Source organism: Pezoporus flaviventris, unplaced genomic scaffold (assembly GCF_033815535.1).
Source record: "Pezoporus flaviventris isolate CSIRO_AGI_PZ_B2104156 unplaced genomic scaffold, CSIRO_AGI_Pfla_v1 ptg000081l, whole genome shotgun sequence".
NCBI classification, from domain to species: domain Eukaryota; kingdom Metazoa; phylum Chordata; class Aves; order Psittaciformes; family Psittacidae; genus Pezoporus; species Pezoporus flaviventris.
This window is the reverse complement of record NW_026892629.1, coordinates 2199107-2332651: the sequence shown is the minus strand read 5'-3', so window position 1 is coordinate 2332651 and position 133545 is coordinate 2199107. Positions and strand designations below refer to the sequence as shown.

The 133545-nt window shown below is 40.6% G+C and overlaps 6 protein-coding genes and 1 pseudogene across 11 annotated transcripts; all 7 read right to left on the bottom strand.

Moving 5' to 3' along the window:
- Positions 1 to 18233: 18233 nt before the first annotated feature.
- On the bottom strand, positions 18234 to 42292 carry STX7 (syntaxin 7). Of its 2 annotated transcripts, none has more exons than XM_061475011.1 (9): positions 41994 to 42292; positions 27647 to 27716; positions 25855 to 25945; positions 24048 to 24185; positions 23313 to 23365; positions 22500 to 22593; positions 21119 to 21191; positions 20136 to 20218; positions 18234 to 18430 (listed from the first exon to the last, which is right to left on the bottom strand). In XM_061475011.1, the coding sequence occupies exons 1-9, from the start codon at positions 42073 to 42075 to the stop codon at positions 18269 to 18271; spliced, it is 846 nt and encodes a 281-aa protein (XP_061330995.1). In that variant the 5' UTR covers positions 42076 to 42292; the 3' UTR covers positions 18234 to 18268. The 2 variants fall into 2 exon arrangements, with proteins under 2 accessions (XP_061330995.1, XP_061330996.1); XM_061475012.1 differs by having other exon boundaries at positions 18234 to 18435; positions 41994 to 42285.
- A 9946-nt stretch (positions 42293 to 52238) lies between these two features.
- Positions 52239 to 57332, bottom strand: LOC133280331 (trace amine-associated receptor 5-like). Its single transcript, XM_061474966.1, is given in 1 exon segment — positions 52239 to 57332. A coding segment is annotated over 1 exon segment (1002 nt). The 5' UTR covers positions 56665 to 57332; the 3' UTR covers positions 52239 to 55662.
- Positions 57333 to 67352: 10020 nt separating this feature from the next.
- Positions 67353 to 71352, bottom strand: LOC133280290 (trace amine-associated receptor 2-like). The gene is given in 5 exon segments (XM_061474855.1): positions 67353 to 68244; positions 68246 to 68324; positions 68327 to 68604; positions 69493 to 69585; positions 70572 to 71352. Coding segments are annotated over 3 exon segments (915 nt in total). The 5' UTR covers positions 68421 to 68604; positions 69493 to 69585; positions 70572 to 71352; the 3' UTR covers positions 67353 to 67502.
- Positions 71353 to 82342: 10990 nt separating this feature from the next.
- LOC133280313 (pantetheine hydrolase VNN2-like) lies at positions 82343 to 92050 on the bottom strand. The gene is made up of 8 exons (XM_061474911.1): positions 91807 to 92050; positions 88463 to 88704; positions 88240 to 88370; positions 86991 to 87183; positions 86111 to 86402; positions 84878 to 85248; positions 84540 to 84710; positions 82343 to 82903 (listed from the first exon to the last, which is right to left on the bottom strand). Exons 2-8 carry the CDS (start codon positions 88673 to 88675, stop codon positions 82754 to 82756), a joined length of 1521 nt encoding a protein of 506 aa, XP_061330895.1. The 5' UTR covers positions 88676 to 88704; positions 91807 to 92050; the 3' UTR covers positions 82343 to 82753.
- Positions 92051 to 93689: 1639 nt separating this feature from the next.
- On the bottom strand, positions 93690 to 104245 carry LOC133280312 (pantetheinase-like). Of its 4 annotated transcripts, none has more exons than XM_061474909.1 (8): positions 103890 to 104245; positions 101221 to 101460; positions 100998 to 101128; positions 98949 to 99141; positions 97236 to 97527; positions 96183 to 96556; positions 94288 to 94458; positions 93690 to 94039 (listed from the first exon to the last, which is right to left on the bottom strand). In XM_061474909.1, the coding sequence occupies exons 2-8, from the start codon at positions 101431 to 101433 to the stop codon at positions 93911 to 93913; spliced, it is 1503 nt and encodes a 500-aa protein (XP_061330893.1). In that variant the 5' UTR covers positions 101434 to 101460; positions 103890 to 104245; the 3' UTR covers positions 93690 to 93910. The 4 variants fall into 4 exon arrangements, with proteins under 4 accessions (XP_061330893.1, XP_061330892.1, XP_061330891.1 ...); XM_061474908.1 differs by lacking the exon at positions 103890 to 104245 and adding an exon at positions 103440 to 103579; XM_061474907.1 differs by lacking the exon at positions 103890 to 104245 and adding an exon at positions 103429 to 103560.
- Positions 104246 to 105189: 944 nt separating this feature from the next.
- On the bottom strand, positions 105190 to 112583 carry LOC133280315 (pantetheinase-like; annotated as a pseudogene).
- An 884-nt stretch (positions 112584 to 113467) lies between these two features.
- SLC18B1 (solute carrier family 18 member B1) lies at positions 113468 to 129688 on the bottom strand. Of its 2 annotated transcripts, XM_061474912.1 has the most exons (14): positions 129567 to 129688; positions 129150 to 129289; positions 127925 to 128020; positions 126245 to 126318; positions 125346 to 125493; positions 123366 to 123522; positions 122008 to 122144; positions 120210 to 120311; positions 119165 to 119256; positions 117930 to 118025; positions 117052 to 117126; positions 115547 to 115640; positions 115395 to 115441; positions 113468 to 114284 (listed from the first exon to the last, which is right to left on the bottom strand). In XM_061474912.1, exons 1-14 carry the CDS (start codon positions 129610 to 129612, stop codon positions 114212 to 114214), a joined length of 1377 nt encoding a protein of 458 aa, XP_061330896.1. In that variant the 5' UTR covers positions 129613 to 129688; the 3' UTR covers positions 113468 to 114211. The 2 variants fall into 2 exon arrangements, with proteins under 2 accessions (XP_061330896.1, XP_061330897.1); XM_061474913.1 differs by lacking the exon at positions 129567 to 129688 and having other exon boundaries at positions 126245 to 126281; positions 129150 to 129287.
- Between the last annotated feature and the right edge of the window lie 3857 nt (positions 129689 to 133545).

Here is a 133545-nt window from a genome sequence, read left to right as displayed (position 1 = left end):
TGAGGTATCTCACTGTGAATCAGCTCCCAGCACCACACTGCATGACTGACTGCAGCTAAGTGCCTCCTTTCGCAGAACTGCTCGTAAAAGAAGGGAAAAGACAACAACCACAACCAAGAGAAATGAGAGACTCTTTGCTGTAAAGCCTTTCGGCTTTCCCAACTGGTCTAATAAAACTCTTGCCCTCCAATTTTCTCTCCCAAGAGAAGTAAGAAATTTTTATGAACTTGAGTCGAAGTATTTGGAAATTTGGCAACGTGTGCAGAAGCCAGCCTGCCAGTGAGGAAAGGAAAGGCTAAATCATTCTGCAGCGCCCCAAGCATAGGATTGGGAAAAAAAATTTTTTCTAACAGTGATTTTATTTTTCTGTCCTGGGGCAAGTCATTTAAAACATCAACTGACATGAGTCCAAACTCATCATAAGGATAGCTGAAAGCACATAGTCTTTATTTATGCTAGTCTGAGATTAACAGAGCGTTTAAAATGTAGGTTTTAGGTAGCACAGCCCAAAAACTATTCTAACTTGAGCCAAATCAAACTGCTTCAAGGACAGAAGGGTAGAAATCGCCCACCTCTGTGCTCACTAGTGCCAAGCATTGCTCCCAGCTCCAGTAGTTAATGTATATTATTTCATAAAATTAGTTTGTATGCCAACCTGAAAGTAAAAACAACTCTGTCTTCTCTACTAGCCCCAGCAAAAGAAAAAAGCAGTACAAATATAAAAATGCATAGAGTTAAAAAGCCGTTCAAAAGCCTTCATGTAATTATGCTGTTTGCAGCAATCAATTAAATTGTAGGCTTTTTCTACTTTAAAATAATTATTAATAATGTAATACTATAATAAATATATATTATAATAAAATAATTTTCAAGTACTGGTGAAATGGGGTGGAAGAAGGACAAGGGGAAAAAATACAAACTTTAAAGACCAAAAGATGAAATAATAGAGCAAATTCCAGGAAAATGTATACTGAAATGATGGAGAGCTTGTATCCCCACTTTGATATCTGAGGCTTCCCTTTCAGAAGGCTTCCATTTTCAGAAGATACAATGGGGCCGTATACTTCCCCTCTTAGATCTAGTCAATGCTTATGATATCTTTTCAGAAAAACACAGGAATACATAGGAACAGTAAATGCACAACTTCTGGTGCATTTACATGGGCATGTTGCTGCTCTCCGAAGTCCAGCTTCAATAAACATGAATAAAATAAGCACGACCATCTGTTGTCCTACCTTAATTGAGTAGGTTAAGACAAAACAGTTCTTTCCAACTTGAAGGCCTGTTTTCTGTAAGTTAAATGTTTAAGAGCAGCCAGATCAACGTGTGTGCCCGAGGAAATGTTTGGCACTGGCGGAGGCACAGGTGGAACATTTCCACCCTCTTCTTGAAGCAATCTTGGCCTTGGATCAAGACAGAAGAGTTTTCCAGCTCCTGTTGTGCTGGTAGTAATGTTCCCTGGGAGCCCATCCTGCTGGGTCAGCATTTCAGAGACTGTTTTAGGTTCAACCCACACAGCTTCCTGCTCTCCATCCTCCATCTACATTGAACACAGGATTGCCAGTGAAGCTGGGTTTATTCTGTGTAGGTGTTATCCCACTGTAACAAGCTTCCAGCTGAATCTGCAAGCTACTTCTCTATCCTTCTTGCATCGTGTTGATGTCAAAACCTAGATTTATGTAGGTCATTCCAATAGGGAACTAGAAATCATTGAATTAAAAGAATAAACAAAACGCACTTCATGTTCACAGGTGAGAACAGATTTCTTGTTGCCCTCATTTTAGCAAGGTGGTGTTGCTATTGGCTAAGTAGTTTATAAAACATTTCGAGAAGACTTTTGCATTAATTATAAATTAATAATCAATGCTCAATATTTGTCAATTTCCCGAATGTAAGCTAAATTGCATAAGAGAAGAGCCAGAAGGCGGCTAACCCATAGAAGTGCACCACAGAGAACAAGAGACATTAGAAACAGGCTTAAACAAAATGTTTCTGTGTCTCTGGGATATCCCGTTGCCTGCAAATGGCCAGAACAGACAGCTCTTGCTAGGCTGCTCTCTCAAGAATCCGGCAGTGCCGCTACCCACCAGCACTGGTAAATTAGGTGTTAGGTCACTACCCATGATCAGGTTAAGTCTTCATAATTAATTAACTCATTAAGGCATCACCTCTCTGTCCTTTGCTCTACAGCTCCTATCAACACCTAGGAGCATCTTCAACAGGGTAGCACCAGGAGGCAAAGTATATCTCTTATTTCCCAGAACTCACTCTATCATCTGATAAATGTGGGTATTCTACACAGTACTAAAACCTGCCATGTTTAATTTACCTGTGGATGTTATGGTTGTAACATAACAGTTGTAATATAGGTCTGAAGATAATGTATATATTTTGTATATATGAATATACATACTAAAGAGAAAATCATATATATGAGTATGAAAACAATGTATTTTTGAGAGAAATCTCTCTACGCACAGACAAACCATAGATGAAAAACTAAAACAAAACAAACAAACCAACAAACCCCCAAAATTTAGAGTTGTATACATTAATTATTGGAAACAAAGGAGCAGTCTGAGGCTTCTTGGTTTGGGTGGTTTATGGTACGCTTCTAAATTGGTTTCTCGTAGTTCCATGAAAAATTCCACCCCAAGTGTTTTGGTGATTACACAAAACATCTGGCAGGATTAAGCACTGTGCTTCTTTTTCAACTATTTCTTTATCTAAAAAGTACCTCCTATAATCTTCCTCTCATATGGCAGGAAGCCAGCCATTCCCAGGAAGAGCAACTGCCTCCAGGTGGACTTCCACCACAGTGGCACCAGTGAAAAAAACACAGAGTCTGACTGCTTCTCTCTGCTGAGTCTTTGTAATTTCAAACATGAGTAGAAATCCAGAAAACTAAGGTTATTCAACTGACTTTTTTACTGGTCGCAACAAAATTGTAGAGAGATTATCATAGGTTTTATTGGTTAATTAAATATCGTCTATTGCTGTCTCCACCTGGTACTATATTTCTGAGACAGAGTGACAGAGTATATGCTAATGGATTAATAATTATTTAATACTAACATCTCCTTTACTAATAAATAAATAAATAAATATGGCAGGTTATCAAATAATTGTCAGATTGAGAATAGACCTGGTGGTTGTTGGTTTTGTTTGGTGATTTCTTTTTCCTTAAAACAGACCGGCTAAAATCAAAATACAAGTCTTTATCAAAGTAATGCACTTCCCAGGTGAGAAATAACTTCCTGAGACCACCTAAGCTAAACCCTGACTCTGAGGCAGGATCACCTTTTACCTGTGTCAGACCTGAGAGATATCTGTCTACTCTCCCCTTTATGTTGTCCATCAGTGCAAATTTTTTTCTTTTCTCCTCTCTCTGTCTCCCTCTGAATAGATTCGACTCCAGTCCACCCCCATTCCTCATCCGCTAGAAAGATGTCAGGTGGTTAATTTTGGAAACAGCGGTTTAAGCCCATAACCACTGTTCTGCACCTTACAAATTTATTTGACTGTGTGGAAGCCAAATAACAAAATAACAAACAGCTGCTCTTGGAGGGGAGGGACCCCTCACTGCCTTGTTCTCTGTCTGATATAGTTCAGAAACCAACTGGTGGATATGTGTTTTCAACCTGTATGACTTTTGTCAGAAGCTGAAGATATCCCTCCTGTGCAGCCTTCACAAGGCCTTCAGGTTTCTAAATCTAAACGAATAATCTCTACTTTTACCCTAATTGGACAGATGGATTCAGAGGGCATAGCTTACTTCTGGGTTTAATCTCCCTCTCTTATTTATAATGCAAAATTAGCAGAACAAATGCAAAACAGACGGAGAGCAGGAGGTGGGACTTGGTGCCTTTGGGGGAATGTGTTGTTCTGCAGAAGTGGAGAGCATCCCTGTGCCCTACCCTCTGTTCAAACAGCCTGCATAGCCAGTCAAAGATATAAATACACACGAGAAACAAAAACATAGCAGAAAGAGGGTGTCAAATGTACTGCATCCTTTGGACAAGAACAGTAGCATCTGTCTTCCCAACAAATTATGTAGATTAGCTTGCAGTTACTTCATCACATCAAAGTTTCCAGAATTTTTCAACACAGCAAACTACTGAACTCAATCCCTGTTTCACTGAAGTCAGTGGTAAATTCCCAATGCAAACGGGAAAAGTAACCTTGCTTTTAAGAAGGAAAACATTCCTTGGTGGAAAAAAAAATACCCATCTTTAAAACTTTCAAGCACTTGGCTAAGTTTTTTTGCTTAGAACTGATGCAATACACTTTGCTCCTGTATATATAAAGCCCCCCCCCCCCCCCCAAACACACAAGATGGTTTGTACTGAGGCAAAGAAGAAAGTTTTGTTGAAATGTGGAGTTTATAAATACAGTGTATGCATAGAAAGAGTACACAGGTTCAAGAATGAGATTCTTGCCTGTGGATCCGAAGGAAATATGGTGTTCAACATGGTCATCATTAAAATGTCTGGATTTTCCTCCTGGATTTGCTAAGTTACTTGTCATGGTCATAAATGCTTTTGTCAACTTTCAAACCTAAAATGACAAGCACTGTTAATATTAAAGTGAAAGGAATATGGCAATAAGTAATGAAATTAAAATCCTTACAATTAGCAAATGCTATTACATCCTGACATAAGTGATTAGCCTGGAGCTGTGGTGCAGGAATTTCTGGGTGCAGAAATTTCAGGGCAACATTTGATGGTGATCAGACATCAGAGCCACATCACAGTAGCTGTTCTGGCTTTTACATCAGCAGTAGATAGCCGGATATAGATTTTAACTAAAAATCTTCAAAAAGAAATGAAAGCTAAAATCTGATGCTTAATTGAAAGTTATTTTTGTAACAGATTTTCATTGATTTAATACAATCTGCAACACATTTGGGCTGCCACACATATCCTGTTCTTACTGCATCTGAGTTGGGTAAAAACATTGCTCTTCAAACCAAATCCCAAATATTCACCAGCAGCATTTTTCCCCCATCTCTTCCTTCCTTCCCTACATTATGTCTGCTCCTCCACCTACTGCCCCCTAACTGCTCCCTAATTCAGTACTTTCCAAATGAGTGGATCCAAAATCATGCATTCAAAGGTTTAAAACTAACCTAGCTGTTTTGACAAGAAACTGCCTTGTTTTTTTTACTTCCAGGTTTGTTATACAGCCCTGCCCCACATTTGTATGAGGAAGTCTAGTCCCTTTGCAACATTCCCATTCACCTTCTCAGTAGCTGGCTGTGCAGAGAAGTAGCTGTCTGCACAGGTGGTTTATGATCATACATGAATGGCATTATCTGTTAAAATATTCTCCCATGCTCAGTTTGGTCATTCAAGAGTTACTCCAATACAATTATTTATACTTTTGCATTCCGATTCTTTTCTGACACAGCTACGTTGAGGATACAGTGTCATCAGTACATGTTTTACGAATCGCTGACGTTCTTTCAAAGACCTTATGCAAGTGTTGCAGAGGAAACAATAAGGATGATGGAGATTTAAGTTCAGACCACAGCAGATTGCAGGTGTTTCTTCCAGACATCAGAAGAAAAGCAGCTGTCAGATGTTCCCATATGAGCACTACTGCAGTCTTAACATTCATAGGCACAAACATTTTCAAATGAGAGCTGGTTTCACCCAAGTTGGAGTCTTCCAAGCAAAACTACATAAATCAGTAATTGTTTGGAGGACACGATACCGATCCAAAGCATGAACCTGTCTTATTTCAATTTTTGGCAACTACAGGTTTATTAATGCACCCATGAGACTGAAGCCTGAAACCCATACTTATACAAGAAACCTTTCTACGTGTGATTCTGCAAGCTGAGCTCAATAACCACAGACTATTTGTGGGGACTTCTGTGTGAAGCTGTATTTAACATTTTCTGCTGTTTATATGAATTTGAGTCCCTGTTTGCTGTGTAAGCCATCAGATGATCCCAGGTACACTGTGGGTGCAAGGGGAGAACAAAGATCACACAGAATCTGCCTAGTTGCTGGCTTTTGTTTTAACTGAGGCTTTAATTCCTTTTGTACTAGTCGCAAGTCATGACATTACCAAAATACATAGATAATCCCATTTTGACAAGATATTGCTGGGCTGCGGGGAAAAAGGAACTACCTCTTCCTGTAACTGAGCTTGGTTGGAACTTCCAGGAGCTGCAGTTCTTTAATATGAAAAGCTGACAAACAAAAAGAAATATCTTAAATATTTATTTTAATTTAGGAAAACATTACTTTTAAATACAAGGATCAAGACCAGCTACTTGATTCCTAAATTTATTTCAGGCCAGGTTTTGTGGTCACCTCATGGCTGGGGTGAAGGAGAGCAGGGGATAAGTTGCATGAGGAGACGGGATGCCCAACCCCTCCCAACTCTTACCCTCCCACAGAAGTGTCAAAGCAGGGGCTGTCCTTTCCCCACTCCCAAAGAGAAAATATTTATATGAGGAACAGGCATAAAGATAGGAAAACAGCTCTGTCCCCATTCTTGCAAGCTTGGGGTTACAGCTGGCCAGTCTACAAGCTGTAAATCAACAAGGTTTGCTCCTTTCACAAAGCCAGGGCTGGGGTCCAGACAAGCAAGATTTCTGCCGCAATTGCAGAAACAAACTATCAACAGTGCGAATACAAAAGCAGCGGCTTTTGTGCAACCTGTACATGGGAATAAACGTGCACAAAACAATCTTCATAAAACCTTCCCCCCAGTGGAGGTCAGAGGCATTCCCAAACTGCATTTTTGCCTTACATGCACCATGCTGGTGCTCAGATTTCAGGCAGCTGACTTGGGTAATGCTGTGTAATGGTGTGGCCTGTGAAGCACCTTGCAAACAGAAAATACTCACACAGTCCATGGTTTCTTTATGATAAAGCATTTTGAAGACAACTAATGTTTTCATAAACCACTCTAGCTCAGAGCAGAAAAGAAGCCTTTTTTTGTGTGTCCCGAACACCACCACCCCCCCCACCCCGCCCCTTTTCCTTCCTCCAATAAAAGAACCCCCCCCTACTGAGACCAACCAGAATCAGAAATTGCTCAGCAGGGAAAACTACAGGGAATTACAACCTCTTCTGGGAAGGGCAATACCATTACAGAGGATCTCCATTTCTCTTTTGGGAAGTGATATAGGATAAAGTAAGACAGGCCACTGAGACAGCAGTGTTGGGGAATCACTCTGGGCACAGAGAAGTTGTCCTTCTTCAGGGACCATTCCCAGCAGCTCTGCCTGGTGAACTTGCGCTTCTGACACTGCTTTGCCACATCTTCCTTTCCCAGCTGACACACTACTAGCATTTATCAGCATAACTTACCCACAGCTTTTGCTTTCTGGTGGCCCCTTGCCCTGTTAGTGCTTTACACACCCTCTTTAAAATACCAATACCACTGCTGCCAGCAGATAGTTATTTGCTCTGCCAGCATAATGCTCTGGAGCTCACATATCCCATAATAGTTCTGCTTTTGAAGCAGAGCTCCCCAGGGAGGCAATGAATTCAGCGCTCTTCCCAAACCCTCTGTGCAACCTGGACAAGGCGGTCACAGTACACATCCATCTGTGGTCACAACCTCAGAAGACTCATGTGATACCAATGCTGTTGTTGACTGCTTCTTTCCAACCCAGTCGGACGATGTGTCATTTTCAGTAAGTAGCAGCATTTTACGGACTTTAAGTCATGTCTTTTTTATTTAGCTTCATTCATCTCTCTATGTTCTTACAAGCCTGATTTTGCAACAGGCAAACTCTCAGCTTTCCATTAAATAGATGGTCTACGAGTAATGAACTTTTGTTGGTTGGTGCTGTACTGTAATTTGACAGTGCTAAGTGCAGCTTAAAGTCTGACTTGAAATTTTTCAGGAGAGACTGTGTTATTTGAACACCATATTCTTGTTATCCTGTTAGGATGAGAGGTTACGGTCCAAACCCAAACTTCCCTGAAAATTGCTAGTTTACATGCTCACAGCCTCTTGTCAGAGGTTTCTCTTAGAAGTACATCACCACTAGTTCAAAAGGCACCCACAGTCACCTGTTTTTCTTCTAGCAAATATTCACTTGGACTAATGACCTAAGAAACACCCTTTTTTCCAGACAGCAGCTGCAGATATTGGGTTGCTTCTCACCAAACTGCGATCTGGTGATAATCAGCTGTGCTCTTTCAGCTGGTGGAAAAATGTTACCAAGAGGTTGACTGGTGTGCAGGTTGTTCAGGTTGCTCTGATCCTCTTTGAGGGAAAAGACAGACTAAGCAGGAATGCTACAACCTCTCAGTCTTTTGACTCTGTCACTAGGCTGTTGCCTGAGCTGCAAGCAGATTGTTAGGTTTTGTTGGGGTTTTTGTGTTTGGTTGGTTTGTGCTTTTTAATAAATGGTTTCCCTATCACTACCTCAGAAGCAGCATGGTTCTGAGGTGCAGTTGTCACCTACGTACATGTTCTCATCCAATATGACATGTAGACACAAGCCCAGACTAGCCCCAGTCTTGTACCATTCTGTTAAATCAGCTTCACCTCCTTCCCACAGCAGCTTCAACAAAGTAAACACTCAAGGTACTTTGGAACCCATTAAAAGCGAATCAGTACTGTTAGCACCATAATAACTATTAGTCATTAAGCACTACTCAGCACAGTGGGAAGTATTCTGTAATGCATATCCTTTGAAAATTTTACAACCCTGGATAAGTAGAAAAGACACCAAAACAACAAACAGCTCTTAAAAATAGCTTGCGTTAGAGGCTGGGTTAAACCAAGGTAAATCTGCATTCTCCTTTCCCACTTTGATTTATAAATTCCATATGGTTTTTTTAATTAGTGATCAGGGTTTCCCAATAAAGCATTTGATAATGTTGTACTTTTTGCCTTTCTTAACTGCTTCTGGGCTGGTTTTGTTAAGGACCTCATCAAAAGATCCTCTGTATATCTACATTGTAAAGCCTAATCAGGAAAGACTGAGGACCGAGCTGAGGAAAACACCTCCCTTCTCCCTTTAGGAACAACAACTGAAGGCCAGCCCAAATTTAGGGCTCCTAAAAAAGGGTTGATTGCCAGATGAAAATATTTAAGGTGTTCGTGGCACCAAAGAGCAGCACGTCAGAAAAACAGATTTTACTACATCTTCAGTACATGCCATGGTATTTTGAACACACCTTTCAGCAAATCTGTCTTGATCAGTCTTGCCCTTGCGTTCCTTTGGGGATCAGAGTTGTAACATCCAAGCGAATGCAGCTTGGGGCAGGAATCTTGCTAGAAACATCCCAATAAAATAGCACAGGAGTGTTGTACATAGAATTTTGGTGCAAAGGTATCGTGGTGAAAAGCACAAATGTACAAACATGAATCGAAAACAGCCCATTTACTTCACCAGCACCTTCCAAACAGAGCAGCAGAGATGAGGAGGCACAAAAGTAATTAAGAACCAAAAGTAATTAAAATACCAACACTCTTGAACTCTTTGCAACATTAGGGGTGCTGTCAAGACAAATATACTTTTGCCTTCCTGAAATTTTTAATATGATAAAATATTTGACTTGCCAAGTGTCCAAGTTTTTTGAGACTAGTATATGTTTTGTCTTATAACAACTCACACATAGCCAAGCTGAATTATGCGTGTATATCTTGATATTACTCTGATGCCATTGCTTTGTTCTTAATCCTTTCACAAGCCTTCCTAACATATCCTGTCTCTGCTCCAGTCCTCCTTACATTTTCAATCCAAACACATTCCTCCCAGAAAACAAGAACATAACCATGAATTCAAGAAAAGCTCAGGGATCTGAGCACTTCCCTAGACTCATAATAAAAATTAGCTCACCAGACTACTCAGGACACAAATGAAATACAACATGCAGAAAATCTCCTGCTTTTTGCCTCCCAAAGCTGTAAAACAACAACAGCAAATACGGAGTTTCTGGCTGTAGAGAAGGCCAGCTTTAGGAGGCTATTCATAGAAGAGCAATTTCCAAAATTTGAGTCATCCATACTGCATGACAGTCAGCCACCATTTATTGCCCAGAACAATGTTGCACAGTGTTATGCAGTACAGCCTTCTCCAGTCACATCCAGTTTCTCAGACTTACAGTTGTTATATTTGTTTCTGCCCTTCTCTATAGCACAAGCTATAGAAACATCCTTTTCTTTCTCCCCTTACCTCATCCTGTCCCTTCAGATGTTTTTCTTAATTTCATTTAGTCTTGTGGTCTTCATGTAATATTTCTGGGTTTTCAGAGCTCTTCTAGTCTATGTACATGGTTTACAGAATATCCCTTTAGCCTTTTTATGCAGAGCTGTGTTTGCAAATGGATGAATCACAAACCTCATGCTTCTTTTTTTTTCCTCTTTAGAAGTAATTTCTACTGGAAATCCAGAGTTGCAGTTTAGCCACAGAGTTTATGGATATCTTGTGTCTGGGGGAAATGAGAAACTTGAGGTCGAACTTCCACTGTCCTGGCAAATGCTTGGCTCACAGTGCACTTGCCTGTTTCCAGGTGCCATTCCATCATAAAATTAGAACTGTAGGGATTCAAAATAAAAATAATCTCACTCCAGTGTCTGCCAGAAGAAAAAAACTGGATTTTCCACTTTACTGGGAAGAGCCACACTGAGATCAAGGCTACAACTGGTTGAGAAGTTCATGGAAGTTACTGAATTGATGATGTTAAATTGCTCCATCACAGAATGCCTTTGACGCCAAGTGAATAAAATGTTTGTTCGCAGCCTAGAACTACTGACTTGCATAGCAATCATATAGCCAACCTAAATGACCTTATTTGCAGAATGAAAGCCGACACAATGGGTAGGCAGAACTTAAAGCAGAGCTGGTTCTGCCCGTACAGACTGCCAGTGAGGGCTGGAGCAGGGGAAAAGGTGCCAGTAGGAAAAGCAAGACCTGAATAAATTGTGCAAAGAGCTGCTTTGAAAAACCCTGCCTCCTGTCTGGGTGAGTTCATGCGGGGAGGCCAGGGAAGATGCTGAAGTCCCCTAGAAAGGGACCTGGGTTTCTTTGCCACACCAAGGGTGGCAATGCCTGAGAGGTGGATTGTGGTGCTGGTTGCCTTCTCTGTGCTGGTTTGTGCACTTCCCACACCTGTGGATCAGATACGCACCCCTTTGCAAAAACAGTGTTTGCCTCTCCTGTTAACTTTCTGCAAAGAAAAACTTATGGAAATCCTGTTGAAAGAGCCGATCTTTCCAGGTATCTGCTCATTTTGGTTTAGGATAACGAGCAACCATGAAAATATCTTACACATCCTACAGAATCAGAATAATATTTTTCCTGAATAAATCCCAAACAGCATATAATTCACTGCCCTTGGTTCATACAGTACTGAAAGCAAATCCATCTATTTCAAAATATATTCTGTATTACAAATATTTTTAACAAAATCCATACTCCCTAAAGCAGGTTAGGAGAAGGTGTTTTCTACCCTTCATTGAAACATACAGATACCAAAACTGTAGAAGAAGCTTCCACAAAAGGCATGCCAAAGAAATTCTTCACTCATCTCAAGGTATCAAAGAATTTAACTAGAGCCAGTACAACACTCATCTGCAAAACAGCTATGAAGAGATACCCAAATGGCTTTCTCCAATAATCCAGCTGCATTTTCTCAATGTAGTTTCAGATTGTTCAGGTGTTCACACACTTGACTCTCTTCCTACTTCCAACCAGATGAGCTTAAGCAGCTACCACATCCCACCCCAGCATGCGATGGCTGACCAGGCTGCCAAAGAGCCCTTTCCCTGACTCTAAAACACAGGCATCAAAGAGAGAAGCAAGCAACAGATTGTATTTAAGAGTATAATCTTTTAACGCTTCTGCTATAAGACTTGAAAGTTAATGATGTCCTGTGCTTCTGTCTGCTCAGGTGCAGGGACTGCAGTAGAAGGAGAGTGGCTCATTGCCACAGACCTCTTCCCCTACAGATTCAAGGCTTACCAGTTCCCTGCTTGGGAATTTACAAACTAGTTTATAAAGTAACCGAAACAATGTAGATCAGGGACAAATTCTTCATGTTGCTTCCTTATTTGAAGTCCTCTTTTTTATTATATTAAATAATGACTAGCTGAAGACATCAAAACTAAGGCTGACAGCGGGTAAGAAAGCCTCAACTTGGTTTTGTCATCTTACAAAAACAGTTTAAAACTACTTTTTCATAAGAATTTATAATCCTCCAAGATTCTTCAGCCTAATTTTCCTTGACAACACAGTGGCTAGTCTCCAAGATTATATTTGGTCTTTTGTCTGGTTGAAGAAGAGCTGTCAGGAATAGCATGTCAGACAATGCTGCTTCTCCTTATTTCAGTGATACTCTCTGGCAAGGAGGTACTTGAAGAGCATGAGATATGAAGGTCTAACTCCTCCCTTGTGCTGAGCTATGAGAACCCAATTTTGGGTTTTCAGTTCTCTCTACAGAGAGAGTGTCTGGGCATTATGTGAGGGAGTTGAGGGTGGGTGGGATGGAGGAAACATGGCAAAGATGGCAGGGAATATTTTTATCTACCCTCCCTGCAAGTTTCTGGTTGATGTTCTCCTTTAGAGCAGAAAAGACACTCTCCCTGTTCCCGCTTTACCTCCTTTAGATGAAGGTCCATCCAGTGGGCAGGGCTCGGGAGCAGCTGAAGCTCAGTCGCTATGGAACTTGCTGTGGGTCTTCAGCATAGTTGAGCCCTCCCTCCGAAGCTGCGAGCTTGGCCGTTACTGTCATAGGTTCAGCAGCTATTTCCCTTTTTGAGTAAAGGTGGGAAGGTTTTATTACCATTTATACTGGATTTGTCTGGATTATGCACTGTGCCTGCTCCTCCCACCCTTACTACCTCTCCAGACTTCACTATGCGCTGCCAAAGACCAAATATTTTCTGCATAAACAGTAAATAAAGAAAAAAAACCTGGCCATAACTCAGTCCAGGATGAATCTTGAAGAACTTGGCAGGGGGTGGCGAGTCATGAACAACTGTGCTGGCAACTTCCAATTTTTTTATTTTTACTTCTTCCCCCCCCCCTTTGCAGTTTTAAAAAGTTATAATAAAATAAATGCAATCTGATTAAATTTATTGTGCTAACAAGCCTTTTAATCTAGGTCATTTTTTGTCTTGTACCAGAAAAATCTATTTTATCAGCTGTAGCAAAGAAGTGCTGTGGTCATGGACAGAAATATGATTATTAAAGGGCAGATACTTATTGTGAATATTTCTTCTTTAGACTATTCCTGCAAATATAAAATTATAGAATAGTTTGGGTCGGAAGGGCCTCTAAAGGTCATCCAGTCCAACCTCCCTGTAATGAGCAGGGACATCTTCAACTAGACCAGGTTACTCAGAGCCCTGTCCAACCTGACCTTGAATGTTTCCAGGGGCATCTACCACCTCTCCAGGCAACCTATCCCAGTGTTTCACCACCCTCACCGTACAAAATTTCTTCCTTATATCTGGTATAAATCTATCCTCTTTTAGTTTAAAACTATTGCCCCTTGTTCTGCCACAACAGGCCCTGCTAAAAAACTTGTCCCCATCTTTCCCATAGGCCCCCTTTAGGTAAGAGAAGGCTGCTCTAAGGTCTCACCGGAGCCTTCTCTTCAACAACTCCAACTCTCTCAGCCTGTCTCATAGAAGAGGTGCTCCAGCCCTTTTTCTTTGTGGCCCTCCTCTGGATGTGCTCCATATCAAGAAGCGTGATACATTCCCTTACCCCAAGTACCTTTTTGATATTTGGAAAAGTTTCTGATATTTGGAATAGGAGCAAACCAGATCACTGCAGCTGTGTTCAAGCCTAGACTTTCAAAATAACCAACGGGAAAAGGAAAAAATAAGTAGTATAAACAACAAATTATTACACGTTTGGTGCTTTCGTGATGTGCTACTTGAGGGAATATAGCATGCCTTTTGAAAATGAATATTTTGTTATTTTTTCTGGTTATTTCTGAGTTTGTAGAGTTCCTTACTGCTGTGCAAAACACTTGGCTTCCTTTATCATTGAGTATGTTCAGGACTTACAAAGAACTAAATAAATGCCTTGTTATCTGCATTCTTAAGCTATAGAAACATCTGCAGATCCAGGGGCGTCATTGAAGACATGTACAAGGACAAAGATGTCTGAAAGCTGATTGCTTTCAGATATTTATTCTCACAATTCTTGTTGCAACAGCATACAGGTTGCAAAAGCATAACAGCTCTGCAGGTGGGCACCTCATCAGTGAGTAATTACTCCTCACTCCACAACAGCTTTGGGTGAGAGATTTGGACTTAATTGCAAATTGAAAAGGAAAGCTGCATGGTATGTACTTGAGCACCACTTTGATCCGTAGGTATCATAAGAAACAGAAAGTCATCAGCTGTTGATATCCAGCAGCAAAGAGATCCATGTTATTTCCTGCCTCACTAACCTTCTGCTCCTGAAAGCATCAAACGGGTTCAACCAAAACTAAACAAAAGCAGAGCAAGTAATCTCTTCCAAACGTGATACCCAGCAACACAGTCATTGAAACATCCCAAACCAGTCATCAACTATAGTGGCAACTTGATCTTTCAAACTTTGCTAACAGATTATGGCATTATCTTCCTCCCCTCAGCTTTTGACCCCTTACTTCCCAAGATTAGTATTTTTTCATGGTTTCAAAATTCTTTTGATGCCCCAAATCTAGCCCATACCTCTGACATCAAACTTATTTGCTGACTATACGTGCACAAACTGCGTGTGACTTCAGGCAGCTCTTGGGTATGAGGTTAGTTTGGGGATATTGTACACCCTGCTGATTATCAAGAGCAAGTTCCAAAGAGGGGAGATGCAAGGAGGGGGAGGATGAGGGGAGACTTTAAAAAGCTGTCTGCCCCTGTGATTTTCAGCTCTTTGAAAAAGCAGGAAAGAATAGAAAAGCACCCCTGATGTGTAGATAACTACAAAGGAACTATTCTTACCAGGTTCCTTCAGTAAAATGAAGGGTGCTTTGACTGCATTTTTTGGCCTTGCTAATCTGACAGATATTGATGGCTAATTTGGAACAGCCAAAATCTTTGTTCCAAAACCACTGACTCATACATGCTACATCCAGATGTTTTACTTGGTTCTTAATAGGTATCAAAGCTTTCTTTAAATACTTCAAAATTGCATTTTATATGTTCAAGAATGTATGCATGCAGGGGAGGGAAAAGATGGAGAGAAACTCCATAAAAACAGCTTAAAAAGAATTATGCCTTCCAACATGGACACTTTAAATACTCCACCCACACCCCTACCCCCAAAACAATTTGTTTCTGCCTAATCAAGTTAGAAAATTAGTAGCACCATGATTCTTAATAAGCAATTAGGGCATTGAAGTCTACAGGTACAGGAGCTTGTGTGTGTCAACACTGCTATGCTGACTGCCCTCACCCCTGCCTCATGGATGGGACAGGAGCAGCCTAACCTGCTGGACCCAGCCAGTCCCCCACTGGTTGCCCAAGAAGGGATATCCCCAGGACTTTAAGGGCTGGCCCATCATCTCTTCCAGAGGAAAAGGTCTCCAAAAATCCCCCCCGGGGATTCAAGAAAGGAAGAAATTTTTCATCTGAGAGCACACAGGGGAGGCACCCCTATGCCATAAGCAGTAGATCAGAAAGAAAGCGAGTAACGCATGCACCATGGCTCTTGGCAGTGCTCGTCTCCCCAGCAGTGCCCAAGCCACAACCATCAGAGAGCAGCTGAACAGGCACATGACTCTGAAAATAAAGAGCCCACTCATGTGGGAAGTAAAGACAAGCAGAGAAATCAGACACAGAAGAACAGAGGCAGCAGGTTTCATCAGGATTTGGGAAATGCAGTGCTGTGCAATTTGCAGAATTTCTGAGTTATTCAAAATGGTCGCCTCAGCCTCATTCTCACCAGCCAGCTCGTGATGGAAGCACCTTTATGTACTGGCTATACTGCTTTGCAGTCACTGCAGGATAAACCCCTCAAGGAGGGTATTCATCCCTTTTTAAGGTAAATAAGCAATCAGTAAATACACCATTTCATCCCAAGATGAACAATATTCTTCAAATCGGTAAGCCTTTTAGTAGGGAACCCTCCCAGTAGAAAACCAACCAACCAGACAAATTTCAATGCATACAAAAGGTGACAAGTATCAAGCCTAGCCAGAATTTCCAATCTGCCAGGAGTCAAAGCTGAAGACCTGCTGTTGAAGTGCTGTTTTTCCTTCCCCAGCAGGTCAGTGTAATCAGTCACTAACAGAAGCAGGTATGAGATACTGCAACAGTTAAAAGCATCACCTGAGCAAATAGGATCAGGCCATTCCCTTGTGCCTGTTTACAATATTGTGAAGTTTGTTAAACATTAAAGCTGGGAAACATCCAGAGACAGTTTTAGACAGTTCACTGGTGAGAAAGCTACTCAGCCATAACACTGACTGCTCTTCTAGATTAGACTAGCGTAGTCTGGAAACAAAAAAAGTCATTAGCATCAGTAGTGCTAGCCTTACTATGGCTAGCAGTGGCCCAAAGCATATCTTATGGTTATTCATCAAGTAAGGGTATACAGAGTCCCAGCCTCACTCTCAGCACAAAGGCAGACACAGGAACAGTAGTCACTGGGATCTCAACACACAAGAGTCCATACAGCAACTTCAATTCCCCTTTTAATCTCAGAGACTTTCTCCACATTACATAGAACATGATCATGCAGCTTCACAGGACTTATTTTCCTCCGTTTCTTTTGGAATCCAAATACAGCAGAGGCCTCCTTCCTGCACCATGGATTCCAATCCCTCAAAAGTTTCATGCTATGCCAAAGAAGAGCTAGAAACAATCTATCCTCAGCACCCATGCAGAGCAGAGCAGTCTTTCCTCCTGACACTGGGCTCAGGTGAGAATGTAAGAACCAGGAGCATTTTCATTAATCATGAGAAGTGCAGCAGAGGGACAGAGGTCCCTCTGGGCTGATCAGCCAGCAGAACTGAAGTTTTCTGGAGTTGTCTGGAGAAGTTTCAGTCATTTACATAAAGGCAAAGACAACAGCTGTGCTTGTAAAGACAGAGTCAGAAAAAAAAAAAGGAACAACTAGAAAACATACTCTTTAAAAGACCTTTATTTTGGCTTCATGGTTACAATTCTGAAGTCCATTTATGCTTACAGTTAGATTGTTCCCAAATAATATTTCATATCTCACCATGTAAACAGTGCATTAGCTATCAGTCTGGTGTATAAGAACTTTATAAAATACAGATTAAGTAACTTTTTCTTCTGTACACTTTTCAGATTAGTTCATCAAGATCACTTAAAAAGGCAAATAGGTTAATTGGCAAAAAAGTGTTGTTACATTTTTTAATATCTTAGTACGAAATGGCACAAAAGGAAAAAGGTCATTTTAAAGGCTATACCCATCAAAAGTCTTAAACAGTTTGAATCAGTTCAATTGATTTCGACTTCATTTCAAATACCACTCTTGAACTTGGAATTGAACTCGTAATCTTCTTTTCTTCAGCTGTATGAAAGACCTCACATACTACTTTGGATCTGTTCACAGAAACCGAATCACAGCAGTTTCAGAACAGTGACATTCAAGTGCAGTTAGGAAGTTGGGAACTTCTATTCTTCCCAGTAAGCCTAAGAATTCACAGAGCTTATTTTCATGTAGCCAAGCCACACTTCAGATGCAAAGATACCAAGTGTGTCCACATAAAACACAGTATTTCTTAATGCAAGAACTGAAACAAAAAATCCACATAACTACATCATCCACCCTACCTACCTTTGCAGGAGGCTTCCAGGCATAAACATGCTCAATGCCAGGTACAGAGATAAATGAAGCATCTAAAAGATTTCAGCAAACTGAATGCTTAATTCAAAGGCTTCAGTTATAAAACAGATCTATCACACCGACTTCAGCAACCTACATCTTATTTTTGAATGACCCATATCAAATGGGCAGATGAGCGGGATGAAAAGTGAGCTAGAAAGACATTTCTAACTTAAAAATAAATTATGAGATGTGAATTTGTTGCCTCAAGCAACAGTTCTGGAGTTTGTTTTGGCAGCAACATTTAGCAATATCCCAAAAGATAATTGCCTGCCCCATCAAAGCAACGTATCAGGATTTTGATTAGCCCCCTAAACCTTAAGAGGTTTTTACATTTAAGTTAAGAGAACAGTTTATGACTTTGACAGCACCCATGTCCAAGAGGGCAGGCAGTTATACTGATGGTAGTACTGAGAACGTTACTTATCAGGTTAAAACAAAAAGTCATAAAAAAAGTAAGCATGATGAAGTACAGGACTATTATTTTATTCAGCTTCATGATGAACAAACCATGACTAGGAATTTCCTTTCATAATTTAAATACCAATTACAACACTTTCTCCAGAGGCTTATCTTGTAGCTAACCATAGGATGATTCCAAGAAGCAATACTCCAACAGCAAGTACAATGATGAGGATGCACATCTTCTTTCGGGATCTTTGCTGCCAATAGAGAAAAAAAAAAAAAAAAAACAACAAATCCAAGTTGATTGAAAACTGCACCACCACATCAGAAGACTATTCAAATGCTTTTAAGGTCCTACTGCTTGTGCAACTTAACTAAATTGTGTCCTTACTAACGAGTTATATAAAGTTGCTGAAGAAAAAAAAGCAAAGTTATCCACAACTTACTTTTATGGCTGTATCATTCAGGAGAATGATTTCAGTGGTATTTTCTGGCATACATCATAAACTAATGAAAGAGAATGTAAGTAACATAATAAATGGATATAACTAGAACACTGATGGAAAGAAAACATGGGAGAGCAGGCGACCACATATAGAGGAAAACAGACAATCTGCAGAGTAGAGGAGGCAGAAATGGTCTGTTCAAAAAAAAAAAAAAAAGACTATTAATGTATATGCAGAAGGGGACAACAGACTGCAATTTTAGACTTGTGGAAGACTGGCTTTGCATCTACTGACAGGGTTATTTTAAAGTTGTTTTTGTCAAGTTTAGGTGCAACATGCTCTTAAAAAAAAAACCAACACACACAAAAAAAAAAAAAAGAGAGAGAAACCTGACTAGAGACTCAGAATTTTCACATCTTCCATACGGGTCTGTAAGTTGAGATACCAGAGCATCCAAGACTTGCAGCAGTCTGTCATCATTTATCTAAAGGTTATGGAATCGAAAGGTTTCCTTCACAGCAGGAAAGGAAATTACAAGTGGGTTTCACAAGCTTGTGCTGATAGCCAAGTGGTAACAACACTCAGATCTTGGGATTCCAGGCCACAGCTGCAGAAGCAAAGCCAGGCTTTGCTCTACTTGGCCGAGGTTCTTCTGCCTGGGTGTTTTTTCCTGAACTTTGTTAGTATCGTGATAGGAGCCAACCACCATACTTAATGTGCCAGTTACTGCCACTTAGAATACAGTTCAAGGATGCATTCACTCCTTTCCCTCTCTCACTTCTGAAATCAGCAGGCAATCCTTCAGACATTTTGTCATTGATTTACTGTGCTGGCTTTACTAATACATTAGAGGATTAAAAAAAAAAAAATAAAAAATTCCCAGGACTAACTGACTTAAGAGGGAAGATTTATTACTAATAAGATTATTTCTAACGAGTTTCAAAAATGTTCAACAGAAATGGCATTTAAGGGTATTTAAAAGGCTTTTTAAAAAAAAATTGGAGATTTTGAAATAGGTTTTTAGCACCAGGGTAGCAATTAACAGAAGCTGGATATATACAGCTTTGAGAAGATTTTAGACAGCAAAAATCAGTGCTAACTGGCAGCATCTTCAGAAGACTTCCCTGCCCATCTTCCCTAGTCCTCCAGTTATCTTTAGAGGCTTGCTCTCCATATACAGGAACTTTTTACTTCTTGAGCTGTAAAAGGAGAGGTTGGTTTGTTTGGGGGTTCTGTTTGTTTAGGTGGTTTTGATTTGTTTTTTAAACAAAGCTCCAGGTGCTATGAAACAGCCTGGCTAATTTTACAGGAAACCCACAGCTTTCAGAGGTCACTGACTTTTGTTTTAGAGTGACCCAGAAGTACCACGGTAGTCCAACATAATACCATGGTAGTCTAACATAAACCTTTAAGGAAGTCTCCAAGCCTTGAGGAAAGCTAAACTACAGAAGAAAGTGGAAGTCAAGACTACTGAGAAAGGACACACAACTGGAAGTCGACACTGACATTACCTGGTAGTCTGCTGCTCTTGACAGCTGCTGGTTTGCTTGCTGCACATGTACATCTGCATTCTCCACATTGGCTTCTATGCTGTCTTTATTTTAAATGGGAAGAGTTAAAAATTTTGGTCAGTCATAACCTAGCCAAAGGTTTGGAATGCTGAAATACACTTGAGAGCATACGTAACAGTTGCCCCCCAACTGCTTTGTCTTCTCTTCATCAGTACACAAAGTTTTGTACCTTGATTTATGGAAGTTTGGTCAACACTATACTTATGAGGTAGAAACTTTCAGTACTCCTACTTTTTTGTTTTTATTTTAACACCCCCCCACCCCATTTTTACTTGTCCTCCAAGTTCCTACTGACAACCCTCTGCTCAGATTAAAAAAGTCCTAACGTTTATGAAATCAGAGGAAATGGACACACAGAACAGCCCAAGAGCCATGACTAATTTGGTATGCTATCATGGTGACACGGATATTTTATTTTTTATTTTTTCCTGGAAAAATATGAACAGGTTATGGGCTGAAGTGATAGAAAAAGATTTGAAAATGTATGCTGGACATAGACAACAGCATGGCTTAGCAGCAGACTCAGAAAATATATTTTCCAATCACATTTCTTTAAAAGAATAAACCTGCCTGCATCGGGGGCAAAGCAGGAACCTTTGCTGAATCTGCACACTTATATCGTTAGTTAATACAGTAAAACTGCCCACACGAACCCCTATTTTAGGTACAAACAGTTCAAAAATCTGCTCTTAAGGACATTATATACATATTAAAAACGACATAATTATTTATAGAACATTTTAAACACACCTTCTTAGCATATTCCCAGTCACCTCAGTCTACCCATTATTAGGTTGCACCTGGTTTGCTTTAGCATTGATATTTTCATTAGAGGAAATTTTCCAGCAAAAGGGAGCTCTACACTGCTGCTCTCCAGAGAAACATAATAAAAGATTTTCAGAGAATGTTTCAATTGGACTTACCTATCACATCACCTTGCTCATGGATCATCATTCCTAGATCTTTAAAAATTTCATTGATGTCCATAATATCTGCCTGCATGGAAACAATCATTGCATTAATTGACATAACATATTCTAATATCTCTGTACATTTAGACACAAATACAGCTCCTCCTCCTCCTGAGTATATATCCATGACTTTCTACACTAAAGGATAAAAAAAAGTTTACTTGGACATCTTTTGGTATTATGAGATCAAGTTTACCATAATCAAACTACCTGAGGGTAGGTATGCACACAAAGTACACTTCACATCTAAAATGGGACCTCTCATGGCTGAGGGCTTGGCTATACTTGTATTAGTTTAACTGAAGGGAAAGGCTCATGACAGCTTTGCTTAAAAGCTACCCACTTAAACTAATAAAGGCATGCAGAAAGTATTTTGTGTTAGTTTTAGTGCACCTATTGAACTAAACACGAACAAATTTCATAAGCACCACAATTCACAGAAATTATATGGCCAGGCTCTTGCACCTTTATTACACTATATCCTATTACCATCTGGTTATAATGAAGTGATAGATGCCAAGTTACCATCCATATGATCTCTTCTTAACTAATGACTGATAGACATTTAGTTCAATTTACTGTAAATTAACATATGGGTGGCAAGGAAGAGATTACTGAAAAATTTATAGATAGAATAGATTTTGCTACATGCATGAGCAAGACTTCCTGACAAACTCTAGTTCCAGCATCTTTCTTGTTGATGGCAGAGACGTGTTTTTTCCAGAATGGCTGGAAAAATTCATTTTGCTTTCAGAGAAGCCTCTTGCTGTCAGTATTTCATCACATGACAAGTTTTATGTGTAGCTTACATCTCATTTTTAAATGTTTTTTAACTTTTTCACAAGCCCTAAATTACAGAAGTTTGAATGAAACAGAGTATCTCTTTATTTCCAGGAATGTTCCGAAAAGCTGCTTACAAAATTAAGACGTTGAACAATACATTGGGAATGCCTGAGAGGAAAGGTATAATTTTGCTACATTTATATTCACTGTTTAAAAAGGTTATGTGATAGCACCACTATCCTGAAAAAAAAAATTATGTGGGTTTTTTTGGGTTTGTTTTTTTTTTTGCAATCACATAAGCACTCCCTTACTCCATAACTGAACCACTGAAGTTAGAGTATTGAAACACAGCTTTCATATAGAAGAGCTCTAATGCGTATTTCACATCTAAAGGCAATTATTTGTAGTTTTGAAGGAAAAACACACATCCACAAACAAATACTAACTCCACAAGATTTATGTCTGTAATTAATGTTCACGCCACTTTAAAATGTTCTTTTGCTTTGAAAACATTAAAAGCATATTCTGCTGTAAAAGGACTTGTACTTACCTCAAGCTGCCTAATGGAAGATTCCCTCTCCTGAATAAGACGGAGATCATCTTCTGTAATTTCTTCATCTTGCACTTGTTGTGCCTGTGGTTGACTATCAAACAAAAAAATCCCCACCCAGAACAGAACAGGCACGGTGAAAAACCACTTGGAAGAATAAAACGACAGGCACATACTTTACATTATCGGTTGACAAAATGTACATTTTTACTCTTGCCTGTCTAGCTAACAAGGGAAAAAAAAGGGTCTAAGTCACCTCTTCGGTATAGGAAGCTGCCGCTGCAGCAACAATGTACATAGCATTCAGCTAGCTATCTGGAAATTCCAAGTATAAATACAAAGGCAAAGTTTACATCCATCTGAGGCAAAAACGAAACTAGCCAACAAAAAAGAATCTAAGATTGAGAAGCAGTTCTCAGAGACTATGAAAGCAATGAGAGCTCCCAGATAACACTGAACCCTTATCATAACAGTTCTGCTCTGTTTGCAGGGTGGACTCTGCTTACCTAAGCTTGGGTCTCAGAAAGCCCAAATACAGGCTTAGGGCAGCTTAAGCATAAGCAGATGACTAAAGCTGAAACATGGGGAAAAAAGGGGAGATGTGAACCATTCCTTTTCTTCCCACCTATCCCACAAAAGTCTCTTCTCTACCCTTGCCCTATGGAAGAAAGCCCAACTGAACAACCTATCCCAACTCCCTCTAGAAAAAGGCAACTGATCAGAAGAATTAAAAAAATAAATTGGCAGCTGGCTTCTCTGCAAGCCATTTATTATTCTGAACTAGGTTAAGACTTATTAACAAATTCAGCCTACCTGTCCCAAGAGACAAGTGTTCGTTCCTTGTAGGTATCTTCAGGAGCACCACCCTACATGATCGGTGTTTAAAAGTATAAATAAAACATTATGGCCCTGAAAAAAGCACTGTCAGCATTTCTATAATGAGTCAAGGTTTATATTAAGTCAGCTTCTTACTGAAACATGATCTAACATGTTCTCATCCTGATTTTGTTATATAGCATATACAGCATTTGCATAAAGCTGAAATACAAGCAAAACTATTCAGCTCCGTAACTGCCTGCTAAAATTTACAAGCATAGCAATGCGTATTTGGCACAGAGTGAAAAGGCAAAATAGATACGCTAACAAGGAAAAGCTCAACATCTCAAGCTCTTCAGCATTTCTCCACTGTTACTGCATAGAAATCTGGCAAGTGATCCTTCCCTGCAGGAAAAACCTATTGATATTAAAAGGTCTAGCAAAAGCATTTTAAAATCTAATAAAACCTGCTTTTTCAAGATTACAGCATGAACCTGGGGGCAGTTCATGCCTTTGTGTAACAAAGGCAAGGAAAAAATAACAATTATTGGGGAAGCTGGGAGTATTATTACAACTTATTTCAGCCTTTACTGTAAAGTCACATATAGCACACATTTTGCTGTATTTGGAGTCAGATATGAGCTTTTGTATGTAGCGTTGCAGATACAAGTTTAATGTAGAACACCAACACCATTGCAAACAGAGAACAATGGTGCATTTCTTGATACTTACAGATACCCTTGAGCTGGCTCTTACTCTGGCTACAAAGTCTTTTTCCTTCTCAGCAGCTTGCCTTTGGAGTCTTTGGAAATTTGTTAGTGCTGTGGTGAACTCCCCAACAAGACGGTCTTTCTGTATTTTTCTTTGACGCTATAGGAGAAAAAGTTTTAGCAAGTCAAATAAGCTCAGGGTTTTCAAGGCTCTGCATTTAAAGGCTGCTCAATGCTAAGCCATATATTCTTGTTTGTTTGGTTGGTTTTCTAAATAGGTGTAAGGGAAAGCTGTCTACAAAACCATTTGTACCTGCATGGACAAACCTTTCCTCTGGGATCACAATCTGATTTAAAGAGGAAATAAACGTTTTTATTTTAACAGCTGGAAATGACAAATAGGCAGGAACAAGAAAGCTTCTACCTTCCTTATAATCTGCTGATTATAAAACCTACTGTTTCAGTATGAAATGTTTTGAACCTGTGGATGCTAAAATATGCAAAGGTGGGAGAAGGAGTGCAGAAAAGAAAGAACATGGCACTTCACATGTATTTTACATAAATACTGGAAATACATATTGAGCTGCATCCAGAAGTCGGTTCATATGCCCCCAAAGTGCTTAAGAACCGGTACAAAAATACCTGTTCTAATCTTTCAGGCTTTTCCATTATTATTATTATTTTCTAAGAATGTAGGGAAGGAAAGAGAAATACTGGGCACTGAGGAAAGCCTCCGCCATATTTCCCTAAAGACAAACATTACATCAACCCTTCCTTCCACATTTCTCAGAGGCTATAATTTGCCATTCAGCAATCTGTTATTTATGCATTTCATCAGGGGGTAGCTTTGATGAAGATGCTCATGATAAAAGAAGTAAATTAAGCAGTAAACATCTCACCACCGGTTTTCCAGCTCCAAGATAGAAAACCCATAAAACAAACAAACAAACAAAATTAAAAATTAACCAACCCAAACATGCTTTGCCTGAACTAGAGGTTATACACCAAGACTAAGTTTTAACACCTCTGTCTGAAGGTTACAGTTTGACAGGATAGGCACACATGGATCACGGCCTGCCATTTGAATTCAGCATTTCAAGACACTTCGTTTTCCTAAAGGCTCCTTGCTAGCCAGCCACTGACCAGGCAAATTGTCTGAATTGACAATAACCTGAACACATTTTCAGGGATGCTGTTGCTCTTCCCTTATAGAGACAGATTTTGCAAGGATATGAAACTGTACAGTGGCATATAGGAGGATGACAATGACAACAGCCATGTTAACTCCCGAAAAGATTTTACACAGACCTGGGCAAGAAGCCATTTAAAGACTTTACACGTTGTTTCAGCAACAACTCCTGCCCACCCCTCTTAAAAAAAGGAAAAGCCTGTGCACAAGACATAGCACATATGCTGAACAGAGTGACATATCTACTGTGCATAATCCCGTTATTTGGACAGTGGGTGAACAGGACTGGCTGCCTGGCCTGATTCCTTGATCCTGGAAGCAGTCAGAGTGCTTGCAGAGCCAGCATCACTGCAAGAGATTACAAAGCGCCCAATTACCTGAAATCACAGGCACAGTGACAGGCACAGGCCTTGATTCCTACCATTTCAAGCAGACTACCTCATTCCTGATACATAAAAAAAACTCTGGGACAAGTACAGGCTGCAACAGTGTCCCTGTTGTGCAAATATGTTGACTAACTAAGCAGTGCTTTGAAAGCCTGGTGAGAAGCACAAAAATAGACATGCAAAACTGAAGTCACTCAAATACTCTACATGAGCCAACATGACAGTCAAACAAGGCATGCTTTTTGGTTTTATACCTGTTCACTTGTTGCAGGCAAAGATCCAAATTCTTTAATGTGTTTGTCAGTTTCTTTGGCAAGCTGGTTGGTGTATTGCTGCTTCTGTTGCCTAAAAAACAAAAGCAAAGTTTCATTAGAGACCATTAGGTTACTATGTTTGAATTTCACTGATTCTCAGAAACACAGCAGTAACAAACTCTTCTCTTAAAGTGAAGGAAGCCATCTTTACTCTGTTCTTTACTGTAAAGGTGTGACATCAGGGATTCCAGTTGGGACAGATGCTGAAGAAGGTGTGTTCCTCAACGTGACAGCATCATTACTCAGTTTTCAAAACAAGCTTTCATGGTCCTTTTGAGGCTATCAATAGTTGGAAATACCTGGTCATTTCCAAATTAGACAAACTACAGGAAACACCATGAAAGCATCAAGAAAGAGAGATCTATATTCTCCCATGATACAATAGCTGTGAACTTAGCTGAAAACTTCACTATTTACTAACAGGTTTAACAGTGGTTAAAAAGAAGCCCGTCTTCAACAGCACTGCCTTTTTGTTTTGTTTTGTTTGTTTTTTTTTGCCTCTGCTTTTGATGTTCCTGGAGCAACTCAAATTCTTTATCTGCTTTTGCATTCTCCTCCCCAGCATATATAAAAAGGTTTTATCTGAAAAGCTACTAGCAAACAATCAGTATAAATATTAAAATAACCAAATAACTCTTCAGATAAGTGCCAACATGAAAGGAAAGGCCAAATATTCAGGCAAGTGAAAAACGGACAGATAAAAACCTCAAGGAAGCTTACTATAAATGTTACTTCCACAAAGAGACAGGAGTATGTCCTTCACAATAGTTTGTCTTGTTCAGTTGTGAATTTATGCCTAGATTCTATCTGGTTATTGCATGAACTGTGCATATTGACCTTCACCTATACACTGTCTCCAGTAGGATATCCATGGTGGACTGTACCTGACTAACTTTATGGGCCCTGAACTTAGGCTATTACAAAGCAATATGGCTGTTCACACAAAAATGAATGGATGCCTTTGGTCCATTACACACCTCCTACTACTATTCAATGGCCACAGTTCAACATTAACTATGCTGAAAACTGCCGACTGTCTCACCCACAGGGTTAGCACAATACATCGCTTACGCGCATTTATGATCCTGAGATTAATGTGGCAAAGGAGTTTAATGGAAAAAATTGTACCAGTTCATTAGACCATGAAAGGAAGGGGAGAGCTGTCTCTGTTAGTGGCATACTAATGAAAGTCCACCTTCAGGTGACTGAACTACAGCACAGCATCTGCCTTGGAGCCTTATTTCACTTCTGCTATTTTAGTATTTCTGACACGTTTATTTTATAGTATTATCCCTTACTGTAGCTTTCATCACTAAAAAGACATTCCCTTTTCTCCCCAGCTATCAGATCTCACAAAAGCCCCCCAGTATATTAATTACCTTGCGAAACTTAGACAGATTTGAAGAGTTGACTGGAGTGAAGTGTATGGATGTTTATTTTTTAAACAGCGATATTGTCCTGCCACTTTCCCTTGGCTGACATACAGAATAGGTTTTACACATGTATTGATACTTCAGGCAATCTACATGGGCAAAACAGCTGACTCTAGTTTACAGACTATTCAAGATTAATTTTAAAAGGCCCACCTCCACATTTAAGTTTCAAGTATTTCTCTATCCTTGCCTTTCTCGGCGAGATCGAGCACTCTGCTTAACAAAACGCCCACCTCAACACCTACCAGGAGACTATTTACAATGCAATGAAATTAAACCTTTTCATGTGAAGTACTCACAGCTGTTGCCTCAACTCAGGCGTGTCTTGTGGTGTTCCAAGCTGATGTAGTATTCTCTGTATTTCAGCAGCTGTTTGTGAAGAGGAAGAGAAATCTTAATGGGGCATGGACAATTCCCCACTTAATTTTATGCATTTTTGCTTGACAAGTCTAAAGACAAAAAAGTTTTCAGAAACTGATACTCAAGAGTTTTTCAACCTACTACAAAGACTCCACTCAAGAAGTTCCAGAAAAACTAGTGAATGATTTTTGATCAATCAAAAGCCCAGAGCTTCTTAGAAAGGACAGGAAGGTATTCAAGTGTCTAGACAGAAACAAATAATTTAAAAATCGGTTAAAAATGTAATTATAATAAGTATAAATCCCGCCTTTTATTATTAATTGTTAAAATAAGCAGAACAATTCTGATGCTGGTTTAATCACGTTTTGCACATGTAATTTTGAAAAGCCACATTAAAGACTGCCATGAGATTATCATACGCAAATTTTTCAGAACCAATGCACTGATGAAGAGACAACGACAAAGGATTTAGGGGCTTACAGGACACTAAAAAAATATAAATAATTGGGTGCCAAGGTTTAAACTGTAATTTTGAAATCCTTAGTTTTAAATGTGCGATACAAATCACCAATTTTTTTTTAACTGCAAGAAGTAGCACATCATCTGAGTCTTATTTCCAGCTTAATATATTTAACTGACAAATGAGAAAGCAAGGAAAAAACCAAGATGCTTCAAGGATATGCAGTTTATCACACTGCAAAACTAGTATCCTCTATGCGGTTTTCCTTTATTTAACACCTTCACATGTTCTAAAACAAAATAATACCAGCATGCAAAACAATTTAGACCTCAGCTAGAAGTAGACTTGTCTTCCCTGTAGTTCTGTGGCCCTCTCCAGGTAGACTGGTATACCACGGTCAGTAGAAAATATGATGGCATGTTACAATGTGGGATCCTCAGTTGATATATTTTTTTCCTAAATACAGTTAAATTTCAGTAAAAGGCATCTCTAAGCAATGAAGAAAACCTTAAAACAATCAAACAAAAAAACCCAGACAAAATAACTATGTATTTTTCCATTCACTGTGGAAGAGATCTGTAACAGACAATTTCAGTTATAAGGAAGTTACCTGTGACCTGTGTTAAGCATGTAGATAGAACTGGAATGCCTTCGCAAGTTTTTAGTAATACTATTAATTCTAATTTTTGTTTCATAACAAGTTTCCAGTGAAGTAGATAATATTGGCTTTTCTACACTGCTTTACACAACATCCCAATGTTGACAACTGTTATAGCAAATTCCTTCTGAACACACCCAGGTAATGAAGATATCAAAAAAAGGGAGAAGTTTGTACCCAAGTTTTCCATGAAGTAAAAATCAAATACTTCAAATTTATTTGGGGGAATTGAATGGACACAAGCTACTAAAAGAATTACTGAACGGAACAGCACTGTCAGAGGGGTTTCACACAGAGTATATTTTAGTTAAGTTGAAAAGCAGCAAATAATCAGTGAAAACTTTGGAATTTTGCCTACAGTTGCCCCCTTCTGCAAGCACCAGCCTTTTCCTGAGTGGTGGAGGCCTCCTGCCTGCTGGGACCTGGGAACTGTCCAGCCCAGCACACTTGTTGGCACTTGGTGCTGGTTACAAGTACTGATAAACACAGACACTGGGCAATTCAGCCTTCTTTTTATGTTCAGTGTAATGCATCGTTTTAACAAAAAAAAAGATAAATGGCTGGCATTATTTTTGGCAGAGATAGCCGCAGCCTAGAGAAGTCTCAGGCTTCTTATCATCATGTTCCAGTATTTAAAGGGTGGCTAAAAAGAAGATAGAGACTCTCTTTTTTTACAAGGAGTCACACAGAAAAAGCTGAGGGGTTTTGGGCACAAGTTACTCCCAAGAAGATTCCAACTGGACACAAGAAGAAAGTTTTTCACAATGAGAACAATCCACCACTGGAATAATCTTCCTGGGGAAGTGCTGGATTCCCCAGCACTAGACACTTTCAAGATTCAGCTGGACAGGGTGCTGGGACATCTAGTCTAGGTCATGCTTTGCCTCGAAAGGTTGAGCCAGATGATCCTTGAAGTGCTTCCAACCTGGTGTTCTATGAATCTAATATCTGTAAAATTGAACATAAAATATCCTTTGTTTGTTCCAGAGCACCGTCCCCTCTATTTCAAGAGCCAACGAGCTGTGATTCTGTATGTACTTTTACAGGGAGAATTCAAAAGAACCAACCAACCAACACCCCAAAACCAGCAACAACATCAACAACCAACACCCCACCCCCCTCACCCCACAAAAAACCCAACGCAAAACAAACTGCGAGCAGTCTGCTAACAGCCGCTTTCCAGGCAGAAAAAGTACCGGTGTGTCCTATCGCCACCTAGAGATGTATTAGTTAAGTGCAAATAAAGAAAATAACAGCGTTTTGCTTTAAACAAAGGCTCTCTACTCGAGTAATTCTCTGAAACAAAGCCTATACCTACAATATTTGCATTCCCAGTTAGATACACATGCCTCATCTAAAACTGAACACAACCAGATAATTGAGGTAAATTTAAAAGCTAGCAGCACATAGCTGTTCAGCAACATGATTCCAAGCAGAGGGAAGTTCATCCCAGCTCAGGTCAGGATTCAAGAATGCAGAGCAAAATTCAAATACATTTTACCAAGAAGTCTATTAAGTCTGCGTCAACATCACAAAATGTTAACAGGATTTCAAATCTCAAAGTAAAAAAAAAAAAATCAATTAAAGGGGGAAAAAAACCTAAACAAGGCACTGATTTTTCTGGGCTTCCTGTAAAGTTAGCATCTTCCACCTTAACCTTTCACAATAAGGATATTATTAAGAAAAAAATAGCATTTCTCATTTTTTTTGTTCATACGAAGTACACTGCATTGAAAAGTGAAATACTGCTTATTCAAGTAAGCAAATGAAAAAAAGGTGGAGCAGTATAAGTAAATTTGGGCCAACAAGCTTCAGCAGCACTCCTGAGGCTGTCTTCATAAAAAGACAAAAGCAAGCTGAAAGGACCAGTATGACACAGAAAAATTAGAGAAGCTGACCTTCCCAAAATCTTGATTTACAGTACACACCTGCAGATTGATGAGTTAAAGAAATCCATCCTTTGTACTCCTTCATATAAACATGATGGAGTGTATACAGGATAGAAAAAAGTATACCTTTATAGTCTTCCAGTTTTTTTGGTTTGGCTTGTTTTTTGTTTTTTTAAACAGATTTCTTACTGTAGCTACTACTTTTTCAGACATTTGATACAACACTAAACATATGATCAGAAAACCACCTAAACCACAGATATTTGTCCAGACTCATGGACTCATATATCTTTACTGATAAAAGCAAAACTAGAAATAGTCAATAAGACATTATCACCTGGATCACAGATGTAAGGTGTTTTGTTCCCTTATATGTATGCACAGCCATCTTGCAGAATTTGATTCAAAGCTTTGAAACTTCTTAGGTAAAAGTGAATATCGATTCCTTTCCTCAAGGGAAAAGCAGAGTAACTTTAGTCTCTTCTCCTGAAGGTTAAACTGCAGAAGCACCTCTGCTGGCTCCCCCTACAGACCCATCTGGGAAACAAGCAGGGAGAGAATCTTGGCACTGAAGAGCGGAACTGCAGGAAACCTGGATTTTTTTTCATTAAGCAAAGACTCCTTATTTCCCAACTTTACTGCTGATGGTGGTATTTATAAGGGTACTGCCTCCCTCGTTTAACCAGAGCTTTTTGCCCCTGCACAAGGAATTCATATTGGCATGTCAAGGCACCTGGCAGCTGCTTTGGTGCCTCTCAATCCATCAGTAATGTTCAAGTTTCCCAGAGAGCCAAAGGCCTAGGCCCAACTCAAAGTCCTAGTTCTGCGCTATAAACATACTGGTAACAATAAGGGACCTAAGATCAGAGCACAGTTTTGATGTTTTCCTAGGTTACCTCACTCTTTAGGTATTCACCCTTCCCAATTCTTCTAACTTCCCAAGGAGCTTTAAAAGATAGGAGTAATATGACTACCAAAGGTCCCTCCTGGGCATTACCAATCCTGTAACAACGTCTGACTAGATCTTGTGCATGATTGTAATCCATTTCAGTGCAAAGTCTGACAGGTTCCTTGGGTATGTACAGCTAGCTAGCTGCTGGACTTTGCTCAGGAGCTGCAGAAGGGCACATACCATGTGCATGCAGGCGTTCTGCATCAGTCACCAGGATATCGCAACAGCCTTCATCAGAGGCATGCATGCTCCTGAAGCCACTTCTACACTGAAGATCACGGTAGATGTTTGCATATAATGAAGATCCACAGCTCTTTCAGGGCTCATACTGAAAGTGGCAGTAGCTGTACCTTGCCAGCTTAGCCTGGCTATAAGCCACCACAGAAGACAAGTCCCCACTAGGAACTAGGCAGTGCAGTGACCAGGGTACATGATACCATGCAAGCAAAGTACATTTTCTCCAAGCAGTTGCTATCTCACATGCAAAAAAAAATAATCTCACTTTTTCCACCTGAAACGTAGTCTTACATTATAAAGAACCAATACTACATTAGTAAAAATACTTTTCACTTATCTTTGTGGCATTCCTGGTCAAGATATCATAATACATACCTATTAGCTGATGAAAGCTCTTCAGCTACATTCAGGTCTGTCACATGCTCAGGAACTGGTCAGGCACGGTTAATGATGAGCCAGAGAAACAATTAAAACCTAACCTGAATTTCTACAGAGAAAACTATTTAAGACTCAGCTCATATTTGCTTTTACTTAGCCAAACAGTTGTTCCATTTCTAATCAGTGTTCCCTCTAGTCAGAGAAAAAAAAAAAGGGGGGGGGGGGGGGGCACAGGAAAAAAAACCCTCATATATAAGGCTGCTTTTCTCAAAATGACTTACAGGAGTAGCAAGATTCACAGTGGAAATATTCACATTTTTTAACAGGTAGGAGTATTTGAGAAACATGTTCGTCCAGATCTGCAATATATACTGCTTTTTCCTTAGATAAAAATGTATTTCATATACTGGATCACACACTGTCCTTGCTTAAAAGCTGTCTTTTAGCCGGGTAGGAAGAAGAAAGTTTCATCTCCTTTTTCCTCATCTTTTCTTGTTTTTCAGCTGGCTCTGCAAGGCTGTTCCATTACCAGAAGTAAACCCATGTTCATGTAACTGCTCCTTGGACATGAAAGTGTTTAAGATCACACAGGAAGTTTCAAACTTAAAATAAAGAAACAAGTTAATCAATGCAACGAAGATCAAAACATAAAAAACTTCTTGCCTCTAAAAACACAGGAGCAGTCTTATCCCCAACTGAGAATCAATAATCACTGTATAGGCTGTTACACTACAGTACTGTTGCAGAATTAAAGGTGCAAAGGCCCCTTCAGTAAAATCCTATGTTTGAATGTTTGAAAGGTAAAGAACTAAAAGGAGGGAAATGAAGAAGAGCTGTAAGTCACCCACCTTCTCTGGCAGGACTGAGAAGGTCCAAGCACCACATTCACCCCTAGCGTGAGACAAGGGAAACTGAGGATGGTCTTTGAACGCTTACAAATAACTCCAGCTACAGGAAAGAAGCTTTCCCAGGTTACCTACAATCAGCTATCTTCCTATCTCAACCTCAATTCTATTTAACATCTGGAAAACCAAACTTTAAACCCCCCAGTGGCCATGACCAAGTTTGTTGCAGCTTCACAGCTGGAGAGTGACGTAACACATAATCCAATCTAAAAAGAAGGGCACAACATAAAAGCATGAAACTGGGCAGGAAAGTATGTTTAATAAATACTACTCATTATTCTGAAGCCTGGAAACTCACTTCTTACAGGGATCATCAAGACTCTGTTACAGCCACCCAGCTACAGTTTCCTTCAGTGCTACAGTCAAAGCCAGACCCACCACCTTGCGCAGTTTTGGGAAGCTACAGTCTAATGCTTTCACAGAAAATGTGGCACCCATTAGGTGTGTATGGAAAAAACACCAGCATCAACATGAGTAACTAACACCAAGGCATTGTACTGCAAAGGACAAGAACCAGACAAGCAGGCAGGGCAAGTACAATGAAACCTGCCCTTCAGAACAGCAAGATTTGGGACCTGTCACAGGAAGGAGTAGCAAAGCAGTGTTCGAACCAGCAGCTACAGTTGCTCCTGAATATTAATTGTAGCCTCCATGTCTTTTCTTAAATATGGACAGATAGTTTTAGTCACTGCCTAAGGTTCACAGAACTAAAACAAACAATGGGGATTTAAAGTCATTGACTTCTAGTCATATTCCTAGTTCCTGAACCCAAACAGAATAAACAGAATCAGCAAAGCATTCCTTTGTGTCTCCAAATGCAAAGTCTGCTCCACATGAGGCTCAGGCTTGGCTATGGCTTCATGAGGCAAATAAGCAGCGAATACACTACCAGCACAGTCACTAGAAATGCTCCGTCAAAGACCTTACATGCGCTGCCACCGGTTGGGTAACTATGAAGAAACTTCCTAGTTGTTTCCAGCTGAACAAGTGAGTCAACTGCACATCCAGTTGCAGATTAAGTTGTGTGGAATGTAATAAACTTCAGAGTCACTTCAGAGCAGGTTACTGGAATAGAAGAATTATTTGTAAAAATTACACCACATCAAACTGCTCTTGCCTGGGGACAGCAGACTTCCTCAATTTATTCAAATTCAATTCAATCTGTTTTCCTTCCGCATATCAATAGATGGTACTTGACTAAAGATGAACAGAGACTGCAGAAAACATTCCTGGATCAATCTTTTAATAAAAGGTGTTGCACATAGCAACCTAAGGTAGTTGCAATAGATTCAGCAGATTTACACTTAACGTATAAGCAGAAGATCCTCTTCAAAGCTACTAGTGTAGTTCACAGTACAATTTTAAATAAATCACAATGCTGTGCTAACCCTACTTCAACCAAGAGTAACAGTTTACTAGAGGAATCAAATCTAGGACACCAGCTTATTAAAAAGCTCACCTAATTGGAATCAAGTATCTAAAAACATGAATAATTTGGTTTTAAGTTATTTGCTTTATTTTGTCTTAACTCAGTGTATAATACTAATTATTCTAGAAGAGGACAACACATTGGCACAGAGAAAAAGAGTAACTGAAGTATGTGTGGGAAGGAGAAAATAAAATGAAGATGGAGATGAAAAATGTAGTCAGAGCTCTAAGGACTTAAGACTCATTAAGCATGAAAAAGTGGGAAAACACAAAGTCTTTTATCCTCTCCTGCTGGATTTTATTAGAGCTTCTAGCATTTCTGAATAGAATCGTGCCCCCAAGTGACCAGGAAAACCACTGACAATGCCTGGAGTTCAGGATCTGCCTTCAGTTTTTCAGTGCTGTTGTCGTTATTCCATGATAGTGTTCTACCACCTGCAATGGCCTTTCAAGGACACTGTGAAGTGGGACTGAAGTAATGCCTGTTCTTCTAATGTGGGTGTAGAGCACACTAAATACACATTGCATAAGTGCACAACAACTAATCATTTGATCAACTGCTACTGCTCAGCCAAGGGGAAGTCATTAAATCAAGTTACAATCACTTTTTATTTAATATCTTAAATTTTTTATGGTAACTTCGTGAAGCACTGAAGTCTGAACTTTTCTCTAAAGAATACCAGTAGCTTATTAAATTATGAAAATGACACATGATTCTGCAGTAAACAGTAACTTCACAAATATCATAAACCCAACCCACCTACATGAAGAAAGCCATATTTTTTAAGAGGTCAGATCACTAATACAGGAAGCTAACTCAGGAGCTCTTTAGTACCCACCTTGCCCAGACTAGTTAACTAAGGCATTGCAAAACTGTAGGATAAGGAAAAAAATCTTTACTGACGTAGACAGCATGCTGAGGTGTCCATGGAAGACCCACTTTTCACTCTATTCTGCTGCTAGCATCAATAAACCCCTGTCCCTCTTGTGCAGTGTCACCCACAGAAGACATTGTTTCATATGTCAATTTCCATAGAAACAAAATATTTTTAACAAACAAGACAAAACACCAAAAAATATTAACAGCATTCTCTAAATTCATTAAAAGAAAAAAAATAAAAAATCTGTGAGGCATACTACCTTAAGAATATATGCTACTTAATGCAGTACAAAGCCCTTAGGAACAGCATGCAAATAATTTTCAGAAATAGTTTATTTCTAAAAGAACTGTGGGCTTCATGTCCTCACCTCATTTAGAAAGACGTGAAATACCTGGATTTCTCCTCCTATTATACTCCATATATAAATTATGACTTGCACATGTAGCACATTCAAGTTCAATTCCTCAGCCTTAAAAACCTAGAAAATGGAATATGAAGGACCATAAGCGGGTGCTTAGAACACCTAATTAACCAGCCTTTTCCAGGTCTTACTGAAATTTTATCCTAAATCCAAGAAACCCTCCTGACAACAGCTACAATAATAACAAAAGATTTGTTCCAACCAGTGTGTTCCCACAGTTAAATTCTAGTTAACTGCAGCTGGCAATATTATTGTTAAAAGTCTCAAACTCTACTTTAAGCCTATTTGCTTTAAAACCACACTTGTACAAAACCGCGCTTTAAATATAGACAAAACAGAATTTTGCTTTCATATGGGTTCAGATTTCAACACCTCAGTGATTCAATTTACTTTTCACTCTCCCTTTTGTATCCTTCTCTAGTTAAAGAATTATCATGTGAATCTGTTGGTGTTACAAACACAGTGGCAGACATAGTTTTTCATCAATGTTTCAGCCTGTTGTAGCTGAATGTTTTAGCTACCTATCAGGCTTAAACCACAATAAAAAGGCACATGTCAGAACTCTAATCTTCTTCAGAGCTTACTCTATGCTTCCAATTTTCGACAGTTACATAAAATGAAAGGGAAGGTTGTATGATTAATGTAATTCAACTCCCATTTTAACAACGTCCAGTGAAAATACTGGCTTATAGAAAACTTGGGATGCAACAGAAATTGGACTAACTCACTGTTACATGGCACAGTGATCTCTGCTGGCTGAAGCTGACCTTCAGGGAATGTGCTCTATATGAATTGATGTTTGTGATACCTCAATGAACAGAAAGTCAGCAGAAAGCATGAGTCCTTAGGAGAAAGAATCTTTCAAAGCCAGGCAGATTCCCCATAGTCATATGTGGATTGTGGCTACTGAGTTATATGTATTTATTTATTTAATCTTGCAGCATGCAAAGCATATGTTTCTCCTGCTGGGCTGATTTTCAGTGAGCTTGAACAAGACAAAATCTATCACTGACCTTGCCAATAGTGAGCAAGGGTAGATTATGCCATCCTTACTGACTTCACTACTATCACTGCACAAAATCCTGCCACAACCTTTATAAACTGGAGGAGCTGGGAAGGAAGAGGTAGGAAGGGAATATGGATGCCTCACTTCAGTTATCATAGTTTCTATAACTTTGAGTACAATTAGAAAAGCAGAAATCTCTAAAACTTAAAGACTGGGTGTACTTTATCCAAGCCAGACTTTGTTCTGTGTTTCCAAGCAAAAAACGGCATTCTAAACCGTTTCTAAAGCAAAGCTCCCAAAGCTTGGCTTAAGACGTCAGTGGAGGTATGATAGTTACCTTAGTTACCTATCTAGGTTGTAGTGTTCTTACTTTCTTCAGGGACTGTGCTGAATGACATATGCAGTAGCTACAAATATTACGAGCAAAGCAAAACAAAGGTATATAAGTCTGCTTCCTCAATGACCCATGCATGGGAGAAAGACTAGAGAAGTAATATGTGGGGGGAGGAAAAACCACAGCTGGTTACTTTTTCTTGCACTTTCTGTCAGAGGCACAAGTTAAATCTTTCCAGCTAGGCAGGAAGCCCCTACTCCTCTAACCATATCCTACAACCGTGGAGTTGTCCCTACAGATGAATGCAATTCCCATTTTGCTGCCTCTTCAGAACATCTTTTCAAACAAAATGCTTTCCCTTGTTTTGCTTAACACAGAGAATCTATTCTACAAAATGCAGAAAACTGTCAGATTTCTAAGAACTGCTCCCCTTCATCTTCGCAGTTGTAAGAAGTCTGAAATTAGCATTTTAAAGCTTTTCAATTGGGCTTTTTGTTTGCTTTACTTATTCTACTTTCATCTTTTCCATTTGTTGAAAGATAGATATCCTATTGTACAATTTGTTACATGTGCTTGAAGAAGAGGAGGAAAACACCATAGGAAAAAAAAATATGGACTCATACTCTTATCCTACTAGACATATCCCTAGTATGACAAATTAACATGCCTGACAGAAATACAGATTTGTAAGCTTGCAGGACTTGTTTTGCTAAATTAAAAATATTAAAAATTAGATATATTTATTGCTAGCTAGTCTTGTTTCTGTGCATCACGCTCATTCCCTGTCTATTCAGTTCCTGTAAACAAGTGACCAACAGGCAATATTTCAAGGAAATACTGAAGCAAGGCTTTGAGACTTCTCTCAAGTTAATTGCAACTGCCATTAAGCTGCCACATAAGTGAAAACTCAACATATGAAACCCAGTTCTGGAACTACTCCTCCTTCAGTAAATTCTGATTAAAACACCTTGATAATAAGTTCTCCATCTGAAATCCCAGGCAGGTTGAAGCGCTCAACCCTGCGTCAGTCTCTGTATTTCTGTCCTTCATATTCAGAAAGTTAGGGACAAACCTTGGCCATCTTTAAATTCATATTTCAAAAGTGCAACAGGATGTGTGTGATCTTGTTTTATAATCAGATAAAAGATAAGCCTGGAATGAGAATTACACTTACTTTGGATCAGATTTCATACAGACTTTCAAACCTTAATCATAAGTTTTGTCCTAGTAAGACAGAAATTTAGCAGCTGCCTAAGTCTAAGAGGTGCCAAAGCTCATTATACACTTTTTTGGTTTTATTATTTAAATCTGAAGTTTCCCTAGCTGTTTGCAGATCTGCTTCTCATCACTATTAACCCAGACCCGAAACCAGACCAGTGAGACATAGCTTGCAGGCATCACTGACCTCACCAAGCTTCAGCACACAACACTGCAACTCATTCAAGCACATGTGATTCTGGCTCCCCAGGTTTTACAACACTGCTCAAAGACAAGTCACATGGATTCTCTAAAAATGCTAGCAGGGAGTCTGAGAGTCTAACTGTCCTTCTCCTGCCTGAGGCCTGCTGCTCTACACTGGATGTTAAGAATTGCCTTAAGTTTTACAATTCCAGCTGCTCAGTGGAACACTTTCAACAAAAGTTATGGAAAAATGCCCCACAGGCTAGTTCCCTAAATCTCAGCTCAGAGGTGTTGCTGATAAAACATGAGTTTCAGGCTGAGGAAAGTAGACTCCCTTCCCTAGATGCTGCTAAGTGATGTTATGAGCACTTACTTGTGCAGAAATGCTGGAAACCCCAAGGGAAACCACTGATGCCTGTTTAAAGAACAGCTGAAAGAACCTTCTTTTCATAGAATGCTCTGGGGTTTGGGATGCCAAACATACATAGGTGCCCTCCTGGCTTAAATTTCCAAGAGAACTCAGAGTGCAGACAATAGTGTATGCTGCTTAGTTAGCTAGTATTTATATTGTCAAAGTCCTAAGAATGCCCGCCAACAGCTTCTCCTCCAAAGAAATTCTTAACAGCCCACTACAGCTAGCACTGTAGTAGTCCACCAGCACTTGAGGCAAGGCAGAAGCAATTTACAACTCTTAACATATCTTCAACATAACAATCAACTGCATGACTGGATCAACAAACATATCAATAAAATCTGCTCTTCAAAGTTAAAAGGGTGCTAAGCCACCCCAGCTGCTACAAGATACACATATATAGGTCCACTCCACTAACACAGAACAACCCAAAATAAAAACACTATCTTGCCACTGATTTAATTCTGGAAATGGTGTGCTAAACCAGCATAGAGACGAGCTTTGCTTGTCAATCAGTTACAGTGGGTACATAAACTAGGAAATAAAAGTATTAATACAACAGCAGTGTCACAGTATTAAATGTGAGATATTTAATCTTGTATGTGTATGGTGTATTCAAAACAGAATCAGAAAAAAAACCCAGATCAAATGTATTACTTGGAGGGTGTATGTGTATTAATTCAACCTTGAAGAAATGCTATGGTTGTTCTGACCAGCGCTACTTCCTATAAAACTCTGGTATGTTATGAAACCTCAGCAGCACAGCGTTGTCTAATATAGGAAGCTGCTCTTTATTTCTCCCAAAAGTTAAAGGGCCAGCTTCTAGCTGGAAAAGCCAGCTTTCAACTACTCTGTATTTCATCTATATCTCTGTAGTGGTATTCACAGTTTGCTTGCATTTTAGAAGTGTGAATTAGATTTGAGGATCCCCCTGAAACAGTTTGGTGATTTGAAATGGAACTTTCTCACTCAATCTCACTCTGAAAACAAGTGTATCTACACAATGCCAGATTGACCAAGAAAATTTCAAACGTGTTGAGGCATCTCACAGATCCTAAGCATTTCTGGACAGAAGTGCAAAATCAAATCAAATGCTTAAAAAGAAAAACATGGATTTTGGGTCAAGACGCCTGTTTCTTTCCCTATTTCTTCCTAACCAAGATCATAAATTGCAGTCTAAGAGACACCTGCTCAGCAGCTGACGAGAACTATAGGTCCCCTAAGCTTGTAGGTTTGTCCTCATTTGACCTGGAAGCTCTCACAGCTCACACCTTCCACCAAGAAGGTGGACAGATACTACATATGGGAACAAAATAGCTAGAAAAGTGTACATGAGCCCTTAGAGAGCTCAGTCTAAGAAACATGTCCAACATATTGATAGGATTCAGATCCTCATAAAATCTACCAGAGGTGAATGGACTACAAGAATAGCTGAGTGGTTACAGTTCAGTAAGGTCTACAGAAAGGCAAGGGACGGAATCCAGCTGTGTACACCTAACTGTCCTAGAAAAGTGCTTGGCTGGAGCTTCTGAAGGCAAAGCTCCTGTTTCTAAAGCTATGCAGCAGTGAAGCCAACTTCAATTCAGACTTAGGTCTTGGAATGGTAGAAGCACCTGTCTATTGTTCAGACTTCTCGACTTTAAAAAGGAAAGGAGAACAGGACTGCAGGTAACTCCTGTGGCACATCTCCTATCTAGGCCTGGGCAGCTTGCTGTCACAAGGGGATGGAGACAGAGAAGTGGGAGGTGAGATGGAAGAGGCAGGATGAGACTAAGGACTACCTGGTTAATTATGTACAGCAACTCTCTTCACAGTGCTCCAGTTTTAACCTCTGATTTCATTTTATGTTTTCACCTGACAACTTAGATTTCTTTTTCACACTTTGGAGCCTCAATGTCTGTTACAGGTTGGCAGGTGCCTGCAACACGGAGTGAATTAACTCGTCAGATTCTATAAAATAAAGTGAAAGGGCTTTTATGGAGCCAGTTTGTCAATTTTTAGGTTGAAGAAATACAATCCTCATGTACAGAAGTGTTTCAATAAAGCAAAGTTGCAATTTTGATTCCCATCTGTTGAGATCTAAATTCCTTCTGGAAGAAAATATGAAATGTAGCTGGAAAAACAGGCAAAACCCAACTATGCCATTTGTCTGTGCTACAAATACTAACTCCTAGAACTTGTCTGCAAAACAAAGACCGAAGTTTTTATTAATACTGACTTAACTGATCAGAAGTTTTAATAATACCCATTTCTGCATGCACACCACATCCTGCACAACATTAAAAATATGCATGTCAAAACCTAGCCATACGCTGTTCATGGCTAGCACCCTTCTGATGAAAAATATACTCTGTGTGATTTGAGACAAAACTGTGTTTTCTTTACACACACATATGAAAAACATAATGGAAAATGGAAGGAAAAGAAAAAGGACTGAAAACCCTAGCAGCCTAATTTAACTCTTAACTTGAGCACCCCTATAAAGTACTGAAATTTACACAATCTGATTTACATATCTAATATGTACTTCCAAGGGTAAGCTGCAAGGTCACAGTTTCTATTCCTGCTAAACAGTTCAACCTACAGCAAATACTTGATGCAATCATTGCTCAGCAAACATCTCAACCTACCATCTTAAGGTGCCACATAACTGGCCAGAACAAGACTGGCTTATTACCAGCAGCCATCTTATTAATTATTTATTCATTTAGTAAATACAGAGTGATCTTATACTTCACCAGGATAGATCACGCTTAACCATACAGACAAAAGACTGGATCTGCTGCATGGGGTGACACAGAAATATCAAATGAGCAAGTGAGGTCAAAGAGTGAATTCCCATGAATGAATCTTAGAAACTAACCTTGAACAGGGCACACCACCATTATTAACTTTCATATAAAACATGCATAAATGCAACTTACAGCATTGTGTGATCTTCTGGATGTTAGACGTTATGCGTTGGGCTAGTTGATTAGGATCCCCGAAACTCACACCGTACGACATGGCTGAGTAGATTTGCTCTCAAGATCATTCACGACAGGAACAAGTCAGACAGTCTCCACCTATTAAGGACACCTAACCCCCCCAGAAAACAGAATTATGTGTTGGTCGTTGGTTAACAAATGTCTCCATCATCATAAGGAAGAATGCATAGGAAAAGATTACAGAAAATTCCAGATACTAAGGTTTACCCTCTCAAAAAAAACAGTACTTCAAAGGCAGAATTTAAGGGGGAAACCTTCTTAAAGTATTAAATATGATGTCCTTTTTGAACTTCATCTGCTGCCATTCCTGAAAAAGATGAATGTTTAATCTCTCAATGCCAAAACCTCTGTTTAATTACGTCCCAAACCAATTATATGGTTATTTCCATACCATGTATCACTTATCCCATCAATATAACCTAGCATATATAAACTGCTGGGGGGGGGGGGGGGGGGGAACAAATAACAAAACCCAGGAAACCAGCAGATATCACACAAGGTGTCAGAATGAAGGAGACACCCAGTTCCCTCTAAACGCCAATCGTTTGTACCAACTTTGGTTTTAGCTGTAACCTGGTTTCATCTGAATTCTAGGAACTGCCACTTTATCCTGTTTCAGCTGCCATTTTTCTCAATATTAATTAATTTTTCAACAACCTGAGTATATAAATGCATTTTTAGGGCTGTTTTTTGCACCCAGAACTATCACACCTTATCCAAAAGGATCAAAATCTGACCACACAAATACTCACAAATACACTTGCCCTAAAAGCACATGTATAAAATCAAGCAGCACATAACTACTAAAGATGTCCTAGCCTGGTTTTCATTCATGCAGATCAAATTTCAGCATAAACTAGATATTGTAAAGATACTGTAAATCCAAATTAACAAAACAGCTTAGGACGCACTTGCAAGTCAAAACTAGCAATTTACCTGTTCTGCAGTAAGAATGCAGACTAATTAAGCCCATGTGTATGCAACAGAATCCCAAAATTTCATCCAGGCTGCGCTTAGTCTTAAATTTATCTTTTCCACCCCACTGCACATCACCTTAATGGGTTTAACGTTTTAACTTCACTGGCTCTCCACACTTCAACCCAAACCACCTGCCTTCCAAGCAGTGTCCTCTTCTCCTGGCCTGTCAGCTTCTGGTTAACAGACACTGCTACAACTCCAGTTACAGGGAGAGAGAGAAAGTGCATCTAAATGTTTAAACAGAAAAGAAGGAAATGAAAAAAGGCCAACTGATTTGTCAAGTGTGATACCAGCTGTGCTACAGTTTGCAAACTCAAGCCCTTATGATTTAAAAAAAAAAAACAAAACAACAACAACCCAAAACACACCACAATTAACAGTCATTGTTGCCAAATAGTATTTTCTTTCACCTTCAGAAATGCCTGTTTTAATACAGTACAGCAACATCTTGGTTGTTTAAAACATGACTGTTTTCATCTCTCCATGATATGAAATGATCTCCAGTGGAGGTGCCAAGACATTGCACTAGCTGGATACATCCCACCAGAACTTCACGAGGGATGTCACTGCAGAGGTCAGGCTCATCCCTGTTGCCCTGCAGGTTCTGTGGTGGATGAACAAGCTGCTGCTACTATAAAGACAAACCCCAAAAGACTTTGACATGGCTGCTCCCAAACCCTGCCTAGAGTCTTCAGGTGCTGAAGTGTGTTCCCTAAAAATGAAAAACCTTACTGCAGATGATTGTTTAAATATATATATACATATATATATATATATATATAAAAATACAGGGAATGTATTTGCACTCTTACACATACTTGCTGCACAACTGCCTGTGAGTCATGCTATCTTTCTGCAGTATCGCTTCCTGTCTTTGTACCACATGCACATTCAAGTTATTTTGCATCACAGACTAAAGTCTGAAGTCAGCCAGCCAGCCTAAATCCCACTTATCTGGCCCAAGGCTGGCATAACAACTCTTAATCTTTATGAAGACTATAGGTAATACTGAGTTGAGTTTGTATTGTAAGATCAAACCCATGCAAACTTTAACAGCAAATAAAATCGCTTTATGCCTTAGTGTATTGGCTGAGTATGGAAATTCTATCAACTTAGTAGAAAACACATTCAGAGGCATAAAATAAAAATAAGAACAAACCTAAAAGAAGTTAGTTTGAAAAAGATTTCTCAGAACTGTTGACATTGTTTCTTTTAAAAGGTATGACTATCTCTTAACACCTTGGTATCATGCTATCTACAAAGTCAGCACTGGCTAAAAATACTTCTTAGCTTAATATAATATTTAATGTTAAAAGTTAAACACTAAAATGTACCTGCTGGGAGAAAAGACAGCAAAAGACCAAATTACTTTGTGTGGAATGGCTACAGAACTAACTGAAGTGTTCCTTCACAATTGTCTTTACTCCCTTCATGTTTGCATTCACTGTTCTCAGCAACAGCATTACAATCAAGAGAATTACAATCAACAGAATATTTCATCCAAGTCTTGACAAAAACAGTGACTTTTTGTTTTTAAAATTTCTACAGCTAACCATAAGAACCTTTAAGCAAGTTATACTGCACTATACTGACAAACGCACAGTTTGTACAATACCCGAGACTAAGCTTTTCAACTTTCTAGCTACACAGCTGGGCAGCCAAACACAACACATAAGGAGAGGATGTTCACATAATAGATTGCAAAGTCCATGGGGTTATAGTTTAGCTTTTTGTCTGCACATGTAGATCCCTCTAATTGTTGGCACAATTCTTTGTATCAACACACATATTTCAGTTGAGGTTTATAGTAAATTTGTAGGATAGCAGTGTAAATTCAGGGCTGTTCTACTCTATACAAATTCTTCCACCAGTAATGCCATTTCCAAGTATGTTAATAATGCAGGCTGGTGACAGACTAAGCTACTGGTCTGGAGAACAGACAGAAAGAGAGGTAAGGGGTCAGCCATCACCTCTCATCACTTCCCCGTCTTTACCACAAACTCCCCAAGTCAAGAAAAAACAAACTGAACAGTCCAAAGAGAGGGAAAATTTTGCATCTTTAAAAAAAAATTATTTTATTTTTTAAACAGGAAGTGTGAACTTCTTCATTCTAGTTCTGAGAGCAACATGTGCATCTGAAACAAACACCCTATGTCCACTCACACACCCTTTGCTAGTTCGTGCTGAATTACTCAAACACCAACATGTTTTCTAGAGAGTGTTTGTCAGACTTGGAAAAAAAAAAATCCAGTTTTCCTTTGGCTACGTCCAGTCAGATCATTGCTGAATGCAGAGACAAGAAAGTGGGGACTCCACAACTGATGAGCTCCCCTGTACATTTCTTGAAAACTCCATCAGGACATAAGGATGCAACATGGCAAGCGCAGCACATCAGACCTCAGCTGCAGTCACCTAAGTGTCTTGCAGGCTCTGGTCAGATACCATTAGTAACCATCCTATCTATTTTGTATTTTCTTATTTAGATATTCTAAGAGTTTTCCTTCTACAAGTCTAGCCTATATACATTAGGGTAAGAACCCTTACACTTACCGCTTAAGCAGTGTTTTAGCATCAGGACTTAGAAACGTTTACATGGATCCTTAACTTCACAGAAAGCAAAAAGTACAAGCTGCATTCCATAGAAATGCCTGAAAATTTAAGTCTGATCTGAATTAGGATCTTATGCCTTTAAATATCCATAGACAAGTCATGGGGCTTTCTTGTACGTCATTAATTTTATTTTTTTTTTTCCTAAAAAAAGGTCACAGAAACAAAGCTTCTCCCAAACAACTCCTGAATGCGACTTCCTTTGTAAACTACTGCCAAAAAAAAACCAAAAAAAGTGCAAGATGTTTCAGGCAGGGTGAAACACAGACAAAAATGATAAACTGCTGAAAAGTCCTGAGGAAAAAAAAAAATTGCAGCCAGTCACAATGTTAGCTACACAAAATTTGTATCATGGTAACAGCCATGATTAGTAAGATTTCTGCAATGCAACACTGCATTCGTTTTACCACCCAAATACTGAGATGAGACAAGGTGCATCTACAGAGTGACCTATGGCACCTACCTAAGGCAACCCAAACACATTATCATCTTCAGACAGCAGCATCTGCTCTTGATTTTAGCAGTAACTTTGTAGCAGGTAAAATTAATCTTAAAAAGAAAATTAAAACAAACAAAAAAGTCTTGTAATAAAGGGTAGACTGTATGCAGGAAGTACTCTGCTCCAGCACTTGAGGCATACTCAGAACCAACTCATAGAAACTGACTTAGTAACACAGAGGTGAGTATTAAAACTGTCATTATTTTCTCTAATGGGGATGAGGGAGGTTCAGTTTCATTTCTGAATTTGTCTACTTTTCTCCCCTTTTATTAGGCTAAAATATTTAAAGACAGAGATTGTACTTTCCATTTTGTGCTTTTATAGCTTCTAATGTGCTAGAATCCTGGTCCACTGCCCCAGAGCAGGCTGGGGCTTCCATAATACAAAACCAATTGTGGAGCAGAATAGACATGCAAACAAAATAGCAATAAAACTAAATCCTTCCTGTCTTCTTAAAAAAAGGCTCCAGATTTTCTTTTATCATCTAGTTTCAGGTAGAAGACAAACTTAAATCCATATAGGGTAGGGAAAAGCAAGCGAAGTTGATTTAAAACTTTGTTTGCTCTACTGCACCAACACTAACATAAAAGACACCAAAAGGTATTTTTCTATTACACTCTGCCCAATTCCCTCAGCCTTGCCACATTAGCAATGCTGAAAAAACCAAGCTATGCTACATAATGGCTAGAAGTACTTTTTTCTTAGAAGGTAAACAAGCAAAAAAAATTTGACTGTGCCACTGGTCAGTGTTTTAGTAATTTTCCCCAGAAACAATTCTGTTTAAAGCAGTGGCATTCAAGACTGACCAGTGTGGCAAACTAAAATACAGAATCCTGAAATATATTAGGCCTAAGACATCACCACTGCATATCATACCTGGCTAAAATAAGAATACGCTTATCATTCTCTGATTTGCCCACACTGATACTTATAATGAACTAGGTGAAGGAAGCACATAGCTTTCACAAGCCTAACAGAACATACTAGGTCTTGGGGAAGTACCTTAGGTAAGGGAATTATACTTCCTAGGAGTGCACAAAGCATTTCGAGGCCTAACAGCGAAGCAGGAATAGGAAAATGAACACTGGAACTACTGGGGAGAGGAGCAACTGAAGGGCTAAAAATTGGACCCAAAATGAGTGTTTTGAAATGCCAAGTTTCTTTTATAGAATCATAGAATGGTCTGGGTTGGAAGGGACTTCAAAGATCATCTAGCTCTAACCCCCCTGCTATTGGCAGAGACACCCTCCACTAGATCAGGTTGCTCCATGCAAGCTTTTGCAGCTGGTAGACAAACAGCATCTCCCTGTTGGATTAGAACTCCAGGGCATCTAGCATGCTATGTGTTCACACCAAAATCTCCCTAACAGCAGCTTGTTCACTTTGACCCAAATGTTCAGATCAAGTACACAGAGAGAGAAGTTATTTGCACAAAATCTGACTGCGCTGGATGCTTAGTCTCTCTGAGGCCTGCCAGGATACTAATGACTACATATAGTTCACAGTCACTTCCCCGCCCTGCCTTCCTCCTCCGAAGAGTTTCACTTCAATATAAGCCACCAAGAAGAGTGCTACTTAATATTGTGACACAAGACTACAAGAGATGCCTTCATGAATGGAACACAATTACAGTTTATAACAATGCCACCATTTAGCATCACTTTCTTCTAACTTTAACATATTTTAACTTTTTTCCCTCCTGTTTCTTTCTTATTAACAGCACTCACACAAACTCCCAGAAAGGCTGCACTGCTAGCAAAGTGCACACCTTGATGATGATGGGTAAGGAGGGCTCTGTTCACCCTGTCAGCATGGCTCTCTGCCTTTGCACGGCTTGCTCATCAGTGGAGGGGGTCACAACGCAGAAGCATATCGTTTCCAGCAAAGTATCCTGGGGCTCTATCACTGAGTTGCAATTAAGGTGCAAAGCAGAGCAAAACCTTTCACTTCCTTCTACAGTCTGAAGAAGTGGCCGTTCTTGATGCAGCAGAGTTTCACCAGCAAAGCAGTAACAAGGCTGGGCCAGTGGCCTGACACACCAGACCCAGGCTCGCTATTTACACTAGTGATTTTTACAATCTCCCTTCCTCCTGCTGACATGCTTTCCTCACCTCGGATCTGGAATAGCAGGGAGGGCGTTTCAACATGGCGAAGGTGACCATCCTACCCTACAATTCCATATAAAACGCTGGCTGCAGGCCCCGAGTCTCCCCTCGGAGCATCACGGGCAGCGGCAAGCCTAAACCCATGCTACCAGGGGCATGTCACCGGACGGGCGTGGAGGAACCCGGGCGGTGTTGACACAAGCGGCCGCACTCCAAAGCCACGCCCGCCCCGCAGTCCCGGCCCTGGCCGCCCCGCTCGCCCGCAGCCGCCCCGCTCTACTCAGGCCGGACGGCAGCACCAGGCCGGGACTGAGGAGGGTGGCGGCCCCGACCCTAGCGAGGTCCTGCGGGGCGCTTCGACTCCGTCCACCGCCCTCCCAGAGGCTCCCCTCTGCTGGCAGCCCCTCCCGGGCGGACGGACGGACACCGCCCCGACCCCCCCTCCTTCCCTCCCTCCGGGAGGGCAGCAAGCACGCCCCGTAGCCGCAACACAGTTCTCGCTGCTCTTACCCAGCCCTGGCGAACCAGGACCCAGAGATCACTGCTGACGGCGACAGGGCGGGAATAAGCCCCCCCACCCCGCCAGCCGCGACGGCTGAGGCTTGGGGAGGCAGGGCCACGCCACTGCCCGCCCACCGGCTTGAACGGGCGGGCGGGGTTTGGCCACGGCAGCCCGCCCGGCGCTGCTGGTGCGGCCCCTCGCAGCCGGCTCCTCCCCGGCCTGCGGGCGGTGGCTCGCCGCTGACAGGTGGAGCAGGAGGAGCGGGGCAGCCCTGAGCTGTCAGCAGCCCTGTGGGGGTGGAAAAACTGGGGAGTGGGGGGGAAGTGTAGTTTAAAGAAAAGGTGCTGTCGCCTCAGAAATTAAGGGGAAAACATGACTACGGAAACAATATTACAGGGAAAAATCCAATGTTACTACATTAACAGCCCGCGCTGAAACACTGCCTTCAGTTTTGATCATTTCTAAATGGGAGCAGACACTTAGAATAAAGTGAGTAGGAAATTACCGATATATTTAAAGGTGTCTTTAAATGTAGAGGCTTAGAATATTTAGCTGGGCAAAGGGGCAAGCCATTCCAGGAACAAGGAAAAGTGTAGGGTGTATTCCCATGGCTGCCAGTCCTGGGCTGGGTGGACAGGGGGTGCAGGCCACGCGTGGATGTGAGGGCACTAGGAAGCTATAGGAAGCAGAGACATACAAATCCCAGTCTCCTTCTGACCCAGGTACCTGAGAAGAAGGGGCAGGGGTGAGCCTCGAGGCCATCTGCATAGCAGCCGAGGTGCTTCTGCATCCTCTCTGGCTCTCCAAAAGGAAAATTACAGACCCTGGTGTTCCACAGTGCCCTGGGTTGGACTGTGTCATCTGCAGGATGCCCCATGTGCATTAAATCCCACAGAGTAAACAGCGCACAGGACGTAATTGCTGGGAACACTGTCTCCTCCACAAAGACCAGCTGCTCTAGGGAAGGGCTGCAAAACTTGGGAAGTGCAAGTTTATTTCGCCACAGCATAGACCTTGGTCATCACTAATACTTAAAAATAAATAGAGCAGTGGAAACCTTAATAACAACCTAACCAAATCACACTAATAGTAAAGCGCATTAAGCTGTCAACACAATAGAGTGAAGCTAAAGGCCTGTAGTAGATAAGACTACCCTTTACATAGGTGGCTCCTCCTGTGTCTCAAAGCTTGCTGAAAGGAGAGGCAAAATAACCTCGGAGACTTATATGCCTATGTATAGTTCTTATGTTAATTGATGCTTGGAAATCTCACTTTCATAAATTAAAGTTACTAAGGAAAAAATACATTCTTGATATGCATATTTGCTTCAGAAATGTTGTACACATTAGCAATGATTTTACTTTCTACATGCGCAGGAGTTTCATCCATGCTGTTGGCATACTGAAGCTGATCCAAGATGATTCCACTACATGGTGTGCTAATGAGAGTATAATGCACGTCCCTTCTGAATTAAGGCCTCACCTTGATTTTTGTCTCCAAACATTTGTCATATAAATTTTATTGATTGAGCCCAGTCACTCCTGATTTACAAAGCTTTAGCTGAGCTCGCTGTCAGATTTTCTCCAGAAAATAATACATCTTTTGCTATCTGATTTAAAATATGTACTTTCCATTAATCAATAATTCCCTTCATCAGTGAGAATACTTTATCTGCCGATAACTGCTCTTGGTACTTTTTTTTGGAGGTAATGCACAGACATTGCTAATCAATGTTCATTTGAAAGAGGTATCCAAATGCTTTCCTAGTGATACTGGGTGTTTTATGAACAAAATGCTGGTGCTCACCTGCTGTCAACTCACTTATCTTCAGCATTCACCTTTTATTGTTAAATAACTAAAGATCTTTGTGATGCAATTCTTAAAAGTAACTGGTGGCAGCAAGCATATTACAGCCTGGAAGGAAAAGCTGGATTATAAAACAAAATTTTCTTTAAAATCTTGTCTATACCAGGAAAATATAATAATATTTTCATATTCTTCAATATAATAATATAATTATGAAGATACAGTTAATAGACCAGCCATAATGTCATACTTATTGATCAGATACTGCTAAGAGTGCAGTACGTCCTTAGAAAATTTTTAACTCCTATAGAAAAGCCGTTGACTGTGAGAATGTGCTCTGTTTTACCCTTTAAATGAAGCAGGAGGATTCCTTCTATTTTCTGCATGCTTTCCTCTGCTAGCAGTGGTGTATGGACAGGAACTGTAAAGAAGCAGCCTTTAATTGTTATTGTCAGAGGTGCTGAAATGGAGTGCTGCCAAACAATTCTGTCTCTAAACTCATTGGCTTCTTTCTAGAGAGTTACCTGCGGACTGGGGACAGACTTACATATTTGCTTACCTTTCCTGTTGCTTTTGGAGCATGATTAGATTTCAATTGATTAAATGAAATGGGGAAAGCTCTGGGGAAAGAAAGGGGAAAATGTTGAAACCTGCTATGCGGTTCATAGGCTCAGCATACCACAGAGGATGCTCTGAACATTCACTGACTGAAGATCAGAGTATTTGCCAATTATATTCTGATGCTGTGTTTAAAACTTAAGGAGATGTCATTTCAAACACATACTGTTTGAAGATCCATACTCAGTATGGTACCTGATGTTTGAAAGAATTGGAAGTTAAACAACACCAACATAGTGTGATTTTGAAAGAGCACACCTTACTCCTAGCCCAGAATCTGAATCCACTCCACCTTTCTGAATATATTTCTGTCTACCATCTCCTGCTCTTGCCCTGGCGCTGAACTGACAGGCACATCAGCCCAGCAGCATGGGTGTCACAAGCATCAGGGGCTACCGGTAACATAGAAATGAGGCACTCATTTCCGTCCAGCTCCCTGTGCCTGCACAATGCATGATGAAATGAAGGGGAATCAGCCCAACCCTGCCCTTGTATTCCTGCTGAGTGTCCTCTTTTCAAGGTGTGAGCGATTCCTATGTGTTTTTCTAATTTACCTTGTGGATGAGTTTCACTGTCTGCTATCACATTTTACTTGCATGCCTTTAACTTTTGATAGGAAAAGCAATGCTGCCAGTGTTTGGTACCAATAGCAAACTGACTGGCAGAGCTTCCCAGGTGGTTGTTACTGATGCATTCCACCATCAGGAACAATTCCCGTTACTGTTGTTATCATCTCCATTTGCTAATTTAATTAAAATATCTGCTTCAGAACCTGAAATGAGATTAGGTTTCTATTACACCCCATGCTGTACAAAATTATGACGGATGATGGTTTCCAGCCTGGACAAGCTAATGGATTAATTATATTGCAGAATGGCCTGTAAAACCTATTTGTTTGTGGTTTTGTCTGTTGGGTTTTTTTTTAAATGCATTGGCTATTTGCATGTTATTTAGTCTGGTACTTTCTCTCTAGCAGCAGTAATTAACATGTTAGAATGTTTTAAATAAACAGAAAATATTTGTGCTCAATATTGATAATGTTTAAAAAAAAAATAAAAATAAAAAATAAAAACAATAAAAAACAACCAACCCAGGAAACTTCCTTTAAGTTTCAAAGACTGTATTATACTTTCATAATGAAATGAGATGACATTATTGTTTCAAAGCCCAGTCTTTAATTAAGTACTGCCTACAAATACATAATCTTTCTAACTTCAGCCAGACCATTTTGAAATTACAAAGAGTTATAAATGACATACAGTTAAATGGTGAAATATTGTTCAGATGAAGAAATACAGGTCCACAGAAGGAAATATATTAAAAATAAGAGTATTTATGGACTTTGAGGTCAGCAACTAGCTCTGATACAATCTGATCGGTTTTCATTTGGAAAATGAGGTCATTGTTGAACAATTAATCTTCATCATCTTACAGCACCTCCTTGTTTTCATTTTATAATTCATAATTATCTTCATTGCTTTTTGAAACCATGGAGAAGAAAAAAACAAACAATCATTCAAAGGGATCCTAACAGAATTTGGATAGATAAACCAAATAGACATCAAAAGCAAGGGCAGATTGGGAGTTATAAGGATGCTGAATATATTGTTTAGTGATAGTTGTGAAATGTGGTGTCAGAAAATGGGGAAAGCAATCCTGGCTACTTCCAGAGTTTTAGCAGCTTTTCCTTCTCACTTGCTTGCTCTGCCACTGTCACTGTACAAATCAGTCCTCTGGGCTCTGTTTTTGCCTTTCTCCGTAATTCCTGCCTGCTGTTTAGCCAAAAAGGAGATGTAGCAACAATCACACGGTGTTATGGCATAGTCCTTGTACAGTGGCATAGGTGGTGGTAACCCATCAGGAGAATAAGGCTCATCCACTTCAACAGAAGAAAACTATAAAGACATATTATATGGTGAGGCTCAAAAAGAAGTGGCCAGTTAAGTGTGTTCATGGCAAATACCCTCTGTGATCTGTTGAAGACCCATAGAAAATATATCAAAAAACAACTAGAAACTCAGTGGAAGTTCACTTTCTCTATTGCTTTGGCTGCAGTGAGTTCAGAGCAAAAGGCATTATTGAAAGATGTTGTTAAGGTGCTCCTACAACCTGACTGAATTTGAGACTTGCAGATTTCTATATAGCTAAATGTCTAAACTTCTATTACATGCCTTGTTTAAGCTCAGTGCCCCACAGCTGAATATCTAGTGCAATTTTAGATTCCCAGATGTGCCCTGTCTAAATGCTGCTTCATTGGTGCTGGATGCTATCCCATGTAGATGTAGCAGGTTGCCTAAGGCATCTTAGGTGTCACTAGACAAATGATTCATATCCTGTTAGTATTCACTAACTACAGCCTGAGCTTGGAAAGACATTCTGGCTATGCTATCATCAGTGCATAGGCTTTTACCATAATTATAAACACCTACCCATCACATTAAATTTAAGAGTCTTAATCTAAAAACTCGTCCCACAGTCCAGGTCTTTCAAGATGTACCACAGCTTCCCTATATGTTTCTATAGTAATTTAGGACCTGAATTTTTCTAAGAATCCGATCCTGCCTTTCACTCTTTAGCCTGGTTGCTTGGGTTTGGTACCTTTATTGTCAAAAATCTACAGCTATATGAAGTAAGGGTCAGATTTTTGCCTTCTGCTACAGCATGAGCAAACAGAGGAACAGCAGAAGTAGCCGTGGCTTTTGTCCTAAGAAGCAGTGAAGATTAATACAGCAAACTGGACACTGAGAGAGTGAAGTGGGACTGCGTGACACTCCAACTCCAGACATAAGGCTTCATAAAGGTCCCAGTTTAAAAACACCAACATTTTACAGTCACTTTCTATTCAGGACACCCCTGAAAATAACACAGGCCCTCTTTCTCATCTCCTTCCTCCATACATATGCTTTAGTGTTAAATATTTTGAATACCGGTATTTTTTCTGACTGGGGTCTTAAGATTATGGTTAAAACCAAAGAGTTTGAGATAAACAGATATCAGAACAGATTACAACATCCCAAAGCTATAGCTCGTTTGTACTAGTAGAGGAAACTTTCTTGCCATGCAAAAAGCATAATGATAAGATAAAAAAGAGGGGAAAAAGGTTTTACCATTTAGTTTATTGCATACATTAAAACAGGCAGCTGCTACAAGAATCACAGTATTGCAATGATTTCCCACAGAATATCTGCTGCACAATTCCTCTCTTTTGTTCTTACACACGTGGGGCCTGATTCAACTGTCTGCAGCACCCAGTGAAAAACTATCCACTTTTTTCAGTAGGCCATGGGGCATCTGCTGGTTTCTTACTGTTAGTTGCATGCTTTGTGTTGTCTGTTCTCTTTGTGTTTGTCACTCAGAAAATATGCAGCTGACTACGAGATGGAATGAGCTGTTTTAGAAGGCACTAAATATTTTAACAACTTTCAAACCTAGAACAGTTTTACATACCATTAACAGAAAAAGAAGACAAAATTATTAGAGCTGCTATTGGGCTGCTTGTTAATTTTGTATAGAAGAGTCACTACTGCTTAGCACTTTTTTTTTCTGATAAAATGTTAATAATAATGAGGTAGAAAATAACTTTCTTATGAATAGTACAGAACTTCAACATGCAGCTTGCTGTTAAACAGAGGTCTCAATTTACCAGCATCTACAGATTTAAAATTGGCCTTGTGAAAGCATATAAAGATAGCTGATGTAAACTGAGAACCTATGCTGGCATTTTTTGCACAACCCAAGTGTGTAGGCATATGTTGTGTCTGTAAGCAGACATACTCATTTCTTTGGAAGCAAGCAAACAAAAGAGCATGTGGAGTCTCAGGATTGTCAGGGAAAAGAAGACAAAAGAACAAAACATAAAACATCATGACACCTACTGGTATCTGGAGTTGGGGTATGCTGTGCATTCCATGTCCTCTTCCCATTTCTTCTCCCTGCCTTTATGCAGTAGGAGTAGAAAAGATACAGAGCAAGGCGAAAAGGGTGTTCATAGTTAAGGAGTGTCCTCCTTGCACACACAGATCAAGCAGGCACACATTCTATGGGTTTCAGTAAACATAATTCAGAATAGTATCTCCCATATGTAGCCATTGGCACAGGGGCGCACCCCTTGGGCTAGAAAAATAGTGTAAAAAATAGTGGTGTAACTGAAGAATAGTGTGGACAAGGTCTTCTTTGGAGTTTGCTACAGCTGATTTTCAAACGCTTGTTGGAATCACATAGTGCAAGACCTTAATAAGGTGTGTCTGCCATGTGTTGTGGAAGGTGAGTCACAGAATGGCATGTGTATTTAAATTGCGGATGTGCCCGAGCCAACTGTTAAAAAATGTTATAAAATAAGAAAAGAAATACTAGCTAAATGGATGTTGAAGAATATTCATGAGAATCTATATGTATGAAATAGCCTACAATATTTTCTACAGTGCATATGAAAGCTTTGGTCATTGCTGGTACATGTCTACTTAGATGTTCTGGAGCAAAAGATCCCATGAGTTAAAAGACTAGTTTTACAGCTTTCCTGAACCAGCGGTAGGAAAATACATAGATCAAGGGATTGCAGGCAGAATTGAAGTAAGCAAACCAAATTAGGATGTCAAACAGATCTGGGGGGGTAATGAAATCCAGAAGACTGTCTACCATAGTGTCAATAGTAAAGGGAAACCAACACAGGAGGTAGATTCCTACAGCTACCCCAAGAGCCTTTGCTGCCTTTCTTTCACTCTTAGATGCTCCCACGTGTAGCTGAGACAAAGTACTTTTACTCATGTTGTTTGTCAGCCTGGCTTGTTTGTTAGCCACAGTAAATATTTTTACATACAAAACTATCATTACTATGCAAGGGAAGAAAAATACTGGGAAGTTCAACCACCCCCAGAGCTTGTTGAACAGCAGCTGACAACTACCAATACAGGGCATGTCTTTCAAGAAATGGTCCAGTCCTTCTACAATAGCTTTAGTATAGAGGAGGATAGAGCTGTAAGTCATAGGCACTGCCCACCCCACCCCAATGTAAATGGAGACCACTTTGATGGTGAACTTGGTGGGGTAGAGCAAAGGTTCACAGATAGCACAGTACCGATCAATGGAAATGAAACACAGATGAAATATGGAGGTCAAGCAAAAGACTGTGTCCAGAAATGTGTGCAGCCTACAGAAGTCATCTCCAAAATACTAGCAGCTCTCTACAGACCGAATGGTGCTGAAGGGAAGCACAGTCAGCCCCGGGAGGAGGTCAGCAAGGGCAAGGGAGAGAATCAGGAGGTTGGTGGGCGTGTGCAGGACTTTGAAATGGAAAACGATGATGACAACAAGGAGGTTCCCCAGCAACGTGATCAGTGTGCCCAAGGCACAGGCCACATAAATGGCCAGCTGGACTCCAAAGGGGTATAAGGTCCTGTAGCAGGAGCCATTCACCTCGTAGCACAAGGTGACGAGCATCTCCTCCTTAGCACTGGGACTCTGGGGTGAACTCACGCCAGCCTGCCCACGTCCCATTGCTTCCCCCAGCTCTGCCACAAACCTGGAAAAGGATTCACCTCCCAGCAGAGGTGCCAAATGACTAACCTGAAAAAAGGTGATAAAAAAGCAGATTAGAAGGAGAGATGTCTTTTAATCAAATACTTTTATTAAAACCATCAGGCAGTTTCTGTATTTCAAGTGAAAAAATGAGCCTGATTTATCTGCTTTATATCTCTACTGAAATAAAGCAGCTCCGGATCAATGTATTCAATTCTTGTGGCAACATTTTTATATTACATCTTGGTTTTCTTTCAGCCAATACCATGAATAGTGCAGGAAATGCAGCAAATACAGAGGTTTGTGAACAAGCAGTCAATAAAGAAAAGGTCTGCCTTAGAAAGAAAACCAGTGCTGAGTAACAGGTATTGCAAACCAAAGCTCCTTAAGGGATTTGAAAGCTTATTCTAGTATAATGGTACACTAGTTCTTTTGAATTTCCATGAAAAAGAAGTTCCAATTTAATTATGGATCTTTTTATTAAGTAGAAACTGTGAAGTGATAATTCTAAACAAAGTAATATCTGATTGCAAAGGCAAACTCCTCAGGCCAAGTGGCTCATTTTATAGTGTTCTGGCTATGGGGATATATGTCGATATCCACTGTGCTGATGACATGAACAGGCAAGGCAAACAGAAATATTGTTATATGCCCTAAAGATTGCCCTTGCTTTTTACTTATGAAACTGCTATTTAAGTTTTAAGGTATACAATTTTTTTATTTGAACTGCAAGAAACATACAATATTAATGTATTATAATGGATTATTCCAGTAGTCTTTTAAACAAATCAGATAACTGAATTATATGATTTTTGACAGTAAGACAACTACAGTTAAACACATACTCATCTATAGGTACTATATGTATTTTTGTTCTTGAAATGATTGATATAATAGATGGAAATTATTCCCACTTTTCCTATCCTTCCCAGCAGCAGCAAAACATAATAGCAAACTTCTCAACTGTATTTCCATAAACTTTAAAATCAGGAATACTTGCAGTAAAATTTCTCTTTTCATAGAATGAAAGCTGTACTACAGTGGACAGAAATCCTTTTCTATCTACATGTCTACTGCCTGAGTGGAAAGCATGAGATGTCATATAAACCAGATAGAGTCCCTATAGGTGACTAATGTGCCTTAGGGGCACAGCGAGACTGTTGTGTATTTGGCAAAAAAATTGCCATTTTCTAAGAAGAAGTTTAAATGCACATGTGCTCAGCTGCTATTGAAACTCTAAAGATTTACATCAGTGTTTGCTGTGAATTTTCTTTCTTTGTGTGTTCCTTCAAGAAAACACAGTTAATGCCAGCTCATCCTGGGGGGCATCAGTGACTCTCACCCTGTGGAGGATTTCCTTGCCTGTTCCTAAGCCTCAGTCTCCCTAAAACCATGCCTTTCACACCAGAAGGAGGTACATCAGATACCTGTGGATTTTCCTTGCTTCCCCATAGCAGTCCCCATTTCTAGTCTGCAATATAAGTTGGCAGAAGAGGTGGATTCAGCAGCTTTCACTCCTGGATGATTTTGTGACATTCCTTTGACACAATGGTCCGTTTTAACATTGACATTACAGAGACAAATATCACTCAGGAAAGTCCTAAATTTTTCATCTTAGGCAAGATATGGGGTTTCAAAACAAACTTCCCATTTCTCAGTGAATGTTTTCCTGATGCTCAGATCCTCCACTCTCTTCTCCTGCTCAGTCAGGGCAATCTCATACAAGTTCCTTAAGGGACTCTGATGGTACATCTCTCAGAACTTGTCCTCTTCTTCCCTGCTTTGCAATTAGTTATTTTACAAGGTCTCCAATATGACCGCCATCCTTCATCTTCCCTACTTTGAGTTTCTTAGGTTAAGAGGTTGCCTGCTGCCCAGCTACCCTCGTATCTCTCTTGATGCTTTTCAGATACACTGTGCCAAAGGCTGCTGATGCCCACCAGAGAGACTGTTAGAATAACACTGAGGCAATTGTTTAGACTGAATTTTTAATATGAGAAAGATCAAAAGTCAGCATCGATTTCCCTATCATTCTGTTTTATATCAGGACATGTACAGCAGCTATTAGAATAGGAACTGAAAAACTCCTACAAGAGCAAGAGCAAGATTTTTTTTTTTTTTTCAGTTTTGCTTCAACAACAATTTAAGGCAGCATTTCCACAGTATTAAATACCCCAGTGCAAAAAGGTATTGCTTGGGCATAGTTCTGTGAAACACTGTGCTTAGCTGGAGACTTGCTCTAAAACTTCAGAGTTTGGTTGGGTTTTTTTTGCCTTTTCCCGTTTCCCCGTTTCCACATTTTAATAAGTGATCATTTATATTAAGATTGTCAGAGGCTTTTAAATAGCTCTTGATATTAACAATAGAGTTTTTGTTCTTGATGCTCTGACATTTTCATTAGTTTTAATTCTTCCTGTATTTTGTATGTAATAAAGTATAATTCTTATAGAAGTACTTTGTCATTGAAATTCCAGGTACAATCATGTCTTGTCGAAATAGTTAACCTGTCTAGCTAGGTATCTGTCATGATGCTTCTGAAGTGATTATCACCACCCCTGAAAGGAACAACATGAAACTAAATGATCTCAGCTTGCCCTTTCTGTTCACATTACTTGTTGGAATTGGTTTGCATTTTTTCCCCTGCCTTCTCATCTGGTCATGGGAAAAAAGATCAGTTCACTATTAAGAGAAGGCTCAAATAGTGACAATGTAGGTCTTTATTCTTTGGAACAAGAAGAGCATTTAAAATATACCAGTTCCAAATGTAAGGATGCTATCATAAAATAAAAAATGCAATGATACTCAGGATGTTTGTTGCATTTACCCTTCATTCTTCAGACAAAGCTGCTGGATAGTCTCAAACTCAACTTCTGTTGAATGTACTATGCAGCCTAGTATGCCACAGGAAAACACACACACACAAAAAAAAATAGAAGGGTAAGTGTGCTATCTGATATAGTTTGATCTGCAGTGAAGACATGCATAGACACCATCTTCTTATATTGAAGCTCCTGGAAATAATGTCTAAGATCTAAATTCATCTAAGTAACCTTTGAGTCTGACTTCTTTATAGAACAAGACAATTTCAAAGGATTATGGACTTTCTAAGAGGGCCATCATTAGTGCCCCTTTGCTGTGAAACTTTTCCTCACAGCTTCTAAAAGAGTTACTCTGGGATCCCTAAATAGAATATAGTAGCATGAGAAGGCTATGGGCTTACTAAATTGACCTAGATTGAGCTAGCAAACATAAATCTTCAATCTTGCAACACGTCTATTACAGCCATATATCGCTTATAGTGCAGCCTTTTGTTCTCCCTTCTAGTAGTGAACAGTCGTCATCTCTGGAGAAATCACATTCTGTATGAGTGTTTTATCATTACTGCAGAGTAGCAGAAATGTTTGTGGAGTAAATACTCACTCTGCCCTCATTCTGTTAGGTGTAGTGCACCCAACCTCTGTGCAGACAGAGTGTCTCCAAAGAGTGCAGTATATGTATTTTCTTCATATTTCTTACACGAATAGCAACATTTGCCCCAGTTTTGAAACTATTGAAAATTCTTGTCCACAGTACTCATAAGAAATTGTTCCACTTGCTGCATCCCATTTTTATGTGCTTTTATGTTTTCCTGCTCTTTGCTACACTGGTCTGTGTTCTGTCCATAGAAGTGCTTTATAGGACACGCCTATTTGAGAAGTTTTAGAAGCAGTATCTCTGTAAGTTAACTGTGGCAGCTTGAAAGTGTTAAAAGTGGAAGTGAAGACAGAAAGAGAACTCCTCACTGGTGTTGTCCATATCGGTCCAAATTAGTCAACTCAAGGATTAAAATCAAGGAGATTGTGGATTAAAAAAGAGTTTTAAAAACAGATATTTTAGTTCAGGAAGTTAATAAAAAGAATTACTAAATTCAAATATTTTATCTGTTATCTGAAATTAATGACTCACATATTTGTTTCAGTCTAAGATTTTTACAACCAAACTTAAAATGTTTTTCTTTCCGTTTATTGATGTTATTGTCAATTTATTGTCTCCTTTTTTTTTATCATTTATCTGAAATTTGAAATTAGTAATATCATCATAAAGTGAAAAATGCCAATAATTTACCACCTCAAAACATAATCTTTTTCTGTTTAAACTTTTTTTTCTGAATGTGGACACAGAGTGCATTTTATAGTGAAGCTGGTGTTTAGCAATGCAGCAGAGAAACTGTGAAAGATATGACAAACGTCAAAATGCACACAGAAAAAGGTTGAATATGACATGATCTGATTCAAGAGTTCTCTGAAGATGAATTCATTAAAAGTAAGTGTTGAAGGTAATCCCACGGCTGCAAAAGAGGCCTGCATGTACAACCTATTTACCCCTTCCCCAGAGATCCCAATTCTTTCTGCTGTTGTTTGCAGTGAGCAAAACGCATCTCAACTGGGACTAACCTAATCAAAGCAAGCCATATGTCAATAGTGTCTGTTAATTATAGAATCATAGAATAGTTAGGGTTGGAAAGGACCTTAAGATCATCAAGTTCCAACCCCCCTGCCATGGGCAGGGACACCTCCCACTAAACCATATCTCCTTATATCCAATCTAAACTTCCCCTGTTTAAGTTCACATTTCAAAAGAAAAATTAGAAACTTAAGGTATTTTAAGCTGGTAAAAAAGAAAAGGAGAAGGAGAAGTGTTGCACTGCACAGCACTGGCAGAACAAAATGAATGAAAAGTTAACTCTGAAATACAAGCCAGCAAGTAGCCCATCCTGTGAAAAGCATCAAACGGCCTTCAACCATCTGAATGTGGTCCATGCAAAGCTGCCTTTTTACACTGGACAACTTTTTAGTGTCACAAAGTGGACAGCAGTGGCTGAACTCTCCAGGTCAAGGAGCAGGAGAGAGCATGGCAGGTATTAGTTTAAATATCCTTTTGCATGTTAAAATCCAAAGCTGCTTTGAGCGCTGTTTTTCTCCATCCTACATTTTGGTGTAAATGTGTAATTAGAATACAAGTGAAAGTACTTCTCCTTTCTTACCAGGAAAAAAAATAATAATTCTTAGGGTTTATATAGCTAAAAAGTCATGGGTATCTCTTGAGGAGCTGCACATCCTTTTCTATATCAGTTTTCTCTGCAGTGCTTCATTGCTGCTTTGTTGCTGCTGCAGCCATGTAGAGTGACACACAATTGATCCAGTAGAAACATGATTTGAATAGGTTACCTACATGGAAGAATAAGTAAATTATTTTAATATAATAGTTACAGCTGTATATGCCTTCTCGTCAGGAGTTTCTTGGAACAGTTACTTTTATTACTTAATTATAACTAAAACTGATTAAAATTACAAAAAAAAAACCCCAAACTATACCTGAAAATTTGATGCTGACCAGTGAGCATTAATTTATCTGAACTTATCAGACTTCTTTAGCACATTTTAATTTTGAATGGAAAAATAATGTCTGTAAATTAAAAACTAAAGATCTAAATTAAAGTTTAGATCTTGAAAAATTTATTTTGGAAATGCCACTGTAGTGTCTCTAGAGAATTACATTTGGATGTTTTATGTTATTGCTTACTTAACCCCCAGATCATGCCTGCCTTCAGAACCATAGTTATATCAAGTGACTTCATGCTAAATATTTGTTACGTGCTCTGCAGTATTAAGGTATAAACTAGAAATCAACACAGAGCTTGAAAAAATAAGTGAACCTGTTTCTCAAAAAGTTTTCAGCTGGTGTTTTTGCAACCCAAGGATTTGACTTTCTTTTTTTTCCTTTTTTTTTTTTAACTCCTGCCTTAATAAAATATGTCAACCTTCTCCAGAAAGCCAACTGTATCCTGGGCTGCATCAAAAGAATTGTGATCAGCAGGTCAAACAAGGTGATCCTGTCCCTCTACTCTGCTCTCATGAGACCTCACCTGGAGTATTGTGTACAGTTCTGATGTCGTCAACATAAAAAGGACATGGAACTGTTGGAACAAGTCCAGAGGAGGGCCACGAGGATGGTCAGGGGACTGGAGCACCTCCCGTAGGAAGATAGGCTGAGAAAGTTGGGGCTGTTCAGCCTGGAGAAGAGAAGGCTGCATGGAAACCTCGTAACAGCCTTCCAGTATCTGACGAAGGGCTACAAAGATGCTGGGGAGAGACTCTTTTATTAGGAACTGTAGTGATAGGACGAGTAATGGGTTAAAACTTAAACAGGGGAAGTTTAAGTTAGATATAAAGAAGAAGTTCTTTACTGTAAGGATGGTGAGGCACTGGAATGGGTCGCCCAAGGAAGTTGTGAATGCTCCATCCCTGGCAGTGTTCAAGGCCAGGTTGGACAGAGCCTGAGGCAACATGATCTAGGGTGGAGTATCCCTGCCCATGGCAGGTGGTTGGAGCTAGATGATCTTAAGGTCCTTTCCAGCCCTAATCATTCTATGGTTCTATGATTCCATGGTTCTCCTTAAAGCTGCTTTTACCTGTAGACTCCACAAGGGGGTAGGAAATCCTTTCTCACAGTTCATGCTGTGACAGAAAAGATCGGGGAAATAAAAAAAAATAAATAAAAAAGTGAGTTTAACTATTCTGACTGCAAGCAGGCACTACAGATAATACCTGCGAGTTGCTGAGCTGCAAACCATTTAAAAATAAAAATATAGCACTTGTTTGAATAAAGTTCACTGGCTTTGAAGACAGCTCTGAGTATTACACTTAGAGGCATTGCAAAAGGGAGGCTGCGGGTGGATTACCTGCTGGGATGCTTTTAAGCAGGTCTTGCTGTCCTGCATGATGAAACTGGGTTGTACCAGAGAGAAAAAGGATCATGGGGGTCTTCTCAGACTGAAGAGCCCACCTGGATGTGGGAACTTGAACTTCCACCTGAATCCAGGATTGGAAATATATTCTTCAAGGAAAACATTAGCTCTTGCTTGAATCATTCATGGTAAAAAATGTACAAGTCCTAACACTTCTGACTGCTTCCCTGAGAAGAAGAACATGGTCTAGGTTTAATATAGACCAGAATTCATGCTAAAACAGTCCATCATGCAGGGTGTAAAATAGATTAAATGGTGAGCATGTGTTTCAGGAAAATGAAATAAAACAAAACAAAACAACTTGCCATATTAATATTTAAGGAGAGGAATAAATAAAAATATCTACAGTGCTTGCATCTGAACATAAATGGTACACCCCATTGAACTGAATGTAACAAATGTTATAGTAAGAACCACAGACACTCAACTCAGGTTCTCCTGTGCACCAGCAGAAAAAAAAAAATCCCTGTTACTGTGCCCCAGGTTTTGTGCAAAGCAGTGCTTTGTTTAGCACCAAATTTAGCACCAGCATCAATTTTAACAGCAGGTGAAAAAGCATGGCATGCCAGAAAGTCGTTTAGGGACCGAATGCCACCATCTGACAGATCTGACAATCCCCTTGGCCAGAAGAACTACCAAAGAAGATCTAGCTGCAAGCTGCAAGTTGGGTATCAAGACTGACTAAGTAGATACTCCTTTAACATCCAAGGGCATACATTGGACACACACAAGGAGATAACACACTGTAGCCTCACAGATAGCTCGAAAGTGTTCCTTGGAGATTTCTGGGAGAAGTGTTGTCTTTGTAAGAGATGTAATGGATTGGGCTGAATCTGAATGATTTATGCTATATGTTAAAGAAGTAATTAAATTCTTACTTAAAATGTCTCTGACTTCATCATATGTCACCAGCTAGACATGTAATATGTAGGACTTTCAGAAATTCCTAAATGTGGACTTAGAGCCTTAATTAGACACCTAACATTAACTTAACAGAATCATAGAATCATAGAATCCATTAGGTTGAAAAAGACCTTTAATATCATCAAGCCAACCGTTACCCCAGGACTGCCAAGCCCACCATTAAACCATGTCGCTAAGGGCAAACAGATGTCCCATCAAGATCTCTCCTCATGGCTGCCCCTCATGATCTCCAGTCGCCACCACCCCTCATCTGTCTCGTAGCGGCCCACACTGTAAAGCTGCTGTCCCTAACCCCCATGCCAACCCTCACACCCAGTGGCTGATGCAGCTATCCTCTCATGACTGCCCCTCACTACCATCGCTCACATCCTATGGCTGCCCTTCTTTCCACTCACAATCATCCCTCGTGGCCGCCCCTCCTTTCCCCTCATGATCTCCCCTTGGCGCTGCCCCTTCATTCTCCTCATGATCTCTGCTCAAGACTGTCCCTCCTCTCCCCTCACGATCTCCCCTCATGGCTGCCCCTTCACAGAATCATAGAATCATAGAATTAGAACAGTTAGGGTTGGAAAGGACCTTAAGATCATCTAATTCCAACCCCCTGCCATGGGCAGGGACACCTCGCACTAAACCATGTCACCCAAGGCTCTGTCCAACCTGGCCCTGAACACTGCCAGGGATGGAGCATTCACAACTTCCTTGGGCAACCCATTTGAGTGCCTCACCACCCTAACAATAAAGAACTTCATCCTTATATCCAATCTAAACCTCCCCTGTTTAAGTTTTAACCCATTACCCCTTGTCCTGTCACTACAGTCCCTAATGAAGAGTCCCTCTCCAGCATCCTTGTAGGTCCCCTTCAGATAATCTCCCCTCATTGGCTGCCCTTCCTCTCCCCTCATGATTTCCCCTCATGGCTGCCCCTCCTCTCCTGTCATGATCTACCCTCAAACCGTCCCTGTTCTCCCCTCATGATCTCCCCTCATGGCTAACCCCGCTCTCCCCTCACAATCTCCCCTCATGACGGCCCCACACCCCTCATGGCTGCCCCTTCTCTCTCCTCATGATTACCCCTCATAGCTGCCCCTCATTCCCCTCAGGATCTCCCCTCATGGCAGTCCCTCCCCTCCCCTCCCCTCATGGCCACCCCTTCTTTTCCCTCATGGTCTTCCCTCATGGCTGCTCCTCCTTTCCCCTCATGATCTCCCCTCATGGCCACCCCTCCTCTCCCTTCATGATTTCTCCTCATGGCCGGTCCTTCTTTCATCTCATGATCTCCCCTCATGGCGAGTCTTTCTTTCACCTCATGATGTCCCCTCATGGCTGGCCCTCCTCTCCCCTCATGATCTTCAAACATATTACTTTAACGTATTATTATGTGACTAACTGAAAGGATTAAAACTCACTCTGCAGAATCCTTGAGTACAGTGGCAAATACTGCTGGCAGCAAACTTTGTGAAGACAATTAGAAAGGATCTGTAATTGCCTCCAGCCTAGTGTTATATCTATTTTTTCGTGGCCCATCATCTGACTCACGGTTTCACAGACATTTAGTATTTGTTAGCTTTCAATGAAAACTCCTCCTGGGCCAGTTTTTAACACAAAGACAGATCTGATGGCCTGCAGCTCTCTCTGAATAAGCCACATGAAGCTGCATGGGGACATGACCTGGCACAGCTGGCTGCATCCCCACAACCTGTCATGGACCTTCCCACTATCTGCCAGCACCAGCACATTGCCGGCTCTGTGTATTGCCCCCAAACATGGTGTATTTAATGTGGTTCAGTGTTTATTGTATCCAGCCCTGCTCTGTTCCCTGCCCTGGCTGTTCTGCTAGTGGCAACTGTGCACAGAGAGAGTATTTGCATCAAGTTAAAGACCTTGGGTTTATGTTTCTTATTAAAAAAGGTGAGAGCCTTACACACCACCCCAAACAAGTCTGTGACCTGCCAGCTCCTTGCTGTGTTTCAGGGTTGGTGTAGAAACTGGGATTCTCCAGATCCGAAGTAGAATGAATGTCCTCATGTTATCACATATCCAGTAAAAAGTTTTCAGCAAAAGAAATGACCAGCTGTCACTGGCATGCCATACTAATACAGATTTAATAAGCCAAGAAGAGAATAAACATGTGAGTGGCTTTTTGGTAGTCACACTTCAGTAAGGGTATACACTGTATGCACACTGTGAAAGGTAGGTCAGAGGTAAAACTCTGAATCAAAAAACTGCAGCAGCTGCATTCTGTAATGACAACTCAGGCAACCTGATTTAAAGTATGTAACTGGTCTGAACTCTGACAGTGGCTCTTGCTGTCTTCAGAGGGAGATCAGCATGGCAAGGACCTCAATTAGAGGCTCCAATTCAGTATGAAAGTATGGTGGGCTAAATAGGGTGGGCTGTCAGCAAGCAAATTTTATAACATCTTGAGGCTGACATCTAAACAAAGAAAGGACAAGCACATACCTGAGTGTAAGCAGTACTCTCATTCCCAAGTATTCATCCCAGGTACAAAGCACACAGAGGATAGGTGCTGAAAACCCAGTTCTACTGTTTTCAGGGGAAAAGATCAACTTCAAGCCAAAATTACATCCAAATTCTATCTGCTTGGGAATAACAGCAGACTCTATACATCTGCTAATGTCCCAGTCACAAAAGGGTAACAAAGAGTCTCACCATATGAGCCTAGGGTGTACTCAGTTTAGGAGATTATTGATGGTGACCCTCAAGGAAAATTAGATGCATATATACAAGGTGAGGTGAAATATTGAGTTTCTGGACTGCATGTAGGTACTTTCTGAAGTTAGAAAACCAGATGTACTAAATATTCTAGAAAGACTTAAACTTCTGAAATGCTATCAGGACGTTAAAAAGGAAACACAACTGGTAAACAAATATATCAAGTGAGTCTGATTTTATTAAAGAAACATTAAGATGATTTTACAGGACTGAATTAAAATAAAATTCATATTGTGCATTTCAGGCTTCTACTAATATGGATAATTCATATTATTGAATATTGAATATTCAGCAATTTTATATATATGTATATAATGATATTCAGTAACCCACAGTTCTTCATTTCTAAAGCTGCTGTCTATAGTAGAATCTATTACTGTGACTGATATTCAGCTAGAAGTTTTATTGTACGAAAATATGGGTTAAATATCTTGCCTTTTAAGAGAAATGTTTTCTGAAACCATGGATAGAAAAAGCCATATATTAAAGGATTACAGAAATAATTTAAATACCCAGAGCAGTTTAGAGCATCAAACAAAGGTAAAGGAGTAAAGAAATTTAAAAATGTATCAATTAAGATAGTGAAAAAACAAGGAAACCAGCATATTAAGAAACCCAGCATAACTATGCTCAAAGTCTTTGCAGCTTTCCTATCTTTATTCCCAGAAAGATCATTTGTCTTATTTTTTGTTTGTCTTTGTGCCTGGCTCAACTCACATGTGTGCCTTTGGGATACTGTTAGAATTTTAACATAAATCCCTATCATTATACAAGAAGGAGCCAGTAAACCAATTGTGAATAAAATAGTCCCCCATCGTTTGTTGAACATAATAGGACATGAGCTCAAGCATTTAACCAGCATTTCATAGCCCTCAATTCCAGAAGCATAAGCTTCTGAGAAAACCACACCAAAAGCAAAAGCCGCAGGCACTGACCAGCACACTACTAGGACTTGTTTTATGGTGATGACAGTCATGGTGCTGGTGTAATGCAGAGGATGGCAGATTGCATAAAACCGATCCACAGCAATGGAACAAAGATGGAAAATGGAAACTAAGCAGAGCATGAGGTTGAAACTGTAATGAACTTTGCAGAACATCATCCCAAAATACCACAGACCTCACCATGCTATAAGGCGTAATGGCAAAGCCCAGCAGAAAATCAGTGACAGCCATGGATAGGAAGAGGAAATTGGTGGAGAATGGAGCTGCTTGAAATACGAGATAGAGACAACTATGGCCAGATTCCCTGAGATGGTGAGAATGAAGGCTGCTGTTATGTATAGATACATTACCCCTCATACTCCAGGTGACCTAAAGGTCTTAGAACAGGACCTATTTCCAAAGTCAGAGCAATGAGTCAAATCGCTTGAGTTATTTGAAGAAAGCATAATCAATCCTTTATTAAACTTTTCTATTGGAGATGATGTTCCATAGGCAAATTTATTTTCATAAGTTTCTGTAAGATTCCAAATCCTAACATGAGAATACAATATAAAGTAAGTCAAGAGCATGAATTCAATTACTAAGCAAAATGCAGTAATTCAAATGCAATTTTTTTCTTGTCTTAATGAATAAATTAATGAGTATTTTCAAGGGGCAATATATTTCCTTCATTTATCTGGGGAGAGCCATACCCATTTCTTCTACCTCTTTTCCTGATAGCTTGTTTTAGACTAAGAGCAAATTTAGAAATAGAATCAGAAAAAGATATTCTTCTCCACAGCAATTTAGCCTACTTAAAAGGAACTTGGGAAGCAGCTTGGTCCATGGAATTTTTCCAATAGGTATCACCCTGGAATTAAGAAAATACAGAAACAGAGCAGCAAAAGATCGAAAAGAGTGTTTGGCATTCAGTTTTATAGGATAATCCTACCTGCATCTCTTTTAACAATACCATCAATAAATTCTTTAAGTAGATGTTTTCCTGTTTTGTTATTTTCCTGCAAAACTGCAATGTCAGTAAAAGGCAGACCATCTCTGTAATTTGGCTCAGATCAATGAAAGGTGGGAATTTATTTTTCTTTCATGACATTACATTTAATTCCCAGATTTTGAGTTAAAAATATGTACATAATTTAGGGCTTTACATCAACAGGAGATAAACAAAGACAAGTGTCTGATTCCAAAGACCACTATTTTTGTCTGCTCTACTAACTCATTTACTCAATGTATAGAGGAGTTATATTGATGAATTAAGGTAGATACAAGTTATACTGAAATGAATGTTTGAAAGGAGAGGCTAAGGATGAAGGTGAAGGAAAGATATTCTGGCTTCTATTTATCTTAGTAGCCATTACATTCTTTCACATTTTTTGGTAATTACAATTTCTAGTGAAACTTAGAAATGAAATATTTACTAACCTTGAAGGTTACCATCTTGTAATTTAACAGGCTGCAATGGAACTTTCCCTCATGCTGACTGCATCTGTAGCTTTCACATGATGTACAGAAAGTCTTCCCCATCTGTTAGCGGCGAGAAGAAGCAAGACACGCCAACCCAATATGGGTGATAAGCAAGCTTCTACTTTATTCGTGGCGCACATCGCTTATATCTGCGTGGTGTTAGCCATGTCTACTAGTCACAACAGTATTGGTTAGTTTTACATGGCTTCCTTTACATTCTCCTCCCACATCCGGTTTCCGGTTACCTGTGAGGCCTACACTTCGCTTTGCTCGCACAAGGCCTCTAAGGATCCATGGTCTTGCTCTTGGAGCCATTCTGCAACACCCATCCATTGCGGAAACAGATAAAATGAAGTGTTAATTCAGGTCAGTCTATCATCTGTTATTGGACAATCCATTATTTATAAAGAAATAAAAAATAGTACAGGTAGTATTTATTTGCTACAAGAAAAGACAAAATTAATTCATAGTTAATGTGAGTAAGTGGAGTCCTCTGAGGTTAGAGGTGGATGTTCAGATTTAATGCTGAGGCTTTTGCAGGTGGATTGAAGATGCATTACAAATTCAAAGGTAAATGACTGCTGTTCAGCACAGGCAGGGTTTTTATCTGTGATATATAGTGTGTAATGAGAACAGGGCAGAAAATAAACATGTCTTTTAAAATTAATTAAGGGAAAATTAAGAACGCTTAAAGGAGTCTACCTTTATGGTAGCTGCTTTGAAGACAAAAAAGGAAAATTTCTCTTGGAAATAGAACACAGATCTCTGGGATTATCTACAAGAGAATCATTTGCAGACTCCTAAAATAGTAAAATTTTGTCACTGTGTACAGCAGAACTACTTTATCTTTGAGATCTGACAGTATTTTTGAGACAGGCATGTGTAGTAACTTTATTTTTAAGTAATCAAGTGGAAGATATGCAAGTTTTACACAAATGATCCTTTACTGAAAGAAGTAACTAAAACATTAATTGTTGCAGAAAAATAAGAAGAAAAAAATAATCTGTGGAAAGAGGCTATAGTTGGAAAAATATTACCTTCAGAAAGCAGTGTTCCATGTGCCTCACCATTGATCCTCTTTTCAGGATGGACAGAAGACAGTGATGGGAGAACAATTTGACACCTCACCTTTCCGAAATGAAATGCCTAAAACCTGCTAAGAAATGTACAGGAACTGAAACCTTTTCAAAAGAAACTGTTTAGCTGGGTTAAAGCAAGACTACAGAAAGGTTCTTAGAAATTGCCCTTGAGAACTGGTCATGTGAAGCACTGCTGTACTGCAAAGGCAGCATGGAGGGAAAATTTTTGTAGCTATCACTTTCTCTGGTAAAGCAGTTGAGTTTTATTACAAATGAGTTAAGCCTATGAGTTTCCTACATGTTGTACCTCATAATTTCCATGCTGTTCTTAATTATTGATTGGTGAGAAATATTTGGTTAATTACTAACTGCTCTTATTCCTCTGGGCTGTCTTCAGCAAAGCAGAAATCACAGCAATAGAGAACAAAATGCAAGCTCAAATTTTCTCAATAAATGTTTTCTCCTGATGGTAACTGAGAAAGTATGAAGGGTTTAGGATGCACTTTGTTCTCAGTGATCTCTCTTTAACCAATGGGTATCTTCTAGTCAATATGTGGTGAGTACTCAGTGTTAAAGGAGATTGACTTTTCCTATACCTATGGGAAATAAGAAGTTGAGACACCTAGGAGTGGGTGGTAGAGCTCCCACTGCCAAAGTTACCCATGGATCTGGTCTCGTAGGAAATGATTTGTTTTACGTAGGCTGTTGCACAGTTATCACACAGAAATATTTTCAATTTCCCATGCATGGCAGCATGAAGGTGAAAAAATTGTGTTAAAACCCCTACAAAGTAGGAAATCACACTTAATTGGAAAAATCTGGTTCTGCAAGACTATGTAACATTATGCAAGACTCAGCAAATATTATGAGAATTAAATTTCACAAAATCACAGAATCGCAGAGTGATTAGGTTGGAAGAGTGCACTCTGCCCCATCATCCAGATCATTAATGAAGATGTTGAACAGGATTGAGCCCACTGTTAACCCCTGGGGTACACCACTAGCTGCTGAATTCCAACTAGTCTTTGTGTCAATGATCACCATACTCTGGGCCTGCCTGTTCAGCCAATTTTAAATCCACTTCCCTGTCTGCTAATGCAGCCTATACTTCATTACCTTTTTTACGAGGATCTAATGGGGGCCAGTGCGAAAAGTCCTGCTGAAGTTTAGGTAGACAGTATACACTGCTCTTTTCTCGTCTACAAGGCCAGTAATTTCATCATAGGAGTTTATAAAATTAGGTTATGTTTAATGGAAACAGACTAGTAAAAAAGGTGCTTACATATGCTGTAGGCATAATCTTTTTCTGAATTAGATGCAGTAGTGTGAAAGTAGTGTTATAGATAACTAAGATGATCAGAAAAACAGAAGTAAAAGACTTGTAGAACACTAAGTATCTTATGTTTGACTGTATCTAGTATTTTTTCCTTGTTGAATGAGTATTAATGCATTGCAGATGACAGAGATGGTGCAGTGTCAACAGCCAACAGAAGTTAATGATGTAAGGAAAGCCATATACTTCGTAATATTTACAGTTTGACAGCCCATTCTTTTCTGTTTGAACAATGCACTGATGTATTTATTTTATTGAGCAGTTTAAATCACCCCATTTTAGAACAAGGGTTTCCTTGTGAGGCATCTGGAAGGGTCCTGCTTGGAGAATTGGTGCTCCTTCTCGTCCCCCATGCTGCTGCATCTGAGAGAGACTCAGCTGCAGGTAGGACCACCGTGCATAAGGCCATAGCAGGTGGCAGCCTACAGACTGTAGTACTGTGTTGCAATCACAAAAATACAAGCTACAGGCACTGAGGCGGAGGAACAGGCGCCAGTCCATGACTCTGAAGTTTATTGTCAGTTCTGAGCGAAGTATGAGAGGAAGGTGACATTGCAAATTGTGCTCACCAGTGGCAAAATGAACAGACATAGGTTTACTGGTGAAACAGCCTTTCATCATGCTGGAGTAATTGCTTTACACAAGTTTTTAGGGAAGTTAAAACATATGAAATCACCCACTGGAGACTCATTTGTTTTGCAAAAGGTGGCCATCTGGGAAGTGTTTAATAAGGTCACTAATTAAATGTGTTGATAAGGAATTTAACAATACCCTTTGCACTTCATTTCATGATGACAGTTTGAGATTGCAGTAAGGTACATCCTGATTCACCAGACCTAACTCAGAATATGATCAGACAACAGCATGAGGCATGTTTTCTTGTGCTCTCCTAATTTATCAAAGTCTTGGGTTCAAATAGAGTCCCTGCAGCCTCATTAACACATCTCATTTGTACATTCCCCTCACAGCAAAAAATAGCTTTGCCCTGCCTGCACTTACAGCTAATGAGAGAATGTAACCTTCATTAAAGTTGCTCTTCTAGAGAAGGCACTCTCTAAACTGAAGGCAAGGAGGCTGTCTGGGGAAGTGCCACTTTTCGTTAATAGGACACCAGAGGAAAAAGTTCCTTCTGAAAATTTCTGACTTGTGCCATGCACGTAGCTGACTTACTTATAATGTAGGTTATTAAGATTAAGGAAAACTGTCTTCTGTGTGTAAATGAAGGTCACCAGCAGTCTGTGTGTGGAAGCCTCTTGTTATTTCTGCAGAGAATAAATGTTGGTGACATCTTGGCAGATGTCTTGCAGGACATTTGTTGGTCTATATGCTGCAAATTTCTTCTTCCACAAGAATTTGTCTTGTAGAATTCTACAATTTATTTTCCTTTACACTACACTGACAAAAAAACTTTTCTGCCCTTTTGCTGCCAAGGTATAATGGAAGAGCCTGACTAATCTGAAGCTTTATCTGCTGTATAAGCAAATTTCTTTTCTAGCTGTGTCTAGATTATTTCAGTGCTAGTAGTTTAGCACTGTTATGTGTATTTATTACTGGTTTTAGCTAAAGCACAAACATGGAGAGAAACATTTTCTGAACATCAGTTTAGTCTACATCCGGGGAAACAAATATTGCTGTCCTCTTGTGTATATAATAGCATGTCCCTTCTGCAAGTCTGTCCTCTTACAAAAGTTTTTAATAAAAGTTATTTCAGCATTTGGCAGCAATATTCATCGTTGAAAATCTGGTTTTCCTTTAATTACAGAAAAATAATAGTATTGTGAAAAATAAAGACCATTAGCATAGTAATAGTAAAATTATTGTTATGGTTTAAAATAGTTGTCTAAGTCAGAAAAATACTGACATTGCAATTCAGCCAGTACTAATGTATCCCATTTGCTTCAGGTCTTTGTGGCCTCTGATTACTCTGGACAGAACACAACAGCATAATTAATTTTTTGCTATATTGAAACAAATGTGATTACAATCACACCATGCCATTAGAAGCTAAATGGAAGCTGAATGTAGATCATCTGTATCTTGCAAAACTCTGACAGCTACCTCTTAGTAGCCTGTGATATAAAGAGGGATTTTCAAGTAGTGTCAGGCAGTGGAACCTGAGTGCGAGGGACAGGGTTCATCTAGAGGCACTCTCAGGAGTACGGGACACATGGAATCCGAGTATATTTACTTAGTGTTCGAGTTGCCTTTTGCTTCCCCTTTTTTCTGTACACTAAGGTTTAACACCATCTCTGCTCTTTTTCACCTCACTTTATCATTTCATATACCTTTTCCTTCACTTTTGGTTTGTATCTTCATGTTTCTTTTCCTGACTGTCATTCCTTCTTTCAATATTGTTAAACAGTCTATGAAGCCAACCAGGAAACAATTAAGGTGCTATCTCTAGTTTTCTTTTAGATTTAAAATATTAGTAACTTTTTCTGTATTGTTCTTTGACAGAGAAAATGTTTAGCCTAAAGAAATAGTCTCCTATGGAAACTTTTTTATGAAAAAAATTCTTGCTTTCAGGGAATATTTTGGTTGTAGAACAGAAAGAAGACTCCGACCAAAAGACTGAGCAAACTGAGATCAAGTACGCAATTTTGCTTGAAATAGAAACAAAATAAATCAAAACTCAAGTGGCGAACTCTTCAAATGAGATGAACACTGAAGAATTTTTCAGAAAAAAACAGAACACTTCCCTTCCATATTTAATTACAAGGTTTAAAATTTAATAAAATGGAAATATGAAGAAGCATATTTTTAAAAACTTTTTCTCCTACCTTTCTCCCTTCATGCTGGATAGAAGTCTACTTTTGTCACTCGTTTGTTTTCACTTAATTGAGTGGGGTTCCTTCCTTTTAAAAACCCTCTCAAAAGACAGCTGTGCATCTTCACCATCCTAGCAATTCTGGGTAACACAAATTTTGTTAGAACAGGCACATAATCCACAGCTGGAGTGGCTTCCAGAAACCCAAGGCTCATTGCTGGAGGATGCTGGGTGCAATGAATGGTGTTCTTGGCCCCTTGTCTCAGGAGCAGTTGTTAAAAGTAGCTCAAACTGGTCATTTTGCTACCTACTTCAGAGCAAAATCATGGCTGTGGCACTCATATTTGTTTAACCAGCCTTATTTATAGGTAAATTATACTCATTTGAAGTATGTTTACTTTCTTGATTAAATATTGTGGTCACATTGTGAGCAGCCCAAGTTTATCTAGGTGCAAAACAAAACCTGCCATGTAGTCTAAAGGGAGACTTCTAAAGTAAGCTTCTAAAATACAGCAAAATATGTAAGTATATGTAGGTTACAGCAGCATATAATACTTCCTTGACAAGGTATATTGTGTACAGAGTAACAGCCTAGTTCTGATTACTGAAGAAACAGGTTTAATCTAAGTCTACTCAGTTAACAGCCATTTTCAAGATACAGCTGCTAAAAATGCATTTCAGGAGCATCAATATTTTTGCTCTACAATGGACCATGCAATCTTTCAAAACAGCGATACTACTGAACATAAAACACTAGACTGTTTATATGGTGACCATCAGCTAAAGTCCAGTTATGTGGAGTACCTCAGGGACATATGCAACAAGGTAGAGTAAGATACTACTTCTTGCGAACTTATTTGTTTTTTAAACATAAAATAATTAAAATGGAAAACAGCATAGAAGGGAATGGAAATAGCACTTTTGCCGACACCAAACTCATTTGAAGTATGTGTTAAGTAATGATTCTGTCCTATAGAAAGTGACAAAATAGGGTTTGGAAATGAAAATTGTTACTATGAAAAAAATAAATGGCAGGACAGCATTGATTTCTATTGCAACCCTTTTGGCTTGCATTTCTAATCTGGTCATTTGGTAGAAAATATCATTTTACAGTGCCCATTAGACAGAGAAAGTTTCTCATTTTGATATGGTTCATTTTAAAAACTGGGTCTCTGTGAGTGGAACCGTGGTTTCAAAACTGCTGGAAAGGTGGCCTCATGGTTGGAGAGTAATTTTGAAAGCATGTAACTCCACTCAACATCTATGCAGTCATCAGGACAAAAAAGCACAGCATTACAAAAAATTAACTTCTCAAGTTTCCATTCATACGTTTGAAATCTGAGGGAAAATGCACGGATTCCAAAGGAGGGACTAATTAAAAATAATTATCTCATTATATGGGCTAAATGGGAAGGTGGAATGAGAGATTCCAAGAAAATGGTTTTGCAGCAAGCAAAACCCATCCATCCAAAACCAAGAAACAGTCTCTGCATGGGGTGGGGAGGTAGAGTGTATGTGGGGTGGGTTACGTATGTGATAGCCCTTGCAAGTAATACCATAACACAGTCCATTACTTCTGCTTAATAGCAAAGGCTGCTCCAGCAGACAGCTGTGCCAGGGTTCCCTGGAGGGCAGGAGTAGCCCCTTGCCTCTTTCCCTGGCAGGGTGAGCAAATCCCCAGCATAGCAGAGGCACCCATTCAGTGAGGCAGGTCCCCTGTAAACTCTTCAGTGCTCCTGTGCACCCACTAATCTCACAGGAAGGAATTTAGGACTGTGGCTGGTATGTAGATATTTGATGCTCCCCAAGCATCACCTCCAATGCAAAGGTGAACATGGAGGAGGGAGGCAGTGAGCAGTAAGCAGATATAATCTCAGCTTGTCATTCTATATCCTCATGGCCCTGAAATAACTTCACAAAAAATTAAAGAGGCTTACTCCGAACTCATCGTTGTTCCTGAAAAGCTTTGCTCCCTAGCTATGTTTCTCTTTCAGCTATCGGGAATGAATGGATATTTAAATTATCTTCTCAGTGACCACCAAGACCTCATTTCTGCTGATGCTATCGATGTTCATTACAGAAAGAACACAGTGATATGTGTAGAATAACAACTATTATCTTCAGCACTAACCATAGAAGATTCATCTCTGAAACAAAATAATTTACCAGATTAGCATGGACTGCATGTCATGGAGATGGTGCCTGCTCAGGAGTTATTTCCTCATCATTAAGAGGTGTTGATTGCCCATTTATATATCTTTTACCACACCAGAGGAGCTATAAGCAAATATGGCCAAATAACAAATCAGTAGCGGCCAAACTGCAACTTGCTGCTTTATAAAGCACAGCTCACTGATGAGCATCCACCCCTTCAAACAGTAAGAGGTTTAGTATTGCTGTGGAGCCCAAGAAGGAGAGTCCTTTCAGGAAGAAATAAGCCCAGCAAGAAGAACGGAACCTCTTTGGATCAGTTTGTGTGCATCAGCTGGTGGAGAACTGTACCTTCCAGCTCCTCCTCCCATGAGGCTTCTTTGAGCCCTGAGCAAGACCTGTGGAGCTCATGTTACAACTTCTCCTTGGGAATCTGGGATTGGGGTGGGCTTTGGGATGTAAGAAAGTATGGCCTTGGGAAGGTGGCACAAGGGACATGAGGCTGAACAAGAGGGACAACTCTTGCAGAAATGAAGGTCTTGAGATGCTGCATTCTGGTTTGGAAGCCACTGAAACCTAAAATTATCAATAAAGGCTTATATGTCAACAAGAAAACTTCAAGAGCCTCCATTCTTATGGACTACTCTTTATTACATTTCACAAACACTGGATTTGACTACAACAAACACATGCTGTATTCCTAGAAGTATTGAACAAGTCTGTTTCTAATTGTCCATTTGCAAGCCCAACAGACTACAGATGCCAGTGTGGCTGCACTGTGGGACATTTTAAAGGAGGTACCTGCAGGTGCCATACTTTGCTCCCACAGTTGTTTGCTGCTGCAGAAAGCAGCAACACTGTGCATGAGAACATGGTATCCTGGCACTGAAGGAACAGCAACTTAACTACTGCAGAAACTACAAGTGTTAGAGATTGTGCTATTCACACTCACCTTCCGCAGCCCACTCTCAGGAAGGCATGCATGGGCAGCTTGGTTTTTCACCAGAAAAGCTTCATTTATCTCCTCAGTAACTGGTGTATGTCATCTGAATATTGGATCACTGAAGAAGAGGTAAGGGTGTATTTCACTTACGACTTTATAGTAATGAACAGCTACAACAAACATTTTAATACTTTCACAGATGGAGCCTACAAGTGCTTCTGCTAATTCTTATTTTCTAAACTGAAAAAGAAATTAACATATTGTTGCCAATACGCAAAGTTTTTGTTTCACCAAGACTGGTCATTTCTAGTTGTGTCTGATACACATCAGAAACCCCTGGTAATGCTGTTATGCTCATCCATAGCTTCACTAAGAGGTGCTGTATGTCTGTGGTGTTGAGAGGTTAAGTCTTACAAGGTATACTGGAATTGTTTCTCTGTTGATCTCCATGACATCTCATAGACCATCACAAGCCACTGAGAAGCACTTCAATATTAGCTGTGATAAGCCTGACAATAATTGCTGATGTCTTTATTGACCTGTGCAACTTCTCTCCACTTTCCTGTCCTGGCAGTGGATGGTGACATTGCAAACACTGTTTGGATGAGGTGGGGTTACAATATGGCTCTTAATTAATTAGAAATGTACGAATTCTTCTATTCAAATTCAGGTCATGGTCATTCTGTCTGTCACTCACTATATTTGCACTGATTCTGTGTATCTGTGAGCAGTATCCCATACTGCCAGTAATTCACCTATGATAAAACGAGTTGCTCAGAAACATTTAGTATTGTGTTACTGGGTCTAATAGTTGCACAATCTCTGACTGCACCTCACTCTTCCATGTTATTTAATGGATAACTTGAGGTTATGATGGCTAAAATATATGTACAAAGACATGGCTGTAGTGTTCTCCTCTCTTTAAAAAAGCCCTTCAGATTATTAAGATTCTGTCACTCTAGTTTTGCTCAAGGTCTGCTTGCTTTAATTCAACATGTATAAGAAAGTACATTTGATTTTACACAGAATTAAAGTTTCCCTAAATTGTTACTGATCTTACTTAAGTCAGCCTTAAAATTTGGATTACACTTGTTTTAATGCAGTATTTTTCTACCATCATCTGAAGCCTTTCATCAATAGAATCTACTAAGGACTTGTTTTTCTCTGTGTCATCAGAAGTACCTTAAACAGGTGGGTCTTGTTTGCTTCCACCAACATCAAGGTATAAGGAAGAAATAATGTTGTGTGAAGAACAGGCTTTTCCAGCTCAGAAAAGTATGGAGCTCACTAGGATACAATCTGGAGCAGCTTTTGAGGTGGAGTCATTGACATAAATAACAAAAAGTTTAATTTGATTCCTCCTCTCTGGCATACCTGCCCCAGAGTCTATAAACACTCCTGTTCTTTCAAAAGCTCAAATTCTGTCCCATAAGGAGCATGTAGAGAGGACCTTTATTTTTTTTCCTGAACTTGAGCTAACATTCTCTGTTTTCTAACTCCCACTTAGCAAGTAGGAATGTAATGGCACAGCTGGTTAAATTCCCATGAATTCAACAGAAACTGTTCTAAGTTAATGTGATTTGTGGCATCAGCCATCTATTATCTCTCTGCTTCTGTACGCTGCAATTTCCATCATTTGAAATTAGCCTTTATTACAAAATCTCACATTTCCTAAAACAGAACTTCATCTAGTCATTGTGACCGCCTCAGATGAAGAACTGGTTGGATTTTGCATCCTTCCAGGGAACCCCTATCCAAAAGCAGGGTTCATGGTTCTTGTGCATAAAACTGATGGAGCTACTCTGAGACTTTTGTAAGGGTCCATATAACTTCATCCTCTGCTTGGTTAAATTCTTGCTTTATCATCAGAAATGAGAAAGGGATTGTATGGTACCCTTCTTACCCTCTCAGTGAGAGGAAAGCTGTGCAGCAAATATTCAAAATCATTCAACTATTCTTCAGATTTGTTTTTCATGTCATTTTCAAAGAATCCTGGAATTCTGTATCCCTAATGCATGAGGTTTAAGAGTCATTTCCTGATGTTACCTAACAGTATCAATGGTATTCCCCCCCATTTTCAGCTCTGACAACCTAAGACAGTCAGCTCTGGATGTGTCTGGGAAGTAACTCCATACTTAAGAAATGCCAGCAAGCAGTATGTGAGAATTTTTTATGTTCAGTTATCATAGCCTCAGTAGTGACAAGGAAGAAAAACGTGGCAGAAAATCTACCTTTGAATAAAAGAAAAAATATTTTGTTGAAATTTATTTATCTCCCCAAGGGCCCAATTCCAGTATCTCTCATGAACTGACTCCACTGCTACAGATATTTTAGGGAAGTTTTACCTGATAAGAGAAAGATAAACCTAGTAACAGTAAGCTGAATGTCTACAGTTATGCTCAATCCAGGTCTCCCAACTGTATTCCTCTTCAGTTTCAGACAGATTTTTGTAAATCCCACATCCACTTGGCGTACATTAAATACTCAGGATTTAGAGTACCAGCAACCTGCAAAGTATTTGTTTCAAGAGTGCCACTAATGTGTTTGTAAAGCGTTTCCCTCTAAACTGTCTTTTTGTGGATTAGCGCATAAAGCTGTTGATGCTGACCAGAGATTTTAATTAAGTGATTTGACTGCGACAGAAAAAAAAAAAACAACAGAATTGTGTTCACATGCCACTCCAGTAGTGGTTTCTCTTTTTTCTTTCTTTTTTCTTTTCCACATGAGCAATTCTATGCCAGGTAATAAAAGCATATTTCACCAGAAGGGCAGCCAAGGGTGAGATTGGAGGCAAGTGGCAGGGGGCATGAGGAGCAGGTGCAGTGCTGGCTCGGCACCTGATTGTGCAGCTCTTGCTGCTAGATGAGAGGGGAGGTAGAGACCTTCCCCTCCAGTGGGGCTCCCTCTTTCTTCCATCCCTACCTGACCAGCGCCAAGGCCTGAGCTGTCTCAAGGAGCAACCAAGACTAGAACAGAAAGGTATCAGATGTACCTCTACGTCTAGGGTAGAGAGAAAAAGCAGGGTTCAGGGTCCATAGAGAGAATTATGTGTTCCAGTTAAAAACCTTTTTAGAATCCTTTTCAGCACCAGATTTTACAAGTCAGGGTAGCTCTTGCCTTTCTCAGAGTGCTTCCTTGAGCTCTCCCAGGGCAGTTAAGTGGGTGAGCAGCACTGAGGATGAATGAGGAAGCACTACCATGGGGACCACCCCCCAGGGCAAAGCTCCTAGGTGCTCTGCTGCAGACACAATTTCCACTGTATGTGCCCAACTGTGCTGACCCCAGTGCAAACCAATGGACCTGCGTGGTCAATAGGATGACACTGCAGACCTTCATAATCAGCACAGAATTGCAGAACCATGGAGTGATTTGGGTTGGAAGAAACCTTAAAGATCATCTAGTTCCAACCCCTCTGCCATGGGCAGGGACAGTCTCAGCATGCTTAGTCTTGTTTGCCTTTCCCAAACTGTTGCCTGTTATGAAGGAGACAAGGGGCTCTTGGAGTGTACCCAACTGGCTTGGGGAGCAGGGTCAGCTCCCATTCCATAGCGTAGCCATCTGCACCCTGTATGCACTATGGTGACATGGGATTAGTACTGACACAGGTTGGTCATAACTTTCCTTGACCAAAACTTCCTTGTCTGATGAAAGACTTGTCTGGGTTACAACTACAAGTCAGGTGAGAAAAGGGTGAGGTGCTACGGCACTAGCAAGCATGACCTGGAGCCCCTATCTATCTTAAATAACTGCTCCTAAGCACTACAGTCCCTCCCCTGAGTATGATCTCAGTTGTTTTGATGAAGCAAATCCTGGAAGAAACCTCTAAAGTTGTGTGCTGAGAAGGAGCAGCACATGGCGAAACAGAAATCGTGTGATTTCAGCAACTTCTGGATAACATACGTTGTTGTGTGTGGGGTGGGAAGCCACAGAGTGTTTCTTATGTGCCACACTTCACGCAGCTCAGTGCTAAGTTTGGTGTGGGCTTTTAGTGATGTGAAGGCCAGTAAATGCGAGAGGCTATGGGATAAGCATTGAGTCAGGGACCACTCAAAGGTTTATGTGGTGTGAATGAGGCCTATTTGCTGCAGAACACAATAGAAATCAGGCCCAGGATTAACCCATTGCTAGAAGTCCCAAATAATGCCTTTTTCTCACACTAATCGGTAAAATAAGTTTCAGGTACTAAAACACTGCCTAATTGCCTGTGTTTTCACAGTTTTGAAGAATTTTTCCAAATACCCAGGAGAAGGTGTTAGTATTCTATGTATATATGGTAAGTCTGATCTGAAATGCATTGGACCCAGTATGCATCTGTCATGCACAAAGCAATGCAAGCTCAGAAGGACTGAAGAACTGAGGATGCTTTACAAACCTCAGCCAGACTCAGTGCCTGTGGGGGTTATGGAGGACCACTCTCTCCCTAAGGTTGCACCTAAAACTATTTTGCATGTGTTTTTCTTTTCAATGTGGTGTCCCCTGGTGAAAATGAGGCAAAGGTCCATTGGGTATTAAGGAGGCCCTATTGACTGGTGTGTAAGGCTGAGAAACACAGACATTTAATGCTTATACAGTGTAAAAAACAGGAAGGGGCAAAAGGGACAGAAAGTTTTTCTTAGGAAAGATTTGTTCTGCAGCAAACTGAGAAACTTCACATTTCACACATTTCAGTATCAGTCTTCTTTCTAATGCTATCCTGGCAATCTACACGATATCTTTAAAAAAAAAATCTAATTAAAGATTTAATGTGACAGAGCATTCATACTGAAAATAACTGCAGTGGCTCAAGCGTTATTAACAACGTGTACACAACAGAGTGATCACATCACTTTCTCCTATATAAAGCCAACTAACACAGCTGCTGAGAGGAAGTGCAAGATTGCAGAAGAGGAATGATAACTGCCATGACTCATGAGAAGGTAGATCAACATAGGAAATTCCCCTCCTGTCTATGGTGACTGTGTAACAGCGGTGTTATGCGATGGAGACATTCGCAGAGGATGAGGCAGGTCCTTTTCATAAAGCCTTCCAAAAAGCGTCACTGTTATTAGTGGTTTTGATGTGCCATGCTTACTTTTCAAACGCCCATCACGTAGCACCTAGTTGAAAATGGAAAGAATGATACTAATAGTCCACTAACAGAGTAGCAATATTGCACAGTACAGAAAGGATAGGCCTTATGTGTTGAACATTTTAATGCAGCACTTTTGAAATATGCTCATGAGAATGAAAGAAAACAGAATTCTCTCTGGCTCTGCAATAGCTATGCCACAGTCCTTTGGACCTGAAGATCTTTAAAATTTCCTCCAGCCTCATCTTTGGGGAAAAAAAAGATCTTTTTCTCCACCTCATAAGAAGGTGAGAGTGAGAATAACTGATTTGTTGCATTCTGTTTAGTTACTCATACACGCCAATGAAGGTTATACACATATCTAAGACAGTAATTTGAAATCTTTCTCAATTTGTAGACCCCAAAATAATTTCAAGATGGAAGATGGGTATTTCAAGCTATTGACCATATGTTGCTTTTCTTACTTTTTATGGATCAATTTGAAATCACTGTGATTCACAGATGGTGAAGATGTGCAACTTTTTAAGAGGCTCTGTAATAAACAGTAAGCATGTATTAATAAAGAAAATATCGTAGAATGGTTTGGTTTGGAAGGTACCTGAAAGGTCATCCAGTTCCAAAGCCCCTGCCATGGGCAGGGACACCTTTCACTAGACCAGGTTGCTCAAAGCCCCATCCAACCTGGCCTTGAACACTGCCAGGGATGAAGCAGACACAACTTCTCTGGGCAATCTCTGCCAGTGCCTCACCACCCTCATAGTGGAATTTTTTTCCTAATAGCTAATCTAAATCTCTCTTTTATCAGTTTAAAGCCAGTTCCCCTTGTCCTGTCACTACATACACTTGTAAAAAGTCTCTCTCCAGATACCTTTAGGTAGTGGAAGCTGCTCTAAGGTGTCCCCAGAGCCTCATCTTCTCCAGGCTGAACAACCCCAATTCTATCTATTATTTTAAATTAGTCCATGGACATATTTTAACATACCAATAAATGTACGCTTTTACAGAAGTCCCATACAAAACAAATATGCAGGATGACCTACCTTGTAAAAAAATCATCCTTGTTTCCCCTAAAACTTTTCAAGTCTTTTGCACTGTCTTCATTGTCTCTTATAAGCTATTAAATACCTCCTCCAAACCAATTAGGATTTCAGCTAGCCACTTATAAAAATGTAATCTAAAGTTTATGAATGAAAACATATTTTGACGAGAACATAAGATGAAGTTTCAAATAAAAAAAACCCACCTTACAAAACCCTCAAAACCCTCTGTAACATTTTTAACTGTATATGGTCTCTGCTCTTTATGCATAATACTCAGTAATTGTTCTTGCTTGGACAATTTCTCAGAGCATTTGATTTCTTTATTTCCTGAAATTTCCATTAGCAGAAACCTGTAGAAAATAGCTCCTTGAAAGCTGTTATTTATAGATTTGGGACCTAAAATTGGAAGGCATATTTGCAAAAGAATACACTGAAGAGATTCTCGACATTTATATGTTCTCATCAGTGAGGGTTAGCTCAATCTATCCTTTTAAATGTTCCCTTGAATTATGATCTGCAGAACCAAGGAAAAGCAGTTCTTAGATGGGACTTTGCTGCCCTACTGGTTTCCAGCATTACTGCTTGGAAAACCTTGTAACAAACAGTTCCAGGGTGTTCCATTACCTCGAACTCCCCGGGGGCCAGCTGCACCCCACTGTACAAGACTTCTGGAAAAACATAGCTGGTGCCAAATGTGCCACTGAGGGAGAACATCTCAAACTTGGTCTGAGCGGTCTCCACCGGCTGCCCACATGTTTCTGGATCTGTGCTCTTGCACTTGAGCAGTGTGCATATCTGTGGGGAGGAAGATACAGAAAGGCAAAATACTGCTAAGCTTTCAACAGTCAAAAGCTGGATTTGATTACAAGAAAGGTTCTCACAATGCAGTAAAGGACATGTATTTTAGGGTGGTTGGGATGTAGGCATACACAGCCTACACTCCCCCCTACAAAAATAATTACCTGCCAGTGGTATTTTATGAGAGAACCATGAAGCCCATCAAATGCACCCAGGACATAAACTTCATCTTTGCTCTTGTTTGACATCTGATAGATCAAATGACAGCAGAGGTCTCCTTGGCAAACTGTATAATTTCCAGCTTTGTGCCTGAGTTCACTGAAAGTGAATATATCCTTCCGGACAGCTCCCAGAAATGTGTCTTCTTCTGGAAATTTCTTGATGCTTGTGGCATACAAGCTCCAGTTGATGGCTGGAGGGTAGTTGGGGGAAACACGGGGTTGTGCACTCAGCTCTGCTACCAGGAGACGTCCCTCATCAGTCTCGCTGTCGTAATGGTAGGCGGCGGGTCCCTCCGGCATGAACAGCCCACTGCCTGTCAAGGACACCCACCATCCTTCCGTCAGTCAGCACCCCTAGAACGGCTCATCAGGGGGGACAGCTTTCCCCCATGACACTGTCAGGCTTGCTCATTGATGCTATTTTCAGTCAACATGTTACAGAGAATTTTGGAAGAATTTTAAAGCACAGAACAGCTAAAATACCCACCACAGTGTAAAACGTGACCTAAACTTCACCGGTTTTGTGCTTTGCTGGATTTTGAAGCTTGGCCTCATATGGCAATTGCTTTTTTTTTGTAAAGAACTTAGGTTAATTTAAATATAAATCAGAGCTCAAAGAGTGGCATATTTGCTAAAGAAAGAAACCACAGGGGTAATTACATGGAAGGAAACACAGGGCAGTGGCTTAAACTAAGCTCAATCTATTTATAGCATAAATGTTCCTTTATGCCTTTCACTTTGGCTTCAGAAGCTTCATGCTTACAGATGCAGCTACAGCAACACTTTCTTAATTGACAATTTCAGTTTTAGGTTATTAAGTTTTGCTTAAAACCTTTTTCCTTTTTTAATTCATTTAACTTTTTTGAATTTTAATCTCAAAATGCTATTCTAAACGAAAGGCTGATAATTTAAGTAAAATTTTGTCCTATTTTTTAAATAAAATTTCACTTTTAAATAATCAAATTTTCATGCCATGGACTTTCTAATTTAAACCCTTCCAGAACAGTCAACATTTTCTTGCCTGAAGTTGTTTAATACGTTCAATAAAACATCAAGAAGATTTTTATTCTCATTGAAACATTATTTTTCAGAGACTTCATTATTTGTAAAACATTTCTGCCTAGTTCTGAATCCACTATGCTGAAGACAATTTCCTTTTTCCCAAATGTAACTCACCTGTCATTGCAAAGCTGATGTTGTGAGTATTTGCTGAAAGCAAATTGACACCCATACCCATAGCCCAGGCAGAGTGAAACTCAACCGCAGTCAGAAAGGGCAGGACGTTCATCCAAGCTGTAGGGAAGAGCACGCTGTCCACCTGCAACTCGCTCACCAGAGCCACAGCAGGCTCACGGAAAAGGATGTCAAAGCAAGTGAAAATGCCAAACTTCCCAAAGGGGGTCTCAAAGGTGATGGCTTCTGGCTCTTTTGGGTAATTAAACTGAGTTTCTCCTCTAAACAGGTTGTACTGCAGGTGAAAAAGATGCCATATTAAAAACTGAAAATAAGGCAAAATTAAGAACAGCTACTTTCATGTCTGAGATAGGCTTTAAGACAAAGCTGGGGGTTGAGATATCTGAGCTGGCTGGTCTCTGGGTTTGCATTCATCCAGTTAACACTCTCCCCCTGCAAAATGGAGTGGCTGTGCCCTGTCTGCCTCCTGGGAGCAAAGCCCAGCCAGTATAAACTGCTAAAGATGTCACCTGCTAAAGCTCTTTCTGGCTTGCCTAAAAGTGTACCAAGGACCAGCTAACATTTACTGAGTATGAAAAACTGTTACTGCTCTTTTCCCATTTACTATCATAAATGTAGCCTTTAGGTTTTTGGTGTCTGGCATACATTCTGCTACTGCAGTGCTCCTGGGAATAATGCCTGATTGAGGAAGAACTTGCCTGCTTTTCCTTCTGTTCGTAAGATTCTTGCACCAGATCATCCTGGATTGGTTGTCATTCAACAATAATGTAAAATTATTGTGTAAACCTACTGAAATTTGTACCAGAGAGATGAAAAATATACTGATAATCAATGACAGGGTGATGCTGAAGTGCCTCTTTACCTTGTGGTAACGAGCCACCAGTTTTCCCTCTGGGTCAAAGACGACATCAGTGTTGTACTGATAGCGACCATCCTTGGGGCAGCTGGGATCACTAGAGTTACAAGGCTTCTTGTCCCCAATGTTTGCAACCACATAGATGGAGTTATTCCTGGCCATGCAGCTGAGTCGTTCCTGCACTGGAGCAGGAGCAAATCTGATGTATTTTAGGGAAAAAAAAAAAAAAGAACAAATTTTATAAGTTTAAGTTAAGATATGGAAGAAATGCATTCAAAATTACTATACCACTAACTGCACATCCCCAGGTGCTGAAAAGGGGTAGATCAAATCATAGGTTCTGTTCATTTCTTCTCTGTTCATAGCATCATTTTAATTTGCCCATCACTTTTACCTTTAAAAGATGTTCTCTTTCTGTTCTTCTTTCCTGTGCCCTTGGCAATATTGTTTTCTGTGCAGATATAATTCCCAGATAACACACACACAAAGATTTGGACAGCTTCAGAAAACAAGAGAATAAACCAATATGCAGGCATGAACTTGAAAGAAATTAAATAAATTTTCAGGCAGCTCTAAGCCTTGATTCCAAAAAGTGAGTTTAGCCTTCTTTTAAGATTCTTACTCTGTTTAAGATAGTGGCCCATAAGCCTCTAGTAAAAAGTGACCACAGCATTTAGAGCCTAGGGCTCCTAAAATCTGCTTTCATAAAGCCTCAGAAGAGAAGAATACAAAAGCTTAGCTTGGACACAAACTCAGTCCTCTTGATGTCCGCTGATGACACCACTCAGAGCAGCCCTGCGTAATGCAGCAGACTGTGCAGGCAGATGGATTTTTAAAAGGCACTTCTTTCAGCTCTAGATAAATACTTTGTACAATATGATTTAGAAATCACCCTGCCACGTGTAATGAAGACTGAATCACTTTGTCTAATCTATGCATCTGATAGGATACTTAGAGATTTTCACAACTGATCTGAAGAGATAGTTTTGCATGTTTTAATAATTGATTTTGCCTAACATTTCCTCATTTTTCTCCTTTTGCAATTTTTAAAAGTGAAACTGTCTCAATAATTTTTACCTTGCATAATCCCATTACCATCTAATTAAGAGTTCTTTTTGATGCACCTCATTTCTACAGTGTTTGGGATTTTTAATAGAATAAAAGAATTAGCAGTCTGGGGGCATTTACTGGGAGCAGTTCCTGACTCCAGGAGACACTAGTTTAACAGCACAGAAATCAATGCAGAAGAAATCACCTTGTGGGGTCAGTGCAGGGAATCCAGTTCACCGCTGGATCTGGGATATCCTCCAGGTACGGGTAGATGGTTTCTCTTGTGAAGCGCCAGCCGTAAATGCCATCTTCAGGAGTCACAATGATGTGGGCACCCTGGCACAACAGGCTCCATTAAGAAGTCACCCATCAACAGACAACCAGGGGCAGAAAACACTACTTGACAGCACTCACGATACACCTAGTACCTGCTGGGCGGCTTCCTTGATGGCCCCTTCCAAGACATCCATGTTGCTGTTCATCAGGGCCAAAGCATCGTCAGGAGAAACAGGCTTAATAACAGCAGTTGGCAGGATGACGGCATGCTCATAGACGGCTGCAATGAAGGTGTCGGAGGCAAGGGCCTGAAGGACTGTGAGTGCAAACACCGCAGCGTGCAGGAGAGGCTGGGACAGGGGCATGGCTGGTGCCTCGCAGCTCCTAGACTGCGCTTTTGGAAAATAAACCAGATAGAAAGAGGAGGAGTAAAGACTAATAAGGAAATAATCTTTTATTGAGTAATCCAGGAAGGTTCTGCCAACAATCAGAATATTTATTTACAGTAAAAAGTCTAAGAAACATTTGTAGAAATTGAATCTTGTTTCTAATTTGAAATGCTGCAAATAAAAGATGAACAAAAGGCTAAGAGAGCATGTCAGAAGCAATGCTGATCTACGAGGGGCTCCGTGGAAAGAACACATGCACACTCCATTTGTACATCCCTATCCATGCTTCCAAAGACATCTTGGATTGAGCCTAGACTCCCTTGATTATGACACATTACCCCAGATAACATTACTGCATGTGGCTGCTATTGGTTAAAAATTCAGCCAGTGCTGAAGGCAGACCACCTGCCTGAACTACAGCCCTCATGTTTCAGCACATAGCTGATTCATCTGCACTTATAAGACACATGGTGCTGCTATGCTTCTTGCCTTTCATCAATCATAGAATCATCATAGAATCATTATAGAATCATCGAATCGTTTGGGTTGGAAGGGACCTTCAAAGGTCCAGCAGGCAAGAGCCCCACACAGGTGCTTGCTCACTCTCCCCAGGTGAGATGGGGGAAAGAGAATCAGAAAATTCATGCTTGAGATAGACAGTAAAGTAAAGCAAAATGAGGAATTCATTCACCACTGATAGTCATAGAATAGTTTGGGCTAGAAGGGAATTTCAAAGGTCATCTAGTCCAACAGCCCTGCAATGAGCAGAGCCCCATTCAACCTGATTTTGAACATATACAGGGATGGGGCACCATCCACCACCTCTCCGGGCAAACTGTTCCAGTGTTTTACCACCCTTATTGTAAAGAATTTCTTCCTCATGTTCAGCCTGAATCTCCCCTCTTTTAGTTAAAAACCATTATCCGTCATTCTGTCGCAACAGGCCCTGCTAAAAAGTCTTTCCCCATATTTCTTATAGGCCCCTTTTAAGAACTGAAAGTCCACAATAAAGTCTCCCTGGAGTTTTCTCTTCTCCAGGCTGAACAACCCCAGCTCTCTCAGCCTTTCCTCATAGGAGGGGTGTTCCAGCCCTCTGATCATATCTGCAGCCTGACTCTGGACCCTCTCCAACAGGTCCATGTCTTTCCTGTACTGAGGACTCCAGAGGTGAATGCAGTATTCCAGGTGAGGTCTCATGAGAGCAGAGTAGAGAGAGAGAATCACCTCCCTCAACTGGCTGTCCATGCTTCTTTGGATGCAGCCCAAGATAGGATTGGCCTGTCATAAGTCAATGGCTTATTACAGTTGTAGCAGGTACCCTGAGTGTGCGTCCCTCCCAGGCTCAAACTGCAATGTAAACTAACCCTTGAACTGCGCTCATCTCTCTGCCTACAGCTAACATACTAGCTTGTTTCCTGAGAACAAATTAAACAATACAGGGGTTTTTTTCTACTATTTTTTGTCACAAAAGGCATTTTTTGCACAATAAACAGTTTGAAATTACTCATACAAAGTGGTGTGTCTGAAATCAGATCTAATGTAAACAATTATTGCATAGTATTTTAGAAACAAAATACCTATATGTATATAAGTAAATAAAAAATACCTACATATACCACTAATACACAAATACCTAAAGGGGGCCCACAAGAAATCTGCACAGGGACTTTTTACAAGTGCATGTAGTGACAAGACAAGGGGGAATGGTTTTAAACTGAAAGAAGGTAGAATTAGGTTAGATGTTAGGAAGAAATTCTTCACTATGAGGGTGGTGAGGCACTGGCACTGGCACAGGTTGCCCAGAGAAGTTGTGTCTGCCCCACCCCTGGCAGCATTCAAGGCCAGGTTGGATGGGGCTTTGAGCAACCTGGGCTTGTGGAAGGTGACCCTGCCCATGACAGGTGGTTGGAACTGGATTATTGTTATTGACCCTTCCAGTCCAAACTAGTCTATGAGTCTATGGAATCGAATATTGCTATTGTAGTTTCAGGTGCTTCATAAAAATACATTTGTTAGAACGTGTGGTATGTGAGGGTAAAGAAACATAACCTGGCTAATCATTTAGCAGTCAGACACCAAGGAAAACATTTTTCACCTGGCAGTATCTTCCTCTTCACTATGCAGACCAAGAAATCTTATTTTTTGTCCAGCATCACTAAGGCTTCCTCAGGAGAAGCTGGCACTGCAGGGATTCTATGATTCTAAGACCTGTGATGTAGCGGTCCAGGGACAGGTCTCCAAGGCAGACAGCACCAAAAGCATATCAGAGGCATGAGCCCCATGAGGGATCCCCACACTGGAAACATGGAAGTCACCCAGGAGCACAGGGACAAGCAAAGTCAGGGGACTTAAAAGGAAATTCTTGCAGAAAAGCTGGGAATTCCCCAGAGCAGCAGAAAGTCAGCACCAGGAGATGCCTTCCCTCTGCCCAAAAACTCTCACACATCAAAGGCAAGAGAGCCACAGCACTGAGCAATCATGCCTTGCTCCACCAGCAGAGAAGTCACCCCTGTGCTGCAGCTGAAGAAACTCATCGCCTGCCAGGTTTACAAACAATTCAGGTGTGGCATTGCTGTAGTAACGCAGTGCAAGGCAAGCCCAGGTCACAATGGGAAAATAAATCAGAGTTTGGGAAATCTCATTGAAGACTAGCATGGGCACATTCCTAGCCAAACCGGAGGGCGCAGGGTGGGGGCAGGCAGGGGTGAAGGAGTCAGGCGCCTGGCCCCGAGCTCAGTGCTGCCGCACCGACACTAGCTGTGTTGCCTCAGCTCACCACAGCACCGGCTGAGGGTTCTGCGGCCTCTGGGGGCAGCTCCACATTGCAGGGGGGCTGCCAGGCAGGCTGTTTGTCCAAGCAGATTCATAAGCACGCTACTCTGAGCTGACTGGTGTGAGCTGACTGATGTGAGCACACCACTCTGAGCTCCGAAAAACTCTGGTCCCAAAGGTCTCTGTTGGAAGAGCATCATGAATGGAAGCCACTTTCTAAATTTTGCCTATTGCAACCCACTTTCTTACGCTTATAGATCACTCCAGCAGAAATCTTGAAGCTATAAAGCTATACACGCACAAAAATCACTTGTGTCTGGTTGCCAGTTTCTTACCTTCTTTGGTTCTGACTCAGCTGCAGGTAGCAAAACACTTTTCTGCTGCACTTCCCTCAAAGAAGTGTTTGTTGTTACCGGTGGTTACACACAGCCTGGTCTTATACAGACTGAGTTGTTACGTGGATAATGGGTAGATTTCATTGGATTACTTTCTGTATGCTTGACTCACTTCACACAGTACCACATTTCACAATGATAGATGTTATGCAATCTTTCTAACAAAAAGAAATTAGTGCCAGTCTTCTATAGGAAAATACCTAACATACAAACACACCTAAACCAAACCACAATGGCCATCAACCAAATTCCAAATTCAAGATACTCACCAGATTCAGGGTTGGGGTCATACTACTTGCACACACTTTCCTTTAGCAGAGTACTGGTATCAGCAGTGAATGAATCAGAAGAAGCTGCCTCTCATCTGAGTCTGGCCACACACCCCCACCAAATCCTTTCTGCGTTGCAAGATGAGACGTTTGTGTGTGCCATATCTTCCTTTAGATCCAGATCCTTTTCCTGGCAGAGAGTTGTGGTATCACGCACTGGCTCCTGGGGGACAAGTACACTGAGTTTTTACTCATGGGAAGAGTGTCACATTGGATAATCCCTTGCTGGACTGAGATCTGTGATCGCACAGCAACTGACTCCAGTGGTGAACAAGGTTTTAAGAGAGCATGGCTCTAACGGTGGTTATTTTAAGCTTCCATGAGTCAGAGTACATTGTCTGGGGTTTTCAATAAACATATCATTATGCTAGACATGACACTATGTTATGTCACATGTTAGCATCTATTACATTTGAAAACAGAAAAGGTCATATGGTGCACAGCAGTGATACTCAGTGCTGGACTTTGGACACTATTTGCACTCCAAATTTCTCACCAGTTCCATAACAGAAGTATATGGGACTGAGGACCTTGGGAGTGCCATGCTGAGACCAGGAATTGTGCCAGTGTAGGGAAAAAGAGGGAGAAATTAGACTAATCGGGGTCTCTGACCTCTCTTAACAGCCACAGAACATGCACATCTTTAAACAGCAATATGCTGAAGGAAGGTCACTAGGGTCCAGCAACAGCAACATAGCTGGAGGAGAAGGGGAAGCAAAGATGTGAACAGTGCCTTCTCAGCAGGATTACCTGGTCTTAAATGTAAATCTAAACCCGCTAATCCCTACAGCAAATTTATCTGCAGGGCAACACCCCCCAACATTATCATCAAGAAGCAAAGGACAAGGCTTATTTCACATATGTTGTTGTTATATGTCCAGAAATAGAGAAGATGGGATGGAGGAGCTGCTATATGATACCAGGTCACTCAGTGACCTCTTCATTGGGTACGAACAGTTCCAGCTCTGAATAGCATCTAGTGCAGACAGCAGGTGTTGGCAAGCTGTGTTCAGAACTGTCAAGTAGAATACGTTGTGGTTTCAATTCCAAGTTTTGGTTAACAGAGATTTCAAAGAAATGAAAATTCATGTTGAGTTCTGATCAAGAAGTGGTGGCAGGCTTTGTTTCAGGGTTGCCTCTTTGACTAGAGGCCTTGCTCAGGCTCCATGTTGCAGTATTCTGTGCTGCCATGTGCCACATGATGTGCAGCAGTGGCATAAATGCAACAAAACCAAAGAAATACAAATAGGAGAAAGATGTATAAGTGGGGTAGGAGCAGACTTACATAGGTCAGCATTGTCAAGCTTTTTTGTACAGACATGTCACAAATCACATCTTTAATTGTTTTTTTTACTGGTCTTATAATAATCTGCAATTATAAAAGATGCAATGCTATTTTTAATAAGAATGTATCCTCTGGCCCACAGTAAAGGTTTTCTGAGGGCTAGAAAAAAAAAAAAAATCCGTTAAACAGAGAGAGAAACAAAAAACTGCTGTTTTGCACTACAAAAGATTGGTAATTTTATGATATAGAAATAGACACTTCTTAATAAATGGTATCAGTAAAATAATAGTGCTGCATTATTACTAAACAAAGGACATAGGTAAGTTTGTGCAACTGGAAAGAAGAAATATAATTGGGATTGTTATAGTAGAGGATGCTGTATCTCATTTGGACATAGGGTTAATAGCATACAGCTTCAGCTTTTGTAATATCATGAGAAGGCTGGCAGTTGTGGGTCTTGCTTCAGATGATCCTTTTCATACCACCGTCCAAAAAGTGTCACAGTGACGACTGGTTTTGTTGGTCTTGTCTTACTTATCAAGCGCCCATCACTTAATACCTGATTGACAAAGGTAAGAGAAGAACATGGTTAGATATGAACATACTAAGAGCTCAGAAAAATGTGACAAAACAGGAAGAGATACGTCAGACCATATCTGTTATACAAACTAGTGACTCCATTAAAAGCTATTTAATAGATCTGATGATTCACTATGAGCAAGTTCACTTTGGCTGCTTTGAGACAGTTTATTCCACTACTGCTGCACAGAGAACCTAGCATGACACAGCTGCAGGGTGTCCCATTACCTGGAACTCCCTGGGGGCCAGCTGTACCCCGCTGTACAGGACTTCTGGAAAGACATAGTTGGTGCCAAACGTGCCGCTGAGGGAGAACATCTCAAACTTGGTCTGAGCTGTCTCTACCGGCTGCCCACATGAGTTCAGGTCTGTGCTCTTGCACTTGAGCAGCGTGCATATCTGTGGGGAGGAAGATGTAACAACATATTTAGCAAGACGGAAACACTCCGGTAGGAAAGCCTTGTGTCATTAAAACCAGTGTGTGTTGGGGCAGGTGACTGTCACAGGATCTCTTTCATAATCTTTAAGCAACTCCTTTTTAGTTGCAGCATATTTTTTCACGCTTTGATCTGATTGGGGTTATTCCAGAGCTCCATTGCTTTAGTAATCAGAAATAACCTGTTTCTGATTTAAGTGCTGCCAGAGCACCTTGTTTCATCCCTGAAGCCTAATCCTGCCACTTCCACTAATTCTTCCAATTGCCAGTTCTCTTGTTGAATGATCCTTTCCTACATGGCTTTGTAAGATGACTTTGTGAATGGAAATTGTAGACAAATGAAACAAAGTCCTCATCATGAGTACATTGTGCAACTGTACACACAGGTCTTCCTACTGATATTTGTATATGTTGCTAATGAAAATTCATTAGATGGCCTGGCAGTCCATGAGAAATCTGAATTTGATGTTCTTCATCCAAACACTGCTCAGTATATGTCAGGGAGATACAGTTTTGTCTTAGTAGTTGCAGCATACAGAGGGAAGTAAGAATGGCAATGATTTCGCTTTGCCCTTACAGTTAATTATCCAGCTGATAAAAGTTTATGGAAATCACGAAGAAATATGAAATAGAGCTAGTAATCCTGTGAAGAGTCAAAAGATGTTAGCTGGTTTTGCAGACAGGTGATAGAGCTTTTCTATTTGTGTCAGATATTGGGAGACAGAAGAAACATTTGCACACATCAGAAGTATTATTCATCAGCCAATATGGTTTTGGGTTAAAATGTAAATGAACAGAGAAAAAAAAAGATTAAAATTCTATCAGTATGTTTTGAGGAAATGAAAAAAATACCGAGGGGAAAAAGGAAATGTAGAAATTCCTGTTTTCTCTAGAAAATTCAGTACTGGTAGAGACTATCTGGCAGCTTCCACAATCACTGCAATAAGTTTTCTAAGAAATTCATTTATTCAAGGTACCTTCTTAAATGCATTAGATGAGCTGTTTGCTGGCTAAGACTTTCTCCTATATCCTGGCGTCTGTCCCAGCTGCTATGCAGAGACCATGTGGATAAATAGAAGTAATTAACTAAAAAAAGAATATTCTGCTGGCACAGTAACTTAATTATGAAGGCAAAGAAGATTTTCTAACGTGGCTTTAAACAAACTCAACCAGGATGAAACTATGTCTTCCCTAATATTTGATTAAAAGAGAAGAAGAGTTGACATTTCCAGTAAATGTCATATGCCGTTTCAGTAAACTTCATTGCTGTAATTTGAGAAATGGTAAAAAATTAACATCTCTGTGACTCTAAATTATCAAATTATCTCATAAAAAGATATGATAAACTTATATTTTTTAACAGCAACTCTTTGATGAAGATTACAGAGGAGATTCAGACACTTGCTGCAGACAGTCAAAAAAGAGGACCTAAATTTATCAAATATTGCACACCTAAATAATTGGTGAGTGCACTCTGGGAACCTAAAAGAGCTTTAGAGACCTCTCCACTGCATCTGTTGGATATAAAAGTAATCATGCTTGGATGTTTTATCAACTACTTCCTCCTGCTAACAAATAGGACACCAGGACTCAAGAAAGTAATTGTCTTTTCCCCCCACAGAGTTGAAGGTTTCTCCCTGTAAAGACGATTCCTGAAATAAGTAACCCTCTTCCAAAGAATCATTACCTGCAAATAGTATTGTCCTTCAACAACATGAAGCCCATCAAAAGCACCCAGCACATAAACTTCATCTTCTCGTTTCTCTACCATCTTGTAGCTCAAGTGACAGCAGAGGTCTTTCTGGCAAACAGTGCAATTCCCCTCAGGCTTAGTGAGCTCCGTGAAAGTGAACCAGTCATGGAAGACGAGTCCTCCGAAATCATTGTCATTCGATGAGAATCTCTCAACACTCAAAGCATATGAGCTCCAGTTGACAGCCAGTGGGAAGTCAGCAGAAAGGCGAGGGTGTGAATCTAATTCAGCAACAAGGAGGTGACCATCCTCAGTTTTCATATTGTAGTAGTATGTTCTGGCTCCGTCTGGTGCATAAATACCACTCCCTGAGGAAAGCACAAAGGTCAGTACAAAAAGAATGAAAAAAAATCTTATTGTCCTTTTGATTGTCACTAGTGTTATTTCATCCACTATTTTATAAATAGTACAGAAATTTTAGTCTCACCAAAGCTGACCACTAGCAACTCAGTACACAGTTCATGCTTTAGCAAAGAATAGCATTTATTTCCCTAGGTGCAGACTTCTTAGCAGTGTTACCTCAATAGGTCTGAAAACTTGTTTTTAACACTTTTCCACCTAACTGTGTTAAATACAACTATAAATAAGTCTTTCATTTGGCCATAATAAGTGAAGCCATGTATGCGGTTTACAAGTATATTTGCAATTTGACATGCAATCACAGACTTAGAGGTGGAGAGGAAAAGTTTCAGCAGTTTCTACTCATGTGGAAAGGGCAGTAACTAACTACTTGTTTAGAGGCATTAAAAGAAAGAAAGGAAAATCCTAAGAACCTAAGGCAAAGAAAAGAAAATACACAAGTTTGGTTGTGCACTGTATAGCACCAGGATTTTAAACAGGATTTATCAGGTTTAAAATTTGGTGACTAAACTGTTCAGATAAATACTTCAGATAAATACTCTACATTCTTCTGCAAATCACCTTGCAGCGCAGGGAATAGAGATTTATGGTTATAAAGATTTTTCAGACAAAGTGAGAAATAATTACCTGTCATAGATATGCTGGTACGGTGTGTATTGGCAGCTAGGAAGTTGACACCCATGCCCATAGCCCAGGCAGAGTGAAACTCAACCGCAGTCAGAAAGGGCAGGACGTTCATCCAAGCTGTTGGGAAAAGCACGGTGTCCACCTGCCACTTGCTTACTAGGACCACGGCAGGTTCATGGAAGAGGATGTCAAAGCAAGTGAAAATACCAAATTTTCCAAAGGGGGTCTCAAAGGTGATGGCTTCTGGCTCTTTTGGGTAATTAAACTGAGTTTCTGGAATAAAGAGATTGTACTGCAGGGGAAGGAAAAAAAAAAGGGGGAATTGGTTAAAGACACTTACTGCAATCCCCTAAATGACCTGAGAAGTTTTTTGAAACAGAAGAGCTTCTGTTTTAAGCCTTCACATGTAGGAAGTCCGGGTAAAGTTACATGATCACCGTAGTGCCCAAAAGGTGAATATGGGGAGACACACATTGCCCTGGCATCTAGCTAGGAAAGCAACTGCAGGTCTGTCGGTGTCAGCCACCTGCAACTCCCATGAAAGTAATCTTTCCACACTCCCCAGCTAGTTTGCAATTCTGGTGAACCAAAAAACACACAGAAGAGAGAGAATAATGGAAGAGGAGCATGTGAGATCTGGTGCCAAGAGACACAATTGGTGACCAGACAAGAAGGACTGGGAGCACACAGCACCAGCAGAAAGCATAAGACAGTACTGAAGACTGCAGAGCAGAGAAGAAAATAAAGGCTGCGGTGACGGGGAAGAGGCAGATGATCTCAACCAAAAGAAAAACGCAAGTTTTGACATTCTCAGCTTTCCAACATTTTCCTTCTTCCTTCACATTCACGTTTACTAAAACAGTCCTTTAATCTCAAGGTGGCCTGGACAATAAACACGTTCACTGAGCCAGAAGAGAGGTTCAGGTTTACTGAGCTTCTAATTCAGTGGCACATGGGGGATCAGACTTGCATTATCAGTGTCCCCTTCACCCAGCTTGCTCGCAGAGAAATATCTTGGCACCGTCTCTGAAGAATCAGGTGAAATACTGTGCCTGAAGGGCATTAAATAAATAACTGACTTCAGTTTAGCCATGTCAGCATGCTATCTGGCACACGGCCTCCAAACTATCCTGATGGACCTTGCAGGTAGGCACATAGAACTGAAAGAAGCTACTTTCATTGGGTGCAATGTTTTAATGCCATCATCTCTTTTTGCACCTAGCTTAGGTCTACGGTTTTGTCCAGATAGTTCTGTGCTAGAACTGTGCTGAAACATTATCAAAAAATAAATATACAGCAAAGGGCCTCTCTTCTTTAAATCAGACTACTCATGTAAGACAAGATGCAGATGAACTTTTTAAAACCTGGAACATGAAGGGGTAGGCCAGTGGAAACCTGGCACTGAAAACTAAAGCTGCTTAAGGAGCAGGTTTTCCAGTAATAGGGAGTTAATGAACTGAGGAAGTTGACCAAAACCATATGCCACTAAACCAGACCTGAGCAGTCATTTTTCATTTGAGTATATTTTGAGAAACATACAGTAAATGCAAATTTGGAGTCAACAATTCACAGCAAGGGAGATATTCTTTTAGATTACTATTACCAGAAGCAAAACTCTGCCACAGACAATGACTGGCATTTAATTCTCCTGCTAAATTGAGACATTTTGTAAGTAGTTGAAAAACAGCTCCTGATTTTCCAGGGCCACTTTACCTTATGGTAACGAGCCACCAGTTTTCCCTCTGGGTCAAAGACGACATCAGTGTTGTACTGATAGCGACCATCCTTGGGGCAGCTGGGATCACTAGAGTTACAAGGCTTCTTGTCCCCAATGTTTGCAACCACATAGATGGAGTTATTCCTGGCCATGCAGCTGAGTCGTTCCTGCACTGGAGCAGGAGCAAATCTGATGTATTTTAGGGAATAGAAATAAAAAAAACAAAAAGGCTGACAAAATCTGTGCTACCAGTGGTGTCCATCACTGGAGTGCTGAGGGCTCATAGGCAGCTCCTCCAATCCAGCAGTCATGGCAGGTCAGGCAGATACTTAGGGTTGCTGCAGCACTTCCTCAGGTTGTTTCCTGCACCTGTAGGTGTAGGTTCTGGAGCTCTCTCAGTGGCATCCAGAGGAACATGCCACCCTGGTGCGGCCTGTCAGAACCCCTCAGTACCCAGAACATGCACTGCAGCAAGCAGATAATTCTAGGGCTGGGAACGAGCAGGAGAGGAATCACTGAGCAGAGGAAGAGAATAAGTTGGTGTCACACAAGAGAATATCTTAGTGCCTGGCAAGGTGGCATCTGAGGACAGTAACTCTGGGCCCTCAATACATGGAGCAGAGTTGAGCTGTGAAATGAAGTGCCCATAACAGGCCAGAAAGAAAGTAGTCATATGCCTCTGTAAGGTGGCAATGCATATCTCTTTGCAAGGTGTGCATGGGCCACACAGGAGGACCAGCATGTAGGATACATATATAGCACCAAGGAATAGGACATGCCAGACTGTAATGGCAGGCATTACATTCCCATAAGCTGCTAATGAAAAACCTGCTTTAGAATAGTGAAGAGACACACAGACCACCTTCACAAAAAATAGCTGTGTGAAGAACAGACTGGCACAGATTGCCCAAAGAAGTCATGGATGTCCCACCCCTGGTAGTGTTCAAGGTTGGACAGGGCTTTGAGCAACCTGGTCTAGTGGAAGGTGCCTGCCCATGGCAGGGGGGGTTGGAACTGGATGTGCTTTCAGGTCCCTTCCAACCCAAAACATTACATGATTCTACCAATAACTAGAATAACACCTGGTTAGACATGCTGCCACCCCACATCCACTGAAGACTCTGCATATTTTAGCTACTTATGTCTCAGCGAAAAATTGCACATCCTGCATTTCTTCCCACTGTGAATCTTCTTCCTGGGCCACTGAGGAATTACATCCTCAGATGTAATGACATGCTCTAAGTAGATCATCATTGAGCAGGTGCAGAAAGCCATGGTTAAAAGGCAGACCACAGCTCTAGTTCCACGGCTGCGCAACTATTGCGTGCTGTATGGATTTGAAGTCCAGCGCTCATCTATAAGTTAGCTTGTCCCTGCTGAAACTTGATGCTTAAATGACAGATCATGTTCTGCAGTGCTGAGACTCTAGCAATTCAGACTGTATCTTATCTTAATTGTGAAAAAATAACATGGGAAATTTATGGGTTAGTATCAATTGGAAGTTTGGACTTTGACTACTAACCTCACTAACCTCACCAGCTCTGCTATTAGCTGCTCAGAAACTAGTTCTTGGCTGTCCACAAAAATGGTATGTGTGCTTCTGTCTTAACATGGCATTTGTAAAAAAAACCAAACAAACTAACAAAACAAATAAAAAATAGTGCTAAGAATTTACAGTCATCAGTTCTATTCAAAATAGTGTGAAAAAATAAAAGCAAATGAGAAGCAGAATATTTTGGCATCAAAACTTTTCAACGTGCAAAAAAAAAAGGGACATTTCCTCTACATTCAGTAACCCAAATTCTCTATATTGTTTGAATTTCTCTTTAAAGTTTCTAATTAAAAAAAATAAATTAATAGGGTTCTCTCATCAGTCATGGACATGTTATATATTTTATCATGTAACTTACGTTCATATGCAACTTTAATTGAAACTTACTATCACATCAAAAGTGCTAGTTCTTAGGCACTTCCTAGGAGCAGCTCATGCGTGACTCCATAAAACACTAGCTTAAAAGCACATAGATAAATGCAGAAGAAATCACCTTGTGGGGTCAGTGCAGGGAATCCAGTTCACCGCTGGATCTGGGATATCCTCCAGGTACGGGTAGATGGTTTCTCTTGTGAAGCGCCAGCCGTAAATGCCATCTTCAGGAGTCACAATGATGTGGGCACCCTGGCACAACAGGCTCCATTAAGAAGTCACCCATCAACAGACAACCAGGGGCAGAAAACACTACTTGACAGCACTCACGATACACCTAGTACCTGCTGGGCGGCTTCCTTGATGGCCTCTTCCAAGACATCCATGTTGCTGTTCATCAGGGCCAAAGCATTGTCAGGAGAAACAGGCTTAATAACAGCAGTTGGCAGGATGACGGCATGCTCATAGACGGCTGCAATGAAGGTGTCGGAGGCAAGGGCCTGTAGGACTGTGAGTGCAAACACCGCAGCGTGCAGGAGAGGCTGGGACAGGAGCATGGCTGGTGCCTCGCAGCTCCTAGAATGCTTTGAGTTGTGGACAAACAGTACAAAAGAGCATGCATAGAAAAGCAAGAGGGACAAAGTTTAACTTTGAAGGAGGGAGGAAGTGCTGGCCTTTCAAAGCATTACTTTGGAATCAAGTGTCACTGGTGACATGTGGGAAGCTAGAACAGTACACAGTAGGGATGTTGCAACTGAACGAGACTGAAAAACTGGGCTAAGCCATGACTAATTCTGTCAATATAAAAATAAATCATTAAACACTTGGCTAGAAAGAACGGTCCTGTTTTTGTTACACTTTTCTCTGTCATTGATTGCAATAGACTTTTGCTATCTATGTTGGCTCAATTCTGATATCCAGGTGAAAGGTGGATGTGTCACCCCTGGAGCTAGGTTTCTGTGAAGTTTAAGACACAAGAGTGAGGGTCTTAAAGAATCCTTTATTCCTAAAGAAGATGTCTTCATATTCCCCAGTTCCTGTGCTATATGTCAGTATGTGCAGCTTGTTTCCCTGAGTTTCTTTAGACCAAAATCTGCATTAGCATCTCACTGTATTTAGATGTAATACACTTAAGCCAGCAACAGAACTGGCCCTTGCATGCATTCGCATTCCAGTTGCTCTCACAGCTGCTTCTGTTTAGCTGTACATCACCTTCAACGGCTTTCCACCAGAAAATATGCATCTGGAGAGAATGTTTTCCTCTGAAATCAGGCAGGCAAGTACCCATTGCCTGGCTGCCACTAGGCCGAAGCAGAAGACAGGGCTAGCTCATCAGATGCAGTGGCATGCCTTCACCTCTGCTCACCTTTCTTGTCCTCAGAAACATGCTATGTATTGAGAAGCCTTCATTTTTAATCTTCAGTTCAGTTCAAATGCATTTTTCACCTACGATATTTTCAATTTTTTTACTTTCTAGTAGTTGCGGTGTTCTGATTTGGAAAAGGGTTCCTGAATACTGGGAAGCAGAACAGGCTGCCTTCAGCTACAGCAAACTGTCATTGTAGTGCTTCACATTGTACAGCTCTTTTTCTACAGAGCATTATAGAAAAGAAAGACATGTGGGTGAATGCAAGCACCAGACAGTTCCCTGCAAGAGTAGCACTGACTGAGGATTTCAACCATTAGGAACATTGACTCACATCTGGTAATGTTCATCTCTAAGTACTTCTCTACATACATTACTAGACACAGCATACTCATTTAGTAACTTTAAATATGAGCCTTTAAAAGGCTACAACAGAAATTTCAGTGATAATTGAAGTAATGTAGCTTGAAAACCTTTCCTCCCACCCCTGTTTTCCTTACCAAATGAGGTATGGATTGAGTCACATTAACAATAATCAGACAGAAGTCTGAAGGAGGAAGCAGTAAATGCTCCCTCATTTAGCAACAGCGAGGACACCAGTCAGTCCAGAAAGGTGACTACCCTGGCAGGGCTGAGCAGGAAAAGTTAACAAGTGCAGGGCCAGTGTACTGCCCTGCAAAGTCCAAGTTACACTGTGGGGGGGTGTGTGTGTGTGTGTGTGTGTGTGTCTGTCATACAGTGGGAAGGAGGCATCCCTGTCTGCCTCTGTTCCAGCAGGCACCACCACCTCTTGCCTGCACAACTGGGATCTCACCCAGGAACAAGGAACTAATGCTAACTAAAACAACCCACTGAACCCACAAAATAAAAATGAATGAAACTACAACAGTCCTGGCTACACATGGCTGTGGGCAATGTAAGAGGAAACTTACCGTCTTGGTTTAAACCCAGGTGGCAACCAAGTACCATACAGCCGCTCACTCATTCCCCCCTCCCTGTCCCGGGTGGGATGGGGAAGAGAAGCAAAAGAATGTAAAACCCACAGGTTGAGGTAAGAACAGTTTAGTAACTGAAGTACAATATGCTACTATTATTAATAACAATAATTATAACAGAATAACAAAGGGAGAGAATATAAAACTAGAAGGGTACATAAGCACAAGTGCTACACAATATAATTGCTCACCATATGCCAACAGATACGTAGCCTGACCAGAGCAGCGACCAGTCCCTCCCAGGTAACTCCCCCCAGTTTATATACTGGGTGTGACATGCTGTGGTATGGAGTAGCCCTTTGGCTAGCTTGGGTCAGGTGTCCTGTCTCTGCTTCCTCCCGGCTTCCCATGCCCCTCCTCCCTGGCAGAGCATGAGAGACTGAAAAGTCCTTGGTTGGAGTAAACATTACTTAGCAACAACTAAAACATCAGTGTGATATCAGCATTGTTCTCAGGCTAAAACTGAAAGAGAGCACTGCACCAGCTACTGGGAAGAAAATTAACTCTATCCCAGACAAAACCAGGATGCTTATCTAGAGTTCCCTCTGCTTTTCACACCTCCACCCTCCCAATCCACTCTCCCCACCCCTGTACTGTATTCTTCCCCCAGCCTCTGTAACTGCCTGAGGATGGTGGTTATCTGAGGACTTACTTTTGTGAAATAGGATGCAATTTGATGCTAAATCAGCTTAGCTGTAGAGGTAGTCTGTCTTCAGACTGTGGTCCTGCCCCTTGTGCTAAGAGAGTCTGTGTGGAAGACAACTCCTTATTCAAAGGGTTAATCTTGCTGTGGAGAAGTCTGTGTGAAGGGTCACACTTTCAACCATTCAATCATTACAAATAAGTGAGGACATGCGCAGCAGGGCTGAGGAAAACAAAAGCTACTCATTTTTAGCCAGAGCACATAGTTATGTTGCTTAGCTGTAAGAGGGCACCATGTCCTAGGGTGCGGATACAAATGTAATGCTACAGTATTTTTTCTCCCCAAACAAGCAGAGTGTTTTCCACGACTTCTATTATATGAATTGTAGAGAGTTACAATTTAATACGTTTACAGACTAAAATCTTGTGTTTACAATGTTGACTTTGTTCAGAAACACTGTATCTTGCATCCTGCAAGTCCATTTTTCTATGACAGTGGTCAAATTAAATGTGAACAATGTTTTTATTTCTAAATAAAACTGCAGAATAGACAACTGAATTAATTGCACATAACAATCTTATTTGTGCCACATGAAGTAATCCAGTCCACTTGCTTAGGAAGTACAGTCTGCAGGACCCGCACCCACACATACGTGAGTGAGTTCAACCTGTGTAAGCCGTTCTTCAGCCTTTCCCAACACCTGCCTGCAAAGCCTTGACTCTCCCTCGCACCATCATGAGCAAACATTTCATGGCAAGACAGATGTGCACCTGTGAAATTTCTCACTTTGAGAATTTCTGACAAGGACCCACCTGGCCACTTGAAAAAGGTGACACAGTTATCGATAGTTTCATGGAAAGGAAATTTTCCACACCCTGAAACTATGGCCAGAAAGATCCAAGAAGACTCCTCCAACCGTAAGCTGGGGCATGGCATGATGACACATTACACTGTGCGACGGGTTGAATAGCTGCTTTTTGAAAAACAGGGGTTTTTGTTTTCAAGGCTTGTTGTATTTTTCAGAGCAAATTACAAAAGTTCAACCATCAGCCTTCAAAGGTTCTGCCAGCCTCTGGTTTAGGAAAGCACCTGTTCAGATGCTCAGAGCTGGGGTGGGACGGTGCTGTGGAAATGACCTCTAATACTCCACCGAAAATTTCAAAGAATAAAAAGTTGGGTGCTATTGGGCCACATGCCACTCTCAAGTACCTGAACCATACACCAGTAAAGTCAGAGGAATTTACTTTCTATTGTCCCCAGTGTCAAGGTGAAGCCTACGACAACCTAAACTATTATATAAAAACATGCAGAACTGTCCGGCAGTAATAAATTTTTGCTGCAAAATCAAGTCAACAAATCAATGTGCAGTGACTACACTGATAGATAAGGCAACTTGATAAACAAAATGTCATTATAATTGTATGTATTAACATTAATTAACATCAATTGACATTATGATTTATTATGATTAATTAGTGGTACACAGACAAGCAGATGAGATCTTAAAGGATCTGCAGTGAAATCATGGAGAACCTTGCTCTGTGTGTGGAGGGTCCTTTTCATACCATCTCCCAAGGAGTGTTACACTCATAACTGGTTTTGATATACTAATCTGACTTAATCAGATGTCCATCAGTTAGCACGTAGTTGTGGAAAAGTGAAATAAACAGGAACCTCAGCAAACCAGCACTTGTGTGTAGCAAACACAAAATAATACATTCAGAAATGTTGACCTAGGTGAGAGATGTGATAGCTTACCTGGAGCTACTACAAAGTCTGAGAAAAACTAGTTCTGTCTTGAGCAATATTTTATTCTAGGGGATTTGAGGGGACAGGGAAGAAGGGAATCGGCAAAATGAACCTCCTGTATTGATACAACCAAGAAAATCAGGCAGAAGTAAAGCTGCCTTGAACTCCAGCCAGTTACTGAAATACAGAACACTGATAACTACCAAGTTGCTCCTGTGTTTTATAGTGGCTTTTTGACCATTTGTGTTACAAGTCAGACAACTCACAAGGGTGTTCCATTACTTCGAATTCCCCGGGGGCCAGCTGCACCCCACTGCACAAGACTTCTGGTAAGACATAGTTGGTGCCAGAAGTGCCGCTGAGGGAGAACATCTCAAACTTTGTCTGAGCTGTCTCCACCGGCTGCCCACGTTTCTGGATCTGTGCTCTTGCACTTGAGCAGTGTGCATATCTGTGGGGAGGAAGATACAGAAAGGCAAAATACTGCTAAGCTTTCAACAGTCAAGAGGTGGATTTGATTATAAGAAAATCTGCCATGATGAACAAATAATCCAATACATTTACCCGTTTATTTAGAGCAAGAGGTGGGGGGCACTTTAAACTTTGTAAAAAGACAGTTCTTTGCCAGCACTTACTTTGCCAGTTATTTACACGGACACTGCAGCAGAGCGGTGTCTGTGTATCCACAAGTGTTTGTAAGTTCTGTGTGCACTCATGCATAATGCATAATGTATTTAGTCATAGATGTGGAACAGTTTGTGACCTAGGGAAGTTACTTCAGCTCTTCCTGAGTCTCCTAAAAAAACTGAAGGCATACTTTTTTGCCTACTCTAATGGGAATACTTCAAAGTTACAGAGAAAAGACAAAGATAGAGCACTTCAAAAAAAGCATAAGAGCAAAATTGAATAGAATCAATACACTGACAAGTCATATGATTACAAATGTTATGTCCATAGTTAGTTTCTTAATTTTGTTAGACAACTACATGTTAGAGAATCACATCAGCACAACAGTAAAATCACAGAGCAGAAAACAGCTTTCTTGTGACAAGAGCATCCCTATGAAGACAAGGAGAACTCTACAATCTTATCTCCCTTTTGTACACATATATGGAAACCTCTTTAGGATCTCAGAACCATAGAATTCTTTAAGTTGGAAAACCCCTTTAAGACCACTGAGTATAACTATTAACCCGCACTGCCAAGTCCACCACTAAACCATGTCCCTAAACACCACATCTATGCATCTTTTAAATACCTCCAGTGATGGTGACTCCACCTCTTTCCTGGGTAGCCTGTTCCAGTAACTGACAACACTTTTGGTGAAGAAATTTTTAATACCCAATCTAAACTTCCCCTGGTGCAACTTGAGGCCACTTCCTCTTGTCCTATCACTTGTTACTTGGGAGAAGAAACCAAACCCCACCTCACTACAACCTCCTTTCAAGTACTTGTAGAGAACGATACGGTCTCCCCTCAGCAATAGATCCTGCCAAACCTATAACCTGCAAAACCTGAAGACCAACTTACGCAAGACATGTTCTAGGAATTACAATCAGCACAGAGAAGCATATGTACCCATCTTGGTCTGTGCTTGCCAAAACTGCTGGGTGACCTGTCATTCTTGAAGTGTTATAGCATAGGGTCAACTCAGGGCCTTTGCTTTCATCATTCATAACACAGACAGAAAAGCAGGGTCAACAACCTTAATGAAGTCAAAATGCATCATGAAAAAAAGTGGTTTCAGGGAGACCTAAAAAAAGCCTCCTCTTAACCCCTCTCAATCAAAAATAAGACAAATGCAAATGGTGTGCAAAGAGAATATTGCAGCCTCCCCACTGTCAAAAGAACAAAAAACCCTTTACCTGCAAATAATACTCTCCTTCAACAATATGTAGGCCATCAAAGGCACCCAGAACATAAATGTCATCTTTCTGCTTCTCTACCATCTTGTAACTAAGATGGCAACAGAGATCCTGATGGCAAATAGCACAATTTCCCTCAGGTTCTGGGAGTTCCATGAAGGAGAAGAGATTATGGTAAATGACCGCACTTAAACAGTGCTTGTTTGATGGAAGCTGTTCGTTCCTGCTGGCATACAGTTTCCAGTTAACAGAAGTGGGATAGTCAGGCGAGAGACGTGGGCATGAGATCAGTTCTGTCACCAAAAGGTGACCATTTTCCATTTCTGTGTTGTAAAAAAATGCTTTCAGACCATCTGGGGCATAAATACCACTCCCTGCAAACACAGAACACCCGAAAGCTTTTAATCTGAAAGGAAGTGCATGGGACAAGTAAGCATTCCTCCCTAATTATACATGTGCCAAATTTTATTCTAATGCTTACCAACTGTTTTGAAACTAAATTAAGCTTCACAGACCACAATCCTAACCCAATGCTTTTTCCAACCAGTGAAAAGCAGACCAAGCTTTGATGTTTCATATATTGTAAGAGACAAGATTAGCATGTTATTATATGCCATTGTATATGATTTAAGTGGCTGAATTTATACATTTCTTATTGAGTTTAGCTGCATTAGAATTCAGTATTTCTGATTAAAATGAATGGTAAAACCATCAAGTAAAAAGAAAAAAAAAAAAAATCAGTAAGGAAAAGATATTACTAGAAGTCACATCTTTATGCAACCTCTTTACAAAAATACACAGATCTTTACCCCTGAGTAAAACCTATCCATAAAGGATGTGAGTTGTGTCACACAGGGTCACCAATGACTGAGAACTAAAGGAACAGCCCACATCTGCTCTTATTTGGAAAGCAAAGTTTAGGGCTACAGTTTAACACAACCAATAAGTTTCACTTCTGCAAGCACATTCCCACACAACTCGTGTGGGGCTTCTTTGTATCTGCTCAGGAAAAACATACAGTGAAAACTGAGCCTGCAAAGAAAACTTGAGGCAAGAAATCCAGCCCTGAAGTGCTTTTCAGGACTCACAAGAATATTTCAGAGTTAGGTTTCCACCTAGTGGAGAAAAAAAGTTTGGGCCTTCACATGACCAAAACACCGATAAACACCAGGGACAGAAGATGAAGAATCACATGTATAAACTCATTTAACAAATAACTAAAGGTGTTCTAATCAACTTAAGCATTTCTGAGTTCTTATAAATCACATTTTGATTTCCTTTTTATATGTACAGGTTTTTTTGTCCTAATCCTGTTGATACATATGCATGCCTAAAGCTGATGGGAACTTCTGCTCAGGCAGACTCAATACATGGATATAAATGTTGCCCACATCAACAAGATCAATTAGAGCAATATCACATTACCTGTCACATCTAAAGTGGAGTTGTGCAAATTTGCTGAAAAAAAATTGATGCCCATTCCCATGGCCCAGGCTGAGTGAAACTGGACCACTGACAGCAGTGGAAGAGTGTTAACCCAAGCAGTTGGCAACAGAATGGTGTCAACCTGAAATCTACTTGCCAAGACCACAGCTGGGTCGTGTTAGAGTATGTCTGCACAAGTGAAAATGCCTAAGTAGCCAAAGAGATGTATTGAAAGTCACAAATTCTGGATCCTTAGGGTAATTAAACTGTTTCTCTGTCACAAAAAGGTTGTACTGTTCATAGAAAGGAAGGAATGGAGACAAATATTTTAGAAAAGAAATCAAACCACTTAAATCAGACTAATATTGAATACAATATTCATTTAAATTCAAGTAACGGAGAATATGTTTGTGAACATGCTATATCTTAATTTCTAAAAGGACACTTCATACCACTGCAAGAGAAGTCAAGCACAAATATCCGTGGTTCTGATCTATACCAGCAAAGAGGATTTGTATTTAGTTTGCAAGAGTTTAGGACATTAATGTTTGAATATCTCATGTGTCACTCCCTATTGAAAAACAGGAAAAATAGGGGGCTCATTGACATTTAATTAATTTAATTATTTGCTATTAAATTTAGAATAGCAGGAATGAAAACACAGAACCATAGAATCATGGCAGGGACACCTCACACTAAACCATGTCACCCAAGGCCTCGTCCAACCTGGTCTTGAACACTGCCAGGGATGGAGCATTCACAACCTCCCTGGGCAACCCATTCCAGTGCCTCACCACCCTAACAGGAAAGAATTTCCTCCTTATATCCAATCTAAACTTCCCCTGTTTAAGTTTTAACCCGTTACCCCTTGTCCTGTCACTACAGTCCCTAATGAAGAGTCCCTCCCCGGCATCCCTATAGGCCCCCTTCAGATACCGGAAGGCTGCTATGAGGTCTCCACGCAGCCTTCTCTTCTCCAGGCTGAACAGCCCCAACTTTCTCAGCCTATCTTCATACAGGAGGTGCTCCAGTCCCCTGATCATCCTCGTGGCCCTCCTCTGGACTTGTTCCAACAGTTCCATGTCCTTTTTATGTTGAGGACACCAGAACTGCACACAATACTCCAGGTGAGGTCTCACAAGAGCAGAGTAGAGGGGCAGGATCACCTCCTTCAACCTCCTGGTCACGCTCCTTTTGATGCAGCCCAGGATACGGTTGGCTTTCTGGGCTGCAAGCACACACTGCCAGCTCATGTTCATTTTCTCATCAACCAACACCCCCAAGTCTTTCTCTGCAGGGCTGCTCTGAATCTCTTCTCTGCCCAACCTGTAGCTGTGCCTGGGATTGCTACGACCCAGATGTAGGACCTTGCACTTCCTTATCTTAATGCAGTGGCCTTACCTGCCCCCTGACACCTGCTCTATAATGACTCCATGTACAAATACATTTAAGCCTGGGAAGGAGCTTTTGTTTCATACCTTTAATCACTAGAGGATGATGCACCCCTGAACATTGTAAAATCATCTTACCTTGTGATAACGAGCCACCAGTTTTCCTTCAAGCCAAAGACAACGTTGGTATTGTACTGACAGTGACCATCGCTTGGGCACCTTGCATCACTGGAATTACACAGCTTCTTGTCTCCCATATTCACAACCACATAGACACAGTTATTTCTTGCCAGGCAGCTCAGTCTTTCCAGCACAAGTGAGGGAGCAAACTTTAACAGCAGGGAAGAAAGAAAGGATATAAAATATAAAATCAGTTAATCCATAAAAATACCAACACTGAAACTCCAGATCACATGAATTATAGGTTTAAGTTAGTCATATCTAATAAGAGATTCTCATTTTCTGCTATTCAACAGAAGGCAGTGGTTTTGTGCTTCCAAGCTCAGTGTGTTGAAACTCCAGCTTCACCTAACATTAACTCAGGCAAACAGGAGCTTTCTTGCAGCTTCGAGTCTCCTTTCTGCTGCTAGTGTGCAGCACAGCACTGATGTGACACCAACACAGGGCTAATCTCACCCATTCTACTTCAGCTCTCAATTTGGCTGCTGTGCAGAAGTAGCATAGGATTTGCTTCTTCTGTGGTGCATTTTGTTCTCTTTTGCCAAACACTGAAGCTTCAAAAAATGGTGCCATTTATTAAGGAAAATGACAGGATAAAAAGCCTACCAAATCATGATTAAAAAATATGTTTGAAATCGTGCAGTACATGTTTGCCATAATAGCCGCTATTTTATTCATAAATAGTCCTAATATTCCTGTATCTTAAACATTTTCTAAAACGCGCATGGAATACGTTACTGAAAAGTAGATTCTGTAAGTTTTTTGGTTTTGTTTGAAATAAATCTCAACCTTTCCGAGTAAACTAAGTAAAATAAAAAGAAATATACTGAGAAAAAAAAGACAGATAAAAATGAGGAAGGAAGCTGTCTAAAGTTATTTATGGCAACTACAGGATGCCCAACCTTGATTCATTTCATAGCAGCTCTTCCAAGATATATAAAACTATCAACAACCACTCTAACAGTAGCCGTCTTTCTCCTTGGACCATTCCCCATACAAAGCAGGAACAATACCTTCCAGGATCAGCACAGGGAATCCAGCCCACCTGTGCATCTGGGATATCCTCAAGATAAGGGTAGATTGTTTCTCTTGTGACGACCCAGCCATAAATTCCGTCTTCAGGTGTCACAATGACGGGGGCATCCTGATACCAAAACAGAAGCCCAAAAAAGACCATTAAGAAGATAAATAAATGTCTGTAATGAATCATAATTACCTGTCTGGCAGCCTCTTTTATGGCCACTGCCAAAATTGCCAGATTTTTGTCCATCAGGATCAAGGCCTCCTCAGGAGAAACTGGCACTTCAGTGTCCTCTGACAACACCACACTGTGCTCATAGACAGCTGCGATGTAGCCATCCAGGGTACAGGCCTCCAGAGCAAACAGCACCAAAAGCACAGCAGAGGCATGAGCCTGGAGCCTGGAAGTCACCCAGCAGGAGGATGGGGACAAGCAAAGTCAGGGACTTTAAATGAAATTCTTGCAGAAAACCTGGGAATTCCCCCGAGCAGCAGTAAGTCAGCATCAGGAGATGCCTTCCCCCTGCCCGGAAAGTCTCACACACATCACAGGCAAGAGAGCCACAAGAAGACAGCAACTTTGCCTTGCTCCACTGGAGAAGTCACCACTGTGCTGCAAAGAAATGCATTGCCTGCCAGACCTGTGAATGATGCACGTGTGGCATTGCTGTAGTAATGCAGCACAAGGCAAGCAAAGGTCACAGCTGGATAACAAGCCAGAGTTTGGGAAATCTCAGTGAAGGGCAGCATTGCCAAACTCCTGGCCAGTGGGAGGGCACTGGAGGCAGGCAGCGGGCCCTGAGATCACTGCTGCTGCACAGGCACTACCTGTGCTGCCCCAGCTCAGGGCTGCTCTGATCTAGCCACGTGCATTTGTTCCTGGTACGGTTCCTACTTATTGCAGCTTCACATATGGTAAAACTGTGTTAGTAACAGCAGATGGGTATTTAGACCTGCCACTGCATGAGACAAGCACAGCACTAGCCAGGGGGTTGCTGAGTTTCCCACAGGAGAGCCGACTGCTCTGCTTTAACTATTAGCTGCAGGACCCCTGGATAATCACGGCAGAACATGCTCGTGAGTTGCTCTGAGCAACTGGAAACCAGGATTCCTCTTCAATTTCCCATCCATTGTGTACATGAAAGAAAGAAGAGGGGAGATGTGTTCCCAGAAAGCTAGAGGGGTTCGTTAGGCCTTTCTAGTTTCTACTAGAGGTCTGCTCCAGTTCATGCATTGCAGGACAGCTCTAATTTCAAAGGCATTTGTGCTCTTTCTGGCAATCCCAACCAATTCAAGTCCTAACAGCACAAGTCAGGTAAGCAAACATTTCACAAAGAGAGCTAATTAAGTCTCCTGTCTACAAGCCTGCATCTTGTGCACCTCACACCTACCTCCAGCCCTCTCAGCTCCTTCTCACCTGCCTCACCATTGGAACTGGCAGAGTCAGCACTTCATCATAAGTTGAGGTTTTAGTAAAGTCTTAACACCTGATACAAAAGGAGAGGGATCTATTGCCAGAGTGCTAGCAGGGGAAGCCTGCCCTTTGATACCCTGATGCTTCACAGTTCTGCTGGCTACCAGAGCAGTTCTTGCTTGCCCCTGGAAGGGCTCTGGCAGACAAAGAAGTACTTATCATGTAATTCCAGCAGCTACTCACAAGAGAAACCCATTGTAAGTTGCTAAGGCAAGACCATTTTGTACTATTTATAGAAAAACAGGTAGCACACAGAACCCTTTCTAAGGCTGAGCTGTGGGCTCCAGAACAAATTAAATGATGTTTCCCACAGCTGAGGTCAGGTGGTCTACTGTGAATATGCCAGGCATGCCCTTGTCCCAGCTCCCCTTGAGCTGTTTTGCTGAACACCTGGAGAAAGTGAGAAGATACTTTTTTTTTCCCCACTGTTGGAAAAAAATAGCTCTAGACTTTTGATAGACCTACTGTTGCAGAGGCGACTAGTACAAACATTCCAGCTGGCATTTATTAGTGAAATAGATCTCACAAACTCAAGCGGAGTCTTCATACATAATACAAACATATCTCTTTGTATATGTATACACACGATGCCAAGCCTCCTCCAGGACTGAAGATCAGTTAGTTCTGTGTAGAGACGCTAACTCTTCATTACCTTTGCCTCCCATTTTCAGGCACTTTCAGGATAATACAAATGTTGATAGACACAAAGTCTTTCAGACTTGGTTTGAGAAAATCTGCAAAACTTAGGAAAAAAGGTTGCTTTATTGAAAAAAATATTGTGCTTAATGCTTTGTCATTTCAAATTCTGTTTTAACGTTATCAGTTAAAGTACTACAAGATAATGAACATTCTTTAAAAAAATACAGAAAATCATAGTAGCAAAATAGTAGCTTTACCCAAGAATAATGCACAGCAGGCCCAAGTGTAGAAACCAGACATTTGAAAACACACTTCTTTCACATACAGTGCTGTACTGTACATGGAACACAATAAACATGCTGACATCTGAGGGTTACTCATCACTTCAGCCAACCCACGCGAAGACTTTCAAAAGAAAGTCAGTGTTCAGGGTTTCAAAACAGTAATAAAGCTATAACTAAACCACAACTGGTTGTTCACTAAGGGATCATGTATCCCAGCTCCAGAATAATGGAATACTTTTAAGTCCACTCATGTCAATAACTGGTAAAACCACAATAGTAAACTGAGAATTGAAAGTATGTCTGGCTATGATTCACTGCTCATCAGATGAGTTCTTTCTTCATTAGTACCAGGAGGATTTTGCAGGCTGGAACTGGAACTGTTTGCACAAGCAAAAAAACAGAAGCAAAGAAACAAGTTTAATATTCTCCAAATACTTCAGTGCAATATCAACATTATAGCAAAAAGCCACACATTACATGGAAAGAGCTATGTGGATCACTGGATTTGGCTCCCTACTATTGCAGAGAAGTACGTACTATTGCTTTCACACCTGTCACTTCACAGAATCACAGAATCACAGAATGGTTTGGGTTGGAAGGGGATGTTTAAAGGTCAACTAGTCCTAACGAGCAGGTACATCATCAACTAGATCAGGTTGCTCAGAGCCCTGTCCAACCTGACCTTGAACATTTCCAGGAATGGGGCATCCACAACTCTGGGCAAACTGTGCCAGTGCCTCACCACCCTCATTGTAAAGATTTTTTTTACTCACATCCAGCCTGAATCTCCCCTCTTTTAGATTAAAACCATTACCCATTGTCCTGTCACAAAAGGCTCTGCTGAAAAGTCTGTCCCCATATTTCCTGTAAGCCCCCTTTAATATTGGAAAGCTGCTACAAATTACCCCTTCTAGCAGCTGGGCAATCTAAACTCTAGGCCGGACAATCCAAACTCTCTCAGCCTGTCTTCATACGGGAGGTACTCCAGCCCTCTGATCATCCTCGTGGCCCTCCTCTGGACTTGCTCCAACACCTCCATCTGTAAATTTTTTGAGGGCGCACTCAATCCTACAGTCTATGTCATTGGTGAAGATGTTAAACAGCACTGGTCCCAGTATGGACTCCTATGGGACACTACCCATCACTGACCTCCATCCAGACATTGAGCCATTGGCCACTACTCCCTGAGTGCAACTATCCAGTCAATTCCAGCTCACAGACACCCTCGTGGAGGAGCCATCAGTAAGGTTTGCTTATTAATGCCACAGTCCTGTTGCTTGTACAGAACAAGCATTGCCTAGTTTAGGTCTCTGTTTAAGTCAGCATGAATTTAGGAAAGCATAGAGACAAAGTATTTAAGCGATATTTTTACTGCTTGTCTTGTTATTCATTATCAGGTTGGCAGTGAGGAAAAAATGGAAGCACACCTTTCAAAGGTTTGCTTTATTTGGCTGCAAGTAAAATGAAGAATAAATATCTCAGCATACCTTCTCTTTGTTGCCTCAGTGATATAGAATATTCCAGTTGCAAGACCCTTTGAGGAAACAGTCAGTTATAATTATAATAATAACAACAACCTTATGCAATAGCCCATAATTGCAACAGATACAAAAAAAGCAAAAAATGCGTAATTACTTACACTTAATAGTGCCCATCCTCCTTGGATGGCTGAGGCCCATTCAAAACCCAGCTTTTCATTTAGAAATCCTCCCAGAGTGGGACCTGCAAATGCCCTACAGCAAATCAAAATGACGTATTGGCATCCCAAACAGAAAAGATAACATACTGCATCCTCAGAGAACTTCTTTATTGCATTTTGTGGCCTCCCTCCATTGATTCTCTCTCCTCTGTCAACAAAGAGATTGTCTTCCACAGACCTAACTTTCCTATAATCCACAGTAACTATTAATACTCTGTTTGCTATGTCTCCAATAGACCTGTCTAGTTACCTTTTCACCTGGAAATAAGATCCACATCAGAAAGCTGAATGCACTCTTTCCTGTATCTAGACTGGTTTAGAGATCCCATTAAGGACTATGTGCTACCAGGCATCTAACCAATCAATTTTATCATAAAAGAACTTTAAACTCTCATCCCTCAAACTGATGGATATAGGCAGGTAGGGAGGCATATTGTGACAGATGCAGTTACTGCAAGGTTGAGCTGTGTGCAACTGTCCTGCACCTTCGTGCCTAAGAATGTCATGAAAGGTCACGCAGCTGCTGTCACTTTATGAAAGGCCTAATGATATGGTCTCTTGCTACAGAAAGGGACAAAGCTGTGTAAAACTAGGGAGACTTCCTGGTACCAAGTCATGTAATAAAACCAGGTTTGATAACAGCATAAAAATGGGGTTTGGTAAATTTATTCTACCTATATCTGTACTGTACTCTATGCCAAATAAACAGGACAGCTAGAACTTCAGTTAGCCTGGTAAAAAATGGTGAGAATTTACCTGCAGCCACAAAGACAGGTAAACAGGACAGGTAAAAAAATCCTGGGCATAGCTATCAAAAGGGGAGAATCTTCCCACTGAGTGACAGCTCGAAGGGTCACTCAGCCAGTAGTGCCTTTCACTCATTTCTGTAACAGCCACTGAGTAATAAACAGAGACACACTCTGCTAAGCTACACAAACACAGACCTTAAATAATGGCTGTGGCTGAAAGAGAAGATTCTACCCTAAGCTATTCCAGACAAAAGGAGGAAACATGGAAAACGAAAAAGGGAGAATGGAATTAGTCAGGAGCAGATACTTTCCAGGTCAGTCCATGTGCACAGACTTAGCTTTGTAAAAAATTAGGGTCCACCCCTCTTTGTATTATTAAGCATTAAATATTTCAGTGACAAGAAAAATGACCACACAGAAGCACAAGTTAACATCCACTTAATCACTGCAGGTTTTTGATATGAACAACAATACATTTCAAAGGAAGACAAGTTCAGAGTCCATTCCTTTTATTGCATAAAAAGCTTTGTTTTAACATGCCCACCAGGCACCTGTTTAGCAAGAACCTTTTGAATCAAGGTCAACACAATGACTGCAGTGCAAGACTTCTGGTGGTAATGCAGCAGGCTCTTGTGTGGCAATAGTGAAGAATAAGCAAATGCTCACAGCTTACAAAAAAGGTGACGGTATACTTACCCAAGGGACCACATGGCATTGAAGAGCCCAGACACCAGTCCCAGCAAACTCAGACCTTCTTCAAATCCATTGTCACTGCAGAAAGACAGACCAGTTACAGCAATAAAATACATTATTGTGTCTCAGTCTATAGCCTTCCCCTATAGATTTTTCCCTCCTTTTTATTTACATACAATATAAATAGTTAACAAGCAAAAGTGTACAGTGGAATCATGCCTGTTTACCCAGAACCTTCTTCTTTGCTGCCTCTCTGGAGTACTGCGTGCTGCTCCTCATCTCTGATGTCTGCCAAATAAGATTCCTAACATCACACCACCACTTATTCCCTGTGTTTCATGTGGCAAATGAAGAACAGTGACAGGTAGCTTTTACAAAGGAAAGACCTTGTTCCAAGAGAAACATAGTAGTAAAGAGTAAATCAAGACCCTTCTACAGGTCATTACTGCCAAGCCACATCACAGACCTTGTACTTTGGCCAAGTATGGTTCTGGTAGGTGCAGCTGTTAAAGCCAATGTAGTCTGAAAATCCAGTGAAAATTGTCCTCAGAAGCTGAAATAATTCCTACGTATATGAAACCACGCACAGGTCACATCATGCTATGAGATCCAAAGCCTGATGGACTTCAATGTGTTCACAGTACTGAGGTACACATTTACAAATTTAAATTTGGATCATTTGGAGTATAATGATTGGGGTGTTCAGTCAGAAAACGTTAAGACAAAAGAGTAGTGGAAGCATTTAAGTATTATTCACTGCCTTTGTCTCAAAATGGAGGAAAAATGCCACACCGAAACACTACTTCATATTCACCTCAGAAAACTAGTTGCAGTTTCCTACTGTCAGTAACATGAAAGATGTGTTGGGCGGAGTTACTTACTATGCACACTGCAGTATCTCTGGAAAAACTGGGATAGCACTCATGCCAAGGGAAAACCCAACCAAAACCAGCACTAGCACAAACATCCACAGCTGACTGAAAAAGAGACATTTAAAAGAAGTTAGCAGCTGAAGTAAGGACCCCATCTGTCTGAAGGCTTACATCAGCTCTCCATGACTGACCAAAAAATAGTTTCCCTGAAGACAAAAAGAACTCTAATTGCACACTAAGACTTGAAAAATACAGTTTTATGCTTAAAAAAGACTGTAAAAGAATTTTAATATCTTGTGTTCAAATGAAGTATTTCCTTATCGAATGCAGCTCATTTTAAGAGGAGCACACAGAGAAGAGGTAGACAGATGAGCTTAACTCATCAATCATATATCCAAGTGCCAGGCTTAGCCTGTTGCACAGACTAAGTGAAGAATTTGCAGCTAAAGTTTTATAGCCTAATACATTATAACCAAATAGACATAGCTAAACAAAAGAACCTCAAAGATTTTACTGATTTTTCTCACCAGCTCAATGTATTATCTCACCAATTTCAAATGTGTGACCTTTTTAAAAATTAGAAATCTAGGAGGAAGGAGTTGACTAATTCTGCACATTTGCAAGCCTATCAGCATCTTTAACAGAGTATATAACCAAGGACAAAAGGACTGTACAGTTACTTTGTAAATGTAGCAGAATGTTTTGCTGTGAATTAACTTGAGAGATACAGTAATTCAGTGTTCAAGTGCAACAGACACTGTCTCTACTTAGCTAGCTGAAAACAAAGCTATAATCTGGTGTTTTCCCTCAGTAAACTATATACAGAGAGAACAAAAACTACTGCTGCAGAACCATGCAAATAAACCCCCTAGTTAAGAAACACTAATGAAAGAGAGAAAACTGAAAAATAAGACAGAAAATATAACTTTGTTTTGCTGCAGTGGAAATGCATAGAATTGGAAGGCAAAAAAAAATAAGCAGCAGCATTCTTCCCACCATACACATGAGCAAATGGTAACAGTAAAAGCAAAGAAAAAGTATCTGTTTTATGAAGCTGTAAAATCTCCATTTTCAGATGCTTTCTCTGCTTTATATTGGTAGTTTCATGTTAGTAGTTAAACAAAAACCCTGTTTCATGATCAGAGGTACTAATTATAGACTGTGGACATTCATGACTATGGTTACGACATCTATCACAAAAACATCACAAAAGGGGATAGGCTGAAGAAGTGGCAGTTCCATACCTTTCAATGTGTAGTACAGGAGCAGGTCCTAACATGAAAAAACACAGGGCTGTCATTAAGCCTCCAGATACCAGCAACCACTTCCTGAGGTACTGTGAAAGGAAGAGGTATGTATTTTAAAGATGTGAATTTGTAATGTAACTATTTTGTTTCTCCTAATACCCTTCTTCTAAATCTCCATCTCCTGAAAGTACGGATCCTGCAGAGACCATTACACACAAACTGGGAATTCACAGTTTCTCTGCCAGTTCTGAATACCACCAAGAAACAAAGAATTCATGTTTCCTCATCAACGTTGACACTGGCAGCAGCTGCCTAACACCAAGATTTCTTCAGGATGCTGAGTAACGGTGCTGCTCTGTTAGCAAAGTATTTTAGGCCTTACTCTTCCTTAGTATAAGAAATATCATGCAGCACTGCATGTAATTCTCATATACAAAGGCCATTATTGAAACAATACGTGTCAGAAAACTGATGCTATCCTTCATGCACAGCATTCAAATTGTAGGTTTCCTTGAATACTGAGCAGTAGCTATCAACCAGGCATTTCAAGGTATAAAGTGTCCTTCTATGGTGCAGTTAAGAACTAGAAAACCATAGCCAGTTGGTGTGCTGATCTAATTAGGATATTACACTTTTTAAGAGGTAAAGTCACTACAGCTAAGCAAAACATCTTTACTCCTCTTCTCTAAAGCTGATAAAATTAGATCTGGTCAAAAGCATGGATAAGTGGGATATAATCTCCTACTCTCCATTTCACACTGGCTGGAAATAGATTATGCTTAGTCCACTGGAAAAGCTCAACACATTTCAACTACAGAATTATTGTCCAACATTTTTTACTATTTTATATGTTCTTGTATTATGCGGACCTTGCAAAAGAGACATTCAAGTGAGCCGTATTCAGCGCTCATGCAAGGTCCTAAGACATCCCTTTATAGGATGAGGTGTTCATCCGTTGCTCCAAAATGGGAAATGATCCAGTTTTAACTAAATGCACAGAATGCCTTACTACCCCTCCACAAACAGCAGGGTAAGTACTCACTGGCAGTTTGTCACTTAGAAGTCCGAGGAGGGGAGAAGACAGGGAGTACGAGAGTGCCAAACCTAGGAACACCAAGCCTACATAACCGGCTGGGAGTTTGAACTATGAAAAGGAAGACAAATAAAACAAACCCCAAAACATCAAACCATATATGCTACATTCCTTAAAAGACAATCTAAGAATTATATTTTTTACGTCAAAATACTGAAATGCATGATTGTAAGTATTTTACTGACACTGCACAGAGGTTTTTCAAGCAATTGAAGTCATCAGCAGAAGTCATTTCCTTCCACTTCTAACCACGGAGTGAAAAATACCTGACACACATAAAGCCTAAATAAACTCAGGAGGAAACACTATGCTATGTCCCTACACCAGCACATTGGATTCTATCATTATCTGGCACGTTTGAAACAGACACTTCAGACAGTGAAATTTAGATGGATTTAGTCTTTACCCCTACAATCTTCAGTTTTATTTCCACTCAGAAAAGCATAATTGTAATCATCTAACACTGATCAGTGCATCTTAAAAGCAAGCAGTGCTATAAGACACAACTGTGGCTTTTCAATCAAAGGAGGATTTTTATTAGAGTAAGTAACAGGTTTTTTGCACACACCCTGAGGTCTACATTTTCCTAATGCAGAACCACATTTCTGTATTGAGACAAAACGTGTAATGAAACAAAAGCATACTAATCTCTCAAATGAGTTCTTTAACTACCAGTTAGAAGGTATTGGAAGGTGTTTCATGTGGCATGGACTACATAAATATTCTCTATTTCCTTGCCATGTGCAAGCACATAATAATAACTCTAATTTAGTGGTTAGAACACCTGCCAAGAAGGCTACAGCCCTTTCACAGCAAGTGTCTGTTAGCACAGAGCATAGGGAAAGCAGAAGAGCCACACAATTGCACAATATTCTACAGTGGCAAAATTACAGATCTGTCTTGGGTGATGGAAGACGTACATTCGCATATCCACTGATGGAAGAGGCTAGCACCAAGTCTCCTCCACCCTGGATGAGTGCTCTAACTGCTGGACTAGACAGACAAAAAGAAGGATCACAACCACTTGTGAAATGCTATATCCTAGAAAAACAAATAACAAATAAACCACTCAAAAAGCATTGGCTAGTTTCACACAGGAACAGAATCTTACACAGTTTACTTCAAATTCAGTATCTCAAACACCATTGGGAAAATAAGTAAATAAAATCAAGTAGGAAACGAGTAAATAGTCAAATAAATTAAAAATAAATAAATAAAATGACATTTGCCTTTTTAGTAAGTGAGTGAAGAAGTCAGCTGGCAGGCTACATAGTTGCAATCAATTTAATTTTAGCGTACCTGCCAGACAAGGCAGAGCTGTGACATCACGTCCCCAAAGGAAAATGGCCATACCAGGGGATAGAACACTGTCAGCAACTGTTGCAGTTTTACAGAATCGGATTTCAGAAAAGATGAAAAAAGTCCCTCATTTGCAAAACCAGCTGCTATTCCCCGTTCGGAGAAGGTTCTCTGCATCGAAAGCCAATTAAGTGGGAAAAGCACATTTTTGAAGGCCTTACATTCCCTCATTCTCACAGTTACCAAGACCCAGTGGCAACAGATGGTGTCAATGGAATTGAGATTTGCCAGTACTGTGGAAATCATGTTATTTGGAAATCATATTCTTAACAGTAAATTAAAGAAGTGTAATTGGATATGGCTTAAATATGGTTTAAATATCCTAAACAAAATTATAACCAGTTATTTACTATTTAGCAAGACTCCCCTGCATATTAACAGGACTTACCTTCTTTAGGATAAATAGAGACATTGTGGGATCCAAAAAGCCCAAGCATGCACTTAGAGAAAATATAGTAAGACAGAGTAGTAAGACTTTTGGCAGAAGAATGAGCTTCCAAAAGGAGTCCTTGCTAGGGACTGAATCTGTTTCAATAGAAATAGGAAATTGTATTATTTTAAGCAGCATAAGCTTATGATTTATCTTCTTGCTTTAGAAAATAAATCAGTATTTCTCTTTTTTTATTGTTTATTACCTAATAAATAAAAGTCAAGAGTAGACTATTATGCATTATACTATTTTTATATTGAAACCCCAAATTTGATAAATAAGTACAGTTTAGATTCCAACACTGCAAATCCCCAAAGAACAAAAAGCATGTACTATTTCAACTATGTGAAAATACAATTACTTCTCCGCTAGTCCTTATACAATGAAAACTTCATGGATACGTCTCAACACAACCTGCACACATGCACGAACCATTCATGTCCAATCAGAAACATGCTTTGAAAGGAAAATAAAAAGATTGCCATTTATCAGTTGAAATCTGTCTAGTCATTTGGGTCTTTTACATGTTCAATTTGTGCTACAGACAGGAAGGTTCTTTCAGATGTCATGGTTAGATGTCATTTCTAAGTCAGGCTCCCTTCCTGATGCAGTTGGTGCTTTAATAGTTGAATGTGGTCTCAAAGTATAGATAGAACTAAAAGTTCACTCGTTAGCATCCACCACCTCAGAGCTAACATTTATTTAACATAGTTCCAAACTGGCTAGTAATATCATATGATTGATATGATATATCATACCATATTTTTTAGGATACAATTTGTATGACCTCCAGCACTTCAGTTAAACCCCTCATGTATTAACTTTAACATTCTTTCATGTTACTGAGATCCTGCATCAGTGAGTACAAATAAACCCCTTTTGATCTTCCAGTAATTCTGTTTTTCCCCCACTTTTAACCACTCAAACACGTTGAGCTCTTGGTTTAGGCAAAACCTATCTCCAGCTTTTCTTCAACTATCTGCAATGACCAGCTGATACTAAGCAGACAGAACTGATCCTTTACAAGCTCTGAAGTTAAGAAGATGAAAAAAAACAAAAGTATATCCCAGTTCACTTCCACACAGATTCCTTAGTGTTTGCAGGGATGGGCATGAGGTCTCAGATTCACTCCAGGCCACCTGCACACATTAATTTAGCTTAGCATTAAAACATGGGTATGATCAAGATCACAAGTTAATTCAGCTGGAGCTTTGCCCTCTGAGTTGGATCAGACTTCAGAAGTGATTTTTTTTAAAGGACTGTTAAGAACATGAGAAATTACAGTGAGTGAAGGAGGTAGGAAGAAGGATGCTTACCGTATTTTGATAATACGCACATATTCACAGGCACCAAGACCAACACTACGCATCCCACCGTAATGAAAGGGACTTCATAACCAAATGATTGATACAAAAAGCCGCCTAAAGGTGGGCCCAGTACCAGTCCAAGTCCTGTAAAAATTTCAAGGCTGCCCTAAAGGATGAAAAAGACAGCAAGAAAAATCTGTATGCTGAGAAACTGAGGCAACAATGAAAAGCAAGCCATTTTTCTGAGGAGCAGCACAACATAATCAGGCTAGAGAAAGGAAAAAAACACTGCATGACTAAGGAGGATAACAGCTAATACTGACCTTCACAAAGTGAGGTAGACAACACTGTGCCCCAACAAAGTGAGACAGCCAGTCCCTCTTTGCCTCACTACAGGGAACCACCTGTACTGCAGCATTACCCACCCTGCTGCCACCTAACAGATCCCAGTCCTGAGGCAAGAAAAATGCTCTAGTGACGGAAAGCATCTGTAGGACAACTCAGGCTGAAGTGATCATCTCTCCAACCTGCTGTTACACTCCAGCCTGAGGGGGGTGACCCAAACAAGCCTATCTGGATGGGTCATTATCTCATGGAATAATGAGATACACAAGGGTACATGTGGCAAGTTAAAGCTTTATTTCCATAACCAACTGTTTGGATTCACTGACTAGGAAATAACAGTGAAATTGCAATAGGATAACTCAGGTTATTTTGGCCACAATTTAATAATCTGGCATCTTTTATAAGATACTGAGTTTTAAAAGTCCAATAATACAGTTACGCTTAAATCTTGTGCTACAGTATCATAGTCACCACTGTAAACATCTGCCTCAACATTTGATTAATGAATGCTTAAACCACCAGTAAGAGCTGGTGGTAGAAACTGCTTACAATTAAAGTTTTGCTAACTTCTGGGACCCAGAAACATACTATATCCTGAACCCAGGACAGTGAACAACAGAAATAAAAGCATTATCTGAATGCAGTTATGTTAACTCATGGGCACTACATGTGTTGAAGTTTACCAAAATGTCTCAAAATCAAGAAATTTTAGACTTGCTTAAATCAGTAAAACTAAAGATGAGGATTAATCCCTATACTTTGGTTCTTTAAACCATGACATTCACCAACCATGAAAAATACTTAGGGAGACAGCAGTTCAAAACAGGCTGCACATCATTTAGCCCTTTTATGTTAATGAATTATTGGGATGCAGGGGAACTGAGGCATTGCATTATTACAGAACAGGGAAAGGTAAACCTGATACTGTAAGAAAAGTGGTATTGTTTATGTTCTGTAGATCATACCTCCTACAACAGAGTGATCATGTTGACAGATGCTGAACTTCCCACTTCAGGACTGACATACCTACATTTAGTAACTTCCCCATACATTCCCTAGGGTACCCAATGGGTAAAAGATGGGCTGAAAACTGGTACCAAAAGGATAAGGAGAGGAAAAGTGCTTTTTAGTATCTCGCACTATCAAGAAAGGCAATGGAAAGCAAGGCTAAAACACCCTCATCCATTCCTTTAGGCTTTATGATTTTACCCTAGGATGCACTTCGCTTAATCTAATCTACCAACTAAGAAAATTGGGTCTGTCAGCCTGGAGAAGGCTGCATGAACACCTCATAGCAGCCTTTCAGTATCTGAAGGGGGCTAACTAGGATACCGGAGAGGGACTCCTCATCAGGGAGTGTAGCAACAGAACAAAGGGTAATGGGTTTAAACTTAAACAGGGGAAGTTTAGGTTAGATATAAGGAAGAAATTCTTTACTGTGAAAGTGGGGAGGCACTGGAACAGGTTGCCCAAAGAAGATGTGGATGCCCCATCCTGGATTTTCAATTAAAAACAAACATTATGTTACGGTTTCAAATATGCCTGCACATAAGACAGCAGATTTTCTCCTCCTGGTTTTAGGCTTCCTACTGGCAATTTATCATATTGTGGGTACTTGGCTCTAGCACTGTTTTTTGCACTTACCAAGACAGTAGCTATATTATTGGGAAATGCCTTTGCAAGGATTGAAAACGATGCTGTCATTGCTGCTGCAAAACCTACTGCATCCATTGCTCTTACTAAAAAGCACAAACCAATGAACATTGGTCCACTTGGCACCTTGTCCAGCATTCTGAAAAAAAAGAAAAAAACCCAAAACAATAAATGTAGATCTCTCAGTATGCAACAAGCTATCTCCTAAAGGCCCTGGAACATCATTTCTTACTCATTAAAGGACACATCTATTGCCACATCTTTTCGAATCACATCAGTGAAGTATCTCAAACTCTACCAAACTATTTCTGGCAACTTTGTCCTTCCCCCTTTCTTTGGTGGTGAAAATACCACAAAAAAAACTAACCTGTGAAAAACTCAAATGCCATCTTCTGCTGTATGTCACAGCTTTTCCAAGCAACTGTGCAAGGAGTCTGAAGCAATGACGTTCAACTACCTAAAAAGAGCTTCCTCATTGTTAATAAAACTTTCATTTTGCTAAAATGAGTGGCTTAGCCTCTCTGCCTGCCAGGTAAAGCTTCTCATTTGCACTCAATATTTTTAAGAAAAGAGTAATTACAACATTATGCATAAGTAGTTCCTTTATTGCTGCACTTTGACAGACTTCTTACTGTTTACGAACTATATTAGTAACTTAAACACATAGAACCTTCCTTCTTTTCTTTCAAATTAGTAAACAGGCTTTGAAACCTACTGAAATTTTGCTTGATAAGGGGTAGGGAAAAAGTAAAGATCAAAAAGTCAGGTGACCTAATCAACACCCAAAAGATGCACAACAGTTTCCAGTTTTGTTTTGTGTCCATCTTTTCATATGGATGAGAATTATTAGAAGACAAACACAACCAAAACAACCAACAAAAATTACTCACCCAAACAGAATGGTCACACATCCTGAGACAAACATCCCTGCCAAAAACATGAATTTTGCTCCAATATGCGTAATCTGTAAATTAAATGCCATTTTTACATGTTATTATTTCAAGCCTAGATCAACATTCTGTCAAAGTAAGTTACTGTTAAGAAATCAAAACATTATCGGCACTTTATAGCATGTGCAACTAAAAGATCTAGAGATACAGCTCCTGCCACTGTGTCTTCATGAAATACTGAACATAAAAACACTGTGAAGGGTTAAGTGACTTAACCCAGTTTTCAGAATAGTGAGACAATGGTGCAGTTAACTGTTTCACAGCTCGGTGATGCAGCTTCTGCAGAGCAGCAGGTTACAGCAGCATTACTCATTGTAAATAAAGTAATAAATCCCCTCTCCAGCACCATCTGTAATGCCAAGTTAGCAATACCTTTCATGTATATAGCTTAGGAGAGTCAATGGAAGCCAATTTTAAAGCAAATTTATCATAATCTTTAATAGCATAAAGCTTTGACTGAGGAAGGCCAGTAGCTTCAGGCTTTCCCATTCATTACCATGGAAAGGACCTCACACCTTCCTTCAGACTCCATTGCCAGAGTGAAGAGTAACAAAAGGCATGCTACAAAGCTAACTCAATCCCAAAACAAAGTATATCTGAGCTTCTAATTCCCTGCTGCAACTTCCCCTAAGGACAGTAGGTATTTCAGACTCTTCTTGTTCAGGCCTGGACAAAGTCCCTGTGTTTCAGCCATTATTACTAAAGCCCGTATTTTGCCAAGTTTCACTGAAACCCTCAGGGTTTCTGATTGCTGGACTGTCCACCTCTATTGCTGCTCATTTCACCTGTCTGCAATAAGGATGGCATGCTAGTTCTCTCTCCCCTGCAAAGAACTTGGTGAGAGTTGTGCCATAGTTGAATGCCATTAGAGGCACAGAGGCTGGACTTACCAATGGCACCTGTGTGACACTTTGATAAGCCACCTAATCATCAAAGAAAAACATTCACCATTGGCTTAGCAAAGAAAGAGAAGACTCTGACACCACAGCAGCCACAACTTAGGGTATGATCCTAGCCAAAAATGCACAGAAAGCAGTGCTCCAGCATATAAACAAACAAGCTGTTACATAATTTATTTGTAAGTTCTTCATCATCAGAAATATTCTGAATCTGTGGGAAAACTAAAGTTGCAAGAACTGGAGACATTTAGCTCATATGGCTGTATAATGGAGCGGAAAGGAAAACTCAAACAGCAGAGTCATAATAGGAGGAAATGTTAAGAAAAAGACAACATACCAAAAGAAAAAGAAGAAAACCAAACTAAACCCAAAACCCAACAATATAATAATAGAAAAGGAGAACTGATCAGCAGATTACTCTGAAGCAAACAGAACAGAGCAGAGAAACAGAAGTGCTACATGTCTCTGTTAAGCAGAGAAACAGAAGTGCTACCTGTCCACCATCCCATGTCTCTCTATTTTTGAGAACTGTAGAAGAGTAATTTTTAAGCTGACAAGACTTAGCCCAGATTCAGACTGACTGGCCAGGCTCCAGTCACTGCAGGCATAAGCCTGCAGGACTGCTACTGAAGAGACAACTCTTTTCTCAGCCTTAGAGGAGTGTCTTCATGTACCAACCTGTGTCATCACAGAAATAAGTTACAGCCTCAATTATACTTACATAATTTCCTAAGATTAAAGAAGACAAGAAATTGACCAAAGCAAAACATCCAAAAATCAGGCCAACAATGGTGTTACTGGCACCTTTTTTTTCTGCCTGGAAAAAAAGATCACAACGGTGTAAAGATGGAGGCAAGCTCTTGAGGTGAGTAACACTGATGCCTTGTACATTCAATTTTTTTTTAATTCTCTGTTAGTGCAGTTACAAAGTAATTTCCTTTCTCAAAAGCAGCAGGAACTCACAACCTAATAACACAACAATTTAAAGACATCTTGCACTTCTATTTAAGCTACATGTAATCAAGGGAAAAGCAATACTCTTTCCTGAAAGAAGTGGAACACTGTGCTGTTTGCTGAACTACTGAACAGGTAACCAGATATTTTACAGGTGGCTTCAGCTGGTGCAAGGGAGCTAGCTTCAAAGCCTTGATCCCTCGCATGGCGAGAGGGCAGTGAACAGAGGTCCCTGTTATCTTCTCTGTACCATGCCTATCCGTAAGAAGCACCAGGCAAATTTTTACTTATCCAACTGGCAAAATACACTTACTTGGATACAAACAGTATATAGGAGGATTTGAAGCAAAAATAAAATTATTTCTTTGTTAACACTTGGGAACAACTTGATCATGACAGAAATGGCCTTCTGCTGTGAAGGCACTGTGACTATTTTTTTTCATCCTACATTTAAATATTGTATTCACTCAACGTAAGCAGAAATTTTACCCCCTCCTGTCCCGCACCCCCCCAGCTGCTAGGTCAGGAATTTAACACAGTGAATAATGGCCCAGCATGAGTTAATAGAGAGGTAGCTATAAATAAAAGGTCACCGAGTCGCTAGAGCACTGAAATACAAGTCAGGGCACGGGCAGAGTTTTAATCTTAGCTCTACCATCAAACTGCTATCCAGCACGGGGCAAAAAACTGTTTCACTTATCCAAGCATCCATTTCAACTTCTATTTCATATTATCAGTTTGCTGTCTCCTTTACAGCCATAGGAAGGTGAAATTAGTTCATGGACAAGATCCAGGTCACTGTTACATACACTGAAATCTATTTTAGCCAGCATTAGGCCAGGTTACAAATTCCCACAACTGAAAAGCCTAACCTGGACTCACAGACTGCCACCAAGGTCCCAAGGTGCTAAGGAACCTTTCAAAAGCCCCAGTATGCAGCAAAAATGCATAAAAAGAAAATTATCTAAAGAGCAGCTGGCTAAATCATTTACCTCGGAAGGGAAGAAGGGTCCCAGGATTGAATAGCATATCATTGAGCTGAAGTTTATAGAAGCTGTCGCAGCCATTGTAAATAGCTGCTCCCTGGTAAGCCCTCTCGATTCCCCACCAAGTGCTCCTGGCATGCCATCCTCTACCAAGGAAAATGAAAATGAAAACGGAAAGGTGTGTTACAAGCTGACAGAGAGAAACACAGTTTGCGAATCAAGTCTGAAAGCTAATATCCGAGCCGAAGCTCTGCCCCGCTGCCCGGGGTCGAGCCGTACCCACATGCCGCTCCCCGCACGCAGGAGAGCAGTCCCGGCTACACCGGAGGACCCTACCCCACGCGGTGACAGCGGTACTGCGGGGCTCAGCGGCACCCATCCCCTTCAGCAGCCCCTCTCCGCCCCACGCCCCACGCCCCACACCTGCGGCCTGCTCACTGTCCGCGCCCTCCGGCTCCCGGCTGCCCATGGGGAAGAAGCGCCGTGCCCGCAATGGCCAGCGCGGAGCGGCACCTCCTTGCCGCCCCGTTTGGCAGGGAACAGGGACCGCGGCCAGCGCCAATCCCCGGCGCTCCGGCCGCAGCCACTGAGCATGCCCGGGCCGCCCCACGGACCGACAGCCCCTCCGGGAGCCGCCGGGGGAATGCTTTGGGGGGACTGAGGCCAGCGCGGGTTGCAGGCTCAGGAGGGGCGTGCACGCGGGGCGGTAGCATGCGATGGGCTCTAGGAGGTAGTGACCTGCTGACTCGCAGGTACACTGCGCGTCTGGTGAGGGGGATTCATGGTGGCTTCTTCCACAACGTAACAAGAACGTGGACCTGTGGGAGCAAGTCCAGAAGAGGCCAAGAAGATGGTAAGGGCTGGAGCCAGCTCTCCTGTGAAAACAGGCTGAGAGAACAGGGATTGTGCAGCCTGGAGAAGGCTCAGGGGAGACCTTAAGAGCAGCTTCCAGTGCCTAAAGGGGGCACTGGATTTCTTTAGAAATCCGGAGAGGATTTCTACACGGGCATGTAGGGCTAGGACAAGGGGAAAGGCTTTGAACTGAAACGGGAGATTTAGAGTAAGTTCTTTACTGTGAGGGTGCTGAGGCACTGGCACAGGTTGCCCAGAGAAGCTGTGGCTGCCCCATCCGTGGCAGTGTTCAAGGCCAGGCTGGACGGGACTTGGAGCAACCTGGTCTAGTGGAAGGTGAACCTGCCCATGGCGGGGGGGGGGGTGGAACTGGGTGATCTTGAAGTTCTCTTCCATCTCAAACCATTCAGCGGTTCTTAGGAGTGGCAGACCAAGCAAGATCACTGATCATCCACACAGTCTAGCAAGTTACAGGTTCCACAAAACATTAACAGAGGACCCGAATGACAAAGCTGTCATATAGAATTACCAGCTATAAACTGTCCAGGAGTAAATTCAGGCTAGAGATGAGGAAAAAGTGATACAATCAATGCATTTAGCATGAGTTTCTACTGTGAGGGTAGGAAAGCGAGGAAGGAGACAAGACATGAGCTGGGGACCTCTTTGAAATGTAGTAAAATGCAGACCACCCTTTGCTTGAAGAAAAAAAAACAACAGTAATTACTTCTTAAAAGCACTATTTTAACTAGGCCATCCTTATTCCATCTTGTCACCAGTTACAATATTAATATGCACAATAAGAACGTCTCAGAGCAAATGTTGCCATGTACCTAACTTTAGAATCCCACACTCCGTGTGACAAGAAAAAGCGGAATAACTTTCTTATCACAAGATTAGGAAACTGAAAAAAATTTAGTAGCCACAAAGAAAACACTTTCCTTTCCTGAAGCCTATTTTGACAATATATTGTGTATGGCATATCTTGTAGCTGTGAAGTTGAAAAATCCCTAAGAACAATGTTAATCTGTTGCAGAATGACTCTAAGAGCAGAACCATAGAGTTCTGGAGGACTGTGCAAGCAAGGCGGGGGGGTGGCCCCCACAGGTGGCCGGAGACCGGACCTGGGAGGAGAATGTGGAGGAAGCTGTGGGGGGGGCTAACCAATACTGTTGTGCCAAGAAGGAGTGGCTGAATACCATTCCTATATATGTGTGAACTGCGTCACAAATAAACTAGAAGTTGCTTATCACCCATATTGGGTTGGCCTGTCTGCTTCTCCTCGCCGCTTACATTAATCTTTTCCTGTCTGCCTCCAGAAAAAAAGACATAAACGTAAATCCATTTGAACAGCTGTAAACTTCCCCCCCCCCCCCCAGCCTCCAGAAAAAAAGACATAAACGTAAATCCATTTGAACAGCTGTAAACTTCCCCCCCCAAAAAAAGAGGAAGAGCACTTGTAAGTCATCCTGAGTTCACAAAAGGATAATGAGAAAAAAGTGATCTATGTAAAGCATGACATGTAAACAGACTGAATAAGAGAAACTTGTACAGAGGGATTAAAACTGTGGCAAGAGAATAAAGCTTTCACTACTGTGGCTAGAATGGTCAATTATGTTCAGTAGGTGAAACAGTTTTCACTCCAACTACTTGCTCTTTTCAGTCTAGACTCTCACTCAACAGATTCCAACCACTTTCAAAACCTAGTCGTCTTCTCATTAATAATTACCTGTGAGTAATGAGTAATCCAGTAAAGCCTATGGAGTCAGATTTCCACAAAGTCAGTGCCTGCAGTAGAAGACTGAAATGTGGGAAGTACTAGTAATGCCCTATGATCAGAATGAGCTATGGCTCTAGTAATAAAAAGGGCTATGAACTCCCTATGTGTGGGTGATGAACACATAAATGTATTGGCTTTTGCAAATCATAGGTGGATATAACTGTATGATTTCGCAAAGCTCAGTAAAGACACAAGATTAGACAATAAGTTGAAAATGGCCAGAACTTGAGCAAAATGGAGTCACACAGCAAAAGAATTTGTAAAGGTAAAAGAAAAGGGGGGTGGGGAGGGTGGGGCTTCATATAACAAAAGATAGTGCCTGGAAAACATAGGGTTAAAGTACTTTTAGCCTAATTTAGGTTGAAAATAAAGAATAATGTTTGTGTTGTAAGTCTGTGGAATTTAGTGGCCCCACTAAACATGAATGAATTACTTCACACCATCCTTCTACTTATCAGTTAGAGACAGTGCCTCCCAAACATCTGCTAGCTTGGGATACTCCTTGTCTGGCCATCCTGCAATAAATTTTGCAGGAAGGTCACACTGTTCTAAATCTTTGCCAGCTATCAGAAGAATTACAGATATGGCTGGTTTCAGCTAGTTTTGTGATAACTGGGGCATCCAAAGGTGAAAAGTACATCGCGAGGAAGACTGCTTACTTCATCCTGAAGACCCCTACTCACATGAGGAAGACTGCTCATTATTGCTAGAAGAAACTGGTTGATGTGACATATTTGTTAGTTCTTCATATGTTCTCCACAAGTTTTTGTTGTGGTTTAACTCCAGCAGGCAAGAGCCCCACTCAGGTGCTCGCTCACTCTCCCCAGGTGAGATGGGGGAAGAGAATCAGAAAACTCAAGCTTGAGATAGACAGTAGAGCAAAGCAAAATGAGGAATTCATTCACCACTGATAGTCATAGAATAGTTTGGGCTGGAAGGGACCTTCAAAGGTCATCTAGTCCAACACCCCGGCAATTAATAGAGACATCTTCATCTAGATCAGGTTGCTCAGAGCCCCATCCAACCTGACCTTGAATGTTTCCAGGGATGGGGCACCATCCACTTTTCTGGGCAACCTGTTCCAGTGTTTTACCACCCTCATTGTAAAGAATATTTTCTTCATATCCAGCCTGAATCTCCCCTTTTAGTTTAAAACTATTACCCCTTCTCCTATTGCTAAAAAGTCTTTTCCCATCTTTTAAGTAGGCCCCTTTTAAGAACTGAAAAGCTGCAATAAGGTCTCCCCAGAGCTTTCTCTTCTCCAGGCTGAACAATTCCACGGCCTTTCCTCATAGGAGAGGTCCTCCATCCCTCTGATCGTTTCTGTGGCCTTTCCCATGGTCAGGCAGGTGTTCAGCCATCCCCAGGACAGCAGGGCTCCATCACAAGTAAGAGTTACTTGGGAAGACAAACACCATCACTCCAAACGTTCCCCCTTTCTTCTTCTTCCTCCAGCTTTATATGCTGAGCTTGAACACCATATGGTATGGAATATCCCTGTGGTTATTTGGGATCATCTGTCCCAGCTGTGTCTCCTCCTCCCATCTCCTTGTGTACCCCCAGCCTACTCACTGGTGGGGTAGGGTGGGGTGAGAGGCAGAAAAGGTCTTGACATCCTGTAAGCACTGCTCAGCAGTAATGAAAACATCCCTGAGTTATCAGCACTGTTTCCATCACAAATCCAAAACACAGCCTCATATGAGCTACTATGAATAAAATTAACCCTACCCCAGCCAAATCCAGCAGAGCTATAAATACTTGTTAACATTTCAA

What these genes read in the sequence shown, in the direction of transcription:
- SLC18B1 (XM_061474912.1), bottom strand. Translation starts at nt 129,612, where the DNA reads ATGGGCAGCCGGGAGCCGGAGGGCGCGGACAGTGAGCAGGCCGCAG. An exon ending in TGTGTGACCATTCTGTTTGG is followed by an intron (nt 125,494 to 126,244) that starts GTGAGTAATTTT and finishes CTTTTTTTTCAG; the next exon opens with AATGCTGGACAAGGTGCCAA. An exon ending in GAGATACTGCAGTGTGCATA is followed by an intron (nt 117,127 to 117,929) that starts GTAAGTAACTCC and finishes GTCTTTCTGCAG; the next exon opens with TGACAATGGATTTGAAGAAG.
- LOC133280313 (XM_061474911.1), bottom strand. Translation starts at nt 88,675, where the DNA reads ATGCCCCTGTCCCAGCCTCTCCTGCACGCTGCGGTGTTTGCACTCACA. An exon ending in CCCTGCACTGACCCCACAAG is followed by an intron (nt 87,184 to 88,239) that starts GTGATTTCTTCT and finishes AAAATACATCAG; the next exon opens with ATTTGCTCCTGCTCCAGTGC. An exon ending in TCATAAAATACCACTGGCAG is followed by an intron (nt 84,711 to 84,877) that starts GTAATTATTTTT and finishes TCCTCCCCACAG; the next exon opens with ATATGCACACTGCTCAAGTG.
- STX7 (XM_061475011.1), bottom strand. Translation starts at nt 42,075, where the DNA reads ATGTCGTACGGTGTGAGTTTCGGGGATCCTAATCAACTAGCCCAACGC. An exon ending in TGAGCAAGGTGATGTGATAG is followed by an intron (nt 20,219 to 21,118) that starts GTAAGTCCAATT and finishes TTTAAAATAAAG; the next exon opens with ACAGCATAGAAGCCAATGTG. An exon ending in CAAGAGCAGCAGACTACCAG is followed by an intron (nt 18,431 to 20,135) that starts GTAATGTCAGTG and finishes TTGGCAGCAAAG; the next exon opens with ATCCCGAAAGAAGATGTGCA.
- LOC133280312 (XM_061474907.1), bottom strand. Translation starts at nt 103,515, where the DNA reads ATGTCACACCCAGTATATAAACTGGGGGGAGTTACCTGGGAGGGACTG. An exon ending in TCAAGGAAGCCGCCCAGCAG is followed by an intron (nt 101,129 to 101,220) that starts GTACTAGGTGTA and finishes CTGTTGTGCCAG; the next exon opens with GGTGCCCACATCATTGTGAC. An exon ending in TGGCCCCCAGGGAGTTCCAG is followed by an intron (nt 94,040 to 94,287) that starts GTAATGGGACAC and finishes TTTGTCAATCAG; the next exon opens with GTATTAAGTGATGGGCGCTT.